The sequence below is a fragment of the Carya illinoinensis genome, chromosome 13 (genome assembly GCF_018687715.1).
Source record: "Carya illinoinensis cultivar Pawnee chromosome 13, C.illinoinensisPawnee_v1, whole genome shotgun sequence".
NCBI classification, from domain to species: domain Eukaryota; kingdom Viridiplantae; phylum Streptophyta; class Magnoliopsida; order Fagales; family Juglandaceae; genus Carya; species Carya illinoinensis.
This window is the reverse complement of record NC_056764.1, coordinates 22,634,372-22,759,524: the sequence shown is the minus strand read 5'-3', so window position 1 is coordinate 22,759,524 and position 125,153 is coordinate 22,634,372. Positions and strand designations below refer to the sequence as shown.

The 125,153-nt window shown below is 34.5% G+C and overlaps 3 protein-coding genes across 8 annotated transcripts; 2 read left to right on the top strand and 1 right to left on the bottom strand.

Annotated features, from left to right (window-relative positions):
* The first annotated feature begins 25,207 nt into the window (after window positions 1-25,207).
* On the top strand, window positions 25,208-32,034 carry LOC122292161 (5-methyltetrahydropteroyltriglutamate--homocysteine methyltransferase-like). Its single transcript, XM_043100393.1, has 12 exons — window positions 25,208-25,423; window positions 26,529-26,882; window positions 26,993-27,080; window positions 27,963-28,090; window positions 28,182-28,573; window positions 28,938-29,101; window positions 30,046-30,126; window positions 30,211-30,377; window positions 30,471-30,576; window positions 30,679-30,929; window positions 31,020-31,221; window positions 31,472-32,034. The coding sequence occupies exons 1-12, from the start codon at window positions 25,284-25,286 to the stop codon at window positions 31,838-31,840; spliced, it is 2,442 nt and encodes an 813-aa protein (XP_042956327.1). The 5' UTR covers window positions 25,208-25,283; the 3' UTR covers window positions 31,841-32,034.
* Window positions 32,035-52,433: 20,399 nt separating this feature from the next.
* Window positions 52,434-57,764, bottom strand: LOC122291451. 5 transcript variants are annotated; one of them, XM_043099171.1, is made up of 4 exons: window positions 57,561-57,764; window positions 57,212-57,272; window positions 53,512-53,564; window positions 52,434-52,749 (listed from the first exon to the last, which is right to left on the bottom strand). In XM_043099171.1, the coding sequence occupies exons 1-4, from the start codon at window positions 57,704-57,706 to the stop codon at window positions 52,680-52,682; spliced, it is 330 nt and encodes a 109-aa protein (XP_042955105.1). In that variant the 5' UTR covers window positions 57,707-57,764; the 3' UTR covers window positions 52,434-52,679. The 5 variants fall into 5 exon arrangements, 1 of the variants encoding a protein (XP_042955105.1); XR_006236633.1 differs by lacking the exon at window positions 57,212-57,272 and having other exon boundaries at window positions 52,475-52,749; XR_006236631.1 differs by lacking the exons at window positions 57,212-57,272; window positions 57,561-57,764 and adding an exon at window positions 54,142-54,965 and having other exon boundaries at window positions 52,475-52,749.
* Window positions 57,765-64,722: 6,958 nt separating this feature from the next.
* Window positions 64,723-112,968, top strand: LOC122291704. Of its 2 annotated transcripts, none has more exons than XM_043099592.1 (14): window positions 64,723-65,020; window positions 65,970-66,689; window positions 74,985-75,191; window positions 75,306-75,617; window positions 80,429-80,556; window positions 80,811-81,950; window positions 83,531-83,672; window positions 83,777-83,933; window positions 84,124-84,287; window positions 89,150-89,235; window positions 94,873-94,972; window positions 107,683-107,744; window positions 110,757-110,916; window positions 112,422-112,968. In XM_043099592.1, the coding sequence occupies exons 1-14, from the start codon at window positions 64,841-64,843 to the stop codon at window positions 112,593-112,595; spliced, it is 3,732 nt and encodes a 1,243-aa protein (XP_042955526.1). In that variant the 5' UTR covers window positions 64,723-64,840; the 3' UTR covers window positions 112,596-112,968. The 2 variants fall into 2 exon arrangements, with proteins under 2 accessions (XP_042955526.1, XP_042955525.1); XM_043099591.1 differs by having other exon boundaries at window positions 83,771-83,933.
* Window positions 112,969-125,153: the final 12,185 nt, after the last annotated feature.

Genomic DNA, 125,153 nt, shown 5'->3' with positions numbered 1-125,153 from the left:
AACAATGTATGTAGTATGATCATTAATGGAGGACGTTGTACTAATATTGCTAACACTATTTTAGTTGAGAAATTGAATTTACCTACTTTGAAACATCCTAAACCATACAAGTTACAGTGGTTGAATGATTGTGGAGAGGTTAGGGTAAATAAGCAAGTGTTAGTATCTTTTTCAATTGGAAAGTATCAGGATGAGGTGCTCTGTGATGTTGTGCTTACGTATGCTGGCCATATTTTATTGGGGAGGTCGTGATAGTATGATAGGAGGGTAATCCATGATGGGATCAAGAACATGTATAGCTTTGTAAAGGATGACAAAACAATCAAATTTACTTCTTTAACCACGAAACAGGTCCATGAGGACCAACTATTGTTGAAAAGTAAGGTTGATCAAAAAAGAAAGTGTGAAAGTGAGGTTGATCAAAAAGGAATTAGAGAAAGTGAGATTAATCAAAACAGAAAAAGTGAAACTGAGGTTGATCAACAAACAAAGAGAAAAACTGAGATTGATCAAAAAAGATAGAGTAAAAATGAGGTTGAGCGAAAAAGAAAGAGTGGGAATGAGATTGAGGAAGAAAAAAATAGTGAGGCTGAAAATGAGAGAGAGAAAAATGAAAGAGAAAAGAAATGAGGTTGAGGCTGAAATCTCAAGAAAAAAAGAGAGTGAAAAGAAAAACGAGAATAAAGAAAGTGAGAGAAAAACAAAGAGAGAAGTGAGTTTTTATGCTAAGGTAAATTTTACTATTAACGAACTTGACAAACCTTTGCCTAGTGTTGGTCTCTTTGTTGCAGGGCTATGAGATCATGATTCCTAATTGTGTGTTTAGTGGATTGCCACCTATTAGAGAGATAAAGCATTACATTGATTTTGTACCAGGTGCGACAATCCCTACCCGACCTTTCTTTGAAGATGAGTCCTTGACGCACTTGAAAGGACAAGGTAAGTTGAATAGAATGCGTGCCAAGTGGGTGCAATTCATTAAAACCTTTTTTTATGTAATCAAGTACACAAAATGTAAGGAAAATTTTGTGGTTGATGCTTTAGCAGGAAGGTATGTCGTTGTCATCATTATAAATGCAAAGTTATTGAGACTTGAATATGATAAGAAATTATTTGTTAATGATGATGGCTTGGCTAGTGTGCATGGAGTACGTGAGAAAGCATCGTTTGCTCATTTATATAAACTAGATTGGTACTTGTTTAGAGAGAAAAGACTTTGTGTGCCTACTAGTTTTATGTGTGAGTTGCTTGTGTGTGATAGACATGGAGGTAGTTTGTTAGGTAACTTAGATGTGTTGAAGATTTTAGACGTATTACATGAGCACTTTTGGGCATATCATTTTCTATTCATTGATGTGTTGCATTAATGTTTGTGGTAGTATCATTTGTCATTCATCGGCGTGTTGTATGAACACTTGTGGGAATATTATTTACTATTCATTAAGGTTGTATATAATCGGAGTTGTCATTTTGGTGTAAGGAAGATTTTAGATGTGTTTCAAGATCGTTTGTGGGAGTATCATTTTCCTTTTATTGATTTGTTGCATGAACATTTACGAAAGTATCGTTTGCCCTTGTTAAAGTTTGCATATAATAGGACTATGCATACTACTGTTTTTATTCTCATCTTGAATTTGTATATGGTTTTAATCCACTTACTCTTCTAGTATTGATGTTTTTGATTGTTGATGATAGAAGTGGCTTGGATAGACCTTTTCACATTCTTGAGAAGATTAATGATAATTCATATCAAGTGGATCTTCTAGGTAAGTACTATATTTCTACTACTTTCAATGTTTCTGATCTTTTTCCCTTTGATACAGGTGGAGATTTGAGATCGAATCCTTTTGAGGAGAGGGGAAATGATGGGCCCCAAGATGGACCAAGTCGTAAAGATCCTTTGCAAGTTTCAAATGGAGCAATTACATGATCAAGAACGAGGAAGATCAATGAAGCTATGCAAGGATTGGTGAAATTCACTTGAGACGTGTTTAGCAAGAGCCCAACATTCAAGATGGACTTGAAAGGAGAAGATCTAGTTTTCATCTATGTGATACCCTATGGAAGACACGAATTGGGCCTATTGTTATTGAAGATTTTGGACTTATTTATTTTATTAGTTTAGAATAAGTAGGCTTGAGGATGCTTAACTCACATATGTCTTATTTCTAATTAATTAGGATTTTTGGGAATGCCTTGTATTTTGGCCAATGGCATATTTGAAAAGTTATTATTTTATGTCAATTAGGGTTTTAGAAGTTACTGTAGCACGGCACTGTTCATGCTACAGTACCTGCAACACTATTCACTTAGGGTTTTTAGGGATTGTTTATTTAAACTACTTGTAGTCTTACTTGAGGTTAGACATTATTGAATTTTATTGATAAGTTGAGTTTACTCATCTTGTTCTTGATTGAACTTTTAAACTTATCAAAGGTAAATCACAATATTCCTCCTTATAATTCAGGTTCTTGAGACGAGTTCTTCAATGGGTCTAGATTTTAATATAATTTAGATCCTTGAAACAAGTTCTCAACGGATCTAGATTCTTCATCCATAGATTTGAGTTTGGGTTTCTTAAGTTTGTTTTTTCAATATTATTGTTAGGCGTCAAAGTGAGTCGATTGAGATTCACATCATTTACTTTCTATATAATAATAAAATATTATTAATTTAATAATTTTTTTATTTAATTTATTTTTATCACATTTTGTAATTCTACCAATTAAATATTAATACTAATTATATTATAATTAAATTAATATTAAAAAATCATATTTTTAAAGGTCATTTAATGCTAATAAAAATAATATTTGTTAAATTCATCTAAAATTCTATCTAAATTTCAAATTTTTTATTTTATTTTATAGGAAAACATATTCATTTATCAATAGAAAGCTTACATAGCACTATAATCAACCCAAATGAGATTAGTAACTACATCAGGGTATGCACTCCACCATAAACTAATATCCTAAACACTTAAACCAAGTTTGGCAAGCGAATGAGCTACTCCATTACAGCTTCTATTAACATGCTGCACAACACAAGATGGAGAATGTGCCACCAAGTCCCTAGCTTCCTTAACAACATTTCCAATTGCAGCCATTGAAGACCCTTGTCTATTGAATTCTGTAACAACCAACAAAGAGTTACTTTCAATCACAAGATGATGAATTCCTAGATGTATACAAAGCTGAAGGCCTCAAAGAATAGCTAATCCCTTAATCTCCACAATATTTATTGCAACATTTTCTTTCTTTGCAGCAAACATAATTACTTCTCCCTTTGAATTCCTTAAAATTGCTCCTACTCTAGTACTCAAACCATTAGAAGGAAAGGCTCTGTCCACATTGAGTTTAAAGGTTCAAGGAGGGAATTATCATCTGCAATGATGCCTTACAACAGAAATAGGTTTGTACTTGAGTTCCTTGAATGACTTTGGCAAAGCCAACGCATTTTCCATTGCATCCTTTGTACTTAGTTCCTTCTCCTTAAAAATTTTCATATTCTTTCTATACCAAGAGCTCCAACAGAGTAGAAAAAACCTTTCAAAGCATATGTTCTATAACAACCTTAGAGCCACATCAAGAAATAGTTCATCTTCCCTGCTATAGATCATATTTGGGAAGTAATGAAACCAAACATCTTTTATAGAAGGACAGGAGCAAAGCGCATGCAGAATATCTTCTCTTACAGCACCACAAAAGACACATTATCCCTCAATCACTACCTTTTCCTTCCTGAGATTATGCTTTGTTGGCAAAATCCCTTTGACAACTTTCCATGCAAAAATTTTCACCTTGGATGGAAGCTATTTTGATCTAAAGTTCTTAATTACTAACCAAATAGTATTTTTGCTTGGAGTGAGAAACTAGTATTTTAATGTTTGCTTAGAGTGAGAAACAAATATTATAATATTTGATAAACCAACTATAGTCTTCTATCTTTGGCCAACCACTGTAGCTAAAATTCAAATTATTTTAGATATGCCCAACCAAATGTGGGGTCTTTTTGGCACAAATTATCCAAATATTGGCCATCCTTCTCATTTGGCCAAGCCAATGAAGATGTTGTCATAACCCATAAGACCGGTTTTCTATTTCGTATCAAAAGCTTATTCTCAAGTTGGTCATTTTATGAAAAGTTATGATTTATGTGATGAATTTAAAAAGATAATTTAATGTGAGAAGTGATGCATCAAAATATTTTATGGAAGGTCATAATTTTATGTGAAGAATTATGCATCAAAATATGTATGAAAGGTCATGATTTTATATGAGAAAACATGTATCACAACATTTTACAAAAGATTATGATTTCAATTGAAATCTATTGTATGATAATGATAAGGCAACATATGACAAGAAAGTATGCATGTATTATTATGATGAGGTATGATGTTAGGATATATAATGACCTATGTTATGATAGTAAATGCGGTACCAAGAGGTTAAATGGCATATTGCACTACTAAGATGTATACGCTAGTAGTGCACCCAGCTTTATCTTCCTTATGTATGGATTCCCAACTCGTGGCCATACAGAATCAGAATTTTCAAAATTTGCTAACTTTAAATCACAACAGTCACTGCCTAATGAGGAAAAGTGAAAAATAAGTTAAGGCATTTCATGCACAATTCAAGTTTATGTTTATGTTATTTATGTATATGTAACTATGATTATGCATATTTTTCAAGAAAATCCTATGTTTATATTATGTTTACTACATGATGTATTGCTTATTAAGTATTCATCTCATTTTTATACTTTTTTATGTTTTAACCCCCCCCCCCCCCCCCCCCCCCCTCTCCTGTAGGATGAGACTTGGCCAAGAGAGGGAGAGGTGAGGCATGGGCCTAGACAGTTATGACCTACTCAGTTTTATGATTTTCAATTTAATTAGCTATTTTGTTAAGCACATGAGAATTGATTGATTTTAATAAATACTTTTGCAGGCTCTCTTTTTTATTTTAAGTATTTTAATAAGGAACAACTTTGTTTATTTTATAGAATCTTTTGTACTTTTCCCTTTCTTTGCAAAGAAAAATTTAAAAAGCAAAGGTAGTAGTAAATCAATTCCCCTAAATTTATAAAAATTAATGTTATTCTTAATCCAAGGAGGACGGAGTGTTAGATCTTTGGGACTCACATTCCCAGTATTGTCTTAGATGCCAACCTAAGGTTTGACACGGGGACTCACTCCCACTCGGCCAATGTGCAAGCTGATTTGCTTGTTTGAAATCATCCAACACACATCGAGATATACATAATCAACTCAGGGACACTTTCTACCCAATCAACTGACTCAAAGACACCACACATGATGCACTTGGGGAATCTCTCAACTCAGCTATCAAGTATGACCAATACAAAAGTGTTCAATCCCGATCCTCACACAGACTCATACTCCTTGGTATGAAACTCGTGGCAACATGTCTTAGGAATGGCATAGGGACTCCTCTACCTGTTCATGATGATTGACACATAGTAAGACACACACACTCAAAAATCCACAACATATTAAACTCAACATCTCAAAGTAATAGTGTAAAGATAATCTATAGACATAATGAAGCAGATACATATTATTGTCATGAAAAGAAAGTGAAAAGTTATAGAATACGCCAACCTACCTTAACATTAAATAAAATATTACGGTAGTGTTGATGTTGCTTCTCCTATTGCTTCATTTGAAACCACTTACTTTCTTCGAAGACTCAGACTCCAAAAGAGCTCAAACCCTCAAAATCTTATAAGTGAGATTTTGTCCCTCGTCCAATCCAGGTGGAACCATCATGTGTCTTTCTAATGCACTTTTGACTCTAAGCATGCTTGAATATGAGTCATTTAGTCTTGGTCATCCATCTACAAGATGATAAAGACAGATTGACGAGACATGGCACGTATGTTCCTACAGCTTGCCTTGTGTCCAATTCGCAATCCCCAAATAATAAGGGTCTCCCATGTGCGCTGGACCATACCTTTAGATGATATGGTCAAGTCCGTATGGGTCTTGTCCTTGACCGTTGCTCACTTTATGTTTGTAACTCGCTCTCTACACCAGTCTTTCTTGCCTATGTATTGTTGGCACCTCTTCTTGCTTGACCAGTTCTGGGTGATAAGTCCTTTGTTTCATGTAACGTCTCAATTGAAGGTCCAAATCACATGACTTATACTCCAAAAGAATTAGTCAATGATATAATTGAAGCCACATTGGAACATTATAAAGAGCAAGAACTTCTCATTCTCAATTAATGTAAAATCACATTCACCACCTACCCTTATCATTATCATATAAGGTATCACCATCTCTTAGTTTCAAATTTCCAACGTCCTCGTCAAACTTGTCCATCGTAGGTGGCATGGCTCAAGTCCCATATGTCTGGTTAAGATAGGCTCTGACGCCATTTGTAACGTGTGACGCCCCTAAATTCCGTTTGGGATCGGACGGATATTTGAAGCGTCGAGACATGCAACACAAGGTTACCTGCCCCCGTTCATAACATATAAGATGCAATGTTCCTAACATGCATCTAACATTATGCAATATTCGTAGCGGATAAATTTTTTCTTTAGCAATACTATGCACCAAACTGAAATATCCCAAATGGTTAAAACATACTTCATATATAAAGACTCATTGAATAATTAAGATCACAATACTGGTCCAAAATGGTTATGATCCAAAAAGTATTGGAGATGCAATTCTATCGTACAAGTAGTAATTTACGTTAACTACTATATTGACATTGACATCGTACCGTCGCTCAGTCAACTGTATCTAGTTGGTCAGCTCTTGATTCTCTTTCAGGTCCTGTAATAAGATCTATCATTCAGGAGGAATGGTAGTTGAGACTACCACAGTGAGATTTGATTACAAATCTCAGTAAGTTAACAAAAAACTTCCACACAGGATAATAATGCATGGATGACAGTAAAAGCATGAATGTATAATCAAATTCATAAGTAATTAAAGTATAACTTGACGTACAACATAGCATAATTAACATAACTTAAATTGAAACGTGAACTGAACTTGACTTAACATGAACTTGATCTGAAACTTGACTTATCATGAACTTGTTCTGAAACTTGACTTTACATGAAAAATACATACTCCACAATTGTTGTGGCCCCATGTATTCTACGTGTAAATATATACTCCACAGTTGTTGTGGCCACATGTATTCTACACATCACAATGCAGTTAAATACATACTCCACAGTTGTTGTGGCCTCATGTATTCAACGCGTCACAATACAGTTAAATACATACTCCATAGTTGTTATGGCCCCATATATTCAACGTATAAATACATACTCCACAGTTGTTGTGGCCTCATGTATTCTATACGTCACAATGCAGTTAAATACATACTCCACAGTTGTTGTGGCCCCATGTATTCTACGCGTCACAATGCAGTTAAATACATACTCCACAGTTGTTGTGGCCTCATGTATTCTACGTGTCACAATTGCTGTGTCTCATGTAGTGTATGTGTCACAATTGATGTCACCACATACTTCGTGTGCCACAGTTGTTGTGGATCCCAAGAAACTGAATGTAACTCAAGATGAAACGTGACTGGAATACGAAAGGAATGAAACCCTGACGTAACATAACGTGACTTGAACATAACTTGAAATACATAACCAACTTGAGACAGAAACATTTCGTAACATGACATAACATATAATAGACAACATATTTAACATGACATACTTGCAACAGTAAATATTACATTACTTGACATACATGTAATAGATGACATACTTAGCATGACGTACTTGTAATGTACAGCAATACATGACAGAATATATTATGTAACAGATAAAAACTGATGAAGGAATAAATTCTGTATGACAGACAATTACGTGATAATTTGGTATGGCATGACATATATGATAACACACATACATACACTATAGTTCCTTTACTTAGCACACATACACAGTAGACTGCTAGTAAGTTAAAAACTAACTTACCTTGATCTTCGCGTTTCTTATAAAACCTCAAGCGCGATTACGAGAAACTGTAATTAGTGATTCTAAAAGTTATCACTATATCACTAATAATTTGAAATATGTAAAATACTAACTTAAAGAGTAAAATTTTCATTTTACTCTCTACATGTAGGAAAATGACCGTTTTACCCATAACTTAAGGATTTTGCATACTAACTCCAAAAGTCACCAAAATTTACATGCCTCATGTAAATTTTATCCTCAACTCAAATATCAATTTAGAAAAATTTAAAACTAATCATAACTATTAAAACTCCATAAGGCCGAAATTCCCTTATGCTATTTCCATTGATTTTTGTTTCCAACTTGTTTTGATCAACCTTTTGATCTATTACTTATAAATATGTGATCTTCAAACCAAACTATCACATGGTTTAAAAAGATGTCCTAAAACATATATAAGCTTCTAATTCAAGATCACATGGTTAAAAATTAACCAAAACATAAATTTAGCCAAGAACATCCACACTTTGGCTTATCTGAATATCTCTTTGCATAAAATTTCATATCTTTGAAACTAACATCAAATATCTTCAAAATAATAATATAACATGTATATAAGATGCTTAGGATCCTCCAATAAAATTATCAAAGTCATTGGAATAGGTTTAGACCACCAAAGACTTAAACTTTCTCAAAACAGAAATTGTTTTTCCTCTTCCAGTTTCTAAGTTTCTAAATCTAAGAAAATTTTTCATCAAAACCTTTAATCATGCAAAAATACTCAACCAATAACCATATACACATGTTAACAATACTCCATAAAAATTTCGGACCAATATCTATCCATTAGCTTGATCAAAAACTCCAAACTATAATATATTCTCCAGTTTATCTCCCAAAATGACCTTTCTATAGTTTACACAATGTTTGACTAACCAAATGATCTTTAAATGAGACAAATAAGATATCCACATAAACTAGACTAAAAAAGGAACAACTTATATGAAAGAGACTTTATGATAAAATACTTACAAAAATTTTGAAATTGGCGTGCAAAAGAACATCTAAAAGCTGTCTGAGAGAGAGTATTTGATATTCTTTCAATGGAAAGTATAAATGAAGATAATTTCGTGGGGGGTGGCTGGAGATACTTATGGACAAGATATGGAAGAGATGAGACTGGAGTGAGAGTTGAGTGTAGGTCTCTCTTACCCGGAGTGAGAGTGGAGTGTAGGTCTCTCTTACCTGGAGTGAGAGTTAAGTATAGGACTCTCTTACTCAATAATATCTACAAAATCAACTCAAGACATTTTTACCCAATAATATCCACGAAATTAGTTTAAAATATTTTTATCCAATAAAATTCACAAAATTAGTTTAAGATATTTTTATCCAAAATATCCACAAAAATTAGCTCAAGATATTTTTATCCAATAATATCTACAATTTTGAACAGACGTTTTGTCCGAAAATATGAAAAAAATTTATTGCGCCATAAGACCTTAAATAACCCACCGAGTCTAATGGCACAAATCATAATACATTTTGACACTTCTAACTATCTCCAATAATCAAAAACACACTTCTAATACCATAATGAGTAATAACACTAATTATATAGTTAGACTAAAACCTATATGATTAATGGATTCGTGAAAACTTATAGAGTCTTCATGAGGTTCTTAAAGTCAATAGAAATTTCACAATTGAATTTCTAACGGGTTGTTACATAACGCCTCAATAGAAAGCCCAAACCACATGGAATAATTTTCGAAAATACTAGTCAATGATACAATTGGAGTCCCATTAAAACCTTATAAAGAGCAAGAATTTTTCATTCCCAATAAATGTGGGATTTTATTCACCACCTACCCTTATCCTATAATATGGAGTATCAAATTTCATCATATGCTGAGGTGTGTCATTCTGGGCTTCTATATAGTGCTGCTCATCCTATTTGGACTCGCTGCACTTTGCAAGATATTGTTGCCTCATCTTCTACCTTTTCAAGGTAAAGCTTTCTTTTTTGCCTTCTACTTGTCCTCAAAATGTGATTTTTTTTTTTTTTTTTTTTTGGCAGTCCTCACAAAAAAACTATATAATTATATATTTATATGTATTTATAGTATGAAGTAGTTCCTTTTTTAATATTCAACTCATTTTTCTTTTAGTATGTGATTGTCCCATGTTGATATGAAGATAAAATTACATGATGGGACTTAACTCATGGAAAAGATTCAAAGGTGTAAATCATGTACAAAGGTTTTTATTTATGATTTTAATTGAAAAAGATTTGAGAAATTTCGTAAATATTTTTGGAGACCTTTTTTATTATATAAATTATAATTTATTTTTATGTAAGGAAATCTTTTATACTTGGTGTTTCATTAAAAATAAAATTTTTTAAAGCCGAGTAGCATTTCGATCTCTCTTGTTTTTTAAAATTAACATTATTGTTATCCCTAGAGGACATGGTGTTGAACATGTACCTAGTGATGACAATCCAACTCAGGAATCCAATGAAACTCATTCATTGGCGATTACTGACTCGGGAAAGACCTAGTGCTTGGCTCTGGTCTAAGCTACCAATTTGGATTAGTGATTCACCATATGACCTTTCCGTGGTTAACATTGAAACCTAGGTTGTCGACCAAACTTGGTTTTGCATCTAGTTGGATTGATATGATCTTAAAATGCATTACTACCTCTTCCTTTTTTGTCCCAGTGAGTGGAGTCCCTCAGGAAAGGTTCCAACCATAGAGAGGCTTAAGACAAAGTTTCCCTTTGTCACCCTATCTATCCATCCTTTGTGCTGATGTGCTAAGCTCTCAGTTGAATGCTACAGTACATCATGGTCTTCTTTCTAGGGTGTCAATAAGCAAAGGTCAAATCAGTTTGAGTCCTCTATTTTTTGCATATGACAATCTTTTGTTTTGCAAAGCCACAATGGAAGAATGGGCCTATTTAAATCACATCCTTGGAGTCTATGAAAGTGCCTCTAGACAGTAGCTTAATCGAGATAAAACTTCCTTGTTTTTCAATAGAACTACTACTACACCTGCAACTAAAGCCTATCTCGTGGAGGTGGCAGGGTTGAAAGCTACTACAAACATGGATAAATATTTAGGCCTCCCCTCTTTAATTGGTAGGTCTAGAGTGGCTACCTTTAAAGGTATTGTTGATAGGATTGGTAAGAGATTTGGTAACTGGAAGCATCACTTTCTCTCACGAGCTGGGAAAGAAATCCTCGTCAAAGCAGTCCTTCAGGCAATCCCAACCTATTGTATAAGTGTGTTCTTACTCCCTCTTTCCCTTTGCAACAATTCTATTGTTGCTAATTTTTGGTGGGGACATCAAGACATAATTCATTGAAAAAGCTGAAAATTCCTCAGCTATGGGAAAGCTGTAGGTGGTTTGGGATTTCGAGATCTACATTATTTCAATCTTACTCTATTGGCCAAACAAGCATGGAGGTTCATTCAATCTCCTACTTCATTACCAAGTAGGATCTTCAAGGCTAAATACTTTCCATACACTCCATTTTGCAAACCAGCTTAGGCCCTTGAGCTTCCTACATTTGGATGAGCATATACCACTCTGTTTCCCTACTTAAGGAAGACCTCATTTGGAAGGTTGGTGATGGGACTCAAATCAATGTTTGGCATGATAAATGGCTCCCTCATGACTGTTCATGTGAGGTCCAATCCCCCATATCAATTTTAGATGAACATGCTAAGGTTGCTGAGCTCATTGACCAAGGGAAATGCTAGTGTAACATTGATATACTTCACTTGATATTTAATGAGGCAGATTTTCATACTATTGTCCAACTACCTATCAATTTGTTGGCCTAGGCAAATAAATCGATATGGAGAGGTACTTCTACTGGTCATTTTTTAGTAAGAGGTGCCTACCACCTACCAAAAAAAAAAAAAAAAACTACTTGTTTGGTCCAATGGTGGTACTTCTTGACAAGGTCAACAGGGGCAGTTTGGAGGAAACTTTGGTCCCTACCACCACTAATGCAGTTAAGGTATTTTTCTGGAGGGCATGTGTTGATGCATTACCTACGAAGCACAATTTTTTTAACAAAAAAATAGTAGCTAATTCCTTGTATCCATTTTGTATGCTAGAAGAGGAAACCCTTGGTCATATCTTGTGGTCGTGCCACTTAGCCATGGACGTTTGGTTATTAGGAGGCAAACCCTTTTAGAAGATTCCTATTACAATTTACAACCAATGATTTTGGTGAAGTATTTGAACAGATGTGCAGCAGATTGATGCAACAAGATTTGGTCTTGTTTGCTATCTTGTCTCGGCTGCTTTGGTTCATAATGAACTCTCTTCATCATAAGGACAATTTTTTGCCACTATGTTCTATCTACCAGAAAGTAGTACAAGTCGAAGTAGACTTTATTGAAGCTATGCAGACCCCCCTAACCCCCTCCCCCTCCCTCCCCTTCATCCATTGCAATGGCAAGTGCCACCTGGCAACTGGCTCAAAATTAACTAGGATGTGACTGTTGCCCAGATGACTAACACAAGAGGGGGTGAATTGAATTGTATTTAAAAAAATAACAATTATAAATCAAATATATAATATAAAATATAACAAAATACGTAACAACAATAAATATAAAGAGTAATGGTAAGAAAGAAGCAAACTCAGTATGTTAACGAGGTTCGGCCCCAACTACCTTCGTCCTCGCCTCAAGCTACCCATTGAGGAACTCCAAATTTACTATTCAAGCTCCTTCAGGTAGAGATAGAAATCTATTACATCTTTGAACAATACCGCTACAAAGGATCCGTGTAGAACACCCTCTACACTTGCAATCATCTTATACGTGGTAATTTAACTATTCCCTGTGTAGAACACTTTCTACACGCACAATGGTTATACACACCCTTTTACTAATACAAGAGCTGATAGTGGGTAAGTTATTAGAAAACACTCATCAATAAGTGAAATAAGAATAATACAACGCAAACTATATTTCTCTCAAAATGAACAAGGATTAAGGCTCAATACTTAGAGAAGAAAGAATAAAAACTTTGAATGAAGGTTGTATGCTTTTGGTGTTGTAAATGTGAAGCTCTCAAATGATCTATTTATAGGCATATGAGAATTCATATTCAAATTTAAAAAGATTCACATGTCAAAGATAATATCATTCACTTTTTAAAAATTTCGAACCTAGTCTTTTTATTTTTTGCATATGACAAAAGGAGTACACTTTACTTTTCAAATTTTTCAAACCTAATTTTTTTACTTGTTGCATATGACAAAAGGAGCACACTTTAGTTTTCAAATTTTTCAAACCTAATCTTTTTACTTTTTGCATATGAAAAAAAGAGCACACTTTACTTTTCAAAATTTTCAAACAAAATTATCTACATTTTGCATAAGTCAAAAAAAGTATCAATCACTTTTGAAAATATTCAAATAAAGCATGCACATGTGAAAGATGACAATCAATCATCTTTAATATTTTCAAAGTTCAAACATTTAATCAAGTAATGCACATATGAAATATAACAATCAATCATCTTTCAAAATTTTCAATTTTAATTTTTAAAATATTCATCCACATGTGGAAAATGTATTTTAATGTTTTATGATAAAATATCAATTTTGAGTTTTAACCCTAATTTCAAATTTTTAAGAGATTTATAACATTACTCTATGACTTTAATGTAAATTTGTTCTCTTCTTGCTCATGCTTAGCTCCTTGATGTGCTTGACTCTATTATATAGACAACTTGAGTTTGAGACTCTTTTATTCTTTGAATTCATTTGTTATCATCAAAATCCATGTGTAGATATATAATTATACTAAACTTGAAACATTGGGTTCAACAATCTCCCCATTGTCAATGATGACAAATACTTGATAGAACCTGAATCATATATTAATATTTAAACTTCTCCTGAGAATGTGCGTTAATTTTTCAAGCAAAAATATAAATATACTTCCAAGTATATATAAGAAATTTAGCAATTCAAACAATGTTAATGTTCTAATCTAAAAATTCTCCCCATTTTGACATCATTAAAAAGGATCCGCAACAAGTAAATAGACTGAAGAAAACGGTGTGTCAGTAGACACTGTAGATAGTTGAAAAATTGGAGCTATCCGTGACTCAACAAGTGTGGCTGGAGATTTTAAAAATCGTCTGATGTTGTTAAAAAAAGATCATTTTCATCCATTGGATACCAAAAAGAAATTACATTGCTCCTTGACTTAGATGATAGTTTGTCTTGTTCGTTATGCTATCTCTATAAAATCAGTCTTAAAGTTCATCCAATCCGTATCAAATCTTCTTCTCATCTTTATAACTCATCTGCATTCCTTCAACATTCTCATTTTAAACTTTCAATTCTTTTTTCAATGGCTCATTATTCTAACATTTCTTTAGATTCATCCATGAGGTATTCTACACCTCAATCTCCTATCCTTTTTACAGCTGCCATTGGTGCCATGTTGTAGCAAGAAAATAATAATTTGGCTAATAAGTCATATTCCGATGCTATCTACGACTTAGTGAGTCTCGGGACTTGCTATTCCTCCTCTATAGTTGCTTTTTCACAGTAGCTACAAGTCAGAAACCATGAAATTGAAAAGTTTAAAGAACAAATTGTTTTACTTCAACAAATTATTTAAGAGTCTCACACAAAGAAATGAATCATTCGGCAGAAGAATAAACAGTTGAAATCTCTATTAGATTCTTCATTCCGCTTGCTAGTTCCCATGGATAGGGATGACATGATATTGTATGAAGAGAATGAGCATCTTAAACATGAGGCTAAGAATCTCAAGTTTATGTAAAAGTATTTAAAAAATTTTTCTATTTTTATTGACTCTGGTCTATCTTTTAAGATATATTCATGGCATGCATCATACATATTTATCTTCTAATCATACTTAATCTATTTTCTGGTAAAGGTTTTATGAAAATATATGCTAACTGATCGTGTGTGTTTGTGAACTCTAGTAATATATGCCTTTTTACACATGATCTCGAAGAAAATGATATCCTATTTCAATATGCTTAGTTCTAGAATGTTATATTGGGTTCTTTGAAAGATTTATAACACTTGTATTATCACATTTGATTGTAATGTGATTATACATGAGTTTAAAATCTTCAAGTTGTTGCTTCATCTAAAGAACTTGAGCACAACAACTACCCGCAGCAACATATTCTACCTCAGCAGTAGATAGTACAACAGAATTTTATTTTTTACTAAACTAAGAAACTAGTGCATGACCTAAGAAATAACATGCTCCACTAGTGATTTTTTGATCTATTTTACAATCAGCATAATCTACATTAGTGTAGTTGATTAGATCAAAAGATGTGTGCTTAGGGTACCATAACCCTAAGTCAACTGTACCACTAAAATATCTAAGAATGCGCTTAACTGCAATTAAATGAGATTCTTTTAGAGATGATTGAAAGCGTGCACATAAACACATAATAAACATAATATCTAGTCTACTGGCTATCAAATATAATAAGCTACCAATCATACCTCAATATACCTTCGAGTCAACAGGTTTACCGGTTTCATCTTTATCAGGTTTATTGGTGTTCCAATTTCCTTAGCATCTTCCATCCCAAACTTTGTTAATAATTCTTTAATATATTTTGATTGATTGATGAATGTCTCACTTTTTGCTTGCTTAATTTGCAATCCGAGAAAGAATATAAGTTCTTTCATCATGCTCATTTCAAATTCTTTCTGCATAATCTTAGTAAAAACTTCACACATATTTTATTAGTAGCACAGAATATTATATCATCAACATAAATCTGAATTAAAAAAATATCATCATTTTCGTATTTAATGAAAAGAGTTATGTCAATTTTTCCTCTTGAAAACTTTTTTCAATCAAGAAATCACTGAGTCTTTGATATCAAGTTCTAGGAGCTTATTTGAGTCCATATATTCCTTTTGTGAGTTTGAAAACATGATTTGGGAAAATATGATTTTCAAAACCTGAAGGTTGCTCAACATATACCTTTTCATTTATAAAACCATTTAAGAAAGCACTTTTAACATCTATTTAAAAAAATTTGAAATCTTTATAACGAGCATATGCAAGTAGCATTCAAATAGCTTCTAATCTTGCTACTGGTGCATATATCTCATCATAATCGATTACTTCTTCTTGATTAAAACTTTGGGTTACAAGTCGAGCCTTATTTCTAGTAATGACTCCGGACTCATTTTTCTTGTTTCTAAAAACCCATTTTGTTCCAATAATAGTATGATTTTTAGGTCTAGGAACAAGTGTCCAAATATCATTTCTTTCAAATTAATTCAGCTCTTCTTGCATAACTAGAATCCAAGATTCATCAAGAATTTCTTCATCAATATTTTTAGATTCAATATGAGATAAAAAAGTAGTATGATTGCAAATATTTATAAGAGATTACCGATTACTTATTCCTCGTGAAGGTTCTCCTAGAATTTGTTCTATTGCACCTTTCACAAATTTTTATTGTTTGATTGCATCTTGTATTAAATTTTGATGATCTTTCCTAATGTCTCCATGTTGGACTTTCTCTATTTTGTTCTCTTTGTTCAGATTGAGACTTCTGTGTTATTTATACCTCATATTTTTTCATCAACGGAATTTTTAGAGAATAGAGAATTAGATTCATCAAATACTACATGTATAGATTCTTGTACAGTGAAAGTCTTTTTATTAAATACTCTATAAGTTTTACTATTAATAGAATACCCGAAAAAGATACATTCATCAGATTTTACATCAAACTTGCCTAAATTATCCTTATCATTCAAAATAAAATATTTGCATCCAAATACATGAAAGTAACTAATTTTGAGCTTTTTCTCATTCCAAAACTCATTGGGGGTTTTATCTAGTTTAGACCTTAGTATAACTATATTTATAACATAACATACAGTACTTACTGCTTCGGCCCAAAAGTAACCTGGCAAGTTGTTCTCATTGAGTATTGTTCTTGTCATCTCTTGAATAAATCTATTTTCCTCTCTACTACCCCATTTTGTTAAGGAGTTCGAGGATCAGAAAAATTATACACAAAACCATTTTCATCACAAAATGTTTCAATATTTTTATTAACAAATTCTTTTCCCATATTATTTCGGATACTTGAAATAGTATAGCCCATTTCATTTTGAATTCTCTTACATAACTTGGCAAAGGTATCATGTGTCTCATATTTATGAGCAAGAAAGATAACCCAAATATATCTAAAGAAATCATTAACAGTAACAAATGGATAATATTTTCCTCATAGACTTACAACTCTATTTGTTCCAAAAAGATCCATGTGTATCAATTGCAATGGTCTAGTAATGAAAATATGTTTCTTGGTTTTAAAAGAAGTTTTTGTTTATTTACCAAATTGGCATGCATCACAAATTTTGTCTTTAAGAAAATTTGTTTTTGGTAAACCTCTCACAAGATCATTTTTTGAAAATTTGGAAATAAGTTCCATGTTGGCATGACCTAATCTTCTATGTCATAGCAAACTAGTTTCATTTTGATCTGAAAAATAAATAGCATCTTGTGAGGTAATTTCTTCAAAATCGATTGTATAAACATTGTTGCTTCTAAAAGTAATAAAACAAATATTAAAATCAAGATCATTCAAAATAATACACTTATCCATTTTGAAAGTAACTGTAAATCATTTATCACATAATTGACTTATACTCAAAAAATTATATTTTAGACCTTCAACAAGTAGAACATCTTCAATTATAAGAAAAGATTTATCACTAATTTTACATATTCTCACGATCTTTCCTTTCGAGTTGTCTCCAAATATCACGTGTCCCTCTTCTTTGGATCTAAGATCAAATAACTTAGTCTTGTCTCCTGTCATATGTCTTGAACATCCACTATCTAAAAACTATTTATTTTTGTTTGTGGATGACTTCATGCATACCTATAAAAACAATTAAAATGATTTTTTTTTATACCCAAGTTCTTTGGGTCCTTTATTTATTAGTATTAAAATAAATAAGATTTTTACGTACCCATATGGCCTTAATAGTCATTGCATGCTTTCTTCTGATAGGACAAGTATGATAATTATGACCGTTTCTATTACAAAAATTGTAAATAGCATGTGACATATATGAAGAACTTGAGTGATTATAATGGTATCTTTCTTTGACAAAATTATTTTTATGAAATGAATTTTGAATACTGGACTTTGATGTAGAAGGATTATCAAAGAAGTTTTTATAAGATTTGTATTTTTGTTTTGGCATATATCTCAAGTCTGCCTTATCAAAAACACATCTTTAACTACCAAGAAATTTTTCAAAATTTCTTTTTCCATTCGTAAAATTTTCAACAATATTTTCTAAATCAGTTTTCTTCTTCTTCAACTCAAGATTTTCATCTTTCAAAACGATATTTTCTTTTCTTAAAATATCAATTTCGTTTGTTAAAGAAGAATTTTTCTTTTTCAAAACAGTATACTTGATACCCAATTTTTCAAGTTCCTTATATACCTTTTCTAAAATATTTTGTAATTTTTCATACGAAAGATTTTCAATATTATCAAGATTTGTTATCTCAATGTCATCTTTAGCCATAAGACAAAAATTTGCTAATTCTCCATTGCTTGCTTCACTATTTAAACTACTTGAATTATCATCACATGTAGCTTTCATTGCTTTCTTGCCCTTGTTTTGATCTTTCTTTAACAGAGGACAATCTGGCTTGATATGACCAGGCTTATTGCATTTTTAACAAATTAAAGTGTCATTTTACCTGAATTTTTTTTTGAAAACTTTTTGAAGGATTTCCTTGGAGGATTTTTATTTTTCTTTAAGAACTTCTGAATTCTTCTTGTTATCATCACAACTTCTTCATCTTTGTCGTCATTTTCCTCATCTTCATCACTTTCACTTTCACGAGGAACAGCGTTAAGTGACAAGCTCTTATTTGGCTTTTCTTCTCCTTCTTCTCATCTTTCAATATATACTCATGGGTGATAAGTAACCTAATGAGTTCATTTACTTCGAGTTTCTTGAGGTCTCTAGCTTCAAGAATCGCTGTCACTTTTGATTCCCAACATTTTGGTAAAGAGTTGATAATTTTTCTTACTATCTTCACCTTGGAATAAATTTTGTCAAGAGCTGTCAAGCTATTTATGATGTTAGTAAAACGAGTGTGCATACTAGAAATAGATTCATCATCATTCATCTTAAACATTTTATATTCATGAGTAAGAATATAAATTTTTTATTCCTTGACTTGCAAAATTCCTTCATAAGTAACTTTCAAGTTATCTCAAATTTTCTTTGCCGTAGCGTAAGTTATTATTTTATTAAACTCATTTCCATTTAAAGCATTATATAATAAATTCATAGCAGGTAAATTTAAAGTATAAAGTTTATCGTCTTCATGATCAAACTCTTTTTCTTCTTTTTTGACCTTTACTCCATCAACCACTTTTGTTGGAATATAAGGTCCATTTATAATATATTTCCAGATTTCTCGACCTTGAACTTGAAGGAATATTCTCATTCTAACTTTCCAGAATGAGTAATTGTCTCCATAAAATAGTGGACACCGACTGCTAGATTGACCTTTACCAAATGAAGCGGAAATGTTAGTCATAAGATCTTAACTCGAAAAATAGTTAATCTTATAACAGAGCCCTTGTTCTAATACCAATTGTTACCCAGATGACTAACCCAAGAGAGGGGTGAATTGAATTGTATTTAAAAAAAATAACAATTATAAATCAAATATACAATATAAAATATAAACAAAATACGAAATAATAATAAATATAAAGAGTAAGGGTAAGAGAGAAGCAAACTCAGTATGTTAACGAGGTTCAACCCCACTGCCTACATCCTCGCCTCAAGTTATCTCTTGAGGATCCCCAAATTAATTATTCAACCTCCTTTAGATTGAGATAGAAACCTATTATACCTTTGAACAACACTGCTACAAAGGATTTGTGTAGAACACCATCTACACTTGCAATCACCTTACACGTGGTGATTCAATTATTCCCTGTGTAGAACACTTTATACATGCACAAGGGTTATACACACCCTTTTACTGATATAAGAGCTGATAGTGGGTAAATTATTAGAAAACACTATTCAATGAGTGAAATAAGAATAATTCAGCGCAAACTATATCTCTCTCAAAATGTACAAGGATTAAGGCTCAATGCTTAGAGAAGAGAGAATGAAAGTTTTGAATGAATATTGTATGTTTTTTGTGTTGTAAATGTGAAACTCTCAAATAATCTATTTATAGGCATATGAGAGTTAATATTTAAATTTAAAAAGATTCACATGTCAAAGACAACATCATTCACTTTTCAAAAATTTCAAACCTAATCTTTTTTACTTTTTGCATATGACAAAAGGAGCACACTTTATTTTTCAAATTTTTCAAATCTAATTTTTTTACTTTTTGCATATGACAAAAGGAGCACACCTTACTTTTCAAATTTTTCAAACAAAATCATCTACATTTTGCATAGATCAAAAAAATATCAATCACTTTTGAAAATATTCAAATAAAGCATGCACATGTAAAAGATGACAATCAATCATCTTTAATATTTTTAAAGTTCAAACCTTTAATCATGTAATGCACATGTGAAAGATGACAATCAATCATTTTTCAAAATTTTCAAAATATTCATGCATATGTAGAAAATATATTTTAATCAATGTTTTGAATACCGTACTGAATGTCGTACCGGTCAAGGTATTGAAACAAAATATTTCAATACCAGTACTGTTTCATGTACCGTTTCGGAATCGTCGATATATAAATAAATTATATATATAAATATATAAATAAATTATATTTCAAAATAATAGTCTATATATGAATAAATTATACATGAATATATATGTATATATAAAATAAATAGTCTGGTCTGAATTAGAGGTCAAAAAATGAGATTACAATTTGAAAAAATGAAAAAAAATAAAAAAATAAAAATAAAAAAGGCTGAAATACCGGCCGGTACAGGCCAAAGTATAGGCCGGTACGGTAGGTATTTTAGCTGGTAACGAAAGAGGTACCATACCTATACTGGACCAGTGACCGGTACTGTACAGTATCAAAAATAATTATTTTAATGTTTTATGATAAAATATTAATTTTGAACCTTAATCCTAATTTCGAATTTTTAAGAGATTTACAACATTACTCTATGACTTTAATGTGAACTTGTTCCCTTATTGCTCATGCTTGATTTCTTGATGTGTTTGATTTTATTGTATAGACAACTTGAGGTTGACACTCCTTTATTCTTTGAATTCATTTGTTATCATCAAAATTTATGTGTAGATATATAATTATACAAAACTTGAAACCTTCAGTTCAACAGTAACTATTCAAACAAACTCAAAATAGATTGGTATTGGGGTTATCATTAGAGACTCTTGTGGTTCTTTTTGGCTACCCTAATGAATCCTATGCATTACTGTGTTGAATCTTCAATAGCATAAGCACGTAGGTTGTTTGTGGCTACTACATTGTGTAAGGAACTTGACTTAAATTCCTTGGTATTTGAAGGTGATTCTCAAGTGGTTGTTCAAGCAGTTTCCTCCCTGGCTTCCCTTGATGGTAAGCTGAGTTGTATCACCCATGACTTTCTTCAATTGATGGTCGCCTCTCACTGGAAGATTCCACGTGTTGATTGAGAGATCAAATGTGCTACACATAAGCTAGCTCAAGAGGCTGTATTGTGGGATACTGTCATACTGAACTTATCGATATAGATTGTATTGCTCCTTGTATTTTCTTTGTTGTAATGGTTGATGCCATAACCTTATCTAATTAGTGCATATCATCTTTTGTTTACTCAAAAAAAAAAAGTTACCAACCAAATCCAATTTATTCGACTCGTTTCAACGATTCAGACCCTTACATTCCAACCATTCAAACTATTCATTTTCATTCCAAGGTCAAGGAAGTCGACTGAAATGGCACTGAACAATGCAATTGACAAGAAAGGGATGATTGGGATAATTTTGAGGACTAGAACTGTGATTAGCAAGGAGATTAAAATCATCTCATATTTAGTCATAGAGAGATTTCATAAATAAATTTAAAAAAAAAAAACTCACAAACTGATTTGACTTAATGTGAAATATGATAGGTTTAATTATAAAATTAATTTTCTTATAAAATAAATCTTACGTATAGCATAAAACCATCATAACTATTAGTCGACTTTTAGTAGATCTTTTTATAGATATAATACTCTCTCATCTCCTAATGAATACTGCTAAAATATAAAGGAATCTCGAGTGCCAAACACTTGGGCCACACGCATAGAGTGAAAATTTTCTCGAGTCCAATGGTATGCACGACATGCATGTTTGGAGGATTTTATAAGGAACTCCATGCAATCAATACAATCATGTGGCGGAGGATCAATAAGAAAATCTTTTAATTATTCAGAATAGATATTCAGCTTTTTCAGGTATTAATCTAGTTTAACAACAAGACTTAGAGTATAAGTCTAATTAATTAGATGTGATTTGGAAATAACATTATTCATATGATTCATTTGAAAAAAAAAAAAAAATCATTACTTTATATTCTCTGTTGCGTGAATAATTACTTTAACTGTCTCTTGGACATTTGGTTCAGAGAGTTTATGTTCCTCAACTCTTTTTGAAGGTGGGGTTTGAAAACTCTGTTTTATTTTAGACAGAGTGCTGCCTCTCAGACAATTCGTCTGTAGAGAGTTTATAACAATTATTAAGATCATGTCAGTTACAAAAAAATTTATGTATTGTAGAGCTTTAAATGTAGTAGTTGTCCTGGATCTCGGGTCATAGATGTAATTTCATCATGAATGAATGCAGCCTGTTTTTCATTAAAATAAATAAATTGTGTGAATAAACATGATTTGGATTCTGCAGATTCTAGAGCTTTGACTAAATTCTAAAGCCTAGAATAGAAGAGAGATAGACGTATGGAGGAGATCCCACAATATAAATCATCTTATGAATTTATGAGTCGGTATTAAATTCTCAGTAAATGCTATTAGCATGAGTTCATATATCTTAGAATTGGTTTAAAGTTGTCTATTGAATGTATCCGAATGAACCAACATGCTGCATACGTAGCTAGTGATTTTGTACCTCGGCACGCCTTTGACTGTAGATCTTGATTAATTATGTTCCCACGTCTCGACGCCATCGATTCGATTCTAAGACAGACGATGAAACGCCTGGCCCACCAACTTGATTCTTACACAGACAATGATTTGGGGAAGTCGCCTGCCCGTTACTTGCCCACCAACTTTATGATGTAATTCCATATCAAAAGTGGGGTGGGTGCATATATGTATATAAAAATTATAATTTAGAAAAGAGTTCGATCGCTTGCAATAAATTTTATATATTTTTTATATACTTAACTGATTGATTAAAATAATTATTTTATATTAAAAAAATAATATATTCAATCATAATAATGACTGCTGATAAAATTTTTATTTTGTAAAAATTGATGAAGATTTTGCTTAAGACGACCAAAAAAAAAAAAAAAAAAAAAGAGATTGGTCAAAGTCTAGTTCTTCCCTGTGTGGCATGAATGTATTCGAATCGTCTGATAGAACCTTGTCATCTGTGATAAATATATGTCATCTGATCTTACCATATCTTGAAATGACATTTGAACAAATGAGTCTACCAATGATGCTTAAGACGCGTGCATGCTTTTACGTAACTTTAAAGTCTACATCAACGTTAACTCCAAAAGAAGAGGACAAAAATTATCTTGACCCTCGTGGGTTAGGTAAACATTTGTTTCGAAAATTTTAATGTGATATGCCCACTAATTAAAATAACTTATCCATTAAAAAGTGTTTGGTATTTCGCTTGCTTTTAAATATTTTTTACAAAAAAAATAAAGGCTCTCTCTCACTCCCTCTCTTCACTCTTGCCCACTGACACTGAAAAGTCAAGGAGTTTATCTAGCAATAAGGGACATGACATGACATGCATGACTATTTGAGTGGCTTGGCACATCTGTTGTTCTGTCAATAAAAGAAAAATGAAGTTGGATAAGTAAGATATTCATACAAGGGGATATCAAGGAAATAAGAGAAACAATAATGGGATCATGATCATAGTCTTTTGTGAAATATCCTTCCTATTTTTCTTCATCTTGACAAATATTACAAAGATAAAATGTTTTAAGTACGAGGCAACTCAAGAGGTATGCATAGAAGCCCACATGAAAGCGAGAAATGGTTATAACTAGGTAAAACGCACTGTTTGGCAAGGCCAAGTAGTGGCTACACATGGGAGTTGTCGCGATCAACAAAGAGTTTTATCCAACTTCTTACTCTTCTTCCAATACAATTTATTCTATGAGAGATCCACACTAGACTAACAAGTCACGCAGAGTGGCTCCGAAGGATACAACTATCCTCTTCGTCATGCTTGGACAGGACAAATCCTTCGCGAACTGCATCCAAACCTTATAAATATCATTCTAACGAGTACTTAAAATGATGACATACTCGTTAAGATATTCTTGTTTCTCTTGCTAACTTAACTATCGGAGAATTTCCATTGTGATCATTCGAGTTATTATTGTGGGCGTAATAAAAGCCGGAGGAACCATTGATAATTTTCTCAACAAATTCATACAATATATCTTTGAATTTTGTCCTTTTTTACAAAAGGATACCATTAACGTGTATCAATATGGATAAGAGAACTCTCACTTCGTTTTTACAAAGTATATTTGTAAGTTTTTCGTATGATATTTAGACTTAATTGAGACTATTCTACAATTTGTCTGTTTTATCCAACACGATCACTGCACAAAGCCAAACACCTTTCAAAAATCAAAAGAAAGGGAATAAAAAAATTATCAAGGCAAAACTTTCTTCTAAATGGAATTGGACTCCAATCTACCTATAAATTTAATAACTGTTCATTAAAAATGTGATGAGTATTTTTTTTAAAGTCTAATATTCAAATAGAAACGTGTCATTTTATTGAAAAAAATATATATATTAGTTAAATAGTCAAGAAACACGTTAAAATTTAGGTCTCGTTTAGACACTTAAAATATTTTATAATTATGTTAATATTAATAAAATAGTTTGAATTAATATGTTTTATTAGTTTTTGAGAAATGATTTTTTTGGAAGGCAATCCATACGTGTCTCTCCTGCACAACAAACTCTCCAAATTACATTTTCTTTCCTAACCTTTGGAAAGGCACCTCCGCACCTACATTACAGTGGAGAGTGAATGAGACTGAGAACGAGCGCGCTTATAAATGAACCAAGTCTTCTCCCTTCACAGACTCGCGCCGTGCAGCACTTCTCTGAGACTGTTATTACAAGGCCTTCTCTCCTCATCCCTCTTTTTCTCTGCTAACAAACGTTTCTCTTTCCTTCGCTTCTCCCTCCGTGCTAGGTAACACCCTCACAGACACGGACACTCTCTTTATCTCTATCTACTTTCTCTGATACAATTTTTCCGTTTTCCAATTTATACCTGATGCATGTTTCAATCTTTGATCTGCGCTAGCTGCATGGTGACTTCAATTAGGGGATGGATGTTTTTGAGATATTGTGTAAAAGAAGCGAATGAAATGAAACGTAAAAGTTTTCTAGTTTTTTTATTCTTTGACTCCAATTGCCTCTTTCTCAGATCTGCGAAGCCTTTCAAATATTTGTATCTTTCATTTTCGTGCTTGTTATATTACCCGAACGGAGTGTGTGCAAATTTGGATTGAAATTCCTTCAGAAACCGTTTGATTCTTTACATATGATTTCTCTGTGTTATTGGTTATTCTATGTATAGGTGCTTTATTTCTCTGTTAGTGTTTTTACTGATCCAGAAATAGATTTCTCTCTTAGTGTTTTTAACCTTTCGGATTTCTTATGTGTAGGTGTTACGTCTCTGCGTGAGTTCCGTATGTAGTATTATCTTGTTCAATGACCATCATCTCTTTTTTTTATTTTCTGGCTCGTGGATTAGATTGGAATTTTGTAGTATTTATTTAATGAGTCTCACGTCAATTAATAAAATGTGTTTTGGTCACATTGTGACAAAGTTTTCATCGTTGGTCTTTTCTCTCTCTTCCATTCGCTACCAATCTCTCTATCGTCAGTAGTTTAATGCTTATATGTTCAGGTTATCAACAGTTATTGCTCTCTCCAAGTCTCATTAAACTTGATGTAAACTAGGCAGAAGGTTCGATTGTCAGATTCCTCTTTCATCATTTGTGTTTTCTTGATTTAGGTTAACGTTTTAACCATACTCTAAAATTGGTATAAACTAAGTGATACATTAGTTTTAATTGATATGAGTTAGTTAGATTTTTGTAAATTTCTCCCCCATGATCGCCAATGCATTTCAACCAAAAGCATTGGGAATCTTAATCTAAGTCAACTATTTATGTTATTACGTTTTTCTCTTATTATTTATTGGTTGAAACAATTTTATTTTGCAAATGTGTTATAGTCCTTTTAACATAACAAGGGAATCTAATTCGTTGTGGTAAATGGTGGTACAGAGCTATGGCATCCCACATTGTTGGTTATCCACGCATGGGGCCCAAGAGAGAGCTCAAGTTTGCCTTGGAATCTTTTTGGGACGGGAAAAACAATGCCGGGGAATTGCAAAAAGTGGCTGCAGATCTCAGGTCATCCATCTGGAAGCAGATGGCTGATGCTGGAATCAAGCACATTCCTAGCAACACCTTTTCATATTATGATCAAGTGTTAGACACCACAGCCATGCTTGGGGCTGTTCCTCCTAGATATGGTTGGAATGGCGGTGAAATTGGCTTTGATGTATATTTCTCTATGGCAAGGGGAAATGCCTCTGTACCTGCCATGGAAATGACCAAGTGGTTTGACACCAACTAGTACGTACTGTGTATTTTCTTTCAATGTTTCAAGAATTTTGGTAAGCTTGTAAAGTATATATTTGTCAATGGTGTCATGCAACATGAAACGTCTATGTTTGTTGGTGCAGCCATTACATTGTCCCGGAATTGGGACCAGATGTTAAGTTTTCTTATGCATCTCACAAGGCTGTTGATGAATTCAAGGAGGCTAAAGCTGTAAGTATTTTAATTCTGTCATATCTGATTCTTTGGATGGTATCTTATTTGCTTCAAAATTGGAAACTAGTGGTCTCCACAAAGTTGTAATAACTGCATGTTTAGCTTTAGCATTTGGATTTTTATACATAAATGAAAACACTCAAAAGAGCATAAGCATTTCCTCGGATGTTAGCATTTGAGGTAATCTTTAAGATTATTAATTTGCTGTAAAGTTATCTCCAAAAAGTAAATTGCTGTAAAGTTAGGTTATGATTTATTTGAATGTAGGGTGCAATTGTTTAGTTTATTTTGATACATGATGGAAGAATAATTACTCTTTAAGGATTTCCAAAATTCTACCTAGTGGAATGTATTATCAGAGATATACATACTAGGTTAGCTTTTGCATAAACCTCAAAGAAGTTCGAAGTTACTTTTTTGCATATACTTCAAAGAAGTTTGAAGGTAAATGAAGCACATTGGATAATCATGGGACAAAATCACAGTTTTTTTATGAACCCACTATGTGGCATACCAATCCTTCTGAACTTTATGACCACATTCTTATCATATCACCTTAATTTGTAACCTTCGTAAGTTAAGAGCATTTTTTTTTTTTTTGGAATCTGTCCTCACAACTGTCCATATAAGGACTTGTCTTATGATAGTGTCGACAATTATTTGATTTAGGGATAAAGGCTGATGGGATGTTTAAAAATATGTTAATTTTTTCTTATGTTAATTTTTGAGCTTCAATGTTATGTTAATTTTTTAGTATGTTAATTTTTGAGTTTCAATGTTAATTTCCACAGAATTGACTCGTGGGTTTTGAATAGAAGAATACCTTTAAATCAGTCGCTATATATTTCATGGTACACTGATGTTTTCCTATCTATGCAGCTTGGAGTTGATACTGTTCCAGTCCTTATAGGTCCTGTCTCATACTTGCTGCTATCGAAACCAGTGAAGGGTGTTGAGAAATCCTTTTCCCTCCTCTCTCTAATTAAAAAGATTCTTCCCATCTATAAGTAAGATTGTTATTCAGCAATATCATTGTGATCATACATATACATAGCTGTGTTGCCACGGTTATCTATACTGAGGATTTACACTATGCAGAGAGGTTGTGACTGAACTAAAGGCATCTGGGGCTACTTGGATCCAGTTTGATGAGCCTACCCTTGTAATGGATCTTGATTCTCATCAATTGCAAGCCTTTACTCATGCCTACTCAGAGCTAGAGTCAACTTTAGCAGGATTACATGTTTTGATTGAGACATACTTCGCCGATGTTCCAGCCAGTGCATACAAGACGCTTACATCTTTGAAGGGTGTGGATGGTTATGGTTTTGACCTAGTTCGTGGACCACAGACCCTTGATTTGATCAAGGGTGGATTTCCTTCGGGCAAGTACCTCTTTGCTGGCGTGGTTGATGGGAGGAATATATGGGCAAATGATCTTGCATCTTCACTTAATACCCTACACACTCTTGAGAGCATTGTTGGAAAAGGTATCCATCATTGAGCAAACCATTCATTATTCTAAAACTTAGGGTAAATCCCACTTTTCACCAACAAACTGTACCCATTTTTCATTCAATAGGTTTCAATTTGCACCACAAGCTAATATTCTGTTTCACCATGCACCCTTCATTTAAACATTCATTGAGAGTGTGTCATGTGACCAAACTTTTATCCATCCCAACGGTCAAATCTTAATTGAGGGTGCAAATTGAAAACTATAAACAGTTTAATTGAAACTTTCGTAGTTTATGGTTCGAAGTGAAAATAGGTGGCAGTTTGTGGGGGAAAAGTGTCATTACCCCCAAAATTCATTTAATGTGTAGGAGTTAATTGATGCTATTTATTATATAGACAGGATTGTTGTGTCAACATCCTGCTCTCTTCTTCACACTGCGGTTGATCTTGTGAATGAAACTAAGTTGGATAAGGAGATTAAATCATGGCTTGCATTTGCTGCACAAAAGGTTGTTGAAGTAAACGCTTTGGCCCAGGCATTGTCTGGACACAAGGATGAGGTACCCTTTTTTTCATTTTCTTGAGTCCTGTCTATCTTTCTTTTTAATCCCTAGGATTATGGCATAGACTTTTTCAAATGTGCATCTTCTAGAACTGATTTTTTCTTGTATTTATTGAATGCCTTATAATTATGTACAATCTAACGCTGGTCTGTTTAGTTCATAACTTTGGCCATTTTGTAGAGAATTTCACTTGTGCTGCTGCAATATAGTCTCAATTAATTACATCAAGTTCTTCCATTTGAGGCTTACACACACATACAACAAACACATAATTTCATACAGTCAGTGTACCGCTCATTCATGTTATAGATAGATACTACATATAATTACATATCGAAGTGCAAACATTAAAAAATTCAGGAAAACTAAAGAAAACAAATTTTATTAGTAGACTTAAACAACACATCGTTATTGCCAATCCATAGAAAGATTTTTAAATATTAAACATAATCTTCAATACATACTAATCATAACATTCCAATTTTGCTACAAGCACTAGTTGAAAGGTATCCTCTAAGTAAAAGACTCTCACTCTGATTTTCTTGGCTTGTAAGTAGATTCATCGTACAGTAAAGAGAGTTATAACATCTTTCATCTTTGAAAACATGTTGTAAAATGAAAAAAAACCTCGCACACAAATCATAAAACAATTTTCTTTTCATCTCTTGGGGGTGGCCTACATACATTTACATCCCCTGTATAAGAGTTGACGATCACAAGAATTCTGGCTTCATCATGGCCATTCAAGTAAAATTGTGTCTTAAGATATGGACAACATCACTCAAGAAGAGATGGTGCACTAGCATGAACCAATCTCCATACAAGATGGTTGCCCCGGCCTTTTAAATCTAGAATTTTGCATTTCTTTTCATTCATATGGTCAAAGCATTTCATACATTCATACATGTCTTTCTTTCATTTCATTCTTCCCTTGCCTCCAGGGATTTTTCTCTGCCAATGCTGTGGCTCAGGCTTCTAGAAAATCTTCCCCAAGGGTGACAAATGAGGCTGTCCAAAAAGCCGTAAGTGTTGATGAACAGTTTTATCTTGAAAGATTTGAATTCTGCAGTTTCACTTACTTTTGACCACTTTTTTCTCTTGCTTAGGCTGCTGCTTTGAAGGGTTCTGACCACCGCCGGCCCACAGATGTGAGTAGTAGGTTGGTTGCTCAGCAGAAGAAGCTGAACCTTCCTATTCTTCCAACAACAACAATTGGATCTTTCCCCCAGACATTAGAACTCAGAAGAACCCGCCGGGAGTACAAGGCTAAGAAGTCAGCATTCTGCCTTTATAAATATGTGGTCTAACATTTTTGTGAATATTTTGAATATTTATCTAATCTAAAATAGTCTTCCTGAAATATTAGGATCTCTGAGGAAGATTATGTCAAGGCTATCAAGGAAGAAATTAACAAAGTTGTCAAGCTGCAGGAAGAACTTGACATTGATGTTTTGGTACATGGAGAGCCAGAGGTGAGTTATCATCCTAAATAGAAGTGTTTGGTGGTTCTATTAGGGCATACATACAAGGTTTCAAAATTTTAATATTGTTGCCAATATATCATACAAATTCAGAGGAACGACATGGTTGAGTACTTTGGAGAGCAGTTATCAGGATTTGCCTTCACTGTCAACGGATGGGTCCAATCTTATGGTTCTCGTTGTGTGAAGCCACCAATCATCTATGGTGATGTGAGCCGCCCAAAGCCCATGACTGTCTTTTGGTCTTCAACGGCTCAAAGTTATACTGAGCGACCTATGAAGGGAATGCTTACTGGCCCTGTTACCATTCTGAACTGGTCCTTTGTGAGAAATGACCAGCCTAGGTAACAAAGAAGCTGATTTTTTTTTTGCATGTGATGTGCTTTGTTCTGAGAGTTTTCAAGTTGTTGACGCCATATGACATCTGTCTTCAGATTTGAGACCTGCTATCAGATTGCTTTGGCCATTAAGGACGAAGTTGAGGATCTTGAGAAAGCTGGTATCACAGTCATCCAGATTGACGAGGCTGCTCTAAGAGAAGGTTTGCCTCTTAGGAAGTCTGAGCAGGCTTTCTACCTAAATTGGGCTGTTCACTCCTTCAGGATCACCAACACTGGCATTCAAGACACTACGCAGGTTCATACTGCTTCTATCCCTTTTGTCTGTTAGTAGTTCCAGATTCTGTTGGTTCAACTTGAGTGATAGAAGGCCTTTGATCACTTCAACATCACATGTGGAAATGTTTGCCATAATGGTACACTTGAGATTTTGGAATTATCTGCTGCTATGATCTGGAATTATTTTATGTATGAAATTACTTTAAAAAGTGGGCTATGTATGCATTTAAAGAGAAGAAAAGGTGTTAATATCTTATATATTTGGACAGATCCACACGCACATGTGCTACTCAAATTTCAATGACATCATTCACTCGATAATAGACATGGATGCTGATGTGATCACCATTGAGAACTCTAGATCGGACGAGAAGCTTCTCTCGGTCTTCCGTGAGGGAGTGAAATATGGTGCTGGCATTGGACCTGGAGTGTATGACATCCACTCCCCCAGGATCCCTTCTTCAGAAGAGATAGCTGACCGAATCAACAAGATGCTTGCAGTCCTGGAGAGCGACGTCCTCTGGGTCAACCCTGATTGTGGCCTCAAGACACGCAAGTACGCTGAAGTCAAGCCAGCTCTCAGCAACATGGTTGTTGCTGCCAAGCTGCTTCGCTCACAGCTGGCCAGTGCCAAGTGAGTTCAGAATGTCAAAATACAAATAAAAGTTTAAAAATGATGCGGTTTTGTTAAGAATGAATTGTCTGTCTTTTCTTTATACGTTTTTTTTTTTTAACTCTTTCTGGGAGGTGATGAATATGTAGTAGAATTTGAATATTCTCCGTGGTGTTTTTTATGCTATACATATTTTCTATATGAGCTGTTCTATTTTCATATTATCGAGTAATTCTACTCATTTTCTCATTATCTCATTATGTAGCATTAGATGATTGGAGACTATTCATTATGCTTCACTTGTGAACCTATCATTTAATGTCACATCATGAGATGATGAGAAAAATAATGATAAATAGATTTTCTCGTTTCATATTACCCAACCATCTTAGAAACCCAAGCCACCAAATAGATTCACAAACCAAATAATCTCCAACCAACCCATTTGCACAAAATCATAGAATCTCAATGAAATTAAACCATAATCAACTTACTTCAGAAAATTACGAACGACAAGAACCTAGACAGAAGAAAAATCTAAACTCAAACCTCAACATCTCGACGGCAAATTTCAAAGATGCCCAAGTTATCCATTTTGCATGGCTTGCCATGTTATATGTACAACAAATTATATAGAACTCAAATTGCAAGCATTAGTCCACCTGGAGAAAATACAAAAAAGTGCACAAAAAATTTCCGAAAAGAAATCCTAATGGCGTAGGAGAAGGATTTTTACCACAAATTGACGAGAAGAATCTTGAATCAATGGAGAGAAGAAATGTGGCAAAGAAGGGTTTGGTACTGTTTGGTGGAAGAGCTAATAGCTATTAAGAAATTCAGTTGGCTTGAGATTGAGAAGCTTGTGTGGGGCAACGCTTACAAGGGTAAGTGGGTTATCCCAAAATCATCTACTAAAATCTTTTCCTGATGCAAAGAATCCTAGTTTGGAATATTAGAGGTATAGCTAATAAAAGCACCTTGCGTCATTTAAGGAGTCTTGTTAACACCCTAAAAATTATTGTAGTATTAGAACCTATGGTGGCTTTTGCTCATTAAAGCCCATCCGGACCAAGCCCACCTACTAGGACCAAAAGCCCAAACGCAGAATTAGACGGTAAAACACAGCAAAGCGGAGTGCTTGCTTGTGAGGGTGCTTGTGAAGGCAATGCTCACTGAGAGAAGTTCTCACTCATGAAGATGCTCGCTGAGAGAAGTGCTCACTGGTAAGTATGCTCACAACGGAGGAGCCCTTGCTCGTGAGGATGCTTGTGACAGCAAATGCTCGCAAGAGAAGTTGACAGCCTCTTCGAATTAGGAAGGCCAATCAAAGGTATTTGGATTGTGATCATTGGAAAGGATACTCAGATGGTAGAATTGAAACTTAAGAAAGAGTAAAACAAAGTGGCCCAAGAGATGGCGTGCACGTGGATTATGGTAGTTATAATTAGTTATGTCCGAAAGTTATTTGTTATTACTAATAATATTGTGATGTGGTAGTTATTTAGTATTATCTAATTAACGGTTACTAGAGTATGTGTAGTTACTATATATGTGTGTAAAACTGTAAGTTAGAAGTATGTTGTGTTGTAATAAATTGTGGTACTCTTCACACCTGAAGTGAGGAGATATTCTATAGATTTCTTGCTGATCCTATCAGAAGTGTTCACTTGTGACGATGCTCGTGAGGGCAATGCTCGCCGAGAGGAGTGTTCACTCATGAGGATACTTGCCAAGAGGAGTGATTGCTCCTAGGGGCTCTTGCGACAACTATGCTTCCCAAGAGGAGCACTTGCTCATTAGGAGTGCTCGCTTGTAAGGAGTGATTGCTTCTTAATAATGCTCATTGGAAGGATTGCCACTTGTGAGGATTCTCGTGACTATAAATGCTTGTTGAGAGGAATGCCCGCTTACAAGGATGCTTGCGACGGCTATGCTCGCCAAGAGGAATTTTTGCTCGCGAGGATGCTAGCGACAGCAATGCTTGTTGAGAGGAGTTGATGAGCACCAAGATGAACCTAGTCTTAAAGATCTGTTACAAGTGCCAGATGGGTCAATTACACGATCAAGAGCCAAGAAGATCAAGAAGGCAATACAAGAATTGGTGAAATCCACTTAGGATAAAGCTAACAAGAGCCCACCACTTAAGATGGGATTGAAAGAAAGAGAATCAATTTTGATCCATTTAATACAAACTATGGAAGAGAGCAACATGACTTAAAGGATTTGGGCACTTGAAGGCTTTTAACTTATTTAATTTATTTAAATGACTTATTTTATTAATTTAGAATACTTGAGTTTATTGTAAAAATGACTTAAAGGCATGTTAGAAAAGTTATTACTTTGTTGAACTAGGATTTCAAGAAGTTACTGTAGTCGAGTTATAATAGCTGCGGCATTGTTCACTTAGGAGTATTTTTGAAATAAATGACTTTATTTTGGCTAGGGTTTCTTTTATTTTAGGTCATATTTAAGCTTGTAGCCATGCATCACTTTTGGTTAGACAATTTAGTGATTATTCATTGTGAGTTGAGTTTTATCTCCTCTTATTCTTCTTAAAGTTTTGAACTTATCAAAAGTAAATCACAACCTTTGTGGCGTTCCTCCTTTGTAATTTAAGTTCTTGATATAGGTTTTTCAATGGGTCTAGATTTTAATATAATCTAGATTCTTGAAACGAATTCCTCAACGAGTCTAGATTCTTCCATCCATTAACTTAATTTTGGCTTTCTTAAGTGAGTTTTCAAATTGATTGTGGGTTCAAGGGATTCCAATTCCACGGGTTCATATCATTTGGTATTCAGATAGAGGTTTCCAATCAGATCTGATTCTATCTTTTAATTTTTTGAATTACTTATAAATAAATAAATAAAAGATGAAGGGTGGCCAAAATTCCTTTGTGTTTCTAGGCCTGTCGAATTTATCAATTAGGGTTGCTGAAATTTTCTTGGTCATTAGGGTTTCATGTTCATCATCATAGGGTAACTGAATTTCTTGTTTGTGTGGCTGCCGAAATTTCATCTTCAGGGCTACTAAAAATTTCATCATCTAGGGTTTCATTGATTTCCTTTTATTTTCTTGTCAATTTTTGTGTGTTTGAATTTAATTGTTTGATTTTTACAATTGAATATTGCTGTTTGTGATTGTATTAGTGAGAATAGAAAAGAAAAGAAAAAAATAAAGAAAAATTGGAAAAAATAAAATAGTATAGAGAAATTTTTTTTTTTTTTGCCTTGAGTCTTATTATCAAAGGGGATGAATACATTACTATAGTTGATATCTTGTTTTGTATTTACTCTTTCTCTCGTATAATTTCCTTTATTCTCGTGTCATTTTATTCCTTCCGTGTTTTCTCTTATTCTTGTTTCTTGGACCTAATTACTAGTTGGAATAAAACAAGGTTGTATTGTCTTGACTAAGTTCAATTAGTTCTTAAAGAACTTGAGTGGAAAAACTCTTGAGGTAAAAGGTAAGAAGAGAGTCTAAGATCATTATCGAGAAAAAATCAATTAAGAGTGAAACACGAGTGGAATGCCACTATTCGAGTATAAACACGTAAGGGAACATGTGAGATCTTTTTTCACTAACATTTTCTTTTGTGCATCCCATACAATGTCTCATAAAAGTGACTCATCACCAAAATGGATGGCGGACAATTCATTCTTTGTGTTGCAATCTATGCAATAAAAGTTTGAACAGTTGAATTTGGCATTGGGGGAAATGAGGGATAGAATAAATCAACATGGTGCAGTGATTAGAAATCTGTAAGGAGGAAGAGATAGGAAGAGACGCAAGCCTAGTATTGAGAACGGATATGAGTATGAAGAGTATGATAAGTCTCTTATTACGATGTGTGCACTCAATACACAAATTAAGATGGATGATACAGAGCAGCAGAGAGAGAACATTTTTTATACTAGATGTTACATCAACAACAAAGTACATAGTATAATCATTAATGGAGGGAATTGTACTAATGTGGTTAGCACTACCTTAGTTGAGAAATTAAATTTACCTACCTTAAAACACGTTAGACCATATAAGTTGCAGTGGTTAAATAATTGTGGGGAGGTTAGGGTAAATAAGCAAATGCTAGTTACTTTTTCAATTGGAAAGTACAAGGATGAGCTGCTTTGTGATATAGTACCTATGCATGCTGACCATATTTTGTTAGGGAGGCCGTGGCAGTATGATAGGAGAGTGATCTATGATGGAGTCAAGAACATATGCAACTTTGTAAATGATGACAAAACAATCAAACTTGCTCCTTTAACACAAAAAATGTCTATGAGAACCAACTGAATCTGAAAAGTAAGATTGATAAAAAAAAAAAAAAAAAGTGAAAGTGAGATTGATTAAAAAAAAACAGAGAGAGAAAGTGTGATTGATAAAAAAAGAGAGAGTAAACGTGAGGTTGAGTGAAAAAGAAAAAGTGTAAGTAAGATTGAGGAAAAAAGAAATAGTGAGACTAAAAAGGGGAGAGAGAGAGAGAGAGAGAGAGAGAGAGAGAGAGAGATGAGGCTGAGGCTGAAACCCTAAGAGAAGGAGTTGAAAAATAATTGTGAGAACAAGAGTTCAAAAATAGATGATGAAAAAGGGAGTGAAAGGAAAAAAGAGAGTGAAAGAAAAAAAGAGTAAAAAAAACAAAGAGAGTGGAGAAAAAAGAGAGAGTGAAAAGAAAATATAGAGTGAAGAAAATAAGAGAAAAACAAAAAGAAAAGTGAATTTTTATACTAAGGCGAATTTTAATACTAACGAATTTTTGCCTAATATTATTTCTTTGTTGCACAGATATGAGGTCATGATTCTTAGTGATATGTTTAGTGGATTGCTACTTATTAGAGAGATAGAGCATTATATTGACTTTGTGCCATGTGCGACAATCCCTACCCGACCTTTCTTTAAAGAACATGAGTCATTGACACATTTGAATGAACAATATAAGTTGTTGAGTAGAATACATGCTAAGTGAGAGGATTGTATTGAGACTTTTTCTTATGAAATCAAATACACACATAGTAAGGAAAATCTAGTAATTAATGAGTTATCAAAAAAGTATGCCGTTATCTTCATTTTAGATGCAAAACTATTAAGATTTAAATATGATAAGAAATTACATGTTAAAGATGATGGCTTTGCTAGTGTTCATGGAGTATATGAGAAAGTATCATTTGGTAAATTCTATAGACTAAATTGGTACTTGTTTAGAGAGAATAAACTTTTTATATCCAATAGTTCTATGCGTGAGCTACTTGTGCATGGAACACATGGAGGTGTTTTGAATGGTCATTTTGGTGTAAGAAAGATTTTAAATATGTTTCATGAACGTTTGTGGGAGTATCATTTGCTATTCATTGACTTGTTACATGGACGTTTGCGGGAAGTATCATTTACCATTATTAAAGTTTGTATATAATAGAACCATGCATACTATTACTTCATATTCTCCTTTTGAGATTATTTATGGATTTAATTCACTTACTCCTTTAGATTTGATGCATTTACACATTGATGGCAAGAGTAGTTTGGATGGACAAAACAATGCGAAGTTACTAAAGTCACTTCATGAGAGGATATGGTTTCAAATTGCCCAAAAGAATGAAAAGGTTACTTCACAAATCAATAAAGGGCGAAAGTGTGTTATCTTTGAACCAGGAGATTGAGTTTGAGTTCACATGTGCAAAGAAAGATTTCTAACCCATAGAAGGACTAAGTTGCATCCTCGAGGAGATGAACCATTCCAAATTTTTGAGAAAATTAATGACAATGCATATAAAGTGGACCTTCCTGGTGAGTACAATGTGTCTGCTACTTTTAATATTTCTGATTTTTCTCCTTTTGATTTAGGTGAAGATTCAAAACCAAATCCTTTTGAGCAGAGGGGAAATAATGGGCACAAGAATGACCTAATTTTAAAGATCCGTTGCAAGTACTAGATGGGCCAATTACACGATCAAGAACCAAGAAGATTAAGGAGACAATGCAAAGATTACTGAAATCCACTTGAAGTGAAGCTAGTAAGAGCCCAACACTCAAGATGGGCTTGAAAGAAGGAGAATCAGTTTTAATCCATTTGATACAAGTTATGAAAGAGAGCAACAAGACTTAAAGGCTTTGGGCACTTAAAGGCTTTCAACTTATTTAATTCATTTAAATGACTTATTTTATTAATTTAGAATAATTGAGTTTATTATAAGAATGACTTAAGGGCATGTTAAAAAAGTTATTATTTTGTTAAATTAGGGTTTCAAGAAGTTACTGTAGCCACGATACTGTTCACTCAAGAGTATTTTTGGAAGAAAGGGTTTTATTTTGGCTAAGGTTTCTTTTATTTTGGGTCATATTTAAGCTTGTAGCCATGCATCACTTTTGGTTAGACAATTTGGTGACTATTCATTGTGAGTTGAGTTTATCTCCTCTTGTTCTCCTTGAACTTTTGAACTTATTAAATGCCAATCACAACCTTTGTGGCATTCTTCCTTTGAAACAGGTTTTTCAATGGATATAAATTTTAATATAATCTAGGTTCTTAAAACGAGTTCCTCAACATGTTTAGATTCTTCCATCCATTGGCTTGATTTTGACTTTCTTGTATGAGTTTTTAAATTGATTATGGGTTCAAGGGATTCCAATTCCGCTAGGATTTATTTTTTTAAACAACCCATATCAAAATGAAGTCGTTTTGAATCTTTGATAAGTTGGTTAACCCTCGGCCACCCTTTCCACGACCGCCACTATCAGAATCTCTCTCTCTCTCTCTCTCTCTCTCTCTCTCTCTCTCTCTCTCTCTCTCTCTCTCTCTCTCTCTGTGTGGTCCATTTGTCGTATGCCATTAGGTCATTCTCTATTGTCATCCGTCCATCGCACGCCTAGTATGTTGCCGAAGGTAAGCTCCCAATTCACATGCACGCCCATTTTTTTTTTTTTTTTTTTGGGAGTTGTGGAGAATTAGATTAAATTGAGGACTTTAAGGATGGAATTGTAAATTATGTGTTGTTAAGGATTGAATTGTGTATGCGTTTTGATGCTTATAATTTTTAAATTGTGAAATTAAAATTCTTTAGGGTTTTGGAATGGAACTCTAATTTAGTTTAGGTTTTCAATCTGAAACCCTAAATTGTGTTAGGGGTTAGATTGAAACCCCTAAATTAATTCAAGATTTCGGATGTCGGATGAAACCCTAAATTAATTTAGGGTTCTAGTCTGAAACCCTTAATTATGTTAGGGGTTTCCTTAAATTAATTTAGGGTTTTAGATTAAAACCCCTAAATTAAAACCCTAACACAATGAAGAGTTTCAAATTGAAATCCTAAACTAGTTTAAGGTTTTGGATGGAAACCCCTAAATTAAATTAGTTCAATATCAAAACCTCAATCTATTTTGGGGTTTCGATATCGAAACATATCGAAACCCCGTTCTATTTTGGGTGATTGTTGTATGGTTTTAGTTGTTGTTGTGATGTTTGCTTGATTTAAATTTTTTGACAGTTTTGGGGAATGGCTAGTCACCCAGATTTTAATGCTAGCTCTCCTACCCTTATCCCAACACTTAACCCCATCGAATCTATGGACATGACCCCTACCCCTACAGACCCTTGCCCTGCCCCCAAAAAGCAAGATACATGTTTGTAAGTTTGGGCTCACTTTACTCAACTAGAGGATGGTGACCCTAATAACTCTCAAACTAAGTGTAATTATTGTGGTAAAGTGTATTGATGTCACTATAGGAGACATGGTACATCCCAATTAAATGTACACTTAGAAGAATAATGCAAAAAGAAACCAATATTAAAATCTTTACAAGAAAAAAGTCAATCTAGACTAGAGATTGTATTTTAAAAATGGCAAATAGGAGTAGTGGGGGTGCAACGTTGAAGGGATATACTAAGTATGATCCCGAGGAAGGAGACACCTAGCTCGTATGATCATTATGGACAAGCTACATTTTCAGCTTGTAGAGAAGAAAGGGTTCCAAACATATTCTAAATACCTAGAACCTGGGTTTAATCTTCCTTCCCACCACATGGTGGCAAAGGATATAAAAAAAATTATATATCATAAAAAGATTTGTTGAGAGGCCAATTGGTGGTCAAATAGTTTGCTTCACTATCGATACTTCAACATCTACCCAAAATTTTAATTATATGTCTTTGATTATAGATTTTATTAATTGAGATTGGATATTACACAAAAAAATATAATTAATTAATTAATTTTTGTCAAATTTTCGATCACAAAGGTGAGGCGGTTGAGAAGGTCTTTGAGGCTACAATAAAAGAGTAGGGGTTGGCACGAGTTATGATAGTTACAGCTGATAATGTCTCGTCTAACAATGTCACATTGAGACATCTTAAGATCTATCTTAGAGAGGTAAATAAGACAATCTTGGGTGATGAGTGTTTGCATGTGAGATGTTGCACATATTCTGAATCTAATTGTTACCGATGGTTTGAAAGATCTTGATGATTCAATTGCTTAGGTCAGAACTGCTGTGAGATTTGTGAGATCTTCTCTTGTGAGGTCTACATGCACAACATCCAAGAATGACATTTGTACTAATGTTCTTACAAGATGGAACTCAACCTTCTTAATGTTGGAGGCAGCCCAAAAATATAATTTGCCTTTGCATTATTGGGTGATGAAGACATTCAATATGTCAGATATTTTGATGAACACGAAGGATTGCAAAAGCCTATTGATGATGATTGGGAGGTTGTTGCTAGTTTGTATTTTTTTTGGTTTTTATACAAGGTCACAACAAGGTAATATGGTTCTTTGTATCCTACATCCCCTCATTTTAAAAGAATAATTGGATGACATGTTAGGATTCGAGATATGGCATTGACGATGAAGGTGAAATATGATAATTATTGGGGAGATTTCAATAGGGTTAATATTTTGTTATATGTGGTTGTTATTCTTGGCCCATAGTTTAAAATTGATGGCATGATATGTAGATTAGGAATTGCGCACAAGAATGCATGGGTGGAGATTATTGCGACAAGGGTTAGGGAAACCATTGCTAGATTGTTTGGTGAGTTAACCAATATTACCACCTACACCTACCTTCCAGCCTCCTCGAGATGCTGGGGTTGGTCAAATGTGTAGGTTGGACTAGAGTGAAAGGTTGGAGTACAACCCCATAGTCCGTCATTCTGCATAGGCTCAGTCGAAGGTAGACAGATACTTGGTAGCATATTTTCAACCATTTGCACAAGACTTTAATATATTAGCTTGATGGAAGACCAATGTCGTGAAGTATCCCGTCCTTAGATAAATAGTTCACAATAATTTGGTCATCTTTATTAGCGTTGTAGCCTCAAAGTCAGCCTTTAGCACTGGAGGGTACATATTGAATCCATTCCAGTGTTCATTGTTTGCTAACACTGTGGAGGTATTAATTTACACGTAGAATTAGATCAAGGGAACCCAAATTCATGTTCCAAATATTTTTGATTTTGAGGAGGCCAATGAGAAGGAGGATGGTGATCAGCCTAGATTTGGTAATCGTGAATTTCATTTTCTTATTTTAATTTATTTATATTAATTTAATTGAAATTAATTTCAAATTTAATTGTTGTAATGATATATGAGACGACGTCTATGAGTACCTCCACTGCAATATGACTTCGTGTGTATTGGACACACCATTGCCATTTGCCATTGATTTGTACAATTTGTTCCTTAATTATTTTTTGTATTTATATAGTTTTTGGTATCTAAATATTTTCTTATATTTGTTTTAGCTTTTATAATCTCAGTGTCATATGCCCAATCCTAATATCAAGGACCCAATGATTTATTGAGAATCTTGATCCCAATGACCCAATCTCATCTTGGTTAGCACTTTTAATGTTTTGAATTTTTACATTTCTAATATATGTTTTTATTTTTTATTTCTTGTTTATAATTCTAATTTGTTTTCCTTTTAAATTATTAATATTTTGAGTTTTATAATCTCACAGGCTCACAGTAGTCAGCATAGCTCATCGACTTTTCTACCATCATGCCACCCCAAATTCCAATGAAATGTTATTCTTCTATTAATTCACTTAATCAGTTAATTGTAATGTTGCTACAATAGTACAATTTGTAATATTTTTTGATAAATTTGTAATTTTGTAATAGTTTTCTCTTAATTTGTATTTATATAATAGCTTAGTTATGATTATTGGTTAACAGTCGCAACGTAGAAGTCTAAAATTTATGTTATTGTAAATTACTTTTTGTTATTTTTAATTTTGTATTATTTATTTATTTTTAGTTAATTTCTAGACTCAAAATGGCCCAGATACAGGTTTTGGACTAGTATTGAGCCCAAAAGTGCTCTTGGCCAATTGCCCATTTATGCAGGCCGGGGGAGAACTGATGGGGTGTCCGCCCCGGTACCCAAATAGGGTAGCCCGCCCCCCATTTGCGGGGGCAGGGAGGGAGGGGGGCTACCCCCCCTCATAAGGTGTGAGTAGCACCTATAACTTCACTCATCTCAATTGTGCTCAATCTCATTATACGCTATCTGAGAACATTACCGCAGCCCTCATAAAAAAAGGGTAAGCCCCCAACCCAAAGCTCATAATCTTCGTCCCAAGTCAGTGATTTATCTCATCAACCTTAGGGACACCACTCGAGTTCCACTTGGACTTTTCCCTTCCTAGAACGTAGGATGTAATTAAACATTCATGACTCATTTAGTTTGGGAGATATCATATAATTATTATAATTTTTTCAAATTTGCATATAAAATATAATAAATAATTTAATTTTTTTAAATATTAAAATAAAAATAATATTTTATTCATTTTTTAAATTTATCTCATCTCATCTCACATCATCTGCATAACCAAACGAAGCCTCAATCTTTCATTCTTATAATCAATCAATCAGACATTTACTCAAAATATATATGTTTTAGATAAATCAATTCATATCTCTAGAGCATTAAGAATCCTAAAGCAATATTCAATTTCTATTATTAACATGCATTTCTAATTTATAAATTTCTTGTTACTGAGCATCCTTAGCTTTTCTATTTATATTTGAGCTTCTCAATTCTTGTGCAGATGGCATTAATAATATTAGTAAACAATTTAAAATTTGGAAATACTTTTCTAACCATATAAATTATGGAGATTCTAATTTTACCCTAATTTCCTATTTAATTATGGTTTTGCCATTAACTTTACCTTATTTGCATTTGGTCATCTAAACTTTACTCAAAGTTATTTTAATTCTGTTTTCACCATTTTTCTCACAATTCATTTTCTTTATATTTCTTACATATTTGTAAACTTATGTTTATTAAAAACAAAATGATAATATGACTCTCAAATATGCCCACAAAATACGTGAAATCCACGCGCCATAGCTAAGGGTGCTCTTTTGCCGCCACTTGCGACTTTTCTGGGTACAGGGCTACTAGTTACTTTCAGACTTGACTGACTATCATACTCCCAGGGTGGCACGTGGCTCACACGCACCATCACAATCATTTTTTTTGTAATTTTTTTTCTTCTAAAGTTAAAAATACGGATATATGTCTTTCAAATATGTAAATCATTTTTTCTCATGTATCTTTAATTTCTTTTTTGTCTTTTATTTTAGAAAAAAAAAATACAATCTTTTGAACTTTTATCCATAAAGTGTGTCTATTGGACTTTTGTCCATAGAATGTGTCATTTACTTCGTCTAAGATAGAGTATGTGATTTGTTAAACTCTGTCTTGGACATAGTTTTACTCTTTCTCAGACGGTGGTCTATAAAAGTTTGCAACATGGACTAGACCATGTCATTACTAATTGTGTACTGGGAAGCTATTAATAATGTAGTTGGCTTGTAATGTATATTTCATGTCAAAGTTATAATATCTATTATTAATTAATGACCAATATGTTTTATCGGAAATATATATAAATATATGTATATATATATGCCCACCAAATATACTCACTCATATATTTTTATTTATTTTTTATTTTTCTTAATTGTTAAGGAAATAATTATTAATGAATTTATATTTTTTATTTTTTCTTAATAGTTAAGAATGTTTAAAAAATACTTAAAAAATAAAATAAAATAAAAAGCTCATTTGTACTTGTGTGAATATTTGAGGTTCACATTTGGTGTGTACTCTAGCATTATTCTTATTAAAAACCAATTTTAACACCTTAAAAATCATATGGCCAAATTCTACCCTACATTTCAAAATTCCTATTATTTTACTTTCATTTTTGTTACATTTTGTACTTCCTAATTTTTTATAATTCAACTTTAAGCTGAATTACATTGTGATACTAAATTTAATTATCCACTTCATTCTATCACACAATATACAAAATCTTATTCAAAACCCTAAATATTAATCCTTAGTTGAAAACCCTAATATTTTTAACATCCTCAATTTTCATCTCAAATAATATTTTAATCTACACAATCACATGATTTATTCGCAAAAATTTTGAATCCTAATTTCTATGAGTTAGCCAAAACCCTAAACCCTCCCTCCTCCGATTTTCAAATTCAAACACAAGACTCGACTCGACTCGACTCGACTTGTATTTTATTTATTATTTTATGATTTTAAGATATAAAAACCAAAAATACATTTTGAAATCTTTGTACATGTTAAAGGGGGAAATATGTATATGCTTGGTTAAGAACAAGTTTAGAAATTCTGAGAGATTTTTTGAAAAATTTGGCAAAATAGATTTTTTAAGACTGAAAGAATATCTCCACTAATCTAATGTAAGTTAATAGATAATTACAACATAGTTAATGGATAATTACCACATCATTCACAGGCACAGTCCATTAGTATGCCACGTCAGCTAATCAAAGGACACATAGTAATCTCTAGTTAGTTCTCTAATAGAAAGTTTACAAAAGTAATTAATTGCGGGTTCTTTAAAATTAATTTACATATCAAGATATTAACTTCGAAAACTCAGGTACTACTCTTACAATAAATTAGTATTTTAAAATTAAGAATATATAAATTAAAATTGAAGACCTATGTAGGAATCACCCCTACATAACGACCTAGACTGCCAAACCTAGGTGGGATTGCTTAGGCGCAATCCAGGCAATGCTTGGATCCTCCTAGGGAAGTGCAGTTTACATTTTTTTTTTATTTTATTTTATATATTTTAATATTAATTATATATTTTTATTTTTTAAATGACATGTTGCAACTACTCATTGGTCATCGATGACGTGATAATTTGATGGATTTTTAATAATATATCAACGGAGAAATTGAATTGACTAAAGTTAAAATTATAGAATTAAAACTTTGAAAATTGAAGTTTAGGGATTAATATGCTTAATGGACAATGGTTATTTTTAATATTTAGAAAAAAAAAAAAAAAAAAACTCTAAAGCTACATGTTGTTTTGACTATTTTAAAAGTGGTAATATTTTAAAATGTTTTAGGGCATGTTTTGGACCTCAAATGAGATACAAAATTCTCATATGATATTATTTCATCATATCCTATCTTATTTCTAAACATAATTTAAATACAAAATTTTTAAAATTAATCATTACAATTTTTTCTGACTTTCAAATAAAAAATAAAATCAATTCCAACTTTTTTAAATTCTCAAATAAAAATAATATTATAAAACTATATTCTTACACCACGTTGTTGCCACTTTTGACATTTTTTAGTTTTTTTTTTAATTTTTTGTTTTAGTTATAAATTTTATTATTATTTAAAACTCTCTTATTTTATTTAACTCTTTATCTTTTTAAGTGTTTTGAAATACTTTTTTTTAACAATTTTCTTGATCTTTTTATAATCTTATGTCTTTTAGAAATTTAGTTTAGAAATTTGTTCTTTTTTGCTGTTTTCTAGATTTTTATGTGTTTTTATTTGTATTTAGTATTTTTTGAAATTTATAACTCTGTTATATCTTTTCGTTTTAGTTTTAATGTTCTTATTGAGTTTTGTTTTCTTTAATTTTCTATTGATTTTTAATAGTTCTTTTATTTTATTTTTTGTCTTTTAAATTTTTTACTAAGTTTTTTAGTTTTTTTTTTTACTTATTTTTTTAATTAAATGTAATACTCTTATTGATTTTCCCATGCTCTCAAGTAGAGATGACAATATGTAATACGACCTGTGAACCTAATATAAACATGACACGAAATTAGTAGGTTTGAATTTTATATTAACGGGTTTGGGTCAAAATGAGACTCATTAATTACGATTTATAAACAGGTCAATAAGTGGTTAACTTGCTTAACACGAAATCAATCCGTTTTGATCCATTTAGAATTTATTTCAAAATTAAATTTGTATTATTGTTAAGTTGTAATATTGGTATTTCAGAGATGATTGTGCTTTTATTGTTTTTATTATTGGAATTGTAATTTTAAACATATGGTCATATTTGTTATTGTATGGTTTGTAATATTAGGTTTATTATATGTTAAAATTTGAAAAATATTGATATATATTTTTTAAGATGTTGTGGTTATTAATAAATATAGATTTTAAATTTTATTTAAAATTATGTTAATCAGGTCAAATGAGTTATGCGTTTTAGTTCAATCTATTTACATGAAACAAACGTGTTCAAATGAGTCGTGGTGTTATCATATTTTTAATTAACTATTAAACGGGTTAAAATGAGTGACATGACATGATCTGTTATTTAAATGGATTGGGTTAGATTTTAGAAGTTTAACACATTTAACTTAATGGGCTGGATTCGGGTTGACTTATATAGTCGAATGTTTATAACTTGACACGATACGAACACAATCCGAAAACACAATTTGCCACCGTACTCTCAAGTCAGCATTTTTCCACAAGAGATTAATTTAAGTATCAAATAGAAGTTTAGGTATCAAATAAAACTTCCTCAAAGAAGATAAGTGGCATTAAGAAAATACACACTTGTAGAGCTCAAAGAAAACTCAAGACCGCAGCTCATTTTATCAAGATAGGGACTACAATGGAATGTGAGACTTCTGAAATGGAGGCAAGGGCAAGCCATAAATTGCCCCCAACAAAGACATGAAGTTGCTCTCTTGGAATTCTCAAGGCTTAGCTCGCCCCTTGACAACCAGAACTATTCGAGCTCTTATTAGGGAATATGATCCTGATGCTATTTTTTTAATGAAACCAAAATCTCTGTTGATAAGACTTTTGAGCTTGTTAGAAGCATAGGTTTCCATTTTTATGAATATGCTTCTCCATATGGTAAACGTGGGGGACTTTTGCTTTTATGGAGGCCTGGTTTTTCTCTATGATGCAGTAAACTCCTCTAGTAATATTATTAAAATTTTGGTGTACTTTGGTGTAAATACTTCTAGTTATTTGTTGTCTCTTGTTTACAACCCTAGTAATTGGCAATTGAAAGACTAATTCTAGGAAAACATATCGACCGTCTCCAAATCCCATTTAGGACTTGGATGTGCATAAGTGACATGAATGAAATTTGATCCCATATCGAGAAAAGAGGAGGTCACCCTTCCTTTTCCACCATTCATAATCATCTCACAGAACTCATTACTAATGAAGGCTTAATTGATTTAGGCTTTTTAGGGATTTCCTTACACTTGGTCTAACAAACGTGAAGGAAAAGCCAATATTCGTGAAAGGCTAGATAGAGGGTTTGGCCAATGCTTAATGGATAATTCTCTTCCCCAACACCAACATAACCCATCTACCCGCTACCTCCTCTGACCATCACCCCTTCCTCCTCAATACAAATGGCACTCTAGCAAATCTCCTCAAACCTTTCAAATTTGAAGACTTTTGGTTTAGGGATCCAATATGTCTTTCTATCATATTCACTACATGGAATCACCCTTTTCAAGGAGCCCCTCATCTACATTCTCCCTTAAAATCAAGATGGTAAAAAAATTCAAAGAGTGGAACTACAACCACTTTGGCCACATCAAACAACAAATCAAAGTGCTCAATTAAGAAATAGAGGTTGTACATCATTTGGATCATATGAATGCTAATAAAGCAAGAGAGGAAGTATTGTATATTGCCATCCAAGAGCATGTCAAAAGAGAAGAAGATTTATGGAAACAAAAGTTGGGTTAGCAATGACTTTCATGAAGTGATCTCAATACCAAATATTTTCTTGCTAGAACGGTTATAAGAAGATGCAAAAACTCCATTGAAATGCTCAAGGATCAAGAAGGAAATTGGAGATTGGGATGGATTGACTTAAGAGAACTCTTTTTGAATCATTTAAAAAAGATTTACACATTTAGCAATCCCCTATTCATGCCAAAACTTTCAAATCTCCTTCCTTTGGTCAATGATATATATGATAATTCATTCCTTTGCAACATTCCCAAAAACTCATAAATAAAGAAGGCTTTATTCTCTCTCGGAGCTCACAAAGCCCCTAGTCCGAATTGCATGACAACAAAGTTTTTCAAGACAAGTTGGCATATCATTAGCAAAGAAGTCTTAACAACAGTGCAATATTTCTTTCAGCATGATCATTTCTTGCGGGAGATGAACCACACTCATATAGCTCTCATGCCTAAAAATGATTCTCTAGTCAATGTGAGTGGCTACCGCCCTATTAGCTTGTGCAATGTCACCTACAAAATCATCTAAAAAATCCTTTCAAATAGGCTTAAATCTGTGCTTCAAAAATTCATCTCTCCATTATAAGCTGCCTTTGTCCTAGGGAGAGTGATTCAAGAAAACCCTAATTTAGCCCATGAACTCTTCCATAAAATTTCCCGAAAGCAAGGTAAATGCAACATTATGGCTATTAAAGTATACATGGAGAAAGCTTTTAATAGGATGGAATGGGACTTCATTCTCTATGTTTAAAAATGCCTTGACTTCAACCAAAATGGATCCACCTGATTAAAGAATGCATCATCACCCCAAAATATTCTGTTTTCCTTAATGGAAGGGATATTCCCTTTTCCGGTCCATTGGGTTGGGTCTGGGCCTGATACTAAGACCCCTCTTGGACTGGAACCTACCCCACATGGCCCATAAATCATCAAAAGAGCCCGACTCATGAACTGTGTAAGCAGAAAGGGAATGCATCACGGGGGAAATGAGTCAAAGGGTACAAACGGGACACGTTGCACTCTCCTATGATGACCAACATTAAATGATCCAAGCCAGCAAGTGAATGACAAGCAAGGGCAACCCTCCATTCTTTGACAATGGGGACAATAAATGACTATCTGATCGCCAACTATCGAGACACCACCTAAGAAGCCACACTGCATTAATGGCGCTACCTCAGACACTACGCCACCTTAAAGACCATGACTGGGGCAACAATGGACGTGACATAGACCCCTGACATAAGTTATGAGAATGTTTCCTTGAAACCTCATATAAAAGTCATGCTCTAATATGAATGAATCTCAATGAACTCCTTTATTCTTTAGCTATTTTCTTAGACGAAGCACTGACTTTAACATCGGAGGCTCCCTGGACCACCACCGAGCCCATATTTATCTTTGTGATTGTAGGTAGAAACATTCCGGGCCAATATATAGGAACTTAGCCAAGGTGTATGAAACGCAACATTAACAAATCTCCCTATAGTTTTTTCTCCCATTCTCGTGGATTTTAACAAAGGGATCCCCTATCTCCATTCCTTTTTATCATGGAAACCAAAGTTCTATCCCAAATTCTCATCAAAGTAGAATCCTCCAACCTCCTTCATGGAATCAAGATTTCACCTTCATGCCCTCCAATCACTCATCTCCTATATGATGATGATCTCATCTTCTTTGCTAAAGCAAACTTGCAAGAAGCAAACACTATCCAATTTACCATTCACACTTACATATCATGGTCTAGCCAAATCATTAATAGTAGCAAATCCACTGCCTTTATTAGCAAAAACACTCCTCCTCAGACAGCTTTGGACTACCCCTCCTCATTCCAAAGAACAAAGACGAAGCTTTCAAAGCTATCAAAAACTGCATTACCTCAAATCTTGTAATTTGGCAAGCCAAACTTCTCTCTCAAGCTGCAAAAACCATTCTTATCACGTTAGTAGCATCAATTATCCCTTCTTACATCATGTTCTCCTTTCTTCTCTCTAAAAGGTTTTGCAATGAATTTGACAAGGTGCTTATAAGATTATGGTAGGGTTTCAAATTAGACAATGAATAGCACTAGTTCTTGAAAATTTGAGACCCCATTTGTCACCCAAAACCATCAGGTGGCCTAGGGATCCAAAAGATGCACAACTTAAATCTTGGTCTCTTGTCTAAACTCAACTGGCAACTTAATGTAGGCAGTAATAAATTTTGGGGAATCAACATCAAAGCCAAATATATAAAACATAATCAATTTCTAGATTCCAAAGTTAAGCCAATAAACTCTTGATTTTGGAAAGACATAAGAAAAACCAAATCCATTATGTTACAGGGAGCCCACTTTGTTGTAAAGAATGGTCATTCTATCAAAGCTTTCTTCGACAATTGGGTCCCTCTACATCCTCCAAACACTCTCAATCACAATCTAGATACCTCAACCTTAGTTTCCACCTTCATCCAAAACAATGGGATAAATATAAATTATTTTTTCACTTTTGAAGCCAACATTGCAAATGGTATCCTCAAGATCCACCTTCCCCGATATGATAACAATGATGAACTCATCTGGGCCCCTTCCCCTTCTGGAAAATTTTCCATCAAATCCACCTATAATCTCATCACCAAATACTCTTTGCCCCTTCAACCCCTAGAAAACCACACAACACAATAGAAAGTTTTTTGAAAACTCAAGTTTCAAGCACGCCTCAAACTCATTCTTTAGAAAGTCTCCTTGGAACTCTCTTCATACAAAAAGCAACATTGCGTCCTACCTCCAACTCACTCCCTCTATCAATACCTCATGCCCCCTATGCCAAACCTATCCAGACACATCGGAACACACATTTCTAAATTGCCACTATTCTCGTGTTATTTGGCGTCAATTCCCATGGCCTCTCACTATTGAACCCTTCTCTACACAACCCATCTAAAATTGGATTAAAATTATCATTGCTCCTAACTCCAGACTCAATTTGCTCTCAGATTTAATCCATTAGTTTTAGATTTTTGCATCGGTAGCCATGGACCAAATCTGGATGTTCTGAAACAAAGCAAACCAAGGTCAGCCAATCCCCTCCACATTAGACATATCAAACCAAGTCAATCGCCTTGCCAAATAACACACCCTAGCTTGGCTAAAAAAGTCCAAAATCATCCAATTAATGCTATGGTCAACCCCCATCTTGGTTTCATGAAGATAAATTATGATGTTTCTATTCAAGAAAACTTCACTATCATTGCAAGTATTTGTGGCAATTTTGGAGGTGTCTCACTTAAGTCCTAGGCCAAATGCATTGAACATCCTATTTCCTTTATAGTGAAGCAAAAGGTGCCTTGCTAATGATTACAGAAGCCCTAGCGCTCAAAGTTTACTCTATTATTCTAAAAGGTGACTCCCTACTAGCTCACAATGCTCTCATAGACCTCTTTAATGAAGTTGATTGGTCTATCCTCACTATTATAGAAGATTGCAAAAATCATTTCAAGCTTCTCAAAGATTGGAAATTTGTTCATGTCCTTCGAGGTGCCAACCATAAGGCACATGAGCTTACTTAAAAGGTTGCTAACTCACCCATATGTAATATCATCACCCAAGATCTTGTCACCCACGACTCTCTGTACTAGACCCATATGGGGTTTGATCACCCTTAGATTTTCTATGCTCTCTATATTAGACTCTTTGTTCTTTTTAATATATTGTTTGTTTGAAGGGAAAAAAAGAAGAAGAAGTTTAGTCATAACCATGAGTATTATTTTTGAAAAATTCTACTCATCCTTACAACACGCATCACATATAATTTTTTAATTTTTTTCTCTTATTAAATATGTGGTATATGGATAATAAGTAGAAGAACTCAATTAGTTTAAGAAGAATAAAATAAAAATAAGTGTGGTGTGTGAATTAAGATGATAAATAACACAACTTGTTATTTTTTAACTTTTTAAACCACAAGTAATATTTTTAAAAAAGTTATAATCACATGTACATGCTACTTTTAAAAGCATTATGAAATACGGATAATTGGAAAATATTATCTGTACTTATAATTTTATTCATATAATTATATATACTGATATATCAATCAAAATTTTAAAATTTTAAATTTGAATTAAAAGAGAAAATAATAATAATAATTGTGAGTAATATTTTGAGTACACGTAGCACTACTTAGCCCAACCGAATTATTCTATTATCAAATTAGTGTATAGAGCACATCATCTAAATTACTTTAATTATAAGAATTGATTTACAAAATTTAAAATTTATATTTCTAATCAAATTATACCTGATATACACTTAACTAAATATGCTTTGCTCACTGAATTTTGAATTGAAATTTTGAAACTCAATAATCCATGAGACGTAAGAATTGGAAAGAAAATGATAAATCTTCTATATATAAAAAGTGCCTATGAAACAGAATTTCTTGTTTTAACGGAAAATCTTATTTCACCGTTAGTTTTAATATTTCCATTAAATAACTATTAATTCACCGTTTGTAGCCATTTATGTTAGTTTTACTGTTTCCGTAAATAGCTATTAAGCCACCATTTGTGGCTATTTATGTTGACTGCTTGAATTCCATTATCTAATAATTTAAAATCTAGAAAAATACAGTGCCAAATCTAATATATCCATTAGTGGCCATTTGTGTCTGTTTAAATTCTATTACATAATAATTGAAAATTTTGGAGAAAAACAGTGGCAAATTATATACGCTTCCTCTAAGCAGGGATACCATTGTGTTTTCTTATACATTATAATGGCAAAAAATTATAATAAATTACAATTTGAAAAAATTACGGTCACATTTGCTCTTATTTTTCCCCTTTTGTATGTGTGCCAGCTATTGAATTTCTGCATATTGTCCATGCATTAGAATGGAAGCTACCAAAAAAGAGAGAATATAAATTAAAAATACGTGAAGGCAGATTTTAATCACATGTAATAGAAATTTATAATAAGTTTTTATAATATACAGTATAAGTTATAATTTATAATAAGTTACTTTTTATGTCCATACGTATAGGCAGGGAGAAATTAGTAATTTCAATTACTTGATGAGGCAGCCGAATGGCCAAGCAGTGCAATAGTCATGTTCAAAGTTTGGATACCAAGAGACATTTCGTAGGAGCTCAAGAGGCATTGGATGGGGTTTAAGAAAACCATTCTATTGCTTTCAGTCCAGTGGTGCAAACATTTGAAAAGTGACTGATACCTTCTATTAGTTTCAGTGCATTGGTGCTACGGTTTCAAGAAAGATTGAAAAGTGAGTGACTTTCTTTTATGTGTTTATAGTATAAGCCACATATGATTGTTCACGTTTATCCGTGCTCTGTCTCTCTCAAATTAGGTGTGAAGCAATGCAGTGGTGCAAAAGTTTGAAGATACATTAAAAAGGTCAGTCTTATTGCCTTTTGTGTGTTTATATTATATATAGTCTATCTATGCATTTGATATGTTTGTTCATATTTCTAAGAAATTAAACAACTAATATCATAAAACTTAGAGATCCATAAAAATTATTAAAAAACTTAAGAAGAAATAAAACCTAATCTCTACAGTCAAGCAATGATAAGAAGAAAAATGTGACAGAAATAATCATAAAATAAAGTTCAAAAATTGAGGTAATAAAAAGTCAGAAAGTACCTGGAGAAGTGCTTCATCCTATAGTGATAAATTGTAGAACCATGAAAATAGCACTATTATCAACAATATTATTTGCAAATTAGAATTTGATGTTTGGAATGTAGCTCAAAAGTCAGTGACTTGAATACTTATTTATACATGTTCTCAACAGATTATATTCTTAATCAGCAACATATAAACTATTGCGTCTCTGCCCACTCCATGTGCTGATCAACATTTTGACTTATCAAATTATTACTTTAGGATACAAAGATAAAAAACCCAAACACACAGAACTCACAACATGCAAATCCACAAAAGCAAGAATTAAAAATAAAAAATAAAAAATAAAAACACCATCAAACGACCAAAAAAATTATATATTTTTTTAAAAATGAAATGAGAACCAAAAAATATCCAGTCGATCGAACGAAAAATGTGAAAGAAAAAAAAACCCAAGACAAAACTCAAAACATGCAAACCCACGTTTAACATAAGAAGCTCTAGGATCTTAAAAATAAAATGAAAAGTAAAAGATCTAAATGAACACATATAGATCTGATGTTGTTTGCCAAAAAAAAAAAAAAAAAAAATAGAGAGCTTCTAAGCAGGAGAGAAGGAAAGAGGTGTAAAATAAGTTAAGGTTTTTACCTTGCTTCTTAACTCCTTCTGAATATGAAAAATGGAGGTCCGAAAATGGGTTTAGAAATAGAAATACAGTGCCATCGAGATCATTGAAATATAGGGACAAAGAAAGAAATCTGGACAGAAGATGAAGTTGTTTGAGAGAGAGAGATCGATAGAGAGGTGGGGAGGGAGAGAAAGGGAAATCAGAATTGAAGACAAGATAAATTTATGTGAGCGTAAAACTGATTTGAGAAAAAATATCCTGCCAAGATATCACCATCATGCAAGCTGTAAAGCACCTTGAAAACGACAAATTTATAACTTTACACCTATTTAGTTTTACTCAAATTTCATATAATATTTTATTGTTTTCTTAATGGCCCACCGCCTCATTCGAGCATCCTTAGGTAGAATGGATAGAACTTTCTGGCATCAAATAGTTACTTTGTACAGCTTTGGCAGAATGACTCATCAGGACATGTAATTAGATCGAGTTCGAAATTCAGTTTGTCTGACTTAGAAGATAACTAGAAAATATAGAATTAGTAGTACATGCAGAAGTTGCCAAACTGACTTGCCACTTGCCACCATTTCACCCTCTCGCTGAGCTCATCCTCAACACATGTCAATCAAGCTGGTGTTTCATGACTACTTATAATTAACAACATCAATGCATCTACAGCCAACTAAGTTCTGCAATGGTTCTTACGACACCACATTTATGTTTTGTGTCTTCTACATTTTTATTTTAATTATCATAATTTTTGACACACTTTTTTTTATCTCTTTTAAATATCAGAAAAAAAAAATTTATTTATATTTATAGTTATTATTATTTGCAAGCTAGAATTTAATTTTAATGATTATTATTGTATTAATCTCAAAGAAATTATTGTTTTAGTTTCAATTTTACGTAACTGTAAACTTTAATATCTTCATAATCTAACAATCCAAATATTTGTAGAATTTTTATGTCTATATTTATAAAATACATTAAAATTACAGCAAATAAAAAGGTAATGATTCAGTTGAAATCTTATATGGAAGTAGTGTTTTCCAAAATAAAAAGGTAATGATTCAGTTAAATCGTTAAAATCATAAAGAGGAAAATTTGAGAAAATGGAAGACAAATGAATTTTTTATTATTTTTTTATGTGTTAATTGGAAAGGCGTTGAAAGGGGTTTAAGAAAACCTTTATATTACTTTCAGTGGAATGGTGCTAACATTTTGAAAGTGACTGATACCTTCTATTACTTTCAGTGCATTGGTGCTACGATTTCCTTGGTTTGAAGGAAGATTGAAAAGTGAGTCTAACTTTTTTTTGTGTGTTTATAGTATAAGTCTATCACAAAACTCAATTCAGAAAACTTATCCATGCTCTCTCTCTCTCTCTCTCTCTCTCTCTCTCTCTCTCTCTCTCTCTCTCTCTCAAATTAGGTGTGGTGAAGCAGTGCAGTGGTGCAAAGGTTTGAAGGTATATTAAAAAGGTCAGTTTTACTGCCTTTTCTGTGTTTATATTAATATATAATCTATCTATGCATTACATCAATCTCTAAGTTTCATGAAATTCATAAAACTTACTAGAAAAACCTATAACAAAAAACAGAGTACAAAACAACAGCATTGATGTTGTTTTTCAGAATTGAGACATAAAGCAACTCATGGGTAATTAGAATTGAAATAAATATAAAACAAACACAGTACTATTATCAACAATATTATTTACCAAATCCACCTATTTTTTTGCTTTTACATTCTAATTGGTATATTATAATTAGGCATAGATTCAAACAATGCAAACACAAATGCATTAAACTAGAGAAAAAACTGTCAAAAAGTTTTTTAGATAGTCTCTTTTTTTAAGTCTTGCAAATAGGTTGGTTTGGTTTGGTATACTCAAAGTCTAGGACTGACATGTTTAGAAAAATTTGCCTACCAATGAAAAATATAATAATAATAATGATATGCAAACCAAAAAAATAAAACCCATAAATTTTTAATAAACACAAACTACAGTCTGACTTGAGTATAAAAAGTTGTATAGATGCTTCAGTTCATACAAAAATTATGATATGAGACATCTAAACATATTTATGTAGAAATTCATAAAACTTATTAGAAAAACCTATAACAAAAAACAGATTACAAAACAACAGCATTGATGTTGTTTTTCAAAATTGAGGCATAAAGCAACTCATGGGTAATTAGAATTCAAATCAATATAAAACAAACACAGTACTATTATCAACAATATTATTTACCAAATCCATCTATTTTTTTGCTTTTACATTCTAATTGGTATATTATAATTAGGCATAGATTCAAACAATGCAAACACAAATGCATTAAACTGGAGAAAAAACTGTCAAAGTTTTTTAGATAGTCTCTTTTTTTAAGTCTTGCAAATAGGTTGGTTTGGTTTAGTATACTCAAGGTCTAGGACTGATCAAGAACTTAGCTACATCAAAATAAATATCAACTCAACAATTTCAGTAAGAAAAATTTTCCTACCAATGAAAAAAAAAATAATAATAATGACATGCAAACCAAAAAAACAAAACACATAAATTTTTAATAAACACAAACTGCAATCTGACTTGAGCATAAATACACTAATAGAAGAATGCAAGTGTCAGTTTCCTTAACTGGCAAGGTGTTTATTAAAGTTAGTTTCCAGCTGATAAGCATCGATAAATATTAAAGAAATTCCACCATTCTTTTCATCAAGAGGAGCACTTAGAGCCTGTCAGGTGTCAAGTGGTTTTTTACACAGCAATCTAACCAAATCAGCTCATTTGAGCATTTTATCAAACATCTTGCATCCATTCCCATTTCTGAATACAACAAACCAACCCAGCAATCTAACCTTTCCTCATTACATCACAACAAACATTCACCCATTTATAACAACAAATGCAGGCTCAAACCACACCAAGATTAAAATGGTAATAAAGATAATAATAATAACACGTCAACTCAAATACTAAATAAGGGACAAAACTTGCATAGGACTTTAAGAACCAATAGGCACCGTCAATGATAAACCAATTCAAAATAAATGTAACGGAACATTATCATGATTCAAAATCCTACCTGCTCTTCGGCAAAAGTGTTTTCGATGACCCTATCCCTAAAGCCTTCAAAGCCAAGTTTTCTACGAAAACAACGATTTTGGGAATGAAACTCATAACTCCAGTTAAAGAAATCCTCCCCCAAAACTCGTCGAAATCCCCATACTCAAATTAATACAGAAGCTGATACAAGCATATTCAGACTCGCACAACAAACCAGTTCTGGAGAATACCCATGCCCAAAGAAGCAGATACAATCATTCATTCTCATTAAATGTCGACCATCAATTAAATAAAATAATACTCCCCACTACAAATTTCACAAAAGAATCATTGTAATCAAACAAGAGACCAAGGGAAAGAAACCATACAGATTGAATCTGTCTCTGCTGCAATCGCGAACAAACCAGTCTTTCGCAGCTACAACCATCGGCAATTGTGCGTATTTCCGCATATATATCGAGCACACGTGTGGGGCGAAGTTTCGATTAGTTCCATGATAAAGTAATGTTACCATTCACCCTTCATCCATTAGTATGACCTTTTCTTTTTCCCAAGGATTTGGCTTGTTAGTGGCAGGGGCATTTGGGTCATGAGGTCGTAGATTTAATTGCCTATAATCTCGAAGAAAAATCAGTGAAAGAAAACGTGAACATTTCAATTTTCAATCCCCGGGATGAGGATAATATCATAATAGCAGTCCTTGATCACGTGGAAAGATAATTCCATATTTATCGAATTTTTTGGATAATATTTAATATTGAAAGATTATCTCTTTCCTTTTTTAAATTATAAAAGATATTTAGATTTAAACAAACATAAAGATTATACATATGTAAAAGATATTTCTAATAAATGTAAAATAAATTAATATTTTAACTATTTCATTCATATAAGTCTTTACATAAATAGCTATTTTTTCATTATATAACAATAAAATAATATAAGACAAATTTGATTTTGACAATTCACATTAAATCTCCCTATTAGATTATCAATTTATTTATTATATAATAATGACTAATTAATAACTTAAAAATATTTAATTTTTTAATTATTAATTTATTTTATTTTATCATATTTTACTATTTTACTTATTATATGTTAACTATTAATCATATTCTAATTAAATTATGGGTTAAAAATTATATTTTTTAATTATTATTTAATGCTAATAATCACAAATGTCTAATTAAATCCATCTAAAATTCTATATAAATATCTTAATTACAAATTAAATTTTTATATTTCCCATCCAACAAGATTTCTAGATTTTATTATATCCAAAATCTAACCCCAATGGAAATCAAGAGGATAGAGGAAAAGTTATAAATAATAAAATAAAGATTTACTCTATAAATAAGAAAGACTAAATTTGACTTTTTTTTTTTTATAAATACCGTAGGTAAAAGTTAAATATTTTACAATTGTCTAATCCAAAACCCTAGATTGAACTCAACGGAACTCTAGATTTAGTAGAGAAAAAGGGATTTGCCAACTAGGTGAGATACAGCTAGAATTCAGATGCAGGTGATCGGGAAGGATTGGAGATTTAGGGGGAAGATTTAAAATTTTTGAAGGGAGTTATTGGAGAATAGGAATGTAACTGGAGATTTCAGAAAGCAAGTTCGTATGCCACAAGAATAGCAAAACTCGAGGCTCGTTCAAGGAACCAGGCCCAGCGGTGGGTCTACCGGTCCATTCCCATATAACTACTTGCATTAAAGTATATGCAAAATACCTGTCAAGAAGGTTCATCCAATGGCTAGCTTTTTGCCAACTCATTATAATTTTTGAACAAATTATCGTATGTACGTGTCATGGTTAGCTTTTTATTAATTATGTGTACGTGTCATGGCTAGCTTTTTATTAATTAAGTGAATGTGTGTGATGTAAAGTTTTTATGTATAATTTTTTTAAAATAAATATTATAAATAATTTTAATTTTTTATTTGATTTAAAAGAGATAAATAGTTAAAAAAACATTATAAAAAAATAATGAAGCAAGAATATAAAAAAATTAAAAATTATTTTTAAAATTAATATGCTATAAAAATATTTTATTAAATAGAAAAACACAAACGTAAAAATATAAATTTTCTTCTATTAATATTACATTGCATATGTTAACTTAAAAAAAGCATGGAAGGGATTGCCTAATGAACATAAAGGAGCCCCAGTGTCATGATTTTATTTTTGATGAAGATGGGGTAAATTCGGTTTTTTATTTTCCCCATCAACCAAATTGGTGGGTGCATCCGAAAATTGAAAGATTGGAAACGGCATTTTCTTCTTCACTATTCCACAAACAATAACCCATCCAGCTCCTCTTTCACTGTCCCTATTACAGTACTACACCACGCACTTATGTTCTTTTTCCACACTACAAGTACCACAACTTAACGATTGACAAAGAAAATAAAACATAAATATATATTTTGAAATTGATTGTTGAAATATATTCTTAAACATTTTTTGAATGTGATATTGAAATATGCTTTTATTAGATTTCAGTTTCATTGTATTTTATCATTTGATTATTTATTTAATTAAGTATAGGAAATTATTGTTATTTATTTCTTTCATGCTACTTATGTAGAACAGTATAAAACAGTTGAAACAATCATTTCCTTCATTAATATTTACTAAATGATTGACGCACATCTAGCTTTATTATTATTATTATTATTATTATTATTATTTAGCTAAGTTCATATATATCCACTGATGACACACTAATATATAAATCCAAACACTTAATTTATATAAATTGAAAGATACAAAATTTGAAAAGATAGTAATTAAAAATTTAAAAAATGTGTAAATTTAAATGATCTAGGTATAATAAAAAACCAATTGATACAAATCATATGCCCCATTAATTGATTCATTTTCTCAAGACTCAAATCATCCCTTTTTATCTAAAAATTAACAATAAAAAACTAAAAAATCATAACATTGAAAAAAAAAATCAGTACAGAAATATTTTAAAATAATTAGTAGAGAAATAGTTGGTAGTTGCTTAGAATAGGGAACTAAGTTTGACAAATAGCTTCTAAAATATTTTTTGTATGTGATATTGAAATATGCTTTTGTTAGATTCCAATTTCATAATATTTTATCATTTGATTATTTATTTAATTGAGCGTAGGAAATAATTGTTATTTATTTCTTTCATCTTGCTTGTGTAGAACAATATCCAACAGTTGAAACAATCACTTCCTTCATTAACATAATGAGAAATGGTAAGATTCTGTAAATAATTTTTTTAAAAAAATTTACAAGCAAAAATATAAATTTCTGTAAAATTTAAGTTTGTGAACTATTTTTTTGAAGATCATGGAAAAGAACCTGCAAAAAGATTCTTGTATAGAGATTTACCAGAAGAGAAAAAGGAAGAGATCCGTAGAAAACAAAGAGAAAGATATGCTAAACAAAAAGCATCCAAAAGGAACTCGATTCGTATAAATGATTTCGATACATCTGTTGGTGATCAAACGACTACGTCGATTGCTCGATATTCAAACAATGATATCCAATATACAGACAACATTCAAGACTTTAGTCTTGTTCAAAGAGTATCAAAGAGAAAGCGAAATTCTGATGTTCATATTGATATCGTTGAAGAGGATTCGTCTCGTCAAGTATGTGTTACTCCTGGTGTTAAAGTTTGTGTTATTAATTCAGAGACAAATTCATCCATAAACAATGTCTTCGAATCTTCTAATCAACTCTTTATCCAACAGGTTCTCCTCTAATCATTTTTCAATATTTCTTATTCAACCATCATTCTTCTTTTCCTCTGAGATTTCGAAATATATTATACAAATAGGATCCACATGTTGTTCGAGAGGAGTCGAGCTACGATACAAATATGCTGACACCTTGTAGGGGTAAGAAACAAATATAAAATCAGTTGGTTCGTTTAATTCAGTCATCGAATCTTGCTACTATACCAGTAATGTCCTTACTCAAATAATTTAAACAATATGACGAGCTTGTGTCTGTTGCCTTATTTTCATTTTTTAACCAAATAGGTCAGTCGCATCACGGTTCTGCCGGATTTAGACAATTGTTGAAGGTAGTGCCATCTGAAGCATATTCTCTGCCATTAGTCCCCAGCTGCATACATTGTAAAGCAAATCGATTCCACCATGAGACAACTGGCTTTTGTTGTGCTGATGGAACAATTTCTTTAGCCACAAATGATGTTCCTGATTAGCTTTATGCGTTGTTTACCTCCAACACAAATGAATCTACACATTTTAGGACATACATTCGAACTTATAATAACAAGTTCGCTTTTACATCCTTTGGAGTGAAATTTGATAAAGATCTTTGCAGGAGAAATAGAGGAATCTATACTTTCAGAACTCAAGGACAGATCTATCACTATATCAACGATCTGGTTCCTTCAAATAGTCGTCCTTCTTATCTCCAGTTGTATTTCTATGATACAGAACATGAATTAGAAAATCGCATTTCTGATTCAAATAGAATGGATCCATCAATTGTCACTCAACTCATTGATATTCTCCGCATCAATCCGTATTCTATTTTTTTCCACTCTCTTGGTGATTTGGCCGATTTGGAAAATCAAATCATTCATATAAGATCAGATGCTGGCCTAGATCAACGTGTATTCAATGCCCCCACATCTTCACAAGTTGCAGCAATATGGGTAGAAAATGATGATGGAGATCAATTAAGAGGACGTGACATTTTTGTCTTTAACCATTCCGGTGGAAGTCATATAATTCAGTACTATTTTGGGTGTTATGATCCATTGCAATATCCGTTGTTATTTCCATTTGGCGATGTTGGTTGGCATCAAGGGATTAAAAGGGTTAGTAGAGGAAGGATATCTACATATAACGAAACAAACGGATCAATAAATCCTCAACAATCAGTGACTGCAGAAGAATTACTTGCAAGAGAACAACAAGGTTAGATTGCAGTATTAATATTCAAAAATTTCATTTAGTATGTACGTCCAACTTAGTAACATTTCATTCACATTCAACTTTTGTAGCGTCAAACAGAAAAAGGAAGGATTCAGTTGTTTCATGCCGTGAATATTATTGCTACAAATTGCAAATCAGAGAAAATATCAGATCAATTTTGCTACTTTCTGGTCGACTATTGCAACAATTTATAGTAGATATGTATGTTAAGATCGAGACATCAAGATTAGATTATTTTAGGAAGAAACAACAACATATTCGATCAGAGTTATATCAAGGTATTGTTGATACAATTACACTTGGGGAAACAAACGCTTCTAATGTTGGAAAACGGATTATACTGCCTTCATCATTTATTGGAGGTCCAAGAGACATGAGAAAAAGATATATGGAAGCAATGGCTTTAGTTCAGCGTTATGGCAAACCAGACATTTCCTTAACAATGACACGCAATCCAAATTGGAAAGAAATTACAAATGAACTACATCTGCATGAGGAGAGTCAGAATCGACCTGATTTGGTTGCTCGAGTCTTTCGTGCAAAATTAGAAGAATTAAAGGATCAATTATTCAAGAGGAAAATATTTGGTCAAGTCTCAGCATATGTCTACGTTATTGAGCATCAAAAGAGAGGTCTTCCACATGCGCATTTTTTAATTATCTTACAGAAGGATTGGAAGGTCTATGCGCCTGAATCTTTTGACGAGATCGTATCAGCAGAGATACCTAATAAAAATACAAACTTGCACTTGCATAACGCTGTTGTAAAGCATATGATACATGGGCCATGTGGAGTGTTGAACCCATCAAATGTTTGCATAAAAAAAATGGTTGTTGCAAAAGTAATTATCCAAAGAATTACGCATCTGCTACAACCGTTGGAAATGATTGCTTCCCAATATATAGGCGTTCTAACAATGGAGTAACTGTCAAAGTCAGAGGGCAAAATTTGGATAATCGTTGGGTTGTTCCATATAATCCATATAACGGTATTTATAATAATAAAATAGCTTAGATATTTTTCCATATCGTATATACTACCACTAATATTGATCTCAATTTCAACGAAGGATTGTCTCTATCATCACGTCCATCAAGTACCTTTATAATCAATCCTCTTCTTCCCCAGGCAGCTGCAATGAAGCAATTGTAACTCTTCAAAATTAACAATTACATATTAATGCATTTTTATTAGCGTTATTTATGTGATTAATTAATTTACATGTATATTTCATTTCCTTACATTATTATTCTTTTCTGAATTTTAAGGGCGGAGAATAACGATTTGATAATTAAAAGTATTATTGCAAGATCCTTGACATACCCATCTGCACCACTGTCATCTGTTGGTATTCGGGAAATTGTGAAGAATTGTGATATTGCAGGGTTGATTAAGGGTTTACAACCCATGGCGGTAAATATTATTTTATTAGTAAATATTATTTTATTACTAATAAATTAAAATATTCACACAAACATTCATTCTAAAAATTTATTATAATTTAATGTAGAAAGCAAAATTTTGAATAAATGCGAAGATAAATGTTACTGACTTTACCCAAGTATTTTATTACATGTCATGCATTGGCTGTAATAAAGGAACTGGATATAAATACAATGAAAGCTTCATTTGCATGTATTGCAAAAACCAAGGGGTCTGCAAACCACGGTATGTATCTTACAATTTTAATTTATAATTTATGTCTGATTTAATTCATAATTTGACACTATTCAAATTTAAATTAATATATTCAACACATTTAAAGTGCTAGGGCATATGTCGAACTGGACGATAATACTGGAAAGCTAGCTGCTACTATGTTTGGTGAAGTAGCAGAACAAGCACTTGGTTGTTCAGCAGTTGAATTGATGGAACATGCTGGAGAGGTATCTCTTTAATTTTTCTTCAAAAGTTTAGTTTTGTTATAATGAATCAATTACAAAAAAAATTGGGTTTTTTTTTTTTATTAATTATGTAAACCTATTCAAAATTTATTTTGTAGGAAAATCAACCGCATGTTAAATGCATTGTAGAGAAATTATCAAAAAAATTTTGGAAGATTCAAGTCTATGCAGATCCAGAGAAATTGAAGGAGAAAAAATATAGGCAGTTTAATATCCTCTCTATTGAAGCAGTGCAAGATGAGGAAAATGCTGGATCGTCATCCTAAAATCAAAATTATCTCAGATAACTTTCATTAAACTATGGGCGATGTTCATTTATAGGACAATGTTATAAATTCTATTAATGGTCTTATTTTATAATATATCACAACGTATAATTATTTATCAATTACATAAACATTACATTGATAGTTATTTAATTAACCAAAAATATTAAGTCTTTATTAATAAAAAATTATTTCTTAACAAAAAAAAATTATATATAAACTAAGCAAATGTGCATTGCACGTTGCTTTCACCTAGTATATTTAATAAAAATTTAAAAAAATTTATTTTTCCATGTCTCAGTTATTAATAGACTAAAAATTATAAAATTATTTTAAATTTAAAAAAAAAACTAACAATAAATAAATGCGTAAGTATATGTAACTCATTTTTCCGTATCACTCAAGTATTGCTGTCTTTTGGAGTTTTAGGCGGGCCAAGTGAGTAGCCGCGCTCGAAAGGCAAATGGATCTGTTGGAAAGTACAAGAGGGTCGACCTCGCAGTAGACGCGAAGGGAAATGGCAGTGGATTCAAATTTCGCGTCGTTGTTTGAGAAGCTTAAAGTTGAAGATCCATGGCTTCCTCCGAGGACTTGGGAATCGATCCCGTCCGAAAGCGGAGACGGAGGACCACGTTCTCTTTCCCATTTATCATCTTCCTCTCAGTCTCAGCCCCTCTACGACGCATCGACTCTCTCCGTAAGTCCCACTTCTCTTAGATACATATAGTCTTTTAGAGTTTCTATTCTGCATCGTTCAGTCACTAAATTGTGCGAAATGCACCATTTAATTGGCATTTCGAAATGCTTTTCTGAATGATGAATATATTCATTTCCTGGTGGTTGTTTTACTTTGATGTAACCCATAAAGGCTGATGACGAAGATGATGTATGTATATCTAATATCCTGCAAATCCAATTACTAGGACTTTCGTTCAAATGTTATTCAGAAACCCAAAATGGCCACCCTGCTTCCACTGCAACCCATTTGAAAAACACACCTCTAACATAGTAGTAACTTTTTTTTGAGAAAAATCTTACGCAGTTATTAGTGCAACTAGTTTCCACACCATTAATGCAACCTACAATTTTCTGAGCATGGGACTTGAGATATGCCACCTATAATGGAATGGCTCAAAGAGAATGGAATTTAAGATGAGAAAATTGTAATACCTCAAATTATATACAGGAACGTGGCGAATGAGATCGCACATTGCTTGTGAAGGATAAGTTCTCATCCTTTATAATGAATTTTAAGGGGCTCCAGTTGTGACATTGACTAGTCCTTTTGGAGTATAAATGTGGTTTGGGCATTCCTTGGGTTGTTATACTTCCCTTTATAATGAAATTTAAGGGGCTCCAATTTTGACATTGATTAGTCCTTTAATAGCATAGATGTGGTTTGGGCATTCCTTGTCGTTATGCTTTCAAATATTTGTTTTGTGCACTTTACACAAATTAATTACACCTGTTTCTGTTGAGGCTTTAATAGACACGTCTTTTTTGTCAAATAAATGGATTTCTATGAGTCAGTCTTCTATTCTGAATTTGTAAGCTAGAAATTTGACAATAAAATTTAGGTACAGCTATTTTCTGTTTAGGTGTGTATATTCTTGTCTAAACTAATAGATGCAAACTTCTGGGGCTAGGAGGAAAGTATGGTGAGGTTGGCCATGTATGCACTGCAAGGCGTAAAATCAGCACTTATCAGGATTGAAAAGCTTTCTGCTGCCTTTTGTTCTGATCCAGCTGATAGGACCTTCCATCAAATTCCAAGTTTGTGGAACCGGTCTTCAAGCACTCATGCTTTGGGAAAGATCCTGAACTCCATTGGCTGCTCGGGTTCTCTAGTTTTTCTTCTCCATCAATTTGTAGACTACTTTACAAATTTGAATTTGGATGAAAGTTTGACGGGAAAGAGAGAGATATCTGAATCTGCAGAAAATCAAATTTATGGTGACATTGAAGTGCATGACAAAAAGTGCCGTCCATATAGTCTTGTCAATCAGGCATTTGCTGCTGCAGTTGGAAAGGTTTTAGAAGGGTACATGTGTGCACTGGACACCTTATATGCATCAGTAGGTTTCAGACATTCATCAAGGAAGGTTGGTATGCCTTTGCATGCATCGTATATGGTAGGATGTTTTACCAGTGTTGTGCATTCAGAAATTACACTAGTGGAGCTGTACCTGCACACAAAGGAGTTGAGGACGTTGATTGAAGCTCTGGGAAATATTTGTAACCTACATAATGTAGCTGTCTGCTTCTCGACCTCTTCTTTCGAACACCTAAGTGCTAAAGCAGCCTCTGCATTTTGTAACTTCTACAAAGGAGGGGATCTACTCACATATTTGTATAAACTGCTACAGGTTTGCTTAATTTTTTCATTGTGCTTGCTTAAATTATACTTCTTTTGCTCATTGGCCTAGAATTTTTGCATCCTTTTACAGGACTTTAACACCCCCTTCTCTTAGGGACAAGATACTACTTGCTCATACCATTGTGCAAAGATTCTATTAATTAAACATCTAAGCAAACTTTATGAATGAACTTAAACAATATAACATGTCGTCACGTCATAAAAACAAACCTAAAGAACATACTCTATCTCTAATGCCTTTAGTAGCAAACTGACCAAAATTCTATAAGTAGTTATTATTAAGCTTCCTCTAGGTAACAACTTTGTCCCTAGTTTCCTTGGCTTGTAGGATGGTCATCAATGACAAATAATTAATACATAATAACAAAATGAGTAGAGTACTTTGTTTATAGATATATCATGCATTAAATAAGATTATCAAATATTTATATCTTTGAAAAACTATTTTTGAGAAAACTCTACAAAATCACAATATGAACATTGCACAAATGTCATAAAAAGCAATTTTCATTTGAACTTTTGCATGTTCAATACACATCTATTTCTTCTATGTGCATTGGTGATCATAAGAATCTCAAGGACATTCTTGTGGCCAACAAGTGAAGTTGCATATAAGATAACAATAACACTAGGGGTGTAAGGTTTTTTGTTCTGGACCAAAAAAACTAACTAGTTTCGATTTGTCTGGACTGGACCAACTGGTTTTGATTGGTCCGAACTGCACCAATTAAGGAACTGGTCGGTCTCGGTCCAAGAAAGTAAGGAAATCTGGTTTTCGGTCCAATCTCAGGGTGGGGTTTTTTCACCCCAGACCGGACTAGCCGACTTTAATATATAAAATTTTAAATAATTTTTTTATATGATATTTTATAATTTTTTAAATAGTTATATAAATTGAAAGCAAGTAATTATTTAATTTTCTTCTAACCTAATTATTTATGCTTGGATTATTTAAAATATTAAAGGTTAAGATTTTTAAGACAAGGTATTAACTATTAATTATTGAAAATGCACATACTATTGACATTATTCATTTATTATACTCAATTAAATACTAAATTAGTTAAGTTTATACTTAGTTAGATAACTTAGATTAAATCATTCACTTAATTATTTTATTATTACTTTATATAATTTGTTTAAAAAAGTTGAAAAGAAGAAAAAAATGACCCTGATCGAAACACCCTGATAAGACCAACCGGACCGAACGAAAGCGGTCCGGTTCGGTCCAGACTTTTGGTGGACCAAAAGAATCGGTTTGGTATGAAATTCTCCTCCAAGACTGACCCTAAATAACACTCGATAAATTATGGCACACTTGAGTGGGAAAATCTCATGGACCATATATTGATGGTCACTTTTGCCTTTTTGTTGCAGTACCATCTTTCATTCCTTTAATTCTCATCTTTCTCACAAAAAAAAAAAAAAAAAAAAAACGATGAAACAATACAAAAACATGTAGCTTAAAATATTTGAATAAACTTGCATTTGATAACATAACATATCATACGTCAAAAGAGACTTCCACATAAAGGGTAAGAAGTTATAACTTGTGTCGCCCTTGGCCCCCACTTGGGATTGGATGGTGACTGAAGCGTCGGGACATGTAACTCAAGGTTACATACTCTCGTATATGACAGTTAAGATGCAATGCTCTTATTGTAGTTCTAGCAGTATGAAATAAACCATAGAGGAAATTCATGTAAGTCTAAGTAAGATTGAGAGCAATTTTGCAAAATACCATGTTACCTTTAAACTAAAATCCCAAAAAGATTTCATTGTTCAAATTTCCCAAGATACAAGAGGGTCCGAAAAGATAACATCTTAAAATCATTTCCCTTTTCTAAGCAACAAAATTAAAATCCATCTCAAAACCTTGTAAGGCCTTCTCTATTTTGCCTTGTCCTTGTTGATAATTTTCCTTAAAATCTCGAAAAGCTCCAATACTTCACTTATGAGGTGGTCGGTCGCTATGAGCCTATCTTCTATGGATGGCTCTATTGAGTGCCCAGGGCTCTTCAGGGCCTTCTTCGCGGGTGGGGGATCCACTCTCTTGTGTTTCCCCATTATTGGGCTCTTGTCCTGTAACAACTTCTACCATTCTGGATTGGGAATAGTAGTGGAAACTACCACGGTGAGATTTCAAGAAATATCATTAAGTAAACAAACAACATACAAACGATAATATAAGCATACAAAGGTGAACCATGAAATGAATGCATGGAGATGTACTTGACATAGAAAATTCACTTATCCAATTTGACTTTTCAATATCATGTGATAGAGTTCTTTTGAATTTTCAAATCACATCCTTTTCCTTTGCCCTTTGAACAATTTAATACACATATATTACATATGGACTTATCCTTACTTGTAACCTCATGGCTCCCCTAAGCACTGTGTGTTCCCCGCTAGTTACCGCATCGCCTTATGTCCCATTTGGCAGGGGTGACTATGTCTTATTCTTATGCGGCAGTTCGTCATATTTGCCTTCACCGCACACAACACATATAGGCACTCACTAGTTTTAGGTGCTGTCTCGCTCCTACATTCTTTGAAAAGGATCCGTTTGAGGTCTGCTGGCTGTAGTTAGTTGACCCAGGAGTTACCACTCCAATTTATACACTCCAAAGTGGACAGAAGAGTTCCACTAAGACATTCCCCCGCCTTAGCATTTGGGGTTGTGATAAAACATTTAGTAACTCGTTTATTTGAAAACAATGCACAAACCCAGATGCATGTGACATGGACTTAGATGCTTCTTTCTTTTCATGAACCATGTAATCATGTATGCCGAGATTCATGCAATCACACACCAAGCAATATGCATCTCATGTTATGGCTTGAAAATATTAGAACATGCGAATACTTGGTTTACACATATGAACAATGGCACTCAACACTTATCAGATGGTAAAACAATTTCATAAACACCATTCACTATGCTTGCCCAAACACATAAATACTTGTAAGCATGATTTTGCAAAAGTAACATGAACTTATAACTTTTAACATGTTCGATATAACATCATCAAATAACATGGCAACATAATCATATAGATCCGAATACAAAGCACGGCATCTTAAGAGATTTCATCCATTCAACTAGATCATACAATAACATGGAAGTGCAAGTTCACACGGCATATACACATATTATCCAAGAGTAGGTTGAAGGTCCACTTACAAAGATCCAAGCAAAAGCAATATGACCAAGCTGTAAAAAGGTTTATTCAATAGTTAGAATTTAAAAGAACACAACCCTAATGTTCTTGTGGGAAGGTGCTAGGGGTTTTATCTTGTTCATAGAGGTACTCTAAGAGCTCGGCCTAGAGGCCTTTGGTGTTGTGATGCTCGTGTCCCTCTTCCTTGATCTAAGCTAGGTCTTGGACGTGTGGTATGTGTGTGCTTGGCTCGGTGTAAGATGCTTGTGATGTGTTATGGCCGAAACAACTTTGACATGGGGTGAAGATCATCGCTTAGGGTTTCGGCCTCCCAACTTTGAGAAAACTCTAGTTTTCTCTCAAAGATCCTTCAAGAGAGAGAGAGAGAGAGAGAGAGAGAGAGAGAGAGAGAGAGAGAGAAGGTTGTGTGGTTGTACTGTGTGCCCTCTTCCTTAGAAAGCGACAACCTTAGTTTCCTCCCTTTTCTGGAGGTTGGAGGAGATGAGAGGTGAGGGACACGAGTGTTTGGGTGGCAAGAAGGTGGCGAGAAAGGCTTAGACATGTGGGAGGAGAAAAGAAGCAAGAGTAAAGTGTTTGAGAATTCGAAATTTGCCCAAAAAGACTCTTCACCTGTCCGCCCCTCCCCTTTTATTCCTTCTCTCACACTTTAACCTTGAAAATGTAAAAGACTTATGCATGGATGCCATGTGGCACAATGGCCGAAACCCCTCTTCATCTTTCTCATCATTGTGTTGCTTTGGGAAAATCAAGAGTCCCATTGACAAGTGGCGTGTGAGACCCTTCATCTGAAACCCTAGTTTCCAAGAGTGCCCCTCTTCAGTGTCTTCACGCTTCTAGGTTCAATGAATTTGATGGCTAAATGGTCAATACACAAAATCACAATCATCCTTGGGAGGATGAACGTGTGCATGCTTGCCACTTGGCAAGTGGCATGTGTGTGTGTTTTGGCCACCCCTCTCATTTCCCCACAAGGTCTCTTCCTCTTCCCTAGCTTCTTGGGGTGGCGTATAGTGACAATTTCCTAGGTGAATGACATGTGGTGTGTGGGTGTGAGAGAGTGGCGTGTGTGTGCGGCGAAATCTAGAGACTAGGTTTTTGCCTTGTCCCAATGTGCCTCTTCCACTCCTAATTATTGCTTCTTTCTAGAAACTCCCCTCTCAAATGCATGTGTGACACTTGGCAATGAAGTTATTGGCTCTTCTAGGATGGGCGTGTATCTCACCTTGGCCGAAACCCTAACTCTTTGTGGGTTGTGATTTTTGTCCTTTGAGCTCCCCTATGTGCCCTTTCCCATGCAATCTTCCTTGGAACTCACATGGTTTTGACAAATGGCAAGGGTAAAGTGGGTGGTTGGTGTGTGTGGGTGCAATGGCTGAGTATCCCTTGTCTTCCCTAGGTGCCTCTTGATTACTTCTAGAAGAATCCTCCTTCCCCTCTACATGAATGACAAGGGTCAAAATATGATGTTCTTGCCATGGATGGCGTGCTAAGGTTTTGAGGCTACACCAAACCCTAATTCTCTCACCCTTCGCCCCACTATTTGGTCCAGATTCGTTGGGCCCTGAATGTATGAAAAAAGGCCATGGGTTTTGGTGGGTTGGGTGTGTACCCAAAACCCTCGAGGGTTTTTTTGTACTACAATCTAGTGTGCTGGCCGAAATCCTAAGGCCTTGCTGGGCCTCTCTTATGGGCTAAAATGCTAATTACATCATGGCAAATAATTTTAAATAAATAAAAGCCCAAGATTTCTTGAGGGTTGTCAAAAACAGGCAAGGACTTGGCTAAGTCCAGGTTGTCACATAACTTGTATTAAAGATATTTTTTTAAAGTCATGACTGAAAATTTGAAACAATAAGGGTATGCTCATATCTACTTACCCCACACCTTAGCTTCAAAAAATAAAAAGAACTTCCCTTAAATCAATGTATCAATCTTATTTGTAAACTATCAGTTTACTAAATTATATTCCACTATTTGGCCTTCCAGCACTTGTGCTTAAAACAATATGTTTTTTTTTACAAGTAAGAAGAATTTATAAATCCACATAATTAGGCAAAGTCCAAGTACACATGAAGTATACAAGAGAGAAACCTAATTACAAGCTAATAGCTGTGAAAAACAGCATACAAGTCATTAAAACTAGTCCCATTCAATAAAATAGCCAAAGCCCAAAGTAACAATGTATGGAAGAAAAAAATATTGAATCCCTCCCATCGAACGTTCCCTATTATCAAAACAACGACCATTCCTCTCATTCCAAGTACACCACATTAGACATAAAGGCACCATCTTCCAAACAGCCACAATTTGATGATTGCCTGAAATTCCTCTCCAACATGACAATAAATCTACCACCCTCCTAGGCATTACCCATTCAATACCAAGCCTAGTAAAAATTTCATCCCATAAAGCCTTAACCAAATCACACTGAAGAAGAAGGTGGTCCATTGATTCTCCTTTTCTCAAAACAATGAAGAAGGCACCATCTTAAAACAATGTGTTTTTAAATCTGTTTCCTCGTTTAGACTGTCAAAATGATATTTTTATGCTTAAAACAATTTTCATGATTGAGTCATCACTCTAAGCACGCTCCCATGCTCCTTTATGTTGTTCAATTATATAAGAACTAGTTAATGAAAACTCACATAAACTGATCATTGATCCTAATTACATAAAATTTAAACAGTGTTTTATATAATTATTCTCTTGCTTTGCAAAATATACACAACCCTGATATTCAATATCCATAATCAAAATAAAGCACATGGTTGAATCAAATTATTCCCAAGGCAATGAAAAAAAACGCCCAAGGATTTTAGATATTGACTTCTATGCTAATAGAGGCGATAAGAGAAAATTCTAAAGTACATAATCATCTTAGTTATTAAGCTAGGATTACCATTGAGATTTGTATCCCTTAGTTATAAGCTAGGATTAACTTTAAGATTTGTATCCCTCATCTACTTCCTTATCTACTTCATTCAAATTGATGGTCCAGACAAATGGTAATGGTTGAAATGGATATTTCGTATGTGTTTTTTTTTTCAAAAAACTATAAAAAAAAATTTTGCGCTTTAAGTTTGCTGAAAAAAGAGCCAATGCAACTTTTTGTATATGTGCTACACTTTTTGTAAGTGAAGTACTTTGGCCATGATAATTTGCACTTAACCACATTTTTACCTACATTTTTCCTAACATAAACATCTTTTTAACATCAGTACATTTATAGCACAACTATAGTGGTAGGTGGAGCATAAAACATTGGAGTAAACTAATAATTTATGTCATTTCATGTATGGTACATTAAAAGGGACTTCCAAAGAAAGGGTCAATATATATCATTTACTTAAAAACACATTTTTCAAAAGTCGTCATTGAACATCTGAAACAATAAGTGTATAATTATATCTACTCACCTCAGTCTTTAGATTCAAAACAATCCAGAAACTAATGAAAATATTAACCTAGCAATCACTTGTAAACAATCAATGCCCTACACTAGTTTCCATGTTCAATCGCCTTTTTTCTTTCTTCCAAGAGAAAAAAAAACTGAGATTGGATGAGTATAAATTTGGATGGAATTTTCTATAAAAGAAATAATTTTGCACTAATCATTCAAGAAGGATATGAAGGTTATTTACTTATAAAAAAAAAAGGATATGAAGGTTATTCGAAAACTAATCTTGAAATCTTATTGAGAAGTCTTGAAAAAATTTGTAGAAAACTTTTTTCTGATTGGCACCAGGTGTCTAGGAATAGCGTCCTGACTAATCCCAGGGGTGCACAGGCCCTCAGTAAGGAATTTTCCGTAAGTGCACCTTGGGTAATTCAATGGGATAATCCCCAGTCCAATGGCCTCTAGAAAATTTGTAGAAAACTCACCTAAATCACCAAGGAGAGGCACGTAGTATGGTTTATGTTAAGGTAAGGAGAGTAGCTGAAAAACTTTTTGTGTTGCTGAAAAGGGGCAGCAGGAAGGGCAAGTTATGGGAGAGTTGATTTGATAGGGTTGAGGATCCTATTTATAAGAGAACTTATTCTATTGCTGGGCTACATCAAAAACAGGGTTTTAACTCTTTATTGGACTAGGTTTCCTTGGAGAAAAGTTTGTGAACAACTCATGGAACCTCTAGTAAAATCTGACAGCATGTATTTTTGGAAGAAAGAGTCTTAATTTTTATGGTTTATCCCTATAAAGGTTTGTTGATAAGTATTTATCCCTAAAGGCAGATTAGCCATAAAAAGAAATCATTTTTTTAAAGAATTTCTAATGTTTTATTGATTCTTTTCTGGTTAACCTATTAGGATATGGGTTGGGCCTTGTTACTTTTTAATCCTAGTCCTTAAACAACCTTTTTTAACACTTTTAAAAAGCCTATGAAAACCCACGAAAACTTAGAAGTAAAATACACAAAATGTATAATTTTCCAAATGGCTCCTTTTATGTGTGTGACAATTCTCACCCATATGTTTCGATAGGTAATTTATTAATAAGTGCGTGCAAAAGATGGAACCTAAGTACACAGGAAGTCTACAAGTGTAACATCTGTGAAGAAGAGGAAATAGATACAAGAGTCTTGTAGGTTCTGCCCATCGAAGTCAATAGTGACAGCTCATATAAGAAGAATATTGATAAAAATCTACCCCATTTTAAAAATCTCATCTTTAAGATTTCTGATTTCTTACCTGTTAATTACTTCTCTCTCACGATCATGTTAATTACTTCTCTAGAAAACATGCAAATTCTCAAAAAACTTTAAATCCAAACATAGTTTTAAAAAGTCCCACTGCTTTAACAAAATCATCACAAAACCCATCTTAGAAATTTTTTCAAACGTTTCAGAAATTTTGAAGAAAGTCTTATGTCCAAACATCCTTGAAATGACTTTGGACGAGATCTGTTACCACTGTGCATTTTTTGCACAAGTTCTAGTGATTTCTGTACCAAACTCTGTTGATTGAATAACTTGTGATTTTGCTGTGGACATTGTTCCCCTTTTTTGTGGATATCCCTTTTCCATTATTTAAATAATGAACAATTCTTAACCATATTTTTACGCTTTTGCTAATGAGTGTTTGGACAAAAATTGTTGTTTTAGGTTGCTGATCCTGCGCATCGTGCAGTACTCAAGTTTCTCTTTCATAGGTCATGTGAACCATATTGTGGTTTCATCAGATCATGGATATTTAAAGCTGAGATTAGTGATCCTTATGAGGAATTTATAGTAGAATATGCAAACAATATACCGCCTAATCCACATGGTAAAGCTGGCATATCTGTTGACTTCCCATTGTCAAATATCAGGGTATTGTTGTCTATTGTAACTTTGAACTTGAGCTGAGAAGATTTTCTTTTTTTCCCCATATTTTAGCTTTTATTCTAAAAGTTAATTATCATGGTTGGGAACTGTTAACCTCAGGAGCGAGATGCAGTTGCTATTCCTTGTTTTCTAAAGGACTTCTTAATTCCGCTTGTCAGAGCCGGTCAGCAGGTTCAAGTGATAATGAAATTGCTTGAATTGTATGTATTTGTTTCCACTGGGGACCATACTTACGAGGATTTTCTTCCATGCTGGAGTGGTTTTTCAAGCAGTTATCCATCTTATACATCTCCTGTAACTTTCTGCAAAGCAAATGTAGAAGCCATGGTACTGGCAAGAGACAGTTACTACAAAATGATCCAGGAAAAGCTAGAATATCTTTTGGCAAAATTAGAGTTTAGATATGATCAGGTAATTCCACTAATACTTTAGATTCTTTTTCTGCTGCATAATGTTAATACATTCTAAACTATGCTGCAAAAACTTGGTATTCTCTAATATCATTTATATTATTATCTTATGTTATTGTCTGCTATATACTTTGGTTCAAATACCTATTCATTTATTTAACATTCATGGTTTGGGCTTGCTGTAGATTATAAATTCTCCTGCAAATCCACAGGCATGCGTGTTGCTTTGGTTTATTTTCCCCGTTATAAATATTGAAATCTTATTATTCCTAAATAAAATTATCCTGCCTATTATTGTGCATTTTGGTGAGTTTGACGCTTTTAAGTGTATTTTTCATGCAATGGAGTGTTAATTATCAACCTAGCATGAGACTATCGTTCCACTTTTGAATTTTTTTTGATAGGTAATAATATTCCACTTTTGAATATTCTTATGTAAAAACCATAATGTTTTACAACAAGCTCGAATACAATCCTAATAGCCTAACTCCTCTAGCTTTGGCCTGCAGTCTCTTTGTCATCATTACTTGGGACATTTTAAATGCCAAAAAATGTGTCAAATAGTCAAGAAATGGTACATCACACGGTAAAATGTTTTTAAGCTGGATTTTCTTTGCAAAATTTATGAAACAGATGTAATATCACACACTTATCATACGGTAATTAATCTTTAAACTTATTGTGGCCCACATGCATCTTTGTGTGTCTAGGTTGTGCATTGGTTTCACTTCCTATTGCCAAGAGGGAGAACGTCTTGTAAGAGCCCTTTCCCGTAGGTAAAAAATGCTATATATATAAATATATTTTTTTTGATTGGTAAACAAATTTGAATTGATAATAAAGATAGGCATAGCCCAAGTGCACGAGACATATACCAGAGCATCACATATGCATGATAATCTAGTGATACAAGAAATTCATGAAAGTTCATGCCATTAACATCAATTACAATCGTCCAATGGAATAAAGTAATAAAAAAGAAAATTCTAAATTCCTCTATTGACTACTCGCAATCTTCAAAGCTTTGATCGTTCCTCTCCCTCCAAAACACCACCATAGGCATATCAAAATTATCTTCCATATTGCTGCAATCTATGAATTGCCCCAGAAGTCTCTTCAAGAAGCTTGAAGACCGATCACCCTTCTTGGTATCCCCCAATCTAAACCCATCTTAAAAAAGATTTCATTCTATAAGGTCATGTCAATCTCATAGTGAAATAGTAGATGATAAACGAACTTCCCATTCTTTTTGCACGTGCAACACCAATTCATGACAATGACTTGGCGTTTCTTGAAGTTGTCTAAAGTGTGGATCTTCCCGTGGGAAGCTGTCCATACAAAGAAGAGCCTTTGTCAGCTTTGGAAGTCTACTCGGGTTGGCTTCTTCCCTTATACTCATCCATGGGAATGGATTTGCATTATTTGTGTTAAGGGGTTGGTAGAAAGATTGAACGGTGAACTTCCCTTTCTTGAAGGGGCGCCATGAAATTTTATCTTCATATCCTCCCTCATTTGAGTAGAACCGCATCAACTTCCCGATCTTGAGTATCCCTAAAGGATGTAATATTCCATTGGGGTACACCATTGGATAAGACTAAAAGGCCAGCAATCACGGCTTCCTGCATTCTTGCTGTACTGAAGATATTTGGATAAGCTTCCTTGATTGCCGTATCATCACACTGTATGTCATGCCAAATATCCAATTTACCTTCTGAATTCCTGAACTTACTGTTGTCCATTTTACCAAATGAAATTTGAACTCATTATCCATTTGGAACTCATTATCCATTTTCCCAAATGAGGTCATCTTACCATAAGCTTCCATTATGAAAACAAAAAATAATGGAGATGGAGGATCACATTGTCTCAAGCCTCAGAAGCTTTTAAAAAAACCCATTGATTGGTGTGCCATTCATCAAAATAGAGAAGTATGTGGTAGAGATACAATATTTGATCCATAAGCAGCATTTCATACCAAAACCACATCTTTCAAGCATATAAAGGAAGAATCTCCAATTTACTCGATTGAAGGCCTCTTCCATGTCTAGCTTGCAGCCCCAACTCTTTTGACCTTTGCCTACTATCCAAGTATTCATTAGTGATAAGCATCGAGTCAAGAATTTGCCTACCTCTTACAAGGCACTCCGAGGCATTGATATTTATCTTTTCCACCACCATGCTCAATATATTTGCCAAGACTTTCAAGAGGATGTTGTAATTCTACTCACCAAGCTAATGGGATGATAATCTTTTACCTTTGTCACACCCAAGTTTTTGGGAATGAGAGCAATGAAGGTTGCATTTTGGCTCTTCTCAAACCTTTCATTTTCATGGAATTTGTGTAAGACTCACATGATATTATCTTTGATCACTTCCCAAAAAGTTTGAAAGAAAGTAATAGAGATCTAGGCCTGGAGCTTTGTCACCCACTATACTTTTTAACACTTTTTGGATCTTCAACTCTTCAAAAGGCCTCTTGAGTCAACTTGCTTCTTGTGAATCAAGAGCATTAGAAGTCCATCTACATTCGGTTTGTTTATGAATCTCATTACAATCCATGATGGCTATATCTTAGTAGTAGCATTTCATTTTTTTTTTTTATAAAATAATATCTTCAATTAGCATAACCAATAGTAACAACCATTACAAATAAGCTTTGTCCAGCCATATAGCCGGAGCAACACAGTCTGGGACAGCATTTCAATTTTTATTACTTCATGTAGGGCAATTACCCATGCTATTCCCATTCTGCTGAAGAAGTAGTTCCATATCTCACGAGCAAACTCACAATGTAGGAGTAAGTGGTCCACTGTTTCACCACTATTTCGACACAAATAGCACCAGTTCATAATTATGAGGCCATGTCTTCTAAGATTATCAATGGTCAGAATCTTCCCTAGAACTGTTGTTCATACAAAGAATGCGGCCTTGGTGGGTGCTTTACTTCTTCAAATATTCTTCCAAGGGAAACTGTGCCTTTGTTGCAAGGTAATAACTTCATAAAAAGAGTGAACTGAGAACTTCCCTTTTCTAGAAGGACTCCATACCAGCACATCTTCAGTTGTGGCAACAATAGGGAAATTATACAGCAAGTTATAAAATTCCACTAGAGCATACATATTTATCAAAAAAAAAAAATTCCACTAGACCATACAATTCCCAATCATGGGCATCCCTGGTAAGGCTAATATTTCACTCCTGAGAGCTTTGATTGATTATCCTCAAATCAGCAACCGTAGCTTCTTTTTCCTGAGCAATACTAAAAATTGTAGGATAAGCATCTTTTAAAGCCGTGTCTCCTTGGCCACCTATCCATCCAAAAACTAATCCTACTACCATCCCCCAAACATAACCAGGTATTACTGAAAAAGGAGCCCCACCCCTTCCTTATTTACTTCCATAACCCCACTCCTATGTCCCCCTTTCCTCTTTGGAGCACCAACCCCCCTCGTTCACTACCGTACTTAATATCAATCCCCTTTACATAAGGCTTCCCTCTCATAATTATAACGCCACATCCATTTACCCAATAGAGCCTTATTAAAAGCCCTCACATTCCACACCCCCAAGCCACCATCTCTCAGAGTAGAACATACCTTATCCCAACCCACCAAATGAAACTTAGACTCATCTCCTATACCACTCCATAAAAAATCTCGCTGGAGTTTTTCCAGCCTCCTTGCAATACTAGCGAGGAGGGGAAATAAGGATAAGTAGTATGTGGGAAGATTGGATAAGGCACTTTTGATAAGAGTGATCCGCCTCCCTTTTGATAAATACACCCATTTCCACCCAGCCAACCTAAGCTCAAATTTTTCCAGCACTCCCTCTCAAATTGCCTTAGCTTTGACAGAAGTCCCCAGCAGGAGACCAAGATACTTCAAAGGCAGCGGAGAAACCACACAACCCAAGATATTAGCCAACCCTCTAATATTGCTTACTTCACCAAACCTCTAGCTCTTAAATAGGTGTATGCACTTGTATACTTCCAGTGTACCAGGGCTATACCCATCCTTCTATCAATAAAATAACTTATTACCTATCAAAAAAAAAAAAAAAAAAATGTAGGGCAATTTATTGCTAATCAGTTTATCAATTTAAATTTTCAATGTATTGGTAAGCTGTTTTATTGGACTTCTTCAATCTGTTATTGCATGCCAACAAATATATATAATCAATAAATATTAGAGAAAAGTAACAACAAAAAAATTATGATTGAGACTATGATACTAAAAATATTATGAATCTTGTTGTTTTCATTGCTGCTGCTTCTACTATTATACAGTTGGCCTGAACTTAGTATGATTTTGATATTAGTAAGCAAAGTTCATAAAAGTTAAGAAAGGAAAAAAGACCGGTTAGGAATGAATTAGATAGTAGCTTATCCAAGATCACTTTTGGACCAACAGATTTCACTTTTAACACTTTTCATCTGCAGTTATTGCTATAGCTTATTTTGTTCACGTTGTTCCATCTACAATTCTTGTTATGGCATATTTTATTAGCAACACATTTTCCAACATCTGCTCCAAAAGGTCCCTGAGTTGTTTGCAAAGATGTCAGATCATATTGGACAATTAAATTATGTTGAAAGTGCTCTGGTTTGTGGGTGACACTCTTTGATTCCCTTAAACTCTGTTCTCCACAATATTTGACTTGCCTTGGTTGAGAGAGAGAGAGAGAGAGAGAGAGAGAGAGAGAGAGAGGGAATAAAATTGGAGTCTGTTGTGTGTATCCGCATGTTGGTTTTATTCTTTGCTGCCTTTTGATCATTCAGTTGCATTTCTGTATTACGAGATTTTCCTTGTGCAGGTAGTTTCACATTGCACTGAACCTTTATTGTTTGATACTGATGGAGAGTGTTCACACAACCAAGTTTCATTTTTGTTGGATGACAATTTGATTGCTCCGTCGGCAGCATCTAGAAGAGGATCAAATGTGTAATCTATTTTTCTCTCCCCCCCTCTCTCCCACACAAACACACACACACGCTTGGTCATTCGCTCTATGTGTCTGCATGAACGTAAAACCATTTCTGGGCATGCATGCTTGCTGGTGAATATATTTCTCTGTGTTTCAGGGGTACACTCCTTCATTCCACTTATTCCCTATACGCTACTTTACCTTTTAAAAATGTTTACTGCCTAATTGATGCATTAATTCCTCTAATTCTGAGTGATGTTTGTAATGTCAGCTATGATTACTCAAGTTCAATGGATGAGTTGTCATTTGTAATGGATACATCCGAGTCATCTGAATGCTTGTCCTCAAGTGGATCTGATGAACAAATTGAGTCTGAAATGCTGATCGAGCCTCCTAATCATGTGGTTGGGCTTGAAACTATGTATTTATCTGCTTTAAGCTTCTCTTCGAGTATGTCCACGGATATTAATTTGCAAAAGCCTCATCTGTTTAGAAGCTCATCCGATAAAGAAAATGATTCACAACGAATTTGTGAATTAACAAATGGCCTTGGTCATGATGCACATTGTCATCATAAGGGAGTGCTTTCAAGTCACATATTTGATTCAGGGGAGTCACACGGGTCAATTACATCTGATATTGAGCATACATTTACTCTACCTACTAAGGCTTACCCACAAGGAAGCCTTTGTAAACAGTCTTTTAGTGAAGGGTATGGAGGTAAATCTAGGTTTCATCCTGCAGATTCTGAGAAAAAGCTGACAAAAAGAAATGTAGGAGTCATAAGGGAAGGTCCATCATATTTTAGTGAAATTCTTGCCAATCTTGATGCTTCAATGGAGCAAGCTGAAAATTCCATGAGTACTTCATATTCTTATACCTTGCAATGGCAGAATCCTGCCTACCATAGCAATTTCAGTATGAACCCTATGTTGACAAATTATGCTTTCCTTCACTTGATGGGCAAATCTGGAGAGAGATGCAGCACAGCCTATGGGCAATCTTTGCCATACTTTGACTTTAGTTCTGTTGAAAACCCTTCCAAGTTATGCGTGGAACGGTCACCAGCCAATTCTGGGTGTGACATTGGATCTGAGCTTCGATCACCCCGAGACTTGCATGCTTCTTCTACCAGTAGTAAGAATGATCATTGTTGTAATCAAGAGAATGCTGGAGACCATGGTTTGATTGATAATATGGAAGTGTGCAATGTTTATTCACCATTGGATTCAAAGGGCTGCAACGAAGAAGTTATAGAATCTGGTTGCAGTGATGGGGAGGCTTTGTTTGGAAGCTCCGGTGACACCTTTAATTCTAGTGTTCAATGTCACAGACAGAATTTTTCGTCCACATTTGAGATACCTCTTGATTTTATCATTGAAAAATGCATACAGCAGGAAATCATGCTTCAGTATCCTTTTCCTTGTGATAACGATCAATCATTTCTTGTTTTCTTCATTTTTCCTTTTTCTCTTTTCCATAACGTGTTTGGTACTAGGTCCAATCAGCAATGTCATGTACAGGCACTTCTGGCTTGTGTGCTTGCCTTTGTTGGGGGTTTTATTAGCTGTTGGTTTGACATTTTATTTCCGTCAAGTATTTATTTTAATCTGTAGTGATATTAGATTCCCACTGACATAAAGTGCTTCATAGTATTAATGACATAAAGTCTGTCACAACAGTGTCATGTAGTTGAGATACTCATTGTATTAACTATTAAATGAATAATCTAGTTCAGTGTTTCCTATACACAGGCTTTGTTTGGGGAGTGCAAAAAAATTCCAGTTTTCTATTAAGTTTTTTAAATTTCAATCCAAGCATGTCCAAATATAAATGGGAAAGACGATTTGATAAGAGTATTCAATTTTTTGATTGATGCTTAAGATAGTTGTGAGAACTGAGAAGGGACCAATGAGACCTATGATGATGTCATCTACAGAATCTGGGGTGGACAAATCTATAACTTAGTTTTTTCTATTGTGGTTTCTGCTCTACTTTCTCAAAATCATTTATGTCGTTAAATATGTTTCGTGGAGCAGAAACTGAAAAGCCATGTAATATTTGTTGTCTTGGGATGTTGGAGAGTGACGAAGGAAAAATCTGGAAAAGGAAATATGAATCTATCTGTGAGAAGGTTTTATCATTTCTGCTGCCACAACTATACAGTAGTTTTAGGACACTGCTTTAAAATTGGATAGCAGGATTCTATATATGATTTGAAGTACATTTTCTCTTGCAACTACTTTTTGGGAGCTGAATCTTATATGTATGTTCTTTTTGTGGAGCCAAAATTACACAGCATAATATTCAATGTTTTGGGATGTTGAAGACGGATGATTGAGAAGGCTGGCCAAATGTGAATGTTTGCACCTTGTTAAGAGGGACTAATTTATTATGTTAGAGGATTAGATCTTTGACATTTCATTTTATGTTTATGAACTGAAATAGCTAATCATACACACTTTGGTATTTTATGAAGCCATTTGGAAAAACCGATAATTGGAGAGCAGATAGAAACCTAACTCGAATACTATCTTTCACTTCACATGAGTAATGCTGTAGATGAGACTTTGTTATAAAAAAATAGGTTGCGGATGAGACTCAAAGGGTAAACTCGTTATAAGTTGCAGGTTTTGAATTTGAAAAATCGGTGTTTTTATTTTTTAATCTCGGTTTCCTAGTATTCATAAGTATTATTACAAAAGCTTCATTGTATTAGAAAAACATAAATAGATGAAAGAGTAACTTATAGCATCTCAAACCCTTTTGGGACAGGATTTTTTTATGTTCTTTAATCCCTTTAGAGAATCAGTCCATGATTTCATTGCCGTACAATGGTTGACTTTATTGGGTTCCTTGTACTTTATAATTCTACTCATTCTATTCTATCTTATAGTAAAATCTCCATTACTGAGACTGATTTATCCTTCTCAAACTGTTGCTGCTGGAAGAGATATACTTCTATGTAATTGTCTTCCTTAAGAATGCTAGATATAAGTACATCAGCAAGTTAACTATCAAGTTGTTTGAAGAAGGATTTAATCTGCAAGAACATTTTCTGGCACTGCGTCGATATCATTTTATGGAAGTAGCAGACTGGGCAGATTTGTTTATCAAGTCACTTTGGGATCATGTATTTGTCTAATTATTACTTTAATGCATACTATGTTGTAGTTTTGCGATTCACGTGGCCCCAAACCTTCTGATCCAATTATTGTTTTTAACTTGAAGCCACAGAAGGGTGTTGCCAAGGCGGATCAAAGACTTTCAGCCATTCAAGCTTTCCTTGAGGCATCGGTTCAGAGGTCTTCATGCGAACAAGACCGTTACAAGGATAGGCTATTTGTGTACATGAAAGGAGATGGAACAATGCCTCTCTCTACACCTTCTATTGGTACTGCTTACTGTTTCTTTTTTAAATTTTTTGTTAAGTAAGAAGTCTTTATTAGAAAACACAAAAGGTGCATCCCATGGTCACCTCTTACTGTTTCTCATTTCACTGTTTATGTAATTATTCCTTTTTTAAACTAAATTAAAATATAATCTTGAAATGCATATGCCCAATTCTTTTCTTTTCATTGCAGGAGTGCGTTCCTTCAAGTTTTTAGGCTTGGGTTACCGAGTGGATTGGCCAATCAACATTGTTTTGACTCCTGGTGCATTGGAAATATATGCTGAGATATTCGGTTTTTTGATACAAGTGAAGCTTGCTGTATTTTCATTGGCTAGTGTATGGTGCTCGTTGAAGGTATGGATGCCTAATTTGATCAAATTGCAACAGAAAGTTACAGCTAATTTTTTGATGCGATCTCGTCTCCTAGCCCGTCACAAAACCCTCCGCTCCCAAGTATGGAACCACAAACCTCCAACTATTAGTAGGGTTGAGTTACCATTTGGCCATAGAAGTTGGTTTTTATTGCTGCTCTTTAATTCTCTCTCTGGTTAGTGAGATTGCTGATTGTGAAATTTGCTGTAACATTTTGAAGAAACATGTCAGGTGCATTGTGTGATGCCCCCAACCCCCTCGCTTGGGATTTGGCAGTGATCAAAGTATCGGGACATGCAACATGCAACACTAGGTTACATACTCCCGTTCAAGACAGTTAACAATGCACCTAACATGTTTTCAGCAGTAATAATAAATTGCAGCGGAAAGTGTCTTAAGTCATGGTACCAAAAGAATGCTACTTATCCCAATTTAAACATGTCTTCCAAAATATCATACAATCGTTCGGGTTTCAAACTTAACCCATTATCCAAAAGTCACAAAAACCATCCGCCATCAGATTACAAAAAAGAATCACTAAAGCGTTTCCCTAACATCCGCCATCAGCATTAACATCCGCCATCAGCGGCAGGACAATCTCCAAAAAGAAAATGATCAGTTCAATTATTTTCTCAAAGTCAAGTTCATTCTCAACTATCTTCGACCAGGGTGGTTTGCGCCTCTGCATCCTATCTGATTTCTTCTTGCCCTATTACAACTTCTACCATTCCTGTGTGGGAATGGTAGTGGAACTACCATGGTGAGATTCTTTGAAATCTCAGTAAGTTATGCCATAAACATAAACATGATTAAGGTAAACATGAGTATATATGCATGGACATGAACATGCATTTCATGGAACTGTATTTTTCTCCCATCCAGATTCCTTTTAAAAAATATCTAGTGGACTCGATGACATTGTGACATACATGAAACATCTTGCATCTTTTCTTATTCATACATGTGGATTCCTCATGGTTCCTTATAAACCGCGTGTACCTACTGATTATCTTCACCACAGGACGGGTAACTTGTAACGTTCCAATGGAAGGTCTAAACCACATGGCCTATAATTTAAAAGGATAGTCAATGATATAATTAGAGCCCTATTGGAACCTTTAAAGAGCAATAATTTCTCCTTCTCAAGCAATGTGGGATTTCCATACTCCACCTACTTTTATCTTTATCATATAGGGTATTACAATCTACCTCCCCTTAAATTCCAGACGTCCTAGTCGAGCCAGTTTATCTTAGGTGACACGGCTTAAGTCTCACATTTCTGGTTGGGATAAACTCTAATACAATTTGTAACGCTCCAATAGAAGGCCTAAACCACATGGCCTATACTCCAAAAGTACTAGTCAATGATACAATTGGAGCCCCACTGAAACATTATAAAGAGCAAGAACTTCTCTTTCCCAAGTAATGTGGAATCGCATACACCACCTACCATTATCCTTATCATATGGGGTATCACATAACGTCACTTGTGACTTCGTCTCAAAAATACTCAGGCAGCGTGAAATGACCTTCACCATGAGTACTCTAGCTCATTCACCAGCTAGAATGCTCTTAGCTTTGCTTCGAGACCATTTCTATACCATTCGAAGTCGTTGATTGTTCTTCATCAACTTAGGGGATACCGCTCCATTTTTAATCACTCCAGAGTGGACAAGGGAGTTTCACTAGGATAATCCCCCATCTCAGCATTGGGGTTGTGACAAAATTCAATTTTCATGCACTCCATACACTTTTTTGCATGGACATGTGATGATAACACTTAATCATGGCATGACTTAATTAGAACATATACCATAAACATGGCATGTGAATGGCTTGAAATGATTAGAACATAAACAAAATGCATGAAGCGTTTACACATAAGCATACTCATATCATCCAAGTGAAGGTTAGAGGCTAACTTACAAACTTCTTGCCTAAAATAAGATTTCCATGCTGCAAAATGGTACTTAATGTTAGGACTTCTTCAATATCATACAAAGAATTATCAAAACTTTAAAAAAATCACTTGTCAGTCCCCTTAACTAACAGAAATTACTAAATGACCCATAGACTTTCAACATTTGCAAACCTAAGCCAAAGCTCGCGAAATTCAGCAAACACCATACGACTTGTAAGCTAAACTCATTTCTGTCCTCAAAATATTGATATTCACACATCTCAATAAAATAATAACCAAAACTAAGACCTTGAATCACTAACTTGCATTTCAGCCTAGTTCAGCATAAAGAAACCATCATAGCCAAACATTAATCATCTTGATTCATACTCTTCATATTCAGATTTAAAGAAAGTATTAGCTCACATATGTACATAAACATGACTATCTCAAATCTGAAACTTAGCCATATTGATCTTACTCCTTTTTATGCCCTTAACACATAGATAATCTATATCACCAAAAGTTCTAACCATAACACAATCAATGTCATTTCATTTAGATACTAATCCCTCGTAAATATACAAACCGAAACATGTTAGAGAAAAAACCACATACATACAAGCATAAGCTTGAAACCGAAACATACTTTGTTAACCCTACTCCCTTATGTTACAAACCTAGGCATCTTGATGCTTTTTCCGAGACATTTAAGATCATACTCTCCATTTACAAACTAGATCTAAGTCCTCTAACATCATATCATCTATGAGCATTCTTTCTTTATGAAGGTTAACTCAAAAGGATCCATGTGCAAAAGCAAAGCTCCAACTGAAACATGCATCGTTTAGATAACAGTCTCTTCATTCCTCAATCCTTACACAAGATCATAAATATGACATGATAGAACTCATATATACTTCCAAACAAAGATCCAAGCATAACACACAAATCATGGAAATCCAACTCTTATCTAGTTCAAACTGAAGCTAACAAGTCCAATATCATTGATGACAACCGAAAACTCAAACCAACCACGATCACCAACAAGCTATTATTCCTTTGAAAAAGACTTTCATACAATCACCAATATAACCTTCTAACCTTTATAGAAGAGAAAGATAAGAGAAATACTTACAAAGTTGAAGAATTCGGCCTTAACAAAAGAAGCTTTACCACAATAACTCACTAGCTCCTATCTCTCAATTTGCAACAAGTATGGAGGTTTTATTGATATTTCAATCTAAGTGATTGTTTGGAAGAGTGAAGAAGAAGAGAAGGAAGGAGACAACACACTCTTATGAAGCTCTCAGTTTCTAGGTGGGAAGATGAGAGAAAATGAGCATAAATCTTGAGTTAAAACCGCCCAATAATACCCCCTTGCTTCAGCTTTTTGTTGCCCAATAGATAGCCACCAAAATAATGGACAAAATCTGAATGATGGTGCATGGTTCCCTCCAAAGTTTCCTACAAGTTTTTCCCACTTGGTAGACCAATGGGTGGCCTTGGGTTCTAATGATTGTACTGACCAGATCTTGAGTAAAACAAGCAACCAAAATCCTTAAATCTCATTGGTGAGAGGGGCGGCACATAGCAGAATGAATGAGAGAAGGTTGCTTTGTGAGTCTCGGCTATGACCCCTGGCCCCGTTCCTTACTCAAGATTCCAGCTTTCTTGTAATTATTAACAAAGTCTGAAATTTCTAATGATTGCACTGACTAACAATGATTAGGGAACTGACCAAAGGCTTTCATTGGTCATGAGGGCGGCATAATGCAGATAAAAAAAGAACAAAATTACTTGGTAGAAAAATTCTACTCATTATCCCTACACCACACACCACACATGATTTTTTTATTTTATTTTTTCCCTTACCAAATGTGTGGTGTATGGATGATGAGTAAAAGAATTCCTTTAGTTTAGCAAGAATAAAAAAAATTAAAATAAAAAATCATGTGTGGTGTGTGGTGTAGGGATGATTAGTAGAATGACTCTTGCTTGGAAATGAGGGGCTCAGCACTAGGCCTTCAAAGCTTTCTACATCTTGCGAGTTTCCAATCTTCTATGACCTCTGGATGACCCTGAATATCTCATCAATATGCTGGCCAAAAATGATTAGAAATATGACCAAAGAGAGTGAACTTATTTGTGGTTAGGGGTGGCACACTAGGCTAGGGCATGGGGAACAAAATCTGAAAAAGTGAACTTTTTTTTGTCAAGTGTAAGGTATGATGATGCAAGGAAGTAAGAGGTGACTTAGTCCTGTATTTAGGATAACAAAAACCATTGTCCAGGTGGCTATGGGTGGTAGGGCCCTAAGAATGTGTGGCAAAGTGGGCTGCCACGTGTCAAGTCCGAATTGGGCCACTTGGTGCCACGTCATCACAAAGTTTTATCGCACCAAAAATTTCTAAAAATTCTAACTATAACAGTGGTGCTAATCCTTCTGTCAGATTATACTCCTAAGTATCTGTAACAATTCCAAGAAGTTAGACCAGATAAAGGGTTGTCATGAATTCTTGGGCCTCAAGTCTAGCCCAACCCGTGACCTCTATGGTCTAATATTCACAATCAAGTTACCTACACATCATTTTTCAATGGTGGCTGCTTAACACCCAATTTTTAGGTGTTAGGTGTTTTCTTTATATACTTCCCGTGTACTTGGGCTACACTTTTTTATTAATAAAATTTTAATTTTACCTATAAAAAAACACCCAATTTTTTTTTTTTTGAAAATTAGACCTGCATGGATTTTTTTTTTTTTTTTTTTGGCTTAATCATGAAATTGATATATAGTGTCAGGTGTCTGCAGGAGTTGATGCACTTTCTAGGAGTTTTTTGACATTAACATTAGATTTTATGTCATAAATCATGATGAAAAATCAGACATTCAAGTTGCTTTATCATGTTAAAGTATTAACAAGCTGTCAATTGTGGCAAACAGGATTTGGTGCACTTGATTAATCAGAAACCTACTTCTGAGCGTCATGAAAATGAAGTAAGCCATCTCCATAAATTGATGAAGTTAAGGTAAGCCAAAAAATGGTTCACTTTATTTGGATTTATGTTTTCTCATCGTGTAGGATTTATATTTCCTCTGGCTTTTCAGTTTATGGCTATTTTTCATGGACCCATCATGCTAACATAGCAATGTTGCTACTTCATGATAGGGGTTAAAAAATGTTAGAAAGCTTACAAGAAAGACAGATCCAACTCTTGGACATTATCCGTAACTCAAGCTGTCTAATATAGGATTTTTGGACGGGACAAACGTTTTTCATATAGTGGAAATGGATACTACGAAGAAAAACTATTTTAAGAGTCCATCTCAATTTTTTTTTTTTGGGGGATGAGGGTTGTGGGATAGAGTTGAGGTGATATACTCATTGTTATCTAAAGCTAGGATACCCAGTGTGGTTTTGAGATAAGCCCCCTCCCCTCTCTAGGATAATTAAAATTGGCAAACGAGGGTTCAGAAAGCTCTATGGGACACCTTTAAGCAATCAACCACAGTGCATGATTATGTACTTGTTTTGAGTCGCACTATTGCAAACCCTTTGTTGTTTTGCATTAAAAACATGGGCCCGGACCAATTTTGTGGTTCATTGCCCCTTTTTTCTTTTAGTTTTATGTGTCGTATTGAATGTAACAGGGTATTTTGTTGGGACTCCCCACCCCTTCCTTTTGTATCTTTCTTTTTAGTTTTAATGAATCTTACTCATAAAAAAATGTTAAGCTAGGATACTTTGCATGTACTAACTCTTATCTACCTGCTTCCCTTTTTTTCTTGTTTTTGTTTTGGTAACACTGTTTCTATATGAAAATGTCATTTTAGTCTCAGTGTAAAAAATATGCTTCGACAGGAGTGATTGGTGGAAAATGATTCTTGTATTTACTGCCTATTTAGTTGGGACTAACGTTCAGTTCAATTGAGTTTGATGATAAAGTCACAGTTATCAACTAATGAATTATATCATAAGCCATTTTTTAATTTTTGTTTTTTTGTTATTTGTTTTACATGTCATGTACAGTACAATACACTAACTCCTTGATTTTTTTTTGTGAAAAGTAAGAAGTATATTAATAAAAGAAGAGTAAAGCTACACAGCCTCCCTCATTTTGTCTACACCACACGAAATGCTGACATGTTTTTTTTTTTTTTTGTCTCCAGCAGTTTATAATTTTATTCCCCCACTTCCTCACGCTGAACCTGATAAAACTCAGAAGAATTTAGCCTAGCTACCCCCAAGGAAAAAATCAATCAGAGAAAAATATATCAAGATCGATGTCCCAATATGCACATAGGAAGGATCAATTAACAAAGCTATACTACTGTTTCTCCAATCGATGAGATGTATGGATCATAGGGATGAGGAAAACAAAACATAACCCTCCATCCCCTCAAAGAAAAATCTGTCGCTCATAGTCTCATAAGTATCTGCTTTCGTCTATCTTGGGGTTTCTGGCCCTTCATAAGAAAAATATTTTATTTTCACCCTGGATAGGTTCCACAAACACAGCAGCAATTTTTCTACCCTGAATCAGTTGTGTTGCAGGTTTTATATTCCCGTATTCCAAGAAAGAACTCCGGGGCATGACGGGCTCAAAGAGTGATCGGTAATTCTTTTTGCTTGTCAATGCAAGGACCCTATAGTTCTCCCATGGAAGCAGTTACTGAGAAATGAAATGAACTGTGCTTTCTCAGTGAAGGGAGAAGATGGGGATGGGGGTACATACAGAAAAGGGTTTTTTTTTTTTTTTTTGGGGGGGGGGGTTGAATTCATAAAGAAAGAGAAATAGCAAAGAAATAAAAAAATATTACATCAGTACATTCGTGCGGTGTAGATAAAATGGAGGAGGCTGAGTAGATTTTTCCATAAAAGAATAGGCAAAAGCCATGTTCAGTACAAAGAATGTCCTAGCTACATAGGAGCACTAGAAATAAGGAAATCATGTAAATCTTGGCCATTAAAAGTAACAGCAATGGCCCAAGTACAAAGAGATTAAAAAAAAAAGGCTTTCAGCTCCTCCATCGATCTCTCTGTGTTCGAACGTCCGTTCATTGCGCTCCTGCCATACATACCACATAATGCAAATCGGAATCATCTTCCATAAAGCCTTAATCTGGTTGTTGCCTCTTAGATCAATCCAGCTAGCTAGTGCTGCCACCACTGTCTCTGGCATAACCCAACCTAAGTCTAGTCTACTAAAAACCCCGTTCCATAACCCTCGAGCTACCTCACAGTGTAGTAGAAGATGATCCACAAATTCTCCCCCCTTTCTACACATACAACACCAATATAAAATGATCACCCTTCATTTTCTCAAATTGTCCGTTGTGAGGATCTTGCCCAAGGCAACGGACCACACAAAGAAAGCCGCTTTGAGAGGCATCTTGTGTTTCCAAAGCCTTTTCCAAGGAAATTGAGAAGGATGCACTTGTGTTAGAGACTTGTAAAAGTTGCGTACCAAAAACATGCATTTACCTGAGGGTATCCACCACAATAAATCTAGGGGTTGGTTGCTTGGTCTGGTTGAATACAACATGAAATTTCCAATGTACCCCTGATTATGCATGCTAATACTGAACCAAAAAGGCTATTAGCTCAGGATTATAAATAATGAAAGTATTGACAAAATAATTTGGTTACGAAGGGAAACCTTTTGAAAAACTTTTCAAAGGTAAAACCCTACGGGGCAACCAAATCCAAGAAAACCAATTTTATTGATTGAAAAGATTTTATGTAAAACGTTTACAAAACCTTTGTAATCAAACACGTTTACCCAAGACATGCGACCCGCTTGTCTTTTACCGCAGTAGGTAGCCAGGATTTCTAACACTCTCCAATCTCTATCTTTCTTACTAGAACCTCCAGTGGTTGAATTCAAACATAGCAACTCCCCCTTGAATGCTCTCACTCAATCTCATGGATTGAGCTTTTAGAAAAATCCTTCTCTCAAGAATTTTCTCTTACACGATCTTTTGAAGTTCTACCCAGATCTTCAAGCTCTCAATACTTGTGAATATGTGCTATTTTTGTGTTCAAACCAAACCCTCAGTCGACTCCTCTACAAATAGACAATGTTGTGATTGATTTGGAGAATGATTCTGCTAACATGTTTATCCAGAATCTCAGCCAGATACGTTACTAACGATTTGTGAACATCTCGGATTGGATCACTTCTTCTGGATCACGTTGAATTCAGATCAGCTTCAGTTTCTTCAATAAAACTTGTGTCTTTATCTCTTCAACTGACTTTTAGACTTGAACCAACGTAGGACTTTTGTAAACTCTTATCTTATAATTTAAACAAGGTTTAATAGGAGTTACACTCCAAGTACTTATCCTTATCGGATACCCTCTTATTCAACACTCATCTCTATCGGATGAAATCCTAACGTCCTATTAAAACTTACATTCATCCATGATTCAAATTTAAATACAGACTCATCTAATCTTAGCCAAACATAAATAAAATTTACACAACAAACTGAAAAAGGCTTCAAAACTATCCATTTTCCAATCTCGTGCCGCCTTGCTAAAATTGATGTTCCATTGGATTTGCTCCTCCACTAACACCATGACCTCTGCCACTGATGCCTGTTTGGCACTTGCAACCCTAAACAATGTCGGGAATGGTTCCTTAAGTGCACAATTACCACACCAAGTGTCGTACCAAAATTTGATCCTATTCCCCTCTCCTAAATGAAGCCTGGTGAACCGAGAGAAGATCCCCCACCCTTGCCTAATATGTTTCCACAATCCCACACCATGCGCCCCTCTCACTTCCTTAGTACACCATCCACCCCATAATCCACCGGACTTACTCTCAATCACCAACTTTCAAAAAGCTTCTGGTTCTCTATGGTATCTCCATAACCACTTTCCAAGTAACTCCCAATTAAAGGTTCTCAAATTTCTAATGCCCAATCCACCATTCGAAAAAGGCCTACACACCTGCTCCCACCTGACTAGATGAAACTTGAACTCCTCACCCATTCCACCCCACAAAAAGGCCCTTCGAAGTTCTCGATTTGAAGTGCCACTCTTGCTGGAATAGGAAACAGGGACAGGGAATAAGTCGGAAGGTTAGATAAGGTACTCTTTATAAGTGTAGTCCTTCCCCCTTTTGACAGGTACATTCTCTTCCACCATGCTAATCGACATTCTACTCTCTCAATCACTATATCCCAAAGAGCAGCTGCTCTCCACGGGGGCCCCAACGGAAGGCCCAAATAATTCATAGGGAGTGAGGCAATCTTGCACCCAAAGTATTAGCCAACTATCTTAAATGTTGAACGCTTCCGACAGGCACCATCTCTGATTTGTCTAGGTTTACTTTCAACCCTGAAGCTACCTCGAAGCAAAGTAGGAGTACCTTCAATACTTGAACCTGGATTTGGTCAGCCTCACAGAAGATAAGAGTGTCATCTGCAAACAATAAATGGGAAACGTTAATACTATCCCCTCCCGGGAGACCAAACGAGTAACCGGTCATTCACCCATTTGCAACTAGGACTGAGATCATTCTGCTCAAAGCCTCCATCACGATGACAAAGTATAGTGGGGACAATGGATCTCCTTGTCTTAGACCTCGTGTGCTATTGAAAAAACTAGTTGGGCTTCTGTTTATTAGCACTGAAAATTATTTAAGCATTTATTATTATACATAAGCTAAGGCATTGTCATTGTAGAAGTTAAGAATAAAGTAATTTAGTATTGGATCCTTGCATATAAGTCTTCATTTGTCGGAGCATCTCCATATGAAATCTTTTTTCCATGACAGCAAAAGTTCTCAAAAGGAAATTTTGAATATCTTTGCATCCTTTGTGCAAAAAGCAAACATTAACACTAGTGGTAGATGGTATTTTTTTCTTTCAAAATGACTAACACATTAACAATGATTTCTTCTTACGGCCTTGTTCACTTTCACTAAACTCTCATCTCATCTCATCTTAATCATTACAATTTTTTCAAATCCCCATACAAAATAAAATAAATAATTCAACTTTTTCAAATCCCAATATAAAAATAATATATTCTAATAATACTTATTCAACTTATCTCAATTTATCTCATCTCATCTCATCTCATCTCATCTCTAAAAACAAACGAGGCCTTAATCTTCCTCTCTTTTACTTAAAAAAAAAAATGAACTAATTTATTTTATTTTATTTTTGCTTTGCTGTGTATCTTGTGTTTCTTGTACAAAGAGAAATATATTTGTTTGGTTATTGTTTGTTTGTTTTTAAGAGAAATATATCTGAAATAGCCCTCTTTTTTTGCCAAGTATCCCTTAGGCTATTGCTTATTTATGCCACTACCAAAAAATTCCAAAATGAATAAAGTTGAATTGTATGATTCTTCTGCTTATTACGGGTAGAGCTTATTGGTACAGTTAATCATATCCTGATGAACAGAGTTTTCAAGAGGTCTACTAATTTGCGAAATCAATCCTGAGGCCCATCAACAATCAGTATATGATGTGATCTTAATTTTTCCTTTTGTAGCTGTAATCTAGAACAAAAGCACAGGAAAAATAAAAGTCAATGATCATTGTCTCAAAAAATGTTCTAACATTGAAGTTTCAAATTCTGCCAAATTTTAGAAAGATGCACTTTTTTTCTTCTAAAAACTAATCATTCTTTCTCCCATCCCATGTTAGGCATCAGGTCAATCATTTTATTTCGACATTACAGCAATACGTGGAGTCTCAATTATCTCATGTATCATGGTGCAGGTTTCTTGACTCCCTTCATAATAAGGTTTGAGGCAAACTATCTTTATCATTGTTCATTTATTTTCTATACCCATTGTAGATTTTGTGCAGACTTTTTGTACATATATAGATGTGTGTGTTTGTTTGTGCATATTTCTATATATATAATTTCCAATCGTGTTTCAAATGCTTTTCCATACTGCATTGCCTAAAGGTTCAGTGTATGCACTTTGTGTTGAATGTGAATGCTTAGAGCTGATAGAGTAGGTGTGTGCTAGCTCGTGCAAAAAAATTGATTGCCCGACCTGACCGAAAGAGTGTTTTGGTTCAGGTTGGTTAATGCCTTAGACAAAACTGGCCGATATTGGACGATTCTTGGTTTAGTGGCTCATTAAATCGACAAGACCCTATTTCTTTTTTTTCCCCTTTCTTTGTAAGTCCTTCTAGTTCTCCTTGGCGTCCTCTGCAAGTCCAAATTTATGGCCTCAGTACCACTGCTTCCTTTCTTGAAGAAACCCAGTCATCGTCTTCCAAAGCCTTCTTATTTGGCAAGGGCTACTTAATATGACATTGCTGATAAAACTTGGAGCCATCGCTAAGGTCTGGGCATTGAGGGTGGTGAATGAGAAGGCGGTGGCGATTGATCTAGGGACAACGAGCCCTGCGGTGGCAGCGATGGAAGGAGGCAAACCGACAATAGTGAGCTTAAGTAGGAAGAGGATGATTTCTTCCCTGATATTCGGAGGAAGAGGTTGATTTCTTCTCAGATATGACTCTTCATCATACTTTCTGGAGACATAAACAGAGTTTCAGATTTAACCTCTATAGCATTGTCATCTCCTCCAGAGTGTTGTGCCCTTGGATGAAAAATCTAAGCTGAATATAATGGTTTCTATTAGCCCCCAAGCGTTTGTCAATAACCCTGAAAATCAACCCCAAGCCCTCAATGCAGCAGAGAGCAACAACAGTTCATGAAGAATTTCCAGATATATTCAACAATGGTGACCAGGGCCAGCGTCTCATGATGTGGCTGTTCATAATGACTTCCCTGATCTTTATTGTTGCTTTGAAAGTGATTATCATAGTTACATCACATATGGGACTGTTGAAATGTATCAGTGGCAAGATGAGAATGGGAAATAAATGTACAGGGATTTGGAACATCACTGAACGTTGGGGGGAGTTTTCTAAACATATTAAATTTAAGGTGGGGGAAGGGAAGAGGATTCTCTTTTGGCATGACATTTGGTGTGGGGAATCAACTCTTAAATCAGGTTTTCCATCTCTTTGCAGGATTGCAAGGGATCAAAATGTTGCTGTGGCAGATTATCTTCAATGCATGGATAATAATATTCTATGGAATGTGGACTTTATTAGAAATGTCAGTGACTGGGAAGTGAATGTTGTTTCAGAATTTCTGAATTCTAAAGTGATGCAGGGAAGAGAGGATAAGCTATTGTGGGATCATGCTAGAAATTTCAGGTTTTCAGTTAGTTCTTTTTGTAGTCAATAAACAAGAGAGAGAGAATTCTGTGTTGTAATTTTATTAATGAATATCCAACTATACATATACCTAGAGTAGTGACCATTATACCCACATACTATACATTTAATTACAATTATGTATTCCAACACTCCCCCTCAAGCTGGGGCATATATATCATATAAACCTAACTTAGAACAAATAAACTTTAGCCGACTATGACAAAGTGGTTTGGTAAACACATCTGCAAGTTGATCAGCAGACTTCACAAAGGGTGTAGAAATGTCACCACTGAATATTTTATCTCGAATGAAGTGACAATCAATCTCAATGTGTTTAGTCCTCTCATGGAATACAGGATTAGACGCAATATGTACTGCAGCTTGATTATCACAAAATAACTGAAGGGGGACAGGAGCTGGAAACCCAATCTCATGAAGAAAGTGTTGCAACCATGTCAGCTCACTAGCAGTGTGAGCCATTGCTCTGTATTCGGCCTCTGCACTAGATCGAGCTACTACTGTTTGCTTCTTACTCTTCCATGTAACCAAATTACCTCCTACAAAGGTACAATATCCAGTAGTCGATCTTCTATCTGAAGGAGATCCTGCCCAATCAGCATCTGAAAAAGCTTCAATTCTAAGATGCCCATTTGGTCTATACAACAACCCAAGGCCAGGAGCTCGCTTAAGATACCGAAGAATATGGATTACAGGATCCCAATGTGAGATCCTAGGCGTTTGTAGAAATTGGCTCAATTCACTTAATGCATAAGAAATATCAGGTCTAGTGATAGTCAGATAATTTAATTTTCCGACAAGTCTTTGATACCGATCTAGATCTCCAAACAACTCACCTTCCTCTTTCAAGAGTTTACTATTTGGATCCATAGGAGTGTCAATAGGCCGTGCACCCAACATACAAGTTTCTTCCAAAAGATCAAGCACATACTTTCTTTGAGATAGGTTGATACCCTTTTTAGATCTACTAACTTCGATTCCAAGAAAGTATCTAAGTTTACCCAAGTCTTTTGTCTGAAACTGATCATGTAAAAATTGTTTCAGCCTGTCGATTCCAGCTGAATCACTCCCAGTAATTACAATATCATCTACATAAACAATCAATAAGATATGACCTGCATCACTATACAGATGAAATACTGAGTGGTTTGTTTGGCATCTATGAAGACCAAATGCCAATACACTATCAGAGAACCTCCCAAACCATGTTCGAGGAGATTGTTTCAAACCATATAATGCCTTTTTTAACTTGCAAACTGTACCTCGACACTCCCCCTGAGCAACAAAACCAAGTGGTTGCTCCATATACACTTCCTCATTTAAGTCGCCATGTAAGAATGCATTTTTAACATCCAACTGAAATAAGAGTCAATCCAAATTAGCAGCAAGAGAGATCAATACCCTAACAGATGAAATTTTGGCAACGGGAGAAAATGTCGTCGTAATCAATGCCATAAATTTGAGTATAGCCCTTAGCTACCAAGTGAGTTTTCAGACGTTCCACAACGCTAGTAGGATGGAATTTGACTGTGTATACCCATCTACAGCCAACAGATTGTTTTCCTGGCGGCAGAGGAACAAGATCCCATGTCTCATTATGGTGAAGAGCATCCATTTCATTTTCCATGGCTGTCCTCCATCTCGGATCAGATAAAGCATCCTGAACTGTCTTAGGAACAAAAACTTTTGACAATTGAGAAGTAAAAGATGAAAAAGATGGAGACAATGCATGACAGGAGACATATTGGCTAATCGGATATTGAATAACACAAGAATGAGTACCTTTTCGGAGAGCAATAGGTGGAGATTCTGAAGCACTGAGTAACTCAGGGTCTGAAGACGGAGACAAAGTTGGTGGAGGCAGGGGAGCCGGGGTCCGTGAGCGACGCGAGTACACCTGTAAAGGGACAAGAGAAGGCACTGAAGGAGGTTGGGTAATAGTGGGTGACTGTGGAGGAGAAAGGGTTAGAGTAGGTAATGGTAGAGGATCACACTCAACAACCGAAGACGTGTCTGAGAAGTAGGGTATGGGCTCAAGAAATGTGACATCAGCACTTGTGAAGCAGCGACGAAAAGCAGGACTATAGCAGCGATATCCTTTTTGTGTTCGGGAATAACCAACAAAGAAACACTTGGTAGCACGTGGATCAAGTTTATCAAAGCCTGGGCCAAGATTATGAATATAGCAAATACACCCAAAGATTTTGGATGGAAGAGCAAAGGTTGGCAACGAGGGAAACAAAACGGAGAAGGGAGAAGAGCCATTGAGGACAGATGAAGGCATACGATTGATAAGGTGACACGCAGTAAGAATACCATCACTCCAAAAATGTTTAGGAACATGCATATGCAGTAAAAGTGCTCGGGTTACATCTAACAAATGACGATTTTTGAGTTCAACCACCCCATTTTGTTGGGGTGTGTAAGAACATGAAGTTTGATGAACAATTCCTTTATTGCTTAAGTATGCAGCAAAGGCATTAGATTGATATTCTTTAGTATTGTCAGAACGCAAAACGTGAACTTTTTGTCCAAATTGAGTTTTAATTTCTTTTCGAAAGACTTTGAATATGGAAAGGAGTTTAGATCTTGTTTTCATCAGAAATAACTATGTCATACAAGAATAGTCATCAACAAATGTAACAAAATATTGAAACTTGTTTGATACAATGTTGAATGGTCCCCATATATCAGAATGAACCAAGGCAAAAGAAGAAGATGCTCGATTATCAACTCAAGGTACAAAAGACACACGATGATGTTTACTAAGTTGACATGCTTCACAAGGAAAGGGAGACACATTTCCAAGATCCCTAACTTGACGTTTCAGAAGAGAGAGGGATGGGTGTCTAAGGCGGCAATGCCATTCAAAAGCGGAGGAGGAAGTGAGGGCTCGACTAGGTGACTGCTCGACGTCGAAGTAATACAGACCACCAGTTTCATGCCCCGTACCAATCTTCTTCCCCGTCTTGAGATCCTGAAAGATACATACAGAAGGAAAAAAGGTCACAGAACATTGAAGATTTTGAGTAATTTTACTAATGGACAGCAAGCTAAAGGGAAAATTAGGAGCATATAGAACAGATGACAAGGATATAGAATCAGTGAGCTTGGTGGATCCAATGCCTGTAACTTTAGCAAGAGAACCATTAGCAAGAGTAACACTCTTGGGAAATGACATGTTACCTAACTCAGATAAGGAATGAGACAAACCAGTTAGATGTTCATTAGCTCCTGAATCGATGATCCATGGATTTTGGGTAGACGAGATAAGACATGTGGATGTTGTACCTGATTGGTTAAGAGTAGCTCGGGAAGATGAAGCCGCTCGTGTAACTAAAAACTGATCATACTCATCCTTCGATATGTTGATCATCTCTGGAGGCAAGTTGGAACTCGTTGCCTGTGATGTAGAGTCTTGGCAAATGGCCTGATTAGCGGACCCAAATGGTCTCCCATGTAGATCCCAACAATAGTCCACCGAGTGGTTAGTGCAACCACAATGGGTGCACTTACGAGATTCATGACCTTGAGTATGGTTACCTCTGGCATCACGTCCTCCACGTGCACCTCTACCACCCCGGCCTCCATGCCCACCAAGAGCAACATAAGATGCAACTAAAGCGGATCTCTCATTACTCTGGTCAGAAGATAACTGAGATCCAGGTCCAGATAATGTGGCTCGCTAGAGTCGGGAGAACACATTAGGAAATGAGGGGAGCTGTGAGCTTGCCAGAATTTGAGAGCGTACCGACTCATACTCAGGTTTTGGGCCAACTAGAAACCGAACAACGTTGAACTTTTCACGTTGTTTTAGCATAATTGAAACATCAGAAGTGATAGGTTGATAAATTTTGAGTTCTTCACATATACCCATCACTTTAGAGTAATACTCTTCTATGCCCAAAGCACCATTTTCCAATCCAAAAAATTGTTGACACAACTCATAAATACGAGTTGTGTTTCCAACACCCGAGTACATCTGTTTGAGATGCCTCCATATCTCCTGAGTAGTGTCAAAGTGTACTAAACTAGCACAAATATTAGGTTCAATACTAGTCAACATCAAGGAGCAGATTTGAGCATCTTCTTGCTCCAATTGAGCAAAGGTAGAACTATTTAAATCAGGCATTGAATCAACCAAGTGGGTACGACGAAGACCCTTACCTTTTAAGAACATTTCAACAGATTTTGACCATAGTATGTAGTTCTTTCCATTCAATTTCACCGTAGTCATAAGCATGTTAATGTTTGGTGCAATAGATAATGACTCAAACTTAGCTTCCATGGAGAAAAATATGAGGATATGGATAAAAAACAAACAAATACACGCTGGAAAAATAGAAACCAGCTTAACAACCCAAATCTCGGATCTGTACGGGTCAAAAACAGTCTATACCGGTCAGAACAGCCAATTTTAGGGCCTGAACCGGCCTGTATCGGCCCTTTTTCGGTCTGTTTCGGCCCTGTATCGGTCTGAACCGATTCTGTTTCGTCTGAACCGGCCTGTATCAGCCTTGTTTCGGCCTGTATCGGCCAGTACCGAATTCGGGCGTATCGGATTCAAGAATAAATCAAAAATGCGAATAAGTTATTCCTAACCCGGAATAAGGAAAGCAGGATTACAGTATACCTGATGTCAAACAAGTGTTATTCCAGATAAGAATAGGTTCTTATTCCAGATTGGGGGCATGCACAACCACGGATAGAATAACAGAACACACCAGGAATAGCCAAAAACTTGCAGCCAAACACACCTGGACTCTTCCTCCGGCCGGCGATACACCATCCTTCCGGCAGCCGATGGAGACGAAAACTCACCAGAGTGGACAGAGGATGCCGGCGACCTCGATTCCGGTGTCCATTACCGGAGATAACTCCTTATGTCACCGGAAAAGCACTTCGAAAGGAGCTGCCAGCCAAAACTTCACAGCACCACCAACAACCAACGACAACCACCAGCACCCGCCGGAAAACACCACTAACTCCGTCGCACAACCACAACTGACAACTCACTGCTCTGATACCATGTAGTCGATAAACGAGAGAGAGAGAATTCTGTGTTGTAATTTTATTAATGAATATCCAACTATACATATACCTAGAGTAGTGACCATTATACCCTCATATTATACATTTAATTACAACTATGTATTCCAACACTTTTTATAAGGTGCTTGATTGTCATGCTGGCTGTGTTTTCCCCTGGAAAAGCATATGGAGGGTGAAAGTGCCTTCTAAGGTGGCGTTCTTTAGTTGGGTGGTTGCTCTTGGGAAAGTATTGACCATGGATAACCTTAGAAAACGTGGTTGGTGTATAGCTGATTGGTGTGTCATGTGCAAGAAGGATGGCAAATCTGCAAATCATCTTTTTTTACATTGCGAGGTGGCAAAGTCTTTGTGGAATGAGGTTCTTGGTCGGACAGGGTTATATTGGGTGATGCCTAAGGAAGTTGTGGATCTCCTTGCATGTTGGCGTGGTTTTGAGGCAAGGAAAAGTGTTGCTGCCAGAGGGAGAATGATTCCTTTGTGTTTAATTGGTGTATACGGCTGGAAAGGAATGGAAGATGTTTTGAAGATGAAGAGCGTTCTTTTGAAGATCTTCGTTATTTCTTCTTTCCTACTTTGAGTTTGTGGGCTAGGATCTTTGGAAGGAATGATGATAATGTACTGAATCTGTTTCTGTTGTAGTTTCCTGCTTTCTAGTGTGTAGTAGGTATTTCCTTTGTATACCTCCTGTGCACTTGGGCTGTACCTGTTCTTGGTAATAAAATTCTTATTAACTATTAAAAAAAAATGATATAATTCTCTGTGCAGAAATTGATGATGAAGAAAGGACTTTGGAGTTATAATGCATGGTGAAGGTGCTATAGAAAAGCAAGTAGACTACTAGAAAGTGCGTGAGTCCAGCCTGACAACCAGACTTGATCTCATCTTGAACCATCTGCCTATATCTATTGTCATCAGTTTGATTCAGATTTGATTCCTTTTACAGCCAGTTTTGTTCGGGACCTGACTTTTTCACATCAGGTTGTAGCCCCAGAGCTTTATCTACGTGATTGGCTCCCTTCTTTTTCACGCCAGGTTACATCCCTAAGGGGGGATGGTGTTCAGATAAAGTTTTGGCGGGCATACGGAGTTGGGTTATGAAAAAATATCTGGAGAGGTTGTGGGTCTTTCTCTGGCCATACCAAATTGGTGGTGGGGGATGGCTATCAGGATAAGTTTGTGGCATGATATATGGGCGGGGGACAGGGCTGTCAAGGATGATTATCCTACAGTTTTTGGAATTGCATGGAAGCAAGAGATGTGGATGGCTGAATTAAGGGAAAAATCTTCTGGCTCACAAAAATGAATGTCAGCTTTATTAGGGAGACCCATGATTGGGAGTTCGGTGTATTTGTAGATTTTTTTTCAATTTGTTGTACTTCATTGAAGTCAGCAATTAAGAGATAGACAAGGTTGTTTGGACTCCTAGCAAAGGAAAATTCTTCGTACACTTATTCTATGAGGCTCTTACTACTCAGGATGAAAATTACTTCCCTTGGAAGAGTATCTGGAGAAGCAATGTGCCCCTTAAGGTGGCATTTTTGTTTGGGCTGCATTATTAGGGAAGATCCTAACCATGTACAACTTACAAAAATGTGGGATTATCATAATTGATTGGTGCTGTATGTGCACAAATAGTGGTGATACAGTGGATCACTTATTCCTCCATTGTGAGTTTGTCAGGGCCTTAGTGAATGATTTCTTCAGCAGAGTTGGATTAACGTGAGTTATGCCTAGGAAGGTGGTTGACCTTCTAGCCAGTTGAAGAGGTCTAAGGGAATCCCCCAGAGTGCAGCTGTGTGGAAGATGGTACCTATTTACTTATTGTGGTGCATTTTGAGGGAAAGGAATGATCGGAACTTTGAGGATCGGTAGCGCTCTTTGAAAGAGCTCAAAAGTTTCTTCTTTAGGACATTATTTATGTGGGCCATGCCTATAGATTTTAATTGTCCCAATTTCCATGTCTTCCTTGTATTTATTTCTAGTTCTTAATTAGGTGCATTCTCTTGTATACTTCTTGTGTACATGGGCTATCCCCATTTTAGTATCAATAAAATGTCTTTTACTTATCCAAAAAAAGAGAACTCAAGCATTTAGAGCAAGAGATCTACTTTTCCTTGCAAACCCAATTGTTTATGTCTCTAGATCAGTGACTATTTTCATGTTTTATCTAAACATTGAGGTCAGGGTTCTTCTAATTTAATGGTAGGTTGGCCTAACTGTGAAGTGATGTTAGAGTTGGGGTGTGTGTGAGGCATATATTGTTGTATGACTTCTTGAAAGCTGTTAGATGTTCTGGGACATATGATACCTAAAAAAACAAAATTGTAGCATCAAATCTATTGTTAGTTGGGTTAATTTCTATTGGAATGCTATGTTAGGGTTCAATGATATATATTCTGTACAGAAAGGAGTCTCTAGGACCTGTAGGTGAGGTGCCCTTGTGGGATGTCCCACCAGCTGTCATCCGTTGTCATTTTTCTCTTATGTTTTTGTAACAATTTTCATGCATAAGAAAGACTAATGGCTGTATAGAATACCAACTCCGCTTTTCACATATTTTCTTTCTTGAATCATGAGTAGCGTTGAGTCAAACCTGGAATTGGAGCATTCCCTTGTTTTTGGTAGGTTGATTTCTTCAGATTTCCTTTATATATATATATATATATAAATATATTTTCATTTTTTGTTTGTTTTCATTTTTTTCTTCGTTATTTCTTATTTTTTGGGTAGTTGTAGTCGTTGTCTTGGGTTCTTAGATTTTCGCATATGAATGTCGTTTGGAAGTGTATGAAGTGATGTGGTGTATTGCTCTCTTCATCACTGACGTTATCAAATCATGAAAAAGTTCAAATATGGTGTGTTGGCTGTGGTTGGTCGGTGTTTTGCGATTGTTTGCAATCAAATCATGGTGGCCTTTGATTTGTTTTTGGTGGCTCCAATATATCCTGTGTTGAGGGTTGTTGGAATACATAATTGTAATTAAATGTATAGTGTGAGGGTATAATGGTCACTACTTGTATATGTATAGTTGAATATTCATTAATAAAAACAGAACACAGTATTCTCTGTCTCTCTTGTTTATCGACTACATGGTATCAGGTACGACGAAGACCCTTACTTTTCAAAAACATTTCAACAGATTTTAACCATAGTATGTAGTTCTTTCCATTCAATTTCACCGTAGTCATAGGCATGTTAACGTTTGGTATAATAGATAATGACTCAAACTTAGCTTCCATGGAGAAAAATATGAGAATATGGATCAAAAACGAACAAATACACGCTGGAAAAATAGAACCCAGCTTAACAACCCAAATCTCGGATCTGTACGGGTCAAAAGCAGTCTATACCGGTCAGAACAGCCAATTTTAGGACCTGAACCGGCCTGTATCGGCCCTGTTTCGGTCTGTTTCGGCCTGTATCGGTCTGAACCGATTCTGTTTCGCCGGAACCGGCCTGTATCAGGCCTGTTTCGGCCCTATTTCAGCCTATATCGGCCGGTATCGGATTCGGGCGTATCGGATTCAAGAATTAATCAGAAAACCCGGAATAAGTTATTCCTAACCCGGAATAAGTTATTCCTAACCCTGATGCCAAACAAGTGCTATTCCAGATAGGAATAGGTTCTTATTCCAGATTGGGGGCATGCACAACCACAGATAGGATAGCAGAACACACTAAGAATTGCCAAAAACTTGCAGCCAAACATACCTGGACTCTTCCTCCGGCCAGCGATACACAGTCCTTCCGGCAGTCGATGGAGACGAAAACTCACCGGAGTGGACAGAGGACGCCGGTGACCTCGATTCCGGTGTCCATTACCGGAGATAACCCCTTATGTCACCCGAAAAGCACTTCGGAAGGAGCTGCCGACCGAAACTTCAGCCAAAACTTTACAGCACCACCAACAACCAACGACAACCACCAGCACCTTCCGGAAAAACACCACTAACTCCGTTGTACAACCACAACCGACCACTCACTGCTCTGATACCATGATGGGACATGGGATCTTGTTCCTCTGCCGCCGGGAAAATAATCTGTTGACTGTAGATGGGTATACACAGTCAAATTCCATCCTACTGGCGCTGTGGAACGTCTGAAAGCTCGCTTGGTAGCTAAGGGTTACACTCAAATTTATGGCATTGATTACGACGAGACTTTTTCTCCCGTTGCCAAAATTTCATCTGTTCGGATATTGATCTCTCTTGCTGCTAATTTGTATTGGTCCTTATTTCAGTTGGATGTTAAAAATGCATTCCTACATGGTGACTTAAATGAGGAAGTGTATATGGAGCAACCACCTGATTTTGTTGCTCAGGGGGAGTGTCGAGGTACAGTTTGCAAGTTAAAAAAGGCATTATATGGTTTGAAACAATCTCCTCGAGCATGGTTTGGGAGGTTCTCTGATAGTGTATTGGCATTTGGTCTTCATAGATGCCAAACAGACCACTCGGTATTTCATCTGCATAGTGATGCAGGTCATATCTTATTGATTGTATATGTAGATGATATTGTAATTACTGGGAGTGATTCAACTGGAATCGCTAGGCTGAAACAATTTTTACATGATCAGTTTCAGACAAAAGACTTGGGTAAATTTAGATACTTTCTTGGAATCGAAGTTAGTAGATCTAAAAAGGGTATCAACCTATCTCAGAGAAAATATGTGCTTGATCTTTTGGAAGGAACTGGCATGTTGGGTGCACGGTCTATTGACACTCCTATGGATCCAAATCGTAAACTCTTGAAAGAGGAAGGTGAGTTGTTTGGAGATCCAGGTTGGTATCAAAGACTTGTTGGAAAATTAAATTATCTGACTATCACTAGACCTGATATTTCTTATGCAGTAAGTGTACTGAGCCAATTTATACAAACGCCTAGGGTCTCACATTGGGATGCTGTAATCCATATTCTTCGGTATCTTAAGCGAGCTCCTGGCCTTGGGTTGTTATGTAGACCAAATGGGCATCTTAGAATTGAAGCTTTTTCAGATGCTGATTGGGCAGGATCTCCTTCAGATAGAAGATCGACTACTGGATATTGTACCTTTGTAGGAGGTAATTTGGTTACATGGAAGAGTAAGAAGCAAACAGTAGTAGCTCGATCTAGTGCAGAGGCCGAATACAGAGCAATGGCTCACACTGCTAGTGAGCTAACATGGTTGCAACACTTTCTTCATGAGATTGGGTTTCCAGCTCCTATCCCCCTTCAGTTATTTTGTGATAATCAAGCTGCAGTACATATTGCGTCTAATCCTGTATTCCATGAGAGGACTAAACACATTGAGATTGATTATCATTTCATTCGAGATAAGATATTCAGTGGTGACATTTCTACACCCTTTGTGAAGTCTGCTGATCAACTTGCAGATGTGTTTACCAAACCACTTTGTCATAGTCGGCTAAAGTTTATTTGTTCCAAGTTAGGTTTATATGATATATATGCCCCAGCTTGAGGGGGAGTGTTGGAATACATAATTGTAATTAAATGTATAGTGTGAGGGTATAATGGTCACTACCTGTATATGTATAGTTGAATATTCATTAATAAAAACAGAAGACAGTATTCTCTCTCTCTCTTGATTATCGACTACAAGGGTGAAAGAGAATGTCTCAGGATTTAATAATTTATTGGTTTTTTTCTCTAAATATACTTGCAGTGGTTGTTGGTAATTTCTGAACATTGAAAATGAAGTTACTTCGCCAGAGTTGATAGGGAGGAACCCTGTTTGGCTACTTGTCTCAGGTGTTTCCTCTCTAAGATATGGATCAATCTAATATTCCGGTCTTCAATTTGTTGGAATCCTGTCCATTTAAGTTGTTCTATGCTGTCATCTTAATGACTGGGCTTCAGTGAGTTAAACGCAGTATTCGGGCCACGTTATGGGTTGCATTTAAGATTTTAAACCCCCCCCTTTGCTTCTTTTCATTCTAAGAGTTGTCCAGATATTATCTCCTTATTCATTATCTGCTTCAGTGATCAATGTGTAAGTCATGATGTAGTATAGTAACTCCACCTCTTGGGCTTTCTTTATTCCTCAGTCTCTTTGTTTGTGCGTATTTGATCGACATCTATGGTCCTTGTATTATTTTCATTTTATAGTACCTTTTTTCTTTGTCATTTTCATAGGTACATATCAATATATTTATTTAATTCTTGTAGTGCCTTTAATTTGGAATTTGCTTGTCATTTATGTAGGTCGAAGATATGTTGGATCTTGAGTCCTTGCATATGGCTTATCTAATGGATTGTTTACACATGTAAGTTCAGATTTTTATGTCTTTTAAAGATGTCATTATTTGAACATTAATGGCAACAGTGTTTCGAAAATGGTTGTTAATAGAACCAACTTGGATCTCTTGTTGACCTCCACCCCCATGATTTAAAAAAATGATATTTATATTTAGAGAACTGCTACAAACACAAAGAGATTACACAAAATAAACCCACAAACTGACATGGCTTCATAGAATCTATTAGATCTACTTTATAATAAAAGTAACTTTATAATCTGATATGCCATACCAAGCTACATCAGTTTGTGAGTTTACTTTTGTGTAATCCCTTTGTGGCTAAAGTATTTTTTCTTATATTTATGTAGTGTGCCTTGTTCAATAGGCACAGAAAAATTCTTGATCTATTTAGGGACCAGGATGAGGGATCTCTTGTTAACCATTAGATCATTTTTTTGCCTTTAGATCTTTGAAATACAGCGTCAACATGATTTTGATCTTCATCAGAACTCTCCACATATATTTTCTCTAATAAGTAATTAACTTAAATAAAAAGAGTGGAAGGCATTGCCAAACTACATGGGATGTGTACAAAAGAGACACGAAAGTCTATTGAAGCTGTCCAAAGTATGGAAGAGAAATACTGAGCTCATCCAACATGCATTCATTGTCCTCAAAATTTATGTTATTATTTTTCCTCCAAATACACTACATTAGGTAAGTAAGAACCATCTTTCACGTTGCTGCAATTGTAAGCTGCCATCTAACCCTTTCTGAGGGTAAAAATGGGGTTCACTGTTCTTCTGGGCATGACCAAGGGCAAAGCAATCTGACTGGAAAAGTCACTCCACAAAGCATTCACATTCTCACTATGGAGTAGAAGATGATTAATGGATTTTTCACTCCTTTACACATGGAGTATCAGTCAATCAAAACGACATGTCTTTTCCTTGGATTATCCATGATGATAGTCTTCCCTATAGAGGTTGTCCAAGCTACAAACACAGTTCTCCAAAGTCCAAGGGATTATGGTCCACCAAAGTGTTCTTGATCAAAGTGATGATCATTCCATCAAAGAACTTAAATTGGCTGTTTAGAGTTGGTTCCAAACTCCCAACCCACTCTAAGAGATTAAAGAACATATATTGGCCCATCTTACTAGATAAAATTGAACCTCTTCACCTAACCCTCTCCAAAGGAAGTCTCGTTCCGACTTCTCTAGGCGGTTACCATACTAGAAGGAAGCTAAAAAGGAGACATGCCATCCATAGACAAAGAAGAGGGTGTTCTTGATCTAAGTGATCATTCCATCATTGGATACTCATCTTCCAGCCATCAATGAATGCTAAATATTCTCAATAACACCATCCAAAGTTGTCTTGACCTGAAATTGACCCCTTAATGGATGCCAAGGTACTTCATTTGTAAATAGGACACCTTGCACACCAAAATATCAGCCACACTATCCACGTTGGTAACATTACCAACCAGAACAAACAAACAAGGAAAAGTGTATGCATAAAAGAGATCTGATGAGTATGACACCAGAGTTCCTAGGCCTATAGAAGATTCTAATAGAAAAATCACCAATGCAGATAACATTTTGCTGAGCGTCACTTTAACAACCACAAAAAGCAAAGGAGAGGAGTAATTATTATTTACTCCCAAAGTACAAACACATGGTATTCCCATCCTATTATTAGGTACTCCCAAAGTACAGACACCGCCATTTTGTCCCACATGAGCAAAGCTCCCCTGAAGCCCTAATGGAGGCTAAATAACACCAATCTACTTGTTGGCATCCACACTGGCTTTGAGCACATCTTTAAGAAAAAAAATCATGTGGGTGCTACCCCCTGTATAGGGCAGGTAGCCACCCATCCCGCACCCCATCCTTGTCTGAGCAAGGGTGACTAAATCGACCCCCACACCCCGTCCACGCCTAGGCGGGTGATTGTCCACATCCACTTGTCGACCATGCAGATTGATGCCACCCCTGTCCAGCCAACCCGTCCGACCACAATTTTTACCAAAAAAAAAAAATCCAACAAAATCACATATATGTTAGGAAAATTGCACAAATTGAACAGATCTTCAAATCTGTGCACAACCCCATGGGCGTGGCCATGGCCGTGGGCCATAAGACTCTTCATGGGTCTTTAACTTAAAGATCCACAGCAGTGACCACAGTCTTGGGTCATAGAAACCCACAGCCAAGCCATGGTCTTACCGTTGTAGATTGCGGCTTGGCTATGACCCACAACAACGGAGAGAGAAGCTGGGCCAAGAGGAGGAGGAGAATAAGAAGAAGAGAATAGGGAGGATAAGAGAAAGGAGAGAGAAGAGAGGAGAGAAAGGAGAGAGGAGGGAAAGGAGAAAGAAGAGAGGAGAGAAAGGAGAAATCAAGAAAGAAAAACAAAGGAAATGAGAGAAAGAAGAACAAAAAAAAAAAATGGGGTTTGAGATGCGAGGGGGGGAGAATTTACCCTAAAACGAAACGACATCATTTCATTATAAAATTTATTTATTTTTAATATATATGATATATATATATGGGCCGAGAGGGCGGGTGGAACCCGGGCAGGGCCGAAGCCTAGCTCTGCACCAGCCCCCCACCTTTGTGCATGGGAGGGGGTAAGGTGGGCCGGTATGGGAACCTGGCCCCCATGCCTAGAAAATCCAGCATTGTCTCCCGCAAAGATGTTTGCTCAAAACAGCTCAAAGTCCTTTGCAATTTAAGAATAAGATATTTTGGATGTGCTGAGCTTGAGGGTGCTGAAGTTTTATGAAACATCTTCATGCCACTACTATCTTTATTTCTTGCCTATGTGTCTCCCTAGGTTGGATATCTAGCTCGACAGTGCTGTCTGCATGGGTGAAGTCTTCCGCTTCAGTCTGACAATTATGTTTTTGCTTTATAACCAGTTACCAAATGAATCTTATTTTTTGTTTCTACTGCTTGGTTTTTATTTTATGTTTGGGAACTGGACAATTGAAGTGTCCTTGAATGTCATGTAATGATGTGAATAATCTTTGCAGATGTTTCCTCTCTGACAAAACACGGCCTGTAGCCAGCATAATTGAAAACATTTTGCAGTGTGCACTGGATTTCCGGTCTTGTCTTACAGGAGGCATATGTGATGTTGGGATGGATCAAGAAGATTTGTTGGGTACATTTTCTAGAATCAATATATCCCAGGTGATCCTCACATCTTTGTTGAAAATATTGCACACACAACATGAACTGCAATCTGTCTTAATCACCATGTAACCTTTCTCTCTCTCTCACTCAAATAAGCATTTTGCCGTTGTTATTTATGCTGGTTATGTTCTGATATGTCTGCTTAAATCAAAATGTCGAATATTTCACATCTCATGACCTTTTATGTTCATCATTAAACATTGTTGGATTCTTTTGAAAGTGTAGATATGAAAAATCATGTTTTTGTCTTTGATATTCCAAAGCATGCCCAAGTGTTTGATCTACCCATCTTCTGTTGATAAATTTTGCAGTACCGCTAGTGCATTAGTGGTATTCGTATGTGCTAATACCACTAAGCTTACTTAAATGACGAAATGATAAGGAATTAACCACTTAGCATATTGGAATCCTTTAGTCTTTCCGGTATTAAATATCCAGCTATGAGTGCTTTGAAAATGCTAAGAGTTCATAAATGAAGGGGAATAATTTCCTTCATTCATGTGGACAATGGAGTTCCATCCATTTTGGTGGTGCACTAGCACTTGCCATATTACCCAGAACTCGTGATTGGCAGGGAAACCCTGCTAGTTGTTAAGTCATGTTTGTATGACATGTCTTATCCCATTTCGACTAATATATGCTTGTAGAAACAAAGTTTCATAAGTGCTTGTTGGATGTATTTTTTTTTTTTTTTTGGACAAGATAAATTATGACATTAAGCTAAAAGATGGTACAGATGATGGGTGAGAGAAATCCCAACAAACACCCCAAACAAGTTAATACAGAGCAAGAAATATGAACCAAACAAATAGGAAATGACCAAGATATGTCGCCCTCTTGTTTCTTGGCATGGAGCCAAGAAGATGCCACCGCTTGGGTTTTTTCTTTTTACACAATCCAGTGTGGGATTATTGTGAATTGCACTCTGGAAGATCCCAATTGAAGTATATGTTGTAGACCACCAGAATCAAGTTGCTGGAAAAAGGAGCATGACGTTCGTTGTTCATGGAAAAGCAGGACACAAAAGGCCACTAAGTGTGGAGGAACTTGACAGTGCGTGGGTAGCACATGCACAGGTCAAAAAAGGCATCTGACTAGGAGGCCCAATGGGGCAGGTTGTTGGTAATCTCCCTGGTGGGCACAAGGATGCTTTTCGATGGTGTCCTGGTGCAGATTTATTCTCCAAGTTCCCCAAGAAAACACTAAAAAATCGATAAAAACAAAGGAAAAATAGTTAAAACACATGTTTGATGCTGAATTTAGAGAGCTCTTGCTCCCTGGAGTAGCTAAACACATGTTTGATGCATTTCTTTGTGCATTCATGCTAACGGCATATACTCATCTCAATCCTTACCACAATGAACCAATGCATCTTCATGCCATTGGATTCATTATTCATCATGAATTTGGAAAATATGCATAATATTGAAATGACTTTGGTCTTCTGTCAAGTGTTTTTTGAGCTTTTGTTAAGAAACAGTCATTTGACCTTCTGTTTGCAGGTACATGCCATAAAGCAAACATTCAACAAAAATCTCAATGAGTTGCATCTTTGTTATCTGAAGTCACCTAAACATGGGGAGTTTGGGCTCTCCTGTTTTTGGGCATATCTTAATTATAACGGGTATTACTCGGATGATTGCAATCACATGCCAGTTGTGATGAGCAGTAGATAGGGGATCTATTTGTGGCAAAGTGCTGGTCCTTTTGAGTTCGTTATTATCGGAGGGTGTGCATTCTTGAAGGAGTGATCTCTCGAAAGATGAGGGTAGACGCGTCCAACTGGTGTGGGGGAACTGTCTTAGCAATCCTTCAAGCCTCCGTAGTGCCATTCAACATCTACCGTATATGATTCTTACATGTTCTAGTGATTATGCTAAAGATTTCACTGATTTTTTGGGGAGGAAGAGCCACTCGCTAGACTCCCAAACCATCATTGTATGTAAACGTACTACACTAACTAAATTATGTTGGGCATTGTATCATGATTTGGGTTTTATAAGTTGATCGTGAGCTTTAGATAATAAATTTATCCAATGCTTTTTTATATGTACTAATTTCAATAACAATTTACACTTAGAAATACTGGTTCATGTCCAGTACACTAACAAATAAACTCTCCAACAATCTCTTTTGTATTTCCAACAATCGATTTTAGGTCACAGATAAGTTAAATTAAGGCCATATTGGAAAGTTGGATTGAATTGAGATTATCTAATTTTAAGTTGAGTTTAACATCTAAACCTCTAACTTTCAAATTATTAAATTTAACTCAGCTCAAAATTTCTTTACACGTGAGACCCATAATTTTTTTCAACTCAACATCTTTTTATACATAGAACTCACATTTTTTTTTCAACTTTTTATAAATATATCTTAACTCATTTTAACATCTAAATATATCTGAGCTCATCTTAGGAGGGTTTCGCAAAACTCACTTCATCATCTCAATTCACTGCTATTTATAAAGAATTTATTTTATCTCAAATTAGTTTAACATCCAAATGGACCTAGTTATCGGATTTGTCACCTACAAAAACTTAGAGGTACACATTCTCACGTCTTGTATCTATCTTCAATATTAGCATGATTAATGCTAGATAAAATTTTAAGTACGTAAGTTTTATATATTCTTTTTTAAAGAAAAAATTGGGACTTACTATGAGAAAACCATTTTCTCATGTGGTCCTCAGTATGTCTTCATTTCTTTTTTCGAAAAAGACTTTTCAGAACTTATATTCCTATGGGTTTTTTCACTGAACTCGTTTTTCTATGTCTACTCACGCCACTCATGAATTTTAGAAATATTTCAACCTGCTTAATGCATGGTGCTGCCTCACATACTCTTTTAGCGTGTGCAGTGTTTTAGCGTGCGCCTGCATGCACTCATGCGTTAAGACCTTTCACGCTATTTGTCAATAATGATAATTTGACCCATTTCTTTCACAACCCAATATTTATTTTATATATATATTGCGAAAAATGAATTGGACCAATTCTGCATGCATTGAGATGGGCGTATCCATAGAGAAGGAGGACATCGTTAAACTATCGGAAACACCTTCGAGCTAAACACTGACCGACTCCGCTTGGCATGACAATGGAGCCTATGCAAGCAGTAGCTAGCCCTGGTACTCACATTGCTCGTTCTTATGTGCAAAATAGAATGATTACTTTTGCTTGGGATACAGCATATCATGCATGAAGGGGCCATGATGGTACGATTGGTACACCTTTGAGCGAAAAACTTGATGCACAATTTGACGACAAGCCGACAAACTTTACTCACATGCAAAAATAGGACAAACTTCTTCATTCGGCATGGGTATGCAGCATATAATATACGTATGGAGCCTTGGTGGTACTATCAAGATTCAAAACCTCTTTGAGTGCACTTAAATTGTCTTTTGCATGAGGATGGGGCACAAGCACGAAGGGGCCATCATGGTTCATATGGGTAAAAATAAGATCGACTCTTGCTTGGCATGGGGTTCAGGCATATGCGCATGAAGCTGGGGGCATTGATGGTATGATGGGAAACCCTTTGAATGAGAAAATCCGAGCTCAATTTAGAGGTAAACTTTGGTAATTTGAGATGGAGATGGCGCATGGGAAAGAAAGGGCTAGCTGTGGTAGTACCACTGGAACACCTTCGAATGAAAAACTGATGCATGCTAGATTGGTGAAGAATGCATGAAATGTAAAAGAAGAAATAATCAAGGAATATCACCCAATAAATTACTCTACAAATTGTGAATTTCACTTAACACAGCCAAGCAACAAGCTTAATTGAAGGAGAAATCTCTTAATTCAATGAACACTTCAGAGTTCCTTTTATTTTCAGAATTAATTGTTTGCCATTTTTGCCCCTTTCATTGATCATATATTGAAGCTGGTACATGTTTTTGGCTAATTAAAACCTACAATAGATTAAAGAAAACTTCCAACGCACTAAATAATTACTTAGAGAAGTTTCAAAGCAAAATTTAAAACACGACAATATGCCACCTAAACACTTAGGTGTCGTTTGGATAATGAGTTAAAATAAGATAAATTGAGATTAAAGATGAAAGTTAAATAAAATATTATTATAATATTATTTTTTAATATTATTATTGTTTTCGGATTTGAAAAAAATAAATTATTTATTATATTTTGTATAAAAATTTGAAAAAATTGTAATAATAAAATGAGATGAGATAAAATACTTTCATTATCCAAATAGGATCTTAATTAAAATGAATGCAAACACTTAAATGACAGTCACTTAAGTCAATGTTAACATGCAATCCATGCAAATGCTAAGTCAGCAAGGATGATTCGCAATGCTAGCTTGCCAATTCAGCTTGGTTGAAATGAAACAAATTTTGATTATGCACTTGTATAAAAAATTCGCTACTCAATTTTTCAAAAACTTCACTCGCAACTCAATATTATCATATCATATTGTTGCCTAGATGATAAACTCAAGATGATGGCAAATTGGGTTGTTTTTAGGGGTGTAATCGGTCTAGTCTGGTTTAGTTTGGTTCAATCTTGGGTCATGGACTGAAAATTTCGGTCCATCCTTTTTTCAGACCAAACTGTTAGCTATTGGTCTAGTCGGTCCAATTCGGTCCAAATGAGCTAGAAATTGTTTTCCTTTTTTCTTTTTTTGGTAGATAAACTAATACAAAAAATTAATTAAATTTTTAAAATCAAAATTTAGTGAGTTTTTTAATGTGGATTATGTAACTAACTCATTAAAAAATAATTAATTATAATTATATTTATGATGTTAATTGTTACTGACTTAGTACTTAAGTAGAGTATATATCTACATATAATAACATATATTAACATATGATTTTTCGTATGATATATTAGTCAATTGATCATAGCATATATTATTTTACATGTTACATGGTTAAAGGTGATAGATTACAGAAAATTACATAACTAACTTATATAACTTCTATATAAATAATATATTATATATATAAATATTGAAAAACATTTACATATCATATTATGAGCTTATTTTATCACTAGTATTTGCTAGTTTAATTTATGAATTAATCTTCATAGTTTTAGAATGTGATAAAATAGAAGATTTAGTAGCCTGAGTATAAATAGTCGATGATTATGATTGGATCAAATGAATTTCTTCGATATAAGAAGAAATTGTTTTAGCATGTGACTAACTTGGTAGATTACTTATCCTAGTGGAAGTATAGTTGAGAATGATTTGAAAATAATCTCTTATACGATATAAATTTGCATGAAAATTAAAGTAGAAATTAATAATTAGGTATTGAGATACAAGAGATAATTAGGAAGCTTAACAAATTTTAGATCTTGTATTAATTATTTTTGTTCTGACTTAGATTAATGCAAAAAATTTCTTAGATGTATAATTAAATACGTATAGGTTAGTAACTTTGAGATAACTGACAAGAAAAGATTATGTATGCGACTGCCTCGTTTGTTTTCAGAGATGAGATGAGATAAGTTGAATAAAATATTATTAGAATATATTATTTTTGTATTGGGATTTGAAAATGTTGTATTGAGATTTTAAAAAGTTGAAATGTTTATTTTATTTTGTATGAAAATTTGAAAAAATTGTAATGATTAATATGAGAAGATATGAAAGTTTTGTAAAAATAAACGAGGCCTGTTGTGACTAAAGATTAATTGTCTCATTAATCTCCTTAATGAGCACTAGTTGGAAACGAATAAAGATTATTATGAGTGTTAGATAGTCTTAGACCATCATTGTTGTAAAATCCTCATAAAGGTCTAAAGTAAAATTGGAAATGTGAGTGTGCCGCATGCACTATAATTTTCATAGAAATTGAAGGGATTGATTAACACATAGAGTTAAACTACTATTTTGCCTATTGAAAATCTTGTGGGTAATCAAGGAAGTTGCACATTATTTTTGTAATGCAAAGATTAATTTCTCCTATATTTGAGATTGAGCATTATAATTTTGAAACAACTTAGATTAACTCACAGATAAGCACATACTCTTTAAAACTTGCTAGTATGTCTAGCAAGTAAGAACATTAAAATCTGAGTATGCAAGAGTATTGAAGACATTCTTGATTGACACATTTATTTTAAAGTTTTTATTAGTGTAACTCTTTGTAGTATTAGTATTGATAATTTTATTCAAGTTTTCTTTCTCATTAGTGAAACCAAATAGGTTTTTTCAGATATATAAACTTAGGAACACCCTTGAGAGCAATGTAATACTAAGCACCTGGGAGGTTTGCATGGTAACTATGGCAAAAGTCTGAATAATTAGGTGCGACTTAATTAAGTCTAAAAAATTTTGCTTGTGATTGCACTAATGCAACATAGGTTTTAGGTTAAGATAATTTCTCACAATTTTTTTCTCTTCTATAGTGAATTTGAAAATACAAACAATATTGAATAAGTAAGAAATAGGGATATTGCTAGTTAGTTGTTAAAATGTCATATAATGTATTTGTTGTACAAGGAAATGTTATTTATTACACAAGGAGATTTTTTGGCACTTTTAAAAGGATATTAGTGAAGTTTATACTTAATTTGATTTAAGACTCATTACAAATGGTGGTGTTAGTGTGAATTCCTAGAGGCTTACGAGTTAGATGGTCATTCATTGACTCAGTGATATTATTTATTAGATTAAGAGATTATATACTAAAATGTGTCGTGGTGGCATAGAATGATGAGTGTGAAACTTGAGAAATTGAAAATTTTATTACTAACGAAATACATCTCCTTTATTTAGAAGACTCGAAAAAAGGCAATACAGGCATTCTGTATGTGAAAGTTCCTATACATGCGTACTAAAGATAAGAAATAAGAAATAAGAAATATTATCTCATCGTATAAATAAGATTCTAAATTTTTTTTAAAGAAAATATATTTTTCAATTAATAATTTTTTCAAAATCATAATTGTATGAATTATAAGAAGAGAACAATTATCTCACAATTTATTGACTTGCTAAGAATTGAGTTATAAATGAATTATGACATAAAGTAGTTGTTACATCATATTTGAATTGATGTAATATGGGGTTACGGCCTTAATTCAGACTTGTCGTCCTTAGATCAAGTTTATTCACCATTAAAAAAGGCTAAATAATTATTTTGTGCAAACATAAATTCTATTAAAATCTAGAGGATCTAAGCTTGATCATTTTTTATTAAGTCAAGAAAATTACTCGTATTTTTTTCGAGAATGGGGTATTGTGGATTTTTGTAACACTTGTTTTTTTGAAAAAAAAACGTTTTATTACGTTTCATTCCACATTACTTTAATATTAATATTTTCAAATTATTTTTTATGAAGGATTGTTGAAAATAGTGGGAGTAATTCACCAACTAGTGATGGTGTACCATTAGTGATAGTGACTCCTAAAAAATTGATAGGGGTTAAATACACTTTACCCCCTCCAATTATCACTCAATTCATAATGTACCCCCAAAACTATTGATTGCATCAAAGTGCCCCATCTTACTTTCAAAACGTCTCAATCCCCCCCCTTCTGTCTACAATAAGCGTTAAATCAAATGGAAATGTTAGTCCCACTTCCAGGCCGCATCCTCACTGTTGTACGATTTCCGTTCAATTTAACTCTTATTGTAGACAAAATGAGAGTATTGGGAAGAATGAGCACTTTGATGCAATCAATAGTTTTTGGGACACATTGTGAATTGAGTGATAGTTGGAGGGAGTAAAGTGTATTTAACCCAATTTATAGAATATAAAGATCCTCATAAATAGTATGGTAGCTATATATCAATATTTTCTCGTCGTTAAGAAATTAGAAGAGAATATTTGTAATATGACTTTGCTAAAGGTAATGAATTCACATAGTAGGAATTCCAACATAGAATTTAAGATTCACTTCACTTAATGATTCAACCCAGGGTTATTGATTTGATTAACAAAGGAAAAGTGGAGTTGATAAAGATATAGATTCATCTTTTAGCACTAATTGAGTTGCATTTAGAGAATCATTGATCGCACATCTATTGAAACTTTTCTAGAAAGAGTAAAATAGTTTATTCTCGCAGGAGAATTAGATAGTTAGTCTTTTGTGATTTCTAGGTGCAAATTACTTTGAGTGCATAATTGTTGCTTGTACTATTTTGATACAAAAAGCGAATGAATGCTGCTGGTACTGTTTTCGTGCTCGTGCGGCCTAAACCAACCATCTGTTCAAAGATACCCAAGATGCTTTGTCATTTTTTTTAACGACCTATTGAATTAAATTGGTTCTTTGAACACTGTTGATAGTTATAGAAAAGTGCTTTTTTATAGTGTTAATGATAATGACGATCTGGTTGTTTTAGATTATTAATTGTCATATAATAAATAGTTTTCCTATAATGCTCATTCTTGTGGTAAGACTTTAGAAACTAATTTTAGAAAACAAGACGGGAATTACTGAATTTTTTAAAACTTTTTCATTCCATTCTCAGTATATAAAAGATTCTACAGTTAAAATTTAAAACTTGTATTTACAAACGTAAAAGAGAGTTTTGCAATGAAAATCATTAAACTAAAATACAAGTACTCTTACAAAAATAAGATTTCATATATTGCACAAAAAGGCCTAGGCTTTTGTCACCTCTTCTCTAGGCCATGTCTATCCTGACGCTTCTTCCTTATTTCATTCTTGGGTAGGATACATATAAAAATAAAATAAATCGAATACTGAATAAGTATTACTTCATACTGTAAAAATATACTAACATAAGTTCCATTCATGCATTTCTTATTCGTATACATATTTTACATAAAACATTTTCTTTTCTTTAAAAACATTAAAATGTGGAGGATTGGAAATTCCTTAGTTAGGGAACAGTACTGGGTACACTACCATTACTACTTACCCAACATTGCAATCTACCCATTCTATTTGTACAATCATTCATTCATTTGATCATGGCCGTTAGCTTCATACATTAAAACATTCATTTTTTTAGTCATTTCCTTTCCTTTTATTTATTTATTTCATTCTTTTCCTTTTTATTCTTTTAATTTATCAGTTCATTTCATTTTATATAATATAAAATACAATAAGTACTACATATACATTTATTCATATGCACACAATTATTCTTAAGGTGCATAAATAGGGGCTACCAAAGGGGTCATTATGTACATATACTTAAACACTAATACCTTAGTATAGATTCATAAAAGTATTTTCATTATAAGAAAACATTTCATTTCCTTTTATTTAATAAAGGAACTTTTTTCTCATAAAAACATTTTATTTCATTTTCATAAATAAAACATTTATTTGGAAAACTCTAGAAGAATATGAACGTAATACTTACTTGGACTCCATGCCACTTTCATTTCATACAGTCCATTTATGCATGTGTTAGATAGCAACCTACATGTATACATAAATTTCTGTCATTTTTTTCTATTTACAATAGAACATTAAACATGGAATTGGCATCCTTCTCTTCTCTTCCATGGGGTTTAACCTTTAATCGATTCTTTACTTAACTTTATTTCACTTAAACTAGTCATGTTCAAATAACTTCGTCAACTACTTATTTGCATACATCTCCATGACCTTCTTGATTGTACAATTTACACTAGGCATTCTTGATACCCTTTCATTGAACTTATATAAGTCATCATTAATTCTATGAAGCATAGCCCTTGTTGTAAATTTTAAGTCTAAAATATGAATCTAGAAACCTAACTTCATTTTCTAACTAATAAAGTGGCCTAATATGCCTCACTTAAATCCTTCAACTATCATTCACAAGTCTACAACTCAATCCCACCTTACCATGAATTTCAACTAGAGTTACAATATCATTTCTCAAACAATATCTTTCCTCCATACACAATCCAATCCAACATGAACCCAAGTTCAAATTCACTTTCTCACCTACAAACATGTTACACAATCCAAACTGTGTATATATGTATACCCATGTCATACCTGTCTTATCATCTAAGATCAATATATAATCTATTTAAAATCAACAAAAGCCATCCATACGTAATACATTTAAAGTACATAATTTGCCCAAATGTATACCATCCACTCCTTTGCAAATTAACCCAACACACCCAATACATGAAATTTGCCCAAACCATTTATACACCTACACCATACATTTACAAATTTTACAAGCTTCATATACATACCACACATTCAATACAAGCTTATTTAGTCAATCTAAATACATCACTCTTTATAATTTATCATAGTCAACACATCAAATATACGATACTCTGTCCAATTAAAAAACAACAACATTATCATACTTTCCAACTTCACTACAACTCTATTTAATCCGAGCACTTCAAGACAATCTATCTATATTCCAACTTCATATATTCACATCAATCATTTCAATATAATGCAATTAGGTAGCATAGTCCAAACTCAAGCATAATTAAACAATTACAAAGCACATCCATGCTCAATATCTAATGCAAGCGAACCCAAAGATTAATTACTAAATTTGTCCATACATTCAACCGATGCAAAAATACATTTGCACTATATATCTATCACTTGGGTTGAACACAAATCCATCACATAACCCAATAGTCATATAAATTTCATATTACAATCAATATGTATAAAAATCAATCCACCCAATCTTTACGAATACTTTACTCGATTAACAAGCCTCTTAGTAATATATATATATATATTCCCGAGTTACCATCCAACACACATATAAATTAACATTATCCATTTAGACTCAATATACCACAACCAACAACAAAAACATATACTAAATTCATAGCCCATTTAAGCTCCACGTAAAACAAACCAAAGAATCTAGTTTTGCCTATACTATATGATATTTCTAATATGATTTGCTCATGGGAGTTAAATGTTGAGATTTTGTTAAAGAGTAAATATGACTTACTTGATAAAGTGAGTTTGTGATGTGATTTGGGTAAGTCATTAAAAGTAATGACTATATTGTTGTGATTTTCCTTGGAGGCAAATGCCTTAATCATTTTACTCTTAAAGAAAAATAAATAATAGTTATCTCACATGCTTTTCTTGAGTACAAGATATTCATATGAAACCCTAAAGTTGTAAATTGAATTTACTAAATGACATTTGTGGTCACCTTGTAGATTATTAAAAGTTGTAATAGGACTTGCTGACTATAGTTTAAGATTTATATTGTGAGTTTGACCTTAAATGAAATTCACGATGAGTTGTCGCTAATTTCGTGATTGTGTAAAGGACTTTTATATATAAAAACAGAGTCTCCTAGTAGGTGCATGTTTTGGAAAGTTACTACACACGAGAATGCACATTGAGAGAAATGATCATTAAACACTACTTGAGAGTTGTGGTTTAATTATTTTTAGTTGACCATGTGATCTCTCTCCATCATGCTATTGCTCGTAGTGCACATGATATTGATGTGTTCTATGATCATGTGGCGTGGCTGGAAGCATTTTTTTGATAAGCACACATGGTCACCATAAATTTGGGGGTTATGGTGAAAAAAGTATGTCGATAGGCATAGATTGGCTCACTCATACGAGCGATCACATTTGGTGCTACAAAGGGGTAGTGAGCAAAGATAGGATAATGTGTCATTCGGTACTTATCCAGAGAGAGATAAGTTGTAAGACACAAAAGATATGTCGTCTTTGTAGGAGTTAAGATGAGGTCTATCATATTTAAAAGGATCGTGCATAGTTACCCACAATTCATGTAGCCTATGGTTTAGTTAGATGCAAGATTGTCTTTGGCCCTTTGGATAACGAGCAAACGGAAGGACTTGGGTTAGGCGCTGAAATAATGACTAGGCTAAGATCTGTACATTTTATTGAGATTAGATATCTGTTTTTTCTTTGTAAAAAGAACTCCACCATAACATGTATTTCATACTATATGTGTTTTTACAACCAATAATAGAGGTGAGTGAATGGATTCTTACTTCCTCACTGTGTGAGTTCTTTAAATTATAATTGATGACTTTAATTTATTTATGCCCTTATGAGACCTTTGACTACTATGTTAGGAGATTAATGTTTTAATGTATGCTACTTTGGTATGTTATTTATGACCAAGGATGACACGGTCTAAAGAGGCATTGCTGGGAAAGTGACTAGACTAAAATTAAATGACATGAGGGCGAAGAGAAGACTATTTGGTAGCACATCAATATTGGTGTGAACTCAATGCCAACAAGTTATATTGCTTATTGAAAATTGCAACATAGTTGTGAGTACATTATGTTTTATGGAAATTGAGCATTGATCTGAGTCGTTTGTACTCGAGGGGATTAGAGATTCTTAGTTTGATGTGACCAAATAAGTCAAGTATAATGAGACACTTTTAGGGATGTTGCCATGTTGGTATTCTCTTAGAGAGATTTAGTATAATGTTCACATTTTTCTTTTATAGGTGTGCTCGATGGTTGCACAACCTATTTACCAATATAAACAAAATTGAGAATATATTAAGAGATGTAGACTTGGAGTTATGCCTACTATGTATGAGTGTGAGATGTAATAAAGGGGCACCCATAGTGGGCACCCCTCTTCTCCTTCTCTTGGGGTTATGAAATGGCTTTTAAGCCACTTCGTGAGCCTTGACGACTGATCGTTAATGGTTAACATGAGGTTACACTTAGATGGGCTATTTACCCTTTGGAAGATGAACATGTGGCAAATATAGACTTGCACCATAAACATGATATATCTCTCTCTCAAAGAATTCTCTCTAGTCTCGACATCTAACTTTGAAATTTGTGAGTGTTGCTCTGGTTTTACCACGTAGCACACTCCACTATCAATACGAGAGATTTTGGATGAACACTAACGACGATGGAGAATTTGTAGAACAACTGCATTAGATTCAAGATATTTATGATGAAGTAATATAACTTCCGCTGTATATTTTGATCTAATATTTCTAACAGTTCTATATTTATTCATTTTTTTTAAAAAGAGTGCGCAAAATTTTGCTCACTTTATGATTGTAAATATCATTTTTCTTAAAATATTTAAGATGCAGTAACTGACAAATATCCAATTACAGTTAATACAACAATTGAAAGAAAGAAGAAATAAGAAATGGACCATGTCAATAAATTGGCCCCCACCTATCCCACCATTCTTAGAAAATTCAAGGGGAAAGTGTCTAAAGTGACTGTTTTGAACAATCCACCAAGCAGACTGTGATGCCATACCAGAGACCATGGCCGGTTTGTACACATTGTATCTTTGGCTAGGGAAAGCATCAATATAATTTGATAGGTAGCTTCAAGTGGTTTGAGTCAATGATGACCAAAATAGTTAACGTGCAATTGTGTCAGTGTGTGGGAGACATGTGCCAAAGATACTAACATGAGGTGGGTCGGATGAATTTGGTAGATTTGAAGGCACTGGAGCTCCTGATATAGCCTTTGTTGCCAAAATATTCTTGGAGGTGTGACGACACATGGACTTCACACCTAAATCTTTTTTGACGTTTTCATGGATATTTGGAGATCAGCAGCTATCTGGTCACCAAAGAGTTGTAGATCAATCCTCAATGGAGCTAAGAGGAAAGACGACTAAATAAATAGGGAAAAAAAGCCTATAAATATGATCGGAAATGGAGATTGTGAGGAAGAATGGAGGAGCGGAAAATAAAGAGTAGTGCTACTATGCGACCTTTTTTTTTAATATTTTTAAAAAATAAAAAAATCAATAAACTAATAGTCACTTCTTTAATCATTAAGTTTTCTCTCTCTCTTTTTTTTTTAAAATATAAATACATGTGATTATGGAGACAAATTTAGACGATTTTCCAAAAACAAATGAAGAGAACTGGACTTTGGAGGCTTTGGTTGGGAGAAGTAGAGAGTTTTCTCTCTTTAGGATGGAAGACTCGCGATTTATATATTCTACAATCCATATATTAAGCTCCTTATTATATAATAACTTATATGAACAATGTTAGGTGATTGAGTATGGTGTTCTTATATTGTACCAATAAATGCAAATGTATATTTTTTTAATTTTTATCCAACTATTTTTTAGATATCTTTAAATATTTAAAAAATAAAAAAATACCAATTGACTAATAGTTACTTTCTTAATTATTAATTAAAAAATAAAAATAAAAAACTAAAAATCATAATCGATCAATTTTATCGATAACTCGTATCAGTCTAAGAAGCATTTTTGCCCAAAAAAAAAAAAAGAGTAAGTTAATTAAATTGAATCATTTAAGTTGAAATAGGAAA

Coding starts and splice junctions, on each gene's coding strand:
- LOC122291451 (XM_043099171.1), bottom strand. CDS start 57,706: ATGGTAACATTACTTTATCATGGAACTAATCGAAACTTCGCCCCACAC. Junction 57,273..57,560: donor AGCAGAGACAGATTCAATCT/GTATGGTTTCTT, acceptor TTGTTTTCGTAG/AAAACTTGGCTTTGAAGGCT. Junction 52,750..53,511: donor AGGATGAAGCACTTCTCCAG/GTACTTTCTGAC, acceptor CTTTTTTGGTAG/CTTCCATTCTAATGCATGGA.
- LOC122292161 (XM_043100393.1), top strand. CDS start 25,284: ATGAACCAAGTCTTCTCCCTTCACAGACTCGCGCCGTGCAGCACTTCT. Junction 28,091..28,181: donor AAGATTCTTCCCATCTATAA/GTAAGATTGTTA, acceptor TACACTATGCAG/AGAGGTTGTGACTGAACTAA. Junction 28,574..28,937: donor TGAGAGCATTGTTGGAAAAG/GTATCCATCATT, acceptor TTTATTATATAG/ACAGGATTGTTGTGTCAACA.
- LOC122291704 (XM_043099591.1), top strand. CDS start 64,841: ATGGCAGTGGATTCAAATTTCGCGTCGTTGTTTGAGAAGCTTAAAGTT. Junction 66,690..74,984: donor ATTTGTATAAACTGCTACAG/GTTTGCTTAATT, acceptor TTGTTGTTTTAG/GTTGCTGATCCTGCGCATCG. Junction 89,236..94,872: donor CATAAATTGATGAAGTTAAG/GTAAGCCAAAAA, acceptor ATCCCATGTTAG/GCATCAGGTCAATCATTTTA.